The sequence below is a fragment of the Apium graveolens genome, chromosome 5 (assembly GCF_009905375.1).
Source record: "Apium graveolens cultivar Ventura chromosome 5, ASM990537v1, whole genome shotgun sequence".
NCBI lineage: Eukaryota > Viridiplantae > Streptophyta > Magnoliopsida > Apiales > Apiaceae > Apium > Apium graveolens.
In genome coordinates, this window is record NC_133651.1 from 173,763,054 (window position 1) to 173,907,232 (window position 144,179).

Genomic DNA, 144,179 nt, shown 5'->3' on the forward strand with positions numbered 1-144,179 from the left:
ATCACTGGAAGGTAAAGATGCATCTTCATATGCTTTCTCAAGATGAGGCCTATGTGGACTGCATAGAAAGAGGCCCTCATGTTCCAATGAGAGCTGCAACAGGAAACGAGCCATCTGTTCCAAAGCCAAGGCATGAATGGTCTAATTTTGACATTGAACAAGTCAGGAAAGATAAAAAGGCCATGAACATTCTGTTCAATGGTGTTGATGCAGACATGTTTGATAACATCATCAACTGCAAAACTGCCAAGGAAGTTTGGGACACAATACAGATAATTTGTGATGGCACTGAGCAAGTTAGAGAAAATAAAATGCAGCTCCTAATTCAGCAATATGAGCATTTTCACAATAAAGAAAGTGAGTCACTCACTGACATTTTTAGTAGATTCCAAAAACTACTAAATGCTCTTAAGTTGCATGGAAGAGTCTATCAGACTAAAGACTCCAATCTGAAATTTCTCAGATCTCTTCCAAAGGAATGGAAACCAATGACAGTCTCATTGAGAAACTCACAAGATTATAAGGAGTTTACTTTGGAGAGACTGTATGGCATTCTGAAGACCTATGAGCTTGAGATAGAGCAGGATGAAAGAATGGAGAGAGGAAAGAAGAAAGGAGGATCCATTGCACTAGTTGCTGATCTGGAAAAGGAGAAGGAAGTGAAAATGGAAGCTGTAGAATCAACTTCAAAGGTCTGTGAGAATAAGGGTAAGGGGCTAGCTGCAAAAAGTGAAGAATCATTGAGCCAAGATGACATGGAAGACATTGATGAGCACCTAGCATTTCTTTCAAGGAGATTTGCCAAGCTCAAGTTCAAAAAGAACTTTGGAGCAGCCAAGCCAAATAAAAACATGGTGGATAAGTCAAAATTCAAATGTTTCAAATGTGGCTTGGCAGGGCATTTTGCAAATGAGTGTAGAAAGTCAGATTTCAGTAAGAAAAGGTTTGAGTCTGTGGATTATAAGCAAAAATACGTTGATCTACTCAAATAAAAGGAAAGGGCTTTTATTACACAAGAGAATGACTGGACAGCAGATGGTTTGGATGAAGATGAAGATGTCAGCTAGGTCAATCTAGCCCTAATGGCCAAGTCTGATGAAACAGAGACAAGTTCCTCAAGAAATCAGGTAATCACTACAAACCTTGCACATTTATCTAAAGCTGAGTGTAATGATGCCATAAATGACATGTCTACAGAATTGTATCATTTGCGTGTTACACTTAAGTCTCTCACTAAAGAAAATGCTAAAATCAAAGAAAATAACTTGTTTTTAAGTGAGAGGAATAATGTGCTTGAGTCTCATTTTGTTGAGTTTGAGAAACTAAAAATTGAGTGTAAGATTGCCAAGGAGGAATTAACTGAGTCCTTGAAAAAGGAAGAAATTTTGAAGAAGCAGCTCGAGCGTGAACAAGAGGTGATTAAAGCATGGAAAACATCCAAGGATGTTCATGCTCAAATCACCAAAGTTCAAGGAATTTAGTCTTTTTGTGATGAAGCCTGGAAGAAGAATAAAGAGAAACTATAACCTATTTTGGTAGATGGGTTGTTGACAGATGTAAACTCGACGGATGATGAGGACTATCCGTCGGATAACAAAAAGTGTTATCCGTCGAATGATGAAAATCCTCATCCGTCGGCTATAAGCAAACCCATTAGCAAAGCCAAATTAATCAAGCTAAATGAAAAGTATGGGTCTGTTTCCGAGAACTTTGTTTCAGGAGAGTCAAGTCAAGCTAAGAAAGGGAAAAAGGCTAATGTTGGTCACATGACTGTCAAACAGTTAAGTGACAGACTTGAGAAAATAAAGGTAAAAATAGAGACTAAAAAGAAAAACAATAGGAATGGTAAAGTATGGATTAACGAACACAATAACTACACACCTGATAAATATGCTCCTAGAAAAATCTGTGTCAAGTGTGGTAGTGTAAATCATTTGTCTGTTAGTTGCAAATCTTCCATGCCTACTCCCATGTATGTTCAGCCTCAATTTCCTAACATGAATGCCATGCCTCCCATGCCTGTTAATGTTATGCCTACACAGAATATGAATGCACAGTTTGCTAATATGCCATTTGCACCTAATCCATATTATGCTGCATACAGTATGCCTCAAATGTCATTTAGCATGCCTTACTGTAATAAAATGTTTACATCAAGCATGCCATTTCCTGTTAGCCATAACATGCATAATAATTCTGTTGCATTTAGTGGTTTCAAAGGTACAACCCAATTGACTAAGGAAGAATATGAAATTCCTAAGTCAAATGAGATAAAACCTAAGAAACAGAAGAAGAAAGCTAACAAGGCAGGACCCAAGGAAACTTGGGTACCAAAATCAACTTGATTTGATTTTGATGTGTGCAGGGAAACAGAAAGAATCTTTGGTACTTGGATAGTGGCTGTTCAAGACACATGACTGGTGATTCTACCCTGCTCACAGAGTTTAAGGAGAGAGTTGGCCCAAGTATTACTTTTGGAGATGACAGCAAGGGTTATACTGTGGGATATGGCTTGATTTCAAAGGATAATGTCTTCATTGAAGAGGTTGCCTTAGTGGATGGTCTCAAACATAATCTGTTGAGTATTAGCCAGATTTGTGATAAAGGCAACTCAGTAACCTTCAATAAAGAAGCCTGTGTTATGACTAATAATCAAAACAACAAAGTGGTTCTCACTGGTGTGAGAAGAGGAAATGTGTACCTAGCTGACTTCAAGTCAACTAAAGCAGAATCTGTAACTTGTCTTCTCAGTAAAGCAAGTCAAGATGAAAGTTGGCTATGGCACAAGAAGCTATCCCATTTAAACTTCAAGACCATGAACGAGTTGGTAAAGAAAGAACTAGTAAGAGGTATTCCTCCAGTGGAGTTTACAAAGGATGGACTGTGTGATGCCTGCCAAAAAGGGAAGCAGATCAAAGCATCATTCAGGAAGAAACTTAATTCAGCAATTGAAGAGCCTCTGTAACTGCTTCACATGGATCTGTTTGGACCAGTCAATGTATTGTCAATTTCAAAGAAAAGATTTTGCCTAGTAATTATAGATGATTTTTCAAAGTTCTCTTGGACATATTTCCTAAAGTCTAAAGATGAGGCTAGTGAAATCATCATCAATCACATAAGGCAAGTTACCAATCATCCTGATTTCAAAGTTAGAAGAATCAGGAGTGATAATGGAACTGAGTTCAAGAACTATATCATGAGAGCATTTTGTGAGGAAAATGGAATCTTATATGAGTTCTCAGCATCAAGGACTCCACAACAGAATGGAGTAGTGGAAAGGAAGAACAGATCACTTATTGAAGCTGCAAGGACAATGCTTGAAGAATCAAAATTACCAACATATTTCTGGGCTAAAGATGTAAACACTGCATGCTACACTCAGAAAATCTCTCTGATTAATCAAGCAAGATGCATGACTCCTTATCAATTGTGCAAGAACAAGAAGCCAACTCTAAACTTTCTTCATGTCTTTGGCTGTAAATGCTATATTCTGAGAAATCAAACAGATCAAAATGGGAAGTTTGATGCTAAAGCAGATGAAGGAATTTTTGTTGGATATGCTGTTGGTAAAGCATATTGAGTCTACAATCTAAGAACCAACATTGTTGTGGAATCTATACATGTTGTGTTTGATGATAAAAAGATTGAAGGACTGAAAGATGGAGATTACCATGAGAGCCTCAAATTCAACAATGTTGAGATGGTCAGTGATGAAAGTGATGATGAGAGTGATCAAGAAACAGCGTCTAAGGATAATGCAAACAAATCTACCACCAATGAAGCACAAAACTCAACATCCGTCGAGATGCATAATGCTTCATCCGTCGGAAGGCAATCTGTGTTATCCGTCGGAAGACAACCTGCCTCATCCGTCGGTACTCAAAATTCACCATCCGTCGGGTTATCTAAAGGAGCAGGAAGTCAAGGTAGATCACCCATAGAAAGTACCCCTTTCTCAAATCAAAGATCGTCAAACTCAGGGGGAGTTTCTAGCAATTAAAACTCAATCACACATCAAGACAACATTGAGGTCTCTTCATCTAGAGCTAATCTACCTCAACCAAGGAAATGGATAAAAGATCACCCCTTTGAACTGATTATTGGTGATGTTTCTTCTAGAGTTCAAACCAGGAGAGCAACTCAAGAAGAATGTCTATACAACAGCTTTCTGTCAAAGGAAGAACCAAAGAAGGTTAGAGAAGCCTTGTTAGATCCTGATTGTATTTTAGCTATGCAAGAAGAGCTAAACCAATTTGAAAGGAATAAAGTATGGAAGCTGGTACCCAAGCCTAAAGGAAAGAATCCAATAGACACCAAATGGGTATTCAGAAACAAGATGGATGAAAATGGCATAGTAGTAAGGAACAAAGCCAGATTGGTTGCTAAAGGCTATTGCCAGTAAGAAGGAATAGATTTTGATGAAACATTTACTCCTGTTGCAAGACTTGAAGCCATCAGAATCTTCTTAGCCTCTGCAGCCCATGCCAATTTCAAGGTCTATCAAATGGATGTCAAAAGTGCCTTTCTGAATGGAGATTTGGAGGAAGAAGTGTATGTTAGTCAACCTCCTGGCTTTGAAGATCCAAATTTTCCAGAGTATGTCTATTATCTACTGAAAGCACTTTATGGACTGAAGCAAGCACCTAGAGCCTGGTATGACACTTTATCAAAGTTCCTTTTGGAAAATCACTTCACAAAAGGTACTATAGATAAAACTTTATTTTTCAGAAATGTCAATGGCTCTAGCATACTTGTTCAAATTTATGTAGATGATATTATTTTTGGCTCTATAGATGAGAAACTTTGTAAAAAGTTTGCCAAACGATGCAAAGTAAGTATGAAATGAGTATGATGGGAGAACTAACTTACTTTCTTGGTTTACAAGTTAAGCAAGTTAGTGATGGAATATTCATTAGTCAAACTAAATATATTTTTGATCTTTTAAAGAAGTTTGATCTAATGGATTGCACATCTGCAAAAACTCCCATGGCCACTGCAACTAAGCTTGAATTAAACACTACTGAAAAGTCTATGGATATTTCAAGCTATAGAGGCATGGTTGGCTCACTTCTGTACTTAACAGCTAGTAGGCCAGATATAATGTTTGCTACATGCTTATGTGCTAGATTTCAGGCTGATCCTAGAGAATCTCACTTGATAGCTATTAAGAGAATTTTCAAATATCTCAAGGGAACACCAAAACTTGGCATTTGGTATCCTGGAGATTCTGGTTTTGATCTAACTGGTTATTTAGATGCAGACTATGCAGGTTGCAGAATTGACAGAAAGAGCACAACAGGAACTTGTCAATTTCTAGGAAACAAGCTTGTGTCCTGGTTCAGTAAAAAGCAAAATTCAGTTTCTACTTCTACAGCTGAAGCTGAATATATTGCTGCTGGCAGTTGCTGTGCACATATTTTATGGATGAAAAATCAATTGCTAGACTATGGTTTGCAAGTTGAGAGGATTTCTATTTTCTGTGATAAGACAAGTGCAATTGCCATCACTGAAAATCCAGTGCAACATTCAAGGACAAAGCACATAGACATCAAGTACCATTTCATACGGGAACATGTAATGAATGGTACTGTAGAGTTACATTTTGTTCCAAGTGAGAAGCAACTTGCAGATATCTTTACCAAGCCACTGGATGAATCCACCTTTTCAAGGTTGGTAAGTGAGTTAGGTATGCTTAATTACTCTTGAATTTATCTGAGTTATTTCGCAAGTTGAAATGTAGTCAGAAATTTAGTTGATTTTTAGTCATGGATGAAATTTTGGCTAAGTCAAAATTTGCATCTCGACGGATGACCATTATCCATCGAGTTGAGTCATCCGTCGATATACTATTTGCAAATAAAAATCAATTACTTTTCTGGAATCTTTTAAAACTCGACGGATAACAGTTTATCCTCATCCGTCGAATTGTCTAAATCTTAACCGTTAATTCCCTGAACATTATCCATCGAGTAACTTACAATTTGTAAGCATTACATGACGGATAATGGGTGGAATTTTTACAGTGTATTTTTAAAACGACTATTTTAGGCAATTTCTATTGGGTTATTTACTTTTCTTTATTATTTTCATTCTAATTACTTTCTTTTATCATTCTCAAATTCAACTGCTTTTATTTCATTCTCTGTCAAGCAAATATTCTCCTTCTCTTCAAGCTTTCATTCTCTAAAAATGGCACCTGTAGTAAAGATTATGTCTCAGACTGGGTTCATTTATGAGAAGAACAACTTCATTGCTTTGGTCAATAAGGGTATTCAGCAATCAGAAGACTATCACAAGATGATGGACTTCGTGAAGAACTGCAAGTTAAGTTATGCCATGCTTGAATCACCCACAATTTTCTGTGAAGTTGTTGAAGAGATGTGGACCACTGCAATCTACAACTCTACTGACAAAACCATCACTCTAACTATCAAAGGTAATGAGTTCTGTATCAATAGTGATGTGATAAAAGCATGTTTCAAAATTCCTGATGATAATGTAACTTCACCACACAATGACACTGATATTATCAATATGCTTAATTCCATGAATTATGCATTTCCTACTACTAAGCTAAGTGATATTAGAAGATTAGGTCTTAGGAAGGAATGGAGTTTCATGTGTGATGTTGTGACTAAAGTTTTCTCTGGAAAAATCAGTAATTTTGATTCTGTGAACATTTCCATGCTTAACATGCTATACATGCTAGTTACAAATAAATTTTACAATTTCAGTGACCTTGTCTTGTATGAGTTAGGTTTTAAACTAGGTGAGTTAGCCAAAAGGGGAAAGAATGTATATTATGCTAGATTTTTCATGATATTGGCTAACCATCTTTGTCAAGAGATTGTACTTGAAAACCCAAACAACAAATTAGCTTGTTGGGTTCAAGAGAGAAGAATCATTACAGATTTGAACAGAGCCAACCATCATAGGGATGTGCCAATGTTCTACTTTCCTGTAATGCAGACACCTCAGGTAAGTGAGGTAAGTTCATCCATACCCTCAACTATTCCAATATCCTCAATTTCTTTGAGTTCAGGAGTAGCTATGACAAATGTGACAATGACCAAACGGTTGCCTACCAAAGCTGCCAAAACAATTGTAATTTCTAAATCCAAGTCAAAGAAAACCCCCTCTCGTATCTCTCAAAAGGTACCAGTTGAAAAATCCACCAAAGCCAAAGAAGGGAGTGTGAAGGAGGGTCAGTTAGGTGAGGGAAGGGGTGAACATCAAAGAAACCCCAAGGATAAGGTTGGAGAGTTGAGTGAATCCCAGCCTAGTCACACTGCAGTTTCCCAACAAACTGCAGTGCTTAAAAAGGACAAAAGCTCACTTCTAGCTACATCCTCCCAAGAGGATGTGGCTATTGAACAAAGCTCTCAGCCAAGAGCACAGGCCAAAAGGGTTAGGAACACAAGCTCACCCCAAACTTATACAAGAAAGAAGAAATCCAAAACCACTGGGGATGCACAGGGCACACACATAGTGCAAACTGGTGCTAAAGATACAGTCCCTGCACTTTCTCAAATTCAGTTTGATGTGGCTCCAATAAATGTGGAGTCACAGCCAAAATCTCTTATAATAGAAGCCTCTGAAACACCATACTCACCAACAAACTCTCTGGAAGTGGATATGATAAACACTTCAGTTCCTGATTCCCCTTCTTTAACTCTGTTGGGGAAGCCAAAATCTAGTGCAAGTGAGCATCATCTTTTAGATGACTTGTTGGCTCACTTGCCAATTCTTTCAGATACTATTGTGACATCTGTGCCTCAAATAACTTCAATCAACACAGAGTCAACAATAGTTTCTCTTCCCACCTCATTCATTTCTACTCTCTCGATGGATATTGCTCATCCGCCGAGTAGTGATTGTATCCCGATGGATAAGCTTAACAACAGTTATCCGTCAGATAGCTTTACCACTCACCCGATGGATATCACTTATCCGTCGAGTGTCTCTGCACAACTTCAAACTTCAATTATTTCTAGTGCAGAAGATTTAGTGGTAATACAGTCACTCTTAGGACTGAGAGAGGAGAGTGCATTGAGTGAGAGGTTGGGTTGCTCCCAGGCAAAAGGAGAGGAAAAGAGTGAATCTCAGCAATCCATTTATTCAGGATTGGAAAAAGTGAGTGAGAGGAGTCCCACCTTAGTAGGTGAAGGTGAGGGTGTGAGGGTGGGGAGCCAGGGTGAGACCCTGATGCAATAAAAGAGAGATTATGAGAGAAAGCAGGTACAGGAGAAATAAGGGTGGATCCAGCCATTGCTAGTGAGTCAATGATTGTGGATGATGCTGAAAAGGAAAGACAATTTCAGCAACATTACAAAGCTGAAATTGATAACATTTTCTTGGATGCTGACACTTTTACTCATCCTGTGTCAGCCTATCAATTGTTGGCTGCTCAGGGCAATGTGGAGGCAGAACAGACTTTGAATTTAGTACACACCTCAGAATCTCTTCAAAGAGATAAAGCTGCTGTCAATAGGATGCATTCTCAAGCTGGTGAGCCATCTGAAGAATTTGGAGTAAATTCTAATGATGATGACTCTGATTCTTTGGATGGAAGCATGAACTTAGGGGGAGATGAAGGCCCAAGTTCTGTTTCAAATTTACCTGGATGGGCATGGACAAAGGAATCTACACCAGGACAATTTGGTGTATCTTTGGTCAAGCAAGTGATGGCTATTCAAAAGGCCCTTCAGGAAACTTCAGATGCTGGTACCAAGGCCATTCTTCAAGCTCACCTAGACTCTCTACATCTCATGAAGATCCAGTACTTAAGACATAATCTGAGTGTGGATGAACTGAAAAGAGATATAGCTGACTTGAAAACTTATAATTCTGAGAAGCTGGATTCAGTAATGCCTTATGGTACCATGCAAGATCTATTACTGAGACTGAGGAGAGAATCAAATTCTGAAAAGAAGCTAGCCAAGCTGGAAGACAGAGTTCAAGTTATTGAGAATTCAGTGGCTATCCTTCTTCAAAATCAACAGACTCAGACAAATCTTCTCATGCAACTGGCTAAAGCACAAGGCCTAACTCCTCAACTTGATGATAACAAAAAGGGGGAGAGAGAATCAAGTAAGGGGGAGAAAGGACCAACTGAGGGGGAGAAACTTCAAGTACAAATCAACAAAGTAATTCTACCTTCAATTACTGTCTCCAAGCCAACAGTTGCAGATGGTATAGATCTAATTAAAGCAGCAGCAGCAAATTTGAAAGTTGCTGAAAAAGGAAAGTTGAGTTTGATCAACTGGAATAAGATTGATGAGGAGATACAGAAAAAGTTTGAACTAATCAAGGAGCCAGTTAAGTCAGCCATCCATCACTCTCATGTCAAACCAATCAGTGTGAATGAGATGAGCATGAACTATCTGGAAAAAGGACAATCTTCCTGCATCAAGTCTACAAAGGCTGAAACAATTCTTAAACCAAGGGCAAACTATCCAAAATCATCTTGGAAGAACCCCATGGATACTGTGTATGAGACACCCAAGCCTGATGAAAAGAAGCTTATGTCAAGATCTATTGTCTTCTATAAAAATCCAGCTGATTCAGCTTTAAAAAGGAGAATTGCTAAGATATTCAGAAATGGAAAGGAAATTTGTGTGGTAGCTGGACATCCACAATTTGCTCAAGCAAAGAAATAAGAAAAAGACAGATTAAAGCAGGAAAAGAGGCAAGCTGCTCTAGATGCAAAGAAGTCTAAACAAAAGAAAGAACAGATTGCTATCTTGGCCAAGCTACAGGCTGTAAATTCTTCTCCACAAATTCCCTCTAAACCATCTGAAGCTGCTAAATCAAAGAAGAAAATTGAAGAACAGAAGAAATCCCCAAGGAAGAAAGAATTGGCTAGAAGAACAAAAAGGAAACTGGATGTTGTTGACAAGGAATTGGAAGATCAATTTCCTAAGGAATCCACACCAGCTACAACTCAAGCATCAAAGCCCTCTGTGGTATTTGAAGACATAAGGGTGGTGGATCCCTACAGGAACATACATGGTGAACCTATTGTGCCAAAGGATGAGCCAATAGAGTGGGATAACATACCAATTCCTGACTTCAACTTACGAATCCTTAGCAAGCCAAAAAGGACAAAGTCAAGGGCAGTCAAGAAAGTGAAGCTATCACCTCTCAAATCCAAGTTAGTAGTTAAAGCTCAACCCAAGGTCAACAGGGGAGACTACTTGTACTTGTGTGACATCAAAAAATTTTCAGATCTAAATCTTTATCTGGATGAACTGGATGAAGTAAGGGCAATTGATGCATACAGAAACCTACCTGAAAGGTTGGTGTTCAAGTACAAAGGAGGAAGGGAGATTCAGTGGCCACTTCACAGGATTCTTCAAGAAAGCCAAGCTGTGCTGATTAAAGTCTATTCATCCTTCAAGAAAAACTTTGGGTTCAATGTAACTGCAAGAAGACTAGTATTGAAGAAGATTGAAGAGCTGAGGAGTGTTAGAGCTAAAGATGCACTCCCAAAGACACTAATCATCCCATATACAGGGAGAAGAGTGCATCTAAGGCCCTACTGGCTGATGGAATTCATGGATGATAAGGGTGTGAGAAGATTCTTCAGATTAGAAGACCAACAGAGTATCTTTAGCAATGAGACTCTCTTGGAAATGCAAGAAAAGCTAGATCTCTCAGAATCTGATAAACTGGAATTCCACAGGCAGCTCCAGAATCAAATTGAGGAAAATAACAGAATGCTTGGAAGAAGATCCAGACTTTCAAGGAACTAGAAAAATCTGCTCAGGCTAGAGGAGCATCTTGAATTGACTGTGAGCCAAACCTTGTACATTTTGTTTAATTGAAGCACTTTCAGTTTATCTACTTATCTTTAAAGATGTATGTTCAGGATGTTTTGTTATCATCAAGTATCTCTTAATTTATGGCTACAATTCCAGTAGACATAAATTGGGGGAGATTGTTGTGCATATGTTGTGTACTTGATGATTTCATAAACAAAACATCTAAGTAGATTTTACTTAGTGAAATTATGTAGCACTCGACGGATAAGAATTATAGTCCCGACGGATAACTCGTTATAGTCCCGACGGATGATTAACTTATTATCCATCGAGTGAGTAGCTTATGTAATAATAAGTTTGTAGCACAGTTATGTATGCACCTTTGTATAGAATCTGTAGTAGCATATAAGTCATGTTGACTTTAACTAGATATGCAGAATAGGTTGATTAATTGTACATAAATGATGTCTTGTAATTCTGCATAAGTGAAATAGAGTCAAGTGCCAAAATAGCTACCGACGGATGATTAACAAAGCCATCGATGGATGATCAAATGACTATCAACGGATGTTTAATATAGCAGTCGATGGATGATCAATTAAACCATCAACGGATGTTCTGAAAGTCGACGGATGATCATATGAAGAATTCAAACAACAGTTGAACAGTGAAAGCTGACACAAAGCCGTCGAGATGTATACAAACACACTATGGAAGCCCATTAACTGGGTAATAGAGGACGAAAAGCAGCAAAGCTTAAGACTGATAGTTTTTATATTTGTTCAGTCTTTTTGACTTTGTACTCTTGGTATTATATAAACCAAGAGAGTAGCAAATAGAAAAATAACTGAGATAGCTGAGAAATACAAAAACTGAGAAATCTTTGTAAGCAGAATCATTAGCATTTCCTGTATTCTCAGTAGTTCAATTTGTAAGCAGCTGTGAGCATTCCTGCACACAGAGTCCTCTCGATATATTATATATATCTCTGGTAGAATTGTTTAAATCCACCAGAAAGTTTTTAAAGACTCTTGTATTTAATTACTTATATTTTGATTATATTAAGTTTCTATTCCGCATTGTTCTAATCAAAACATTATATCTATATTCGAGTTGAACATTTTTATTTTGAGAAAAAGGTTCAAGAATTCCATTCAACCCCCCTTCTGTAATTCTTGCTATATTGTTAAGGGACTAACAGTTGTGCGCACATCTTTTCTGTCTATTCTATGACTTGTTCTATACTATCAGTTTAAAACCCATCTTATGAAATAATAGCACATGTGATGGATTCGAAAACTATAACATATTGTGAGTACACGAGGTAGTAAGAAGAGTGCGAAGAAACCTAGAGAGAAGAATTGTGTGTTCCGGAGAATAGCTGCTACCAGGTTATATGGAGCTATTAGTAAGTGTGCCACCCATGATTATCTTGTGAAGTGAGCTAGATGGATTTTAAGGGAAATTGAGAAGGTTGGATATCGAGAGTCTTCTTGGAATTGATGATGATGTTATGATCAATCATGATACATATAGTAGTAATGTGATGCGATATTAGTTGGCCTTATTTTATAAAATAGATTTAATGATTACTTGATAGACTTGTTATACCTAGTACTCGTAAGAGATAATGATGGGAGCGTTACTGGTATCAAAGACTAGAAGTGAAGTTACGAATAAAATAATACGCAACGGTAATTGGAATTTTTGTCGACCAGTGAAGGTAAAATGGACCCAATAAGGGGTAGAAGATATATGGAAATAAATGGGCTCTTATCTAATTTTTTTCCTGTTTGGATTCCTTCGGATAGTTGAGAAGGACGATAACCAACTCATATAGTAATGATGACCAGGTGTATGATTTTCAAAATTTTAAACCAGTTTTCAAAAGAGATTTTCTTAACAGAATTGTTTTCTAAAAATCTTTTGAACAAAACAAGTTTTAAAAAGATGGTTGTCCAATTACTACTTGAGTTGCTCGATTGGTATAAGATTTGGATTATTCAGAAGAATACTTATTCTAGAAGTTAGTATGGTTCATTTGGAAGGCCAAGTGGACCCGCTATTACGGAGAAGATTTGTTGTTCCTAACAGAAGAGTGCAAATTTTGTTTGATAAATTTAACGACAGAACCAATGTACGGAGAAACTGTTCATCTAATTTCGGAGACGATTAGAGATCAAAGAATACGTCGATTCACAAGAAGCTGAGTATGAGCAAAGAAGATCGAGAAAATCTCCAGACTTTTCTAAAGGAAAAAATGTTATTAGCAAAGGAGTTGATATGCTGAACGATCAGCAGCATAAGCGAAATTTGAAGTTATGATTGTAAATCTCGTTAGACTGCAAATAGAGTCGAATTATAAATATGAAAACGCTAAAGATACAAGACCCAGTACAGGGGAATTTATTCTAATGATCGATTAAGAAGGCATGTCAGAGAACTTCTAAAGTTAATATATGACTTAGATTGGAATATATTGATCGAATCAACATTGAAGCTGTAAATAGATGAAATTTGGATGGCGACCACTGTTATCCTCCTTTTCTATAATACCATTCGTTCTTATGAATCTTGAATAAAGTATGAACCTCGTTCATAATCAGCTCTCTAAGGTGATAAGAAAATTGTTGTATTCCTTTCAAAATCATTTTTCCCTCAAGTCTTATCTTCTGATTGAGACAAACAGTGTTATGGTGTGACGTTTTGTCGAAATGACAAAGAGTCTGGTGGGACGCCACCTAATCATATGTTGTATGCCATATAATATGAAAGACTGGCCATCTTGATTACAAATATGGTTGTCTCACTCATATCCAAATCATCATTCATTCTTTCCTCTTCAAATATGATTTGTTGATTCATGGATCTTTCCGATTGTTTCCTTGTACTGTTATTCCTTGCAAAAAGTTTCCAATCAGAATCATATACACAAATTCCTTCTTGTGTAAGATCTATTCTTTGAATATCTTAAAAGGAAATGAAATGAACCCATATAGCAGATGGAGTTACCTAACAGGTATGGACAATTGCAAGCCGATGAATGGTGGACATTTACGTGTAGAAAAGAATCATTATGCCGATAACGGGATTGTGGCGAGGACATTTGATCAAAGGTGGAAATATGTACACATGATACGTTGCAAGTATGAGATTTTGGCATGAACTGGAGCAAAGCAGACCTTATGAGGTAAATTAACTAGAGGAATGAGCAAGTGAAGCTGCGTATATCGGATAAGGCAAATGAGTGATTGGACAGTAGATGCGGATGAAGAAATTCTTAATAATACCCAGATACTCGATTAATACATTATGAAGATGAAGCATACCTCAATCAGGTAGGAGATATTTGTCATGAAAATTCAAGATCGAAGGAATGCTAGATACGAATAGACTATGAGTGTGTTCATTAAAGGATGGTTGGGCTTTCCCACTCAAGTAAGTGAGGTATGGTAAAATTAATGCTTATAATTGGGTCAGCAATGAAGGTTCAGTATGGAAAGACATAAGGGGAGATGAAGGTATGGTGATTTGACTATGGCAATTTTTAAGATGTGATTAAATTCTTTCACAAGATTATACGAGTGTTGGTTAAGACCACGTGTTGGTTATCAGAAGTTGAATAAGTTGATTAATGAGAATAAGTGTATGTTTTCAAGGATGGATAAATTGTTAATTAGAGAGCTTGAATTGAAACATGAACTAGAAGAATTTTAGAATAATTTGTAATTTTAGTCAACAGTGATATTCTGTTATAATCAGAAAATATGAGAAAAAGGTATGGTACAATAAGAATTGTTCGCTATAATCTTAAGTTGAACTAGAAACATGGGTTGTACTTATTAATATTACATGAGGCGGTGAAATGGTGAATTTAGAAAGTGGCAGTGGATTGGTATATGTGAGGATTGATTGTTGGTTGTTTGATTGATTGTTGGTGTCAGCTTGAGTCCGACTGGTAATCAATAATATAAAGGAGATGCTGCCCAAATTTTCAGAAAATACCCTACTTCTAAAGATAGAAAGTATACTTCCGTGTGTTATTGATATTCATGTTGATACTCCAAACAATTGTGATCTCGGTATTTGAAAGAGATTGTTACGGTCAATTCGACTATATATAATTGGTCTTTGATTTCATTTAGCTAGTCATCATTTGGTGCAATTGATCAATTAAGTGAGTTAAGTGGTTAATTTTTTTCAAATTGATGGTCAGTTAGATGGAAATCGATTCAAATTCGATTAAGTTAAATTTTGATGTGACTTTCAAATCCGAAATCAAAGCAATGAGAAATTTGGAGGAAGTAAGGACACAAGTAAAATTCAGGAATTGCTGCAAGTATGTGAGGCTTTACTTGGATGAATATGCCCTTTATAATGGACAAGAGAAATAAAAAGTTAGTTGTATGGACAAGTAAGGAGAACGTTTTAAGAACTAAAGATTTAAAATAGAGCAAAGAGAAAAAAGAGAGGAAAGGAAAAAGGTAGGTGAAATAAAGAGGAGATTAGTACCTACAACAATATGGATTTTATTAGTTAATCAAAGAGATTTTATCATCTGCAACGAAATTTTATTAAAGGATGTCTTGTTTCTAAATTGTTTTGATAATCATACAATAAATGATTTACCAAGTATTTCTGTTTTGGATAAAATGTGAAATATAGTTTTAATTCAGTTTCTGATTGATATCGATACTTAGGTTGTTGTTAGATATCAAAAGTGGTATTAATATAGATGATTGATGTTTACATCAGAATGGGATGTTGTGAGCATCAAAGTTCGTATTGATATCTAATTTGATATGACATCAAAATGAGTATTAATGTCAAGAGTTCAGTTTCGAATAAGCTATGAGAATGAAGAACGAAAATAGGAAAGAAAGTAGAATCAAATGGATGATAAAGAAACTTTATAAGATGCCAGGATATAGGTAAGATATGGGTATTATGTGGGATAGGAGTAAAGTGAAGAGTTTAAAGAAAATTTGTAAATTGAGATATGAAATGCATCTCAGAAGCACGAATAAGTACCGAGGAATTAAAGAAAATATCTAGTGACTAGACATGAAGAGAAAATGGGAGAAACATGTAAGTAAATGTTATACCTACCCAAGAATTAGGACGGAGCATCAAAAGCAAGATGGATTATTATAACCGTTGACTTTCAAAAAATAAAGATAGATATATTTCGCCAAGAGATGTCGTAGTGAAATCACCTGAAAACCAAGGGTGAGGAAAGTGTAAATTAAATTATTATTGATAGGTTATTCAAACCTAATCATTCTCGTTTATTAATAAACAGTTTGTCCCATAAGTGGGTTAGTTGCTGCTTGAAGAAATGGTGGTACGTCATCAAATCCAGAAACTAATTATAGATGATCAATATTTTGTGATTTGAGATTTGACAGGAGTATTCAGAATACGATGAATTATGTCGAACGAGAATAGTATATACCACTCCTAGATGAATGGGCATTAAATAAAACATAACTAAAAGATATGAAACTGGCTACGATAACTCAAGGGATTCAAGCTACTCCGAGAATATAATACGAGACATAGATGTCAAAGAAGATGTTCTGATGGTATGGCACAAAGAAAGAATAAACGTTACATGTGACTAGACATTAAGGAAAGCATTGCGGTTAGTTTCGTATGAGAACTTCATAGAACCAAAATAAATGATAAGATGGGTTAAAATATGCTGGTAATGCCTCCAGGCTAGTGTATTCTCTTCAAAGTAATAAGAGACTTTCGCTCAGCAAATATACTCGACTGTGATTCAAAGAAATTAAGATATGGTGATAAGTTTGTGTGGAAATCATATCCAATCAAGATTTTCTCGTTAATTCTTAATCCTGATATAATTTCGAGAACATCAGAAATCGAATACGCCATGGTCTCAGTATATCATTCGCAGATGGACAGGAAGATTAAGAGAACGATTAAAGAGCCTCGAATGCGATTGGAAGCGATTACAACTAGGTTAATTGAACAGAGAAACATGTGGGAATGAGGTTCAATTACCAGTAACTTTTGGAAACGTTCATGAGCACGAATTGCTAGAACTAGAAGAAAAAAAAATTACGCGTTATGCTGGTCCTTTCTGAAGCAGTAAAATAGGCAAGATAAGTGTAAGTGAGTTGGCTTCATCGCCACACGTATAGCTGGTTCATAAGATGTTTATATGTGTATATTCAGGAAAAGCAATTAAGCTCCAATATATATAAAATGGAGACTTTAATTGAGTTATACGAGCAACTAATAGAATTTGATGTTAGCAAGAGACTGTTAAGTAATGAGTGATACTGCAAGTAAAAGTTTATGAAAAGTTGTAAGGTTGAGGAATCAACCTGAGGAAATGAAAGTGAGATACTTGAACGTATCATTATCTGATCCTTAGTATGATTCTGAGGATATAATCCTTTTAAGGGGGGAAGGATGTAATATCCGGGATACCGCGTGTAATTATTTTTACAATAAATGATTTTTATGTGATTGTTTTGTGATTTTTGGTGAATTATTTGACGATTGGTGTTGTTATGTGGATGTTGATATGTGGTAAAATATAAGTATGTTAATTTTATTATGTCCAGAATAAAATACAGATAATTAAGGTATTTTTCTGGTAATTTTTGGAGTATTATTTGATTTTATATTAATTTATGAATTTATGAATTATTTTCTGAATAATTATAAAATTATTTTATAAAGTCGGGAATCATCCAACCTCAACCATTTTTACAACCCGAAACTTTTCCGAAAACTCCTTCCTAACCTAATCTAGTAATTCCGGACATTTTCCATGTTTTGACTTTTTCAATCCGGATTACGGTTTGACCCGTGCGCGGCCCGGCGCAAGATTTTTGATACGATAATCATCTCGGTGAATCAAAAAACCCGTATTCTCGAAATACGGGATATTATTACGTTATTTTCATATAAAGTGTTTTGTAAGAAGCCCGTTTTGGATAATTATCCAATACGGGTATCAAATCGGATCGTTTTTGCAGTTATTTAGTGGCTAAGTGACTAATTTATCGATCCAAAATGATCCAACACGAACCAATATTCTATAAATATATATAGCCCTTTTATTATTTCATTTTATTCATATAATCATAATCGATCAGTAAAAATAGAGAATTTACAAAGAAAAACCCTAAAAACGTTGCGTTCTTGAGAATCAAACGCACGAACGAGGGCGTTATCGAACTCCGATTCGGGCGTGCCATATATCAAATCGAAGCTCTCAAAAAGTACTTTCATAATCAATCATCCGTTTTTATGCAGGAATTAAGTTATTTTTCTTATTTATTTGTTTTAATTCGAATTAATTCAAGATTAAATTATGAAAATTTGTTCTTGATGTTGTTGATATGATTTGATGATTCCATCATGTAGATAATATTTTTCTGGTCAATTTGGTATATTATATGTCAAAAATAGAGTTCAATAACATATAGAAATTGATGTTTAATTCTGGAAAATCAAAATTAGGGTTCTTGGTATGAATATTCTTAATCGAAATTTAGGGTTTTTTGATTCAATGGTTATTGATTTAAATTGATTACACCATTAAATAGATTTTGTGATAAACAATCGAATGCTGCAAGTGGATTGAACGGAGGATAAATATTCGAGCTCGCCGGAAAAATTAGTTCTGGCGGCGGTCGTTTCTTTGAAGCGACGATTTGGCCGTTTGGCTGGGTTGTTGACAGAAATAAGAATGATATCATGTTCCTGGGATCAAGTAGTTCGTTATCTATTAATCTAGTGGATTTCTGGGTTGATTTTAGGCCCGCCGGAAAAGTTCCATGGCGGCGGCCATGGAGTTCCGGCCGGCGAAGGAGGAAGACGACGGGAGGAGGGGGTGGTAAATTACCACTTGACCCCTGTGTTTGTGTTGAATTTTTAGATTAGTCCCTGTAATTCTAAATTTTTACAAAACTCATATTTCTGTTTTGTTATTTTCAAAAACGGTATTTCCCTTTTATAATTATTTCCAAAAATTGATTTTAATTATTTTAAAAATTCCAAAATTCATTATTTATTTTCTGAAAATTATTTTTAAATTCAAAAATAAATCTCAATTATCTAATTTATTAATTTTAGTTAATAATTAATTATTTAATTAGTCAATTAATCTAAATATTAATTGATTAATTAATTTAATTAGTTATTAATTAATTTTAATTGATTTAATAATTAGATTTAATTATTTAAAATTGATTTAAAAATCCCGAAAAATAGTTTTGAGCTTTAAAATATTATTTCAAATTATTTTCAATACTAGATAATTATTATAAAGTTATTTTAAAGTCAGATTCGGGTGTTCGAACCCTATTATTTAATTATAAATTGATTCAGAGTCCCCTTTTAATTCCGAAAAATGTTCAAAAATTCGTATTAAATACCTGGAAGGTCATTTTAATCCCGAATCTTCTTTGAAAAATTATTTTGATCGAATACCTTACGTGTTATGTGCTACATGCTAACTGATTGATGCGTTATATGCCTATGTGGTTATGGTTTGACTGTTTTAATCATAACTTTTAATCTGTAAATCGGATTTGGGTGAAACGAAGGGTAGATAAAAGCCTTTGACGTCTATGTGACGATTATAATAATATGAGTATAAATAATTGATAGATACTTGTGATGTCTAGCAGAGTCAGTAAGGCATAGAAAAGGAAAATAGTGATCTATAAATAGAATCGAAGCGTAGAAAGAGAAGGCAAGTGATTGATAAATAGAAGCAAGGCATAGAAAGAGAAGGAAAGTGGTTGATGAGTAAAACTATTAGATGAGTACAAGTAAAGTGGAAATCATCGGTGATAAGGCAAGTACTTCTCAACCTTCTTCAAGTTATATTGCAAATATTTTTGAACTGTTTCATAATATATCGCTATTATTCAAAATAACTCATGTTTTATATTGCAAGCGCTTTAAACTATTTAACCTTGAACCCTGATTCTTATTGATCTTGAGCCATAAGCCTTATTCTTCATAAACCCTTGATTGTTGAATTCCCAGATACGAGCCAGACACATACGATACTACTCCACAAATATATATCTACTACATACTGATTTCTGATATTGAATTGTTTGACATACCAACCCTTATTCCTTATTTAACAGAAGACCAATCCTTGGAACCCTTGAACCCTTGGTCTTCTACTTTCTGATTCTTTCCTTGATTGAAAGCCAATCTTTCTGAATTCTTTGTTATACCTTCATGGTATTGTGAATCACCCTATGTTTCAAGATAAATGTTGTTTATGATTCAGCTTACTGGTTTACATTGGTTATCATTTTGAATTGTTTTAGAATTAGATGGTTTAATAAATATGGACCAGATTCGTGGTTGGACCAGATTCGTGGTCTGACCAGATTCATGGTCGGACCAGATTCGTGGTCATAGTAGGCCAATGCGTGCCATGGATTCAGTATATAGAACAAAGCTGGGAGTCTTGCCCGGGGTTAGTGCGTTACTGATCAGCAGCCTAACCTTGGTTTTTAAAATAAAAAAAATGAATATCCAATTCTAATCATTGCTTATTCAGAAACTTAATTCTTCTGAATTATTTTAATTGGTTATTGCTTAACATCAGTTATTGTTATTATGACTTTCTGAGCTAGTTAGCTCACTCTTGCAAACCTTTTTATGTTTTCAACAGTTGAAAAAGAAATTGTTGGTAACGAGGATTCCCAGTTCAGTATGCGAGCTAGGATTCCAGGTTAAGACGAATCGAGCTAGCAGGAGCTTTATATTATAAATGAGTTGTGTAAGATCATGAGAATGATATCATTACTAATTATAAGTTGAACTAGTTAGGTTTTGGTACGATGTAATAAAAGATAAGGTTGTGGCTTGTTTTCATACTTGAACCTGTTACGATCCATGGTTGCGAAAAAATGGTCAATGCATATAATAATTTATATACAGGTTTATATATTATGTGTGTTATGAGCCCCAAACTTTTGACCCGTGTTTGGTGGGTGTTACAGCTGGACATGAACACTATTGTCTTCTGGATGGCTATTTAGGTTATAATCAGATTTGTATCGCTCTAGAAGATCAAGAAAAGACTACCTTCACTTGTCCATTTGGTACTTTTGCCTTTAGAAGAGTTTCTTTTGGTTTGTCTGGTGCACCTGCCATATTTCAGAGACGCATAATGGCCATCTTCTCTGACATGATTGGTCAGAATGTGGAGGTATTTATGGACGATTTCTCTATGTTCGGTGATTTTTTTGATGAGTGCTTGCAAAATCTTGGTGCCATTCTTAAAAGGTGTATTGAGACCAATTTGGTTCTCAACTGGGAGAAATGTCACTTTATGGTGCAATAGGGCATCATTCTTGGGCACAAGGTCTCTAGTAAATATCTTGAGGTGGATAAATCCAAGGTGGGGGTCATTGAAAACCTTCCTCCACCAATTTCTGTTAAGGAAGTCCGCGGCTTTCTTGGCCGTGCGGGTTTCTATCGGCGTTTTATCAAGGACTTCTCTAAATTATCTAAACCCTTGTGCAATCTTTTAAAGAAGGATCTCCCTTTCAAGTTTGATGATGAGTGTCTAGCTGCTTTTGAGATCTTAAAGAAGAGTTTAATCACGGTACCTGTCATAACTGCACGGGATTGGAATGAACCTTTTGAAATGATGTGCGATGCAAGTGACTATGCAGTTGGAGCAGTTTTTGGGCAGAGGAAGAACAATATTTTTCATGTGGTCTACTATGCTAGTAAGACCCTTATTGGTGATTAACTGAACTATACTACTAATGAGAAAGCATTTTAGGCTATTGTCTACGGTTTTGAGAAGTTTCCATCTTATTTGGTTGGGATGAAGGTGACAGTTTTCACTGATCACGTTGCGATTCGCTATCTTGTCTTGAAGAGGGACTCTAAGCCTAGACTGATTCGATGGGTTCTTTTACTTCAGGAATTTGAGTTAGAGATCAAGGACAGGAAAGGTACTGAGAATCAAGTCGCTGATCATCTCTCTCGTTTAGAAGATCCAAATGCAACTTCATAAGATAAGACACTGATTAATGAGTCTTTTCCTGATGAGCAGCTGTTTGGGGTGCAAGAGGAAAAAATGTGGTTCGCGGACATTATGAACTACCTTGTGAGCAATATTATGCCTCTAGACTTGTCTTCTTCTCAAAGGAAGAAGTTTCTTCATGAGGTGAAGTGGTACATGTAGGATGAGTCATTTTTTTAGGCAAGGAGCTGACCAAATCATAAGGAGATGTATTCCGTAGAGAGATGGATGATAACTTGTGAGACTTTCATTCGACTGTTTATGGAGTCCATTATGGTGGAGAGAAGACAGCAGCTCGTATCCTTCAAGCGGGATTTTTCTGGCCTATATTATTTAAGGATGCACATCGGTTTGTTTTGAAGTGTGATCGCTGCCAGCGTGTGGGTAATATGTCCAAGAGGGATGTGATGCCTCTTAATGTGCTTCTCGCGGTTGAGTTCTTCGATGTTTGGGGAATTGAATTCATGGGGCCATTTGTCTCATCTTGTAATAATCAATATATCTTGTTGTTTGTTGATTATGTCTCGAAATGGGTTGAACTCAAGGCTTTTCTGATAAATGATGCAAATGTAGTGCTTAATTTTCTTCACAAGCAGATATTCACAAGATTTGGTACTCCAAGAGTCATAATCAGTGATGAGGGATCGCATTTCTACAATCACAAGTTCACTTCTATGATGTAGCAATATAAGGTGAATCATCGCATTGTTACAGCCTACCATCCTCAGACTAATGGGAAAGCTGAGGTTTCCAACAGAGAGATCAAGCATTTTCTAGATAAAGTTGTATGTCCATCAAGGAAGGATTGGTCTTTGAAGCTGTTTGGGCTTATCGATCAGCGTACAAGACTCTGCTCGGCATATCACCGTTTCAGTTGGTTTATCGTAAGGGATGTCATTTATCGGTGGAGCTCGAGCATAAAGCATATTAGGCTTTGAAGAAGTTGAACCTTGATACGGATACCGCTGGTAAGAAAAGGATGCTTCAATTGAATGAACTCGATGAGTTTCGACTTCAAGCGTATAAGAATAATAAAATGTATAAGAAGAAAGTCAAGAGGTGGCACAATAGTGGTCTAGTGCTCAAATCATTTGTGCCGAGGAAACAAGTTCTTTTTTTCAACTCTCGTCTCCGTTTTTTTCCTGGAAAATTGAAGTCGAGGTGGTCAAGGCCTATTGTTATCAAAACCGTGTTTCCACATGGAGCGGTGGAGATTTTTGAGAATGATCCAGGCTAAGCGTTTAAGGTGAATGGACAACGTTTGAACCATTACTATGGAGATACGGAAATCCGTGAGGTGGTTAGTGCCGTTTTATTGACAACTTGATCTCGGGGATTCTACATCAAGCTAACGACGTAAACCAAGTGCTTCTTGGGAGGCAACCCAAGTTTGTTGTATAATAGTAGATAAAGGAAGAAGAAAAGAAGAAGAAAACTCCAGAAAAATTAGAAAAGAAAAAAATGTCAGTGCTAACTATAGTTGTACGGCGCGCCTGCGGTGAGAAGCGGGGCGACTGTGCTGTTTTTCCAGTAGCACGGTGCACCCACGCTGGTATGCGGGATAGCCGCGCTGGAATTCCAGGAGCACGGCGTGCCCGCGCTGCCAGGCAGGGCGGCCGCGCTGGCTCCCTGGACGTGAAAAAAATTAAAAAAATGGAAAATCAAACACAAATCAAATCCCAACCGAATTTTCCTTTCTCACCTTCCATATTTTCCTCTCCAAATCAGTTTTACTCACCCCATTATTCCCACAATCAATTCCCACTTTCTTTCCATAACTAATTCTTAATTCCCTATATTTACATACACTTATACACAATCTTCTCCATCACTTCTCAATTCTCAAACACACAAATCTCTCTTATACACTTATCTTTTCTCTCTTATTCGAATTTAATGGCACCCAAGAGACAATGAACCCAAGTTAGCAGCAGCACCATTGATTATTCGAGTGTAGGCGGTGTGAGGCCAAGGTTTTTTACTCCGGAGGCTGAAGCGGAGTATACGAGGTTGCTGTCGAAGCGGATAGCCAAGGAGAGAGGATTTTTTCCATCGACGAGGGATGGTAAGTTGCTTGAGATGATTCTGGAGATGGGTTGGGTCTCTTTTTGTGAGACACCAGTTGTTGTGCCCATGAGTGTGGTTCGCGAGTTTTACGCGAATGCGAAGGTAGATAAAAATGGTTTTAATGTGGTTAGGGGGTTGATGGTGGATTAAAATGTTGATGCTATTCAGAGGGTGATCAACCAGCCCGAGAGAAGGCCAGAGCATGAGGATTGGAATGCTAAGACAGGGGGATGATTTTAACTTGAATTTGATTGTTGCTACATTATTGACAGTTCTACACTTTTGAGCATGCAGGAGTGGTATAGTAGGAAGCCTGATCCGAAGTGGCTTGGTTACTCATATGATCACTTGTCGGGTGGACGGCCAGCGCCTCAGGAATATGCTGGGGGGATGACCCAGGCGAGCAGATCCGCATGGAGAGCTCAGTTGGGTGAGGTCGGTCCTTCACAGTCGCAGCAACAGCAGGATGTTGAGGATAGTGCTGGTTTGGGTTAAGCGCAGTATAGGCGCTTGATGAGGAGGATGAATGCGATGCATGAAATCCGTAGTAGGTTTGCACATGATCTCATCCAGGTGGTGGGGACTACATTCAGAGCCACATAAGTTGATATCCAGTGGCTAGTTTTTGGTGAGGACTCTATGTACCCACCTCCGAACACTCCTGGCACTCCACCAGTTGAGGGTGATGATCCTGGTTCCGAGTAGGTATGCCTAATTCCTTACTATTACCTTCACTGAGGATAGTGAATATTTTAAGTTTGGGGTGGTAGTTAAGGAATATATTTTATGTGTGAGTCTCATATAGTTTGCATATTCATGATAGTTTGGTTCATATAGTTGCATATTTCATGTTATGTAGTTTTTTTTTATTTTATTTTGTATATTAGTATATTGCATATAGTTTCATGCATTTGCATTATCACATGATCCCTTAAGTTTACTTTTCCGATTGATTTGTAATATTGATGCAAGTGTAGTAATGTCGTATATAGTGATGTTAAGTCCTATCGAGTTGATTTGCATGCTAGAAACAATAAAAATTTCACTAAGTCTTATAGGTTCCTTGAGTGCTAGATCATGATCATGTCTTATTTGTTTGACGAGGTTCAATCGCTTGTTTATATTTAGAATTTAGGATATTCTCTTAATGACAATATAACATGGATATTTAAAAATTAGAGAAAAAATTTGGTTTTCATTGCTAGTGTGGCTAGGTGTCAAATGGCTAGTAGCCGGCTCATTTTTATATGAGTAGTCTAGGGTTGAACAAGATGGAGCGAAACACACTCGTTCAGAAATTAAAAAAAGAGAAAAAAAAGAAAAAAAAATAGAAAAAATATATGTGTTGATGCATAATTGATCACGAGTGGGCTCTTTAATACTCGAGTTATTAAGTTCTTAGGGGACTTTGTGCCTAGTGACCTAAGGCTTTTATAGTATGGGATCCACTAACCTAACGCTCACTACATGGGTATTATTGCATAAGTCTTTTATGGACCTCACTCATTGCATGATCAAATAAGCATATTTGTGTTGTTATGTGTCTTGAATAAAAGCATGAATCCATGTAATAACTCCGATATAAGAATTGAAGTGTTGTCAGTCATTTTGAGTTTAGCTTTTATTCTATTTATAACCTTATGATTGCCTTGATGAGTAGTGAGTCATGATTATTGATCTAGTTGCGATAGTATATCTTTTAAACATCTGCACACACGCACGTTTCTGTCTTGTAAGGTGATTTGTGGGATTTGATTGATCTTTGAGTGAATAACTGCATTTGTTGAGATGTTGCTCATTGGATGGTTTAGTTAATCTAAGGGGATCATTGCATTCATGTAGTTGCATTCATGTATTTTTATTTCTTGTTCTTTGAGTCTGTTTATGCTTGAGGACAAGCATCGGTTCAAGTTTAGGGGTGTGTTAAGTGACATTTATGTCCACTTAGAATGCTCTATAAAGGCTTGAATTGGTGTTTTGTACTCAAGTTGTTTGTGTTTTGATATATTTTTGTAGTATTTTTCATTTTAGGCTTAAATAAGGGATCGAGGAGATTTAGCATTGCTTTGGTGCTAAATTGGTGTTAAGAAGGTGTCCTTGAAGTTTGCTCATGGAATGCCATCAAGAACCAGCAAATAAAAGGAAGCAAATCAGTTTTTCCAGAATGTCAGTGCGCCCGCACTGTGATAGTGCGCGCCCGCGCCAGAGAAGCAGAAGGTCAGCGCACCCGCGCTGATAAAGCGCGCGCCCGTGCCGGGTTAAAGCTGAGAATCATGTTTCAAGTACAAGAGTGATTTTATGGACTTCTCTTCTGGTTGGGCTGCTATATAAATAAAACTTAAAGACATTTTTCATAACGAAGCTCACGGAGAAGACATCATGTGACGGCCTCAACCCCGGGGTCAGGAGTTGACGTCACTAAACACCATTACCAAAAATATAAACAACAGAATTATTATTAGAATATACTAACTTGACCCCAAACCAAGATCCGATCCAGGTTCAAGTATAATTCAGGTTCTCATTATTACAAACTCTTTATTCACTATCTAAGACACACTACTTTATTCAGCAACTCTTCAGACCTCATGATCTGATACAAACTACCTCAGAGGAGCCAGGTCCAGTAGGGGCGGGAACACAGGTCGGTCTGACTGATCTTCTAGGCATCTGCGAAATGTACATAACAGTTTGCAAGGGTGAGCATAATCGCTCAGCAGTACCAAATATGAATAACAGATTAAGACAGTAATGTAACAATAATGAGAATAGAGCTGTAATCATGAAATCAACATTTCATAATGATAATCAAAGTAACTGGATATCACTAATTAGCATGCTTTGTGAAAACAACATTATAGTGTGCTGCGTAATACCAGAGTCCAATTTTAGCATGCTAATCATTTTATAAAACCGATGTATCAATCAATCATGCTTTCATATAATTCACAAATCCCAATCAGATATATAGCGGATATGTGAGGACAGCTGATCAGGCTATCAACACCAGACGGCTCTAACTACCATCCCATTTACCCGTTCCGGAACTCAGAGACTAGCTAGGTCTCTGACCTGCTGGACTAATCGGTTTTATAATGCGCACAACCGAATTAGCCTTTTACGCCACCTCAATAGGCCTACTCTGGCCCCAATGTATCCCATATCTGACCGTTTTATCTAGTTTTCAAAACACTTGTACCTATCTCCTTTCAAAACCATTTATTTAACCAGCACACATATAAAAATCCAGTTCGCAAATCATTTCATTCGAGATAGGTACCTTTCGAAGTTACTTTTCCCCAAAACAATTCAAAACAGTGATTTATAACTACAGGGGATACGTAACTTAAAACGTTTATGTTCCATTACAAGAATAAAACATTTAGCTATTCATATACACTGAACCATAAAAGAATGGTCAGGGGTACTTGCCTTGCAACGCTTTACAAACCCTAATAGCTTTCACACTGACTTTGATCCTGGAACAACTCGACTGGGATCTACAATTACAGAATACCCTAATTAGTTATACCGACATGCTTGATATCCTCAAATCCTAATAACCCAAATCCGACAACCCGACTCGAATTATTATTATACACATAAACATGTAATCACATCTCTCGAGCATAAATAGGGATAACACGTAACACATAATTATGTACGATTATAAACATATTTTTAGAAATTTTGGCAGCAACTTCTTTATTTATAAGACTACCCGTCGATTATAATCGACGTCAACAATTCTCAACAATTCACAACATTATTTCGTACAACCCAAAACCAATAAAAATTTTACTATTTAAATCCAAACATATTTTACATATTTATTTTATTTTATTTATTTATAGAATTTAGGACTCAGAACATCGTCATCACCGTCCACCGTTGACTCATCGAAGTTCATCGTCAACGGCGGCATAATTTATTAGCGCCCGATATAATACGGGTTCCCAAATAAATCATACCGATTATTTGAAAATCAATTCCAACACGAATAATTAATATCACGAATATTAATCAATAATTCCGTGCAATAATGGAATTTAAAAAAAATTAAAATCTGCAATAAACCAACCCAACAGAACATAAACAGCGCACCAAAATCCAAACCACAAGCCCAACAGTTAACATAACTGTAAGGCCCAACACAAAACCAAGGCCCGAATGAACAAGCCCAGCAAAATAACCCATTTGAACAAACCACAAAAACGAACAGGAACCCAGCCGCACACACGCGCAGCGCGTGCAGCAGCACCAACACACAACTGCACCACTACACAGGTAACACACGCGCCACCGCGCCACACACACACACACACACCGGGCACACACGTATATATATATTTATACCAACTGTATAAATCAAAGCCAAGCCAACCGGAAAACAGGGGCGTCTCACCGGAGGAATCTCCGGAAAAACAAAGAAACGAAGAGAAGGAAGTCACACAGAGAAGAGAGATTTCGAGGAGAGAGATGAGAGATTAACTCGACTGCAAGAGAGAAGAACATGGCTCGTTTTCGGAAATAACAGAGAAGGAAAAGAAAATGAGGCGTGGACACGTATCTGTTAATTGGATACGTGTCAATTTCTTTTTATAAGATTTTGACACGTATCCCAGATATACCCGGGAACTGCAATTTTGTCCCGAAACTGAATTTAACGAAATAAGTTGCGATTAAAACAACCTCCGAAAAATTAAAAAAACAGCGCTAAAATATTATAAATATCCCGAAATAAATAAAAATATAAATTTCAAAATTTTTAAACAATTTTTAAGGTACGCTTTATACCCGCTTTTTAACCAATAACAAAACAACGCGCGGGTAAAACGATTTTCGAAAATTTCCAAAATAATTTTAAAATTCTCAAAATAATACGAACTTAATAAATTATAAGTTTCATAATTTTTAAAGATTCCCATAATTAAATATGGATTTTAGCATTTAACACACTCAGAAAATCATTTAAAAATGAATAATTAACGAAATATTGATTTCTCAATTTTATAAAGTCCTAAAAATAATTATTGAAATTATAAAATTTGAAAAACAATTTTAAAGACAACCCAAATATTTATGGAATTAAAATTACCATAAAATCACTTTTGTAAGCGAAATAAAATCATATAACTCGCCAATAAACCACATAATTCCAATTCCACATATTACCAAATCATAAATAATTAAATAACAATCAGTAACTGCTGCCAAAATCGATACACATCTTTTATTTATTTACTTAAACTTTTATTACACTTCCAAATATTAAAAATAAAATAAAAATACACGAGTCGTTATATTTCTTCCCTCTTAAAAAGATTATGTCCCCAGAATCTAATTTAACTAAACAAATGAGGATATTTATCAAGCATGTCTGACTCCAATTCCCAAGTAGACTCTTCTACTCGAGGATTTCTCCATAAAACTTTTACTATAGGAATCGATTTATTCCTAAGGACTCGTTCTTTACGGTCTAAAATTTGGACCGGTTGTTCCACATAAGACAAATCTGGTTGAAGCTCAATCGGTTCGTATTCTATGACTTGTTTCGAATTAGGGACATAGGGCTTCAACATAGACACGTGGAACACATTACGAATGCGCCGCTGCCACGGCGGGGGTAACGCTATCTCATAAGCAAACTTTCCTACTTTCTTCAAAACCTCAAAGGGTCCTATGAACCTAGGGCTAAGTTTACCCTTCTGACCAAATCGTACTAACCCTTTCCAAGGCGATATTTTTAGTAACACCAAAGCTCCTATCTCAAAGTCCATGTCTTTTCTATGCAAATCTGCGTATTTTCTTTGTCTATCTTAAGCTGCTTCCAATCTTTTCCGAATCAACACTATGGCATCTCTAGTTTGCTGAACCAACTCAGGGCCTAACACTTTCTTTTCTCCTACCTCATCCTAGTACAATGGTGATCTACACTTTCGTCCATACAAAGCTTCATAAGGTGGCATCCCTATACTGGCATGGTAGCTGTTATTATACGAGAACTCAATCAAAGGTAGATGCTCATCCCAATTACCCTTAAAATCTAGAACACAGACTCTCAACATATCCTCTATGGTCTGAATCGTCCTATCACTTTGGCCATCCGTCTGAGGATGATAGGCGGTGCTCATATTCAATTTCATTCCTAGGCACTCTTGGAATTTAGTCCAAAACCTAGAATTAAATCTAGGGTCTCGATTCGACACTATAGAAACAGGAACTCCATGTTTGGTAACTATCTCATCCAAGTATAACTTCACTAGCCTTTCCAACGGATACCTCTCATTAATTGGAAGAAAATGCGCCAACTTAGTCAATCTATCAATGATTACCCAAATAGCATCATGATTCGCTCTCGTTTTTTGTAATCCCACTACAAAATCCATAGCAATGTCTTCCCATTTCCATTGGGGAATCTTCAAAGGTTGTAACAATCCACTCGGTCGTTGATGCTCTGCTTTCATCGTCTGACACACGTGACATTTACTTACCCAATTGGAAATATCTTTCTTCATTCCTGGCCACCAAAAATTTCTCTTCAAATCCTGATACATCTTGGTACTACCAGGGTGGATAGAAAACCTAGAGTTATGTGCTTCCTGCAATACCTCGTTCTTCAATTCTGTTACATCAGGAATCCAAACTCTGGACGAAAACCTATACAAACCTTGACTATCTTTTTGAGTACACAACTCTTCTCCTGTCAAAGTATCCAACTCTTGATCCATAACTCCTTCCTGACATCTTCTAATCTTTTCCATCAAGGCCGACTGGAAAGTAATTTCGTATAGTTGCTCTTGACTTCCGTTAGATCTTCGAACTTCAATTTCCATTCTTTCTAAGTCTCGTGCCAACTCTTTCGCAATCTTAATCATATTCAGCCTTTCCTTTCTACTTAAGGCATCAGCCACTACATTGGCTTTACCTGGGTGATAATTAATTGAACAATCATAGTCCTTAATCAACTCCTACCACCTTCTCTGTCTCATGTTCAGATCTTTCTGCGTGAATATGTACTTCAGGCTTTTATGATCGGTGTAAATATCACATTTCTCTCCATACAAATAGTGACGCCATAACTTTAAAGCAAATAGTATAGCCGCCAATTCAAGGTCATGAACTGGATATTTTTGTTCGTGAGGCTTTAGTTGTCTGGAGGCATACACAATCACTTTGTCATGATGCATTAACACACATCCCAATCCTTTCAAGGAAGCATCACTATAAATTACAAAATTTCCCGTCTCATCTGGAAATGCTAACACTGGAGCCGTCACTAGTCTTTGTTTTAACTCCTAGAAACTCTCTTCACACTTTTCCGTCCAAACGAACTTCTCATTCTTCCTGGTCAACTTGGTTAGTGGGGATGCAATCTTCGAGAAATCTTTCATAAACCTTCGATAATATCCTGCTAATCCAAGAAAACTTCTTATTTCTGTTGGTGTCTTCGGTTGCTCCCATTTTGATACGGCTTCAATCTTTACCGAGTCTACTTTGATACCTTCTTTACTTATTACGTGACCAAGGAACTGTACTTCCGTCAGCCAAAACTCACACTTAGAAAACTTAGCATATAATTGCTTTTCTCTTAACTTTTGAAGGGCAATCTGCAGATGCACCGCGTGATCTTCTGGATTCTTCGAGTATATGAGGATGTCATCAATAAATACAATAATAAACTTATCCAGATACTCCTTGTATACCCTATTCATCAAATCCATGAAAGCCGCTGGCGCATTCGTCAATCCAAAAGACATTACTAGAAACTCGTAATGGCCATACCTTGTTCGAAATGCAGTCTTGGGGATATCCTCGGGCTTTATCTTCAATTGGTGGTAGCCAGATCTTAAATCAATCTTTGAGAAGTAACATGCGCCTTTAAGTTGATCAAACAAATCGTCGATTCGTGGCAATGGATACTCATTCTTTATTGTCAACTTGTTCAACTCTCTATAATCAATGCACAATCTCATGCTTCCATCCTTTTTCTTCACAAATAACACTGGAGCACCCCACGGGGAAACACTGGGTCAAATAACTCCTTTATCCAATAATTCCTGAAGTTTCTTAGCCAATTCTTTCATTTCCATCGGGGCCATTCTATATGGAGCCTTAGAAACTGGTTCAGCTCCATGTACCAAATCAATGGAAAACTCTATCTCACGATCAGGTGGCAATCCTGGTAATTCTTCTGGAAAAATGTCAGGGAATTCTCTTACTATAGGGATTTTATCCAAAATAGGGGTCTCTTTCTTCGTATCCACAACTGAGCCAAGTACGCTTCACATCCTTGTCTCAACAATCTTCTTGCTTGCATCACTGAGAGGATCTTTCTATCTTATCTCTGCCCTTGATAACTGATCCTTCTATTATCTGAGGTGTACATAACAACTCTCTTTTTATTACAATCAATATTTTCCCTATATCGAGACAACCAATCCATACCTAAAATAACATCAAAGTCTCCCAACTCGAAGGGTATTAAGTCAACAGGGAACATATACCCCAAAATCTCTAGGGAACAACTAGGACAAAATTGTTTTACAAGTACTTTGTCTTTATTAGCCACTTCTATAGTTAAGGGTTCATCTAAGTCTTCTAGCATCATTTGCATTTTATTCACACAATTCACAGATATAAAAGATTTGGACGCTCCTGAATCAAACAAAACGTTAACAGGTACGGAATTAAGAATAAGCGTACCTGCCACCACATCAGAGTCATGAACTGGAGACTTCTGGGTCATCTTAAAAGTCCTAGCTCTCGCAGTACTGGTTGCTGGTCCTTGGGACACACTCTTTCCAACATTACCTTGAGTCACTGACTTGCAATTCCTAGCTATGTGTCCCACTTTGCCGCAACTAAAACAAGTAACTCCTTGAATCTCAGACTTACACTCCATGGAATAGTGACCTTTCTGTCCACACTTAAAATAATTAACATTTTCTCGGCACTGTCCACTGTGCTTTTTCCCACACGTCTTACAATCAACTACTGGCTTACTCATCTTCGTCGGGGCAGAGTTAACTGATGTTGTACCGGGCTTAACTTGGGGAAAGTTCTGCCCTTTAAACTTTTTATTCTTATTCTTGCCAAACCAATGCTGGAACTTTCAACTTGCTATTCCTGATTCTGACTTTGCAGGTCCACTTTCAAATTTCCTTTTCTTTTCACCCTGCTCCTTTGCAGCTAACTTCTGATCACTCTCTATCACCAGGGCAGCCTGAACTACCGAAGTATATGTCTTGAGTTGTAAGGCTACAACTCCACTTCTTATTTCTGGCTTCAACCCTTGTTGAAACCGCTTCGCTCGTTGGGCTTCTGAACTCACATATTCCGGTGCTATACGGCCAACTCCACAAACTTCGCTTCATATTCCGTAACACTTCTATTTCCTTGTTTCAATTCCAAAAATTCCATCTCCATTTGACTTTGGAGACAGGCTGGAAAGTATTTTTCCAAAAACAATTCTGTGAATCTGGCACAGGGAACTGGACCTTCTCCTTCTAGGGCTCGCGTAGATTCCCACCAATAATTCGAATCATTCCTCAGAAAATAACTAGCATAATCAGTCTTTAAATCCTCACTCACCTTAGTGATCACAAACGCCTTTTCCATATCCTTTAACCATATCCTGGCAGCAACAGGATCTACCTCTCCTTTAAACTCTGGGGGCTTCACTGCTTGAAAAGACTTAAAACTAACACCTTGATTTGCCCCTCTCATCTCATGCTGCTGTTGGATTTGTAGTTGCTGCTATTGGATTTGCTGTTGTTGTTGCTGTATGAGCTGCTGTTGCTGTTGTTGTTGCTGTTGCAATTATTGCTGCTGTTGCTGGAATTATTGTTGTTGTTGGGCCAGCTGTACAGTCTGCTGATGCAGCAAGTTCATCAAATCACTCATGGAAGGATCCCCTGCAGATCCGTTATTGGGCTGAGAATTTTTCTTTGGTGGCATCTCCTGAAACATGATAGTCATATATAAGAAAATGGATTGCTCCAGCAGTTTATATGTATGTATCAGGAGAGCGTTGCCACTAAGACAATATTCTCATCCCCCATTATAATTGGATCCGTCCTGAGTGAATGATTATAATCTAAAAATGCCAGCAACAGAAACAACAATAATAATAACAACAATAATAGCAACGCACAATATATAAAAACTGAACAATAATATAAAGCAGCTGAACTACAGTAACCAACAGAACCCAACTAGTACAACTGAAAATCCAAATACAAAGAAGCATCCGAATACACACCAAAATTGGCTGTCATAACAGCCTCGCCTACTACAAACTATCACAACATAATGTACATATACAAAGTAAACAACTACAAAACTCCTATAAGTCAACTCTGAGCTCTGCATCCCCCTACTGCAGCTCTATCTAGTCTCTACCACTGCTACCAATGGAACCTAGCTCAAACACTAGCCAGATCACTAGGTCCTGATACTGCACCGCTCTGAACTCTGAGCTAATGAAACGGTCAACAGATCTAGCCCTCTCTACAGCCATCTGGGTCAATGCTCTCACACGGGCTAGCACCTCAGGGGAAGGGGCAGAAATACCCTGAAATGGTGCAATAGGTACCTGGTCCAACTGGGCAGCAAACTCTGGACTCTGATCTCTGATAAAGGAAGTATTCACCGCCCTATGCACATGATAAGGGATCGGTGAAGAAATACCACTAGGGGCCACAGGAGGTGCCGGAGGTCTCATCATGGAAGAACTGGGACCGTAGCCGGGAAGGAAATCCCTGACAGCAGACACAGACCTACGTACCTAACGGGGACGAGGACCAGATCCAGGGATGTCTCGATGCATAAAAGAAGGGACTGGTGGAGGAGGCATAGGGGTCTCCTCGACAACAACATCAAGGGGTTTCTCCGAATCTGAGCTATCCGAATCAGAAACCCGAAATGGAGAACTCGAAATCGCAATAAGCCACTGCCAACATAATAAATATACAGGAAAGACACAACCAGGTCAAGGCAATTCTATCAAAACATTTAATAGATGCCAGAGTAATGCCGTCGGAACCCTCGACTGACTCTAAAGGTTTGCTCCTCTATATGAGTTGCTGACTCACACTTAAAGACTCACGTTATCACCTACTTGACACAATCCCTAACCTGAATCAGGGACTTGAACCTGTAGCTCTGATACCTACTGTGACGGCCTCAACCCCGGGGTCAGGAGTTGACGTCACTAAACACCATTACCAAAAATATAAACAACAGAATTATTATTAGAATATACTAACTTGACCCCAAACTAAGATCCGATCCAGGTTCAAGTATAATTCAGGTTCTCATTATTACAAACTCTTTATTCACTATCTAAGACACACTACTTTATTCAGCAACTCCTCAGACCTCATGGTCTGATACAAACTACCTCAGAGGAGCCAGGTCCAGTAGGGGCGGGAACACGGGTCGGTCTGACTGATCTTCTAGGCATCTGCGAAATGTACATAACAGTTTGCAAGGGTGAGCATAATCGCTCAGCAGTACCAAATATGAATAACAGATTAAAACAGTAATGTAACAATAATGGGAACAGAGCTGTAATCATGATATCAACATTTCATAATGATAATCGAAGTAACTGGATATCACTAATTAGCATGCTTTATGAAAACAACATTATAGTGTGCTGCGTAATACCAGAGTCCAATTTTAGCATGCTAATCATTTTATAAAACCGTTGTATCAATCAATCATGCTTTCATATAATTCACAAATCCCAATCAGATACATAGCGGATATGTGAAGACAACTGATCAAGCTATCAACACCAGACGGCTCTAACTGCCATCCCATTTACCTGTTCCAGATTTCAGGCACTAGCTAGGTCTCTGACCTGCTGGACTAATCGGTTTTATAATGCGTGCAACCGAATTAGCCTCTTACGCCACCTCAATAGGCCTACTCTGGCCCCAATGTATCCCATATCTGACTGTGTTATCCAGTTTTCAAAACACTTGTACCTATCTCCTTTCAAAACCATTTATTTAACCTGCACAGATTTAAAAATCCAGTTCGCAAATCATTTCATTCGAGATAGGTACCTTTCGAAGTTACTTTTCCCCAAAACAATTCGAAAATAGTGATTTATAATTACAGGGGATACGTAACTTAAAATGTTTATGTTCCATTACAAGAATACAACATTTAGCTATTCATATACACTAAACCATAAAAGAATGGTCAGGGGTACTTGCCTTGCAACGCTTTACAAACCCTTATAGCTTTCACGCTGACTTTGATCCTGGAACAACTCGACTGGGATCTACAATTACAGAATACCCTAATTAGTTATACTGACATGCTTGATATCCTCAAATCCTAATAACCCAAATCCGACAACACGACTCGTATTATTATTATACACATAAACATGTAATCACATCTCTCGAGCATAAATAGGGATAACACGTAACACATAATTATGTACAATTATAAATATATTTTTAGAAAATTTTGGCAGCAACTTCTTTATTTATAAGACTACCCGTCGATTATAATCGACGTCAACAATTCTCAACAATTCACAACATTATTCCATACAACCCAAAACCAATAAAAATTTTACTATTTAAATCCAAACATATTTTACATAATTTTTTTATTTTATTTATTTATAGAATTTAGGACTCAGAACATCGTCATCACCGTCCACCGTTGACTCACCGAAGTTCATCGTCAACGGCGGCACAATTTATTGGCGCCCGATATAATACGGGTTCCCAAATAAATCATACCGATTATTTGAAAATCATTTCCAACACGAATAATTAATATCACGAATATTAATCAATAATTCCCTGCAATAATGGAATTTAAACAAAATTAAAATCTGCAATAAACCAACCCAATAGAACATAAACAGCCCACCAAAATCCAAACCACAAGCCTAACAGTTAACATAACTGTAAGGCCCAACACAAAACCAAGGCCCGAATGAACAAGCCCAGCAAAATAACCCAACTGAACAAACCACAAAAATGAACAGGAACCCAGTCGCACATACGCGCAGCGCGTGCAGCAGCACCAACACACAACTGCACCACTGCATAGGTAACACACGCGCCACACACACCCACACACACACATACACACAGGGCACACACGTATATATATATATATATGTGTATACCAACTGTATAAATCAAAGCCAAGCCAACCGGAAAACAGGGGCGGCTCACCGGAGGAATCACCGGAAAAACAAAGAAACGAAGAGAAGGAAGTCACACAGAGAAGAGAGATTTCGAGGAGAGAGATTAACTCGACTGCAAGAGAGAAGAACAGGGCTCGTTTTCGGAAATAACAGAGAAGGAAAAGAAAATGAGGCGTGGACACGTATCTGTTAATTGGATACGTGTCAATTTCTTTTTATAATATTTTGACACGTATCCCAGATATACCCGGGAACTGCAATTTTGTCCCGAAACTGAATTTAACGAAATAAGTTGCGATTAAAACAACCTCCAAAAAATTACGAAAACAGTGCTAAAATATTATAAATATCCTGAAATAAATTAAAATATAAATTTCGAAATTTTTAAACAATTTTTAAGGTACGCTTTATACCCTCTTTTTAACCAATAACGAAACAACGCGCGGGTAAAACGATTTTCGAAAATTTCCAAAATAATTTTAAAATTCTCAAAATAATACGAACTTAATAAATTATAAGTTTCATAATTTTTAAAGATTCCCAAAATTAAATATGGATTTTAGCATTTAACACACTCAGAAAATCATTTAAAAATGAATAATTAACGAAATATTGATTTCTCAATTTTATAAAGTCCTAAAAATAATTATTGAAATTATAAAATTAGAAAAGCAATTTTAAAGACCACCCAAATATTTATGGAATTAAAATTACCATAAAATCACTTTTGCAAGCGAAATAAAATCATATAACTCGCCAATAAACCACATAATTCCAATTCCACATATTAACAAATCATAAATAATTAAATAACAATCAGTAACTGCTGCCAAAATCAATACACATCTTTTATTTATTTACTTAAACTTTTATTACACTTCCAAATATTAGAAATAAAATAAAAATACACGAGTCGTTATACATCAAGAAGACCTAGGAGCACAAATACAACCAAGGCGAAGGGGATCTAGTTTATTCTTGTGATTTTTTGTTTAAAGTTGTAATCTTGGATGCTTGTTTTCTTGTTTTGTTGAACCTATACTCTTTCTTAACGTACTTTGATTAATTATTCAGTTTTATAAAGACTTAGTTTATTATACCATGCTTTCATCGGAACCCATAGTGATGATGAGTTCGGTTATGAGATAATCGTTATCGTGGGGTTCTAGTGGATTTACTATGGATTTCAATAGTTAAGAAGTTTTGATACCTTAGTGTGTGGTGATTGTATGATATCCTAGTTTGGTTGTGCTTATGAGCGTCGCGAACTTATAAGATAGTGTGTTAATCTCTATTGAAGCGAAAGTGAATATAGGGGTTTAGAACTTGCCATGCTAGCATAAGTTCATGTATTTAATATGCATGATTCATAGGTAATTTTAACCATCTTACTTGCCCTATCTAATCACGATAGATAACTTGATCATTAAACCGTTATGTTGTCAAATTCTATAGACACATAGGGTCTCAACATAATTGGTGTCTATTCTGCTTCTATCTCTTTTGTGGATGTCTGGTAGTAGGGTATTCGTACAACGAAAGTTGGCACTTACTAGTTTCGTGTTGTCTTATTAGTGTCATCACCATTGCATGCTAAGGATAAGAATAAAAAGACTATTGAATGAAGTAGTAATGAAGTTAGAATCCCATGTTGTGTTATATAAGTAAATCAACCTTTTAATCTCTTAGTTAATTGCATGTTAGTTAATAATCTTAGTTATAAACAATCTCCACTTGTTATCATCTTAGCATTGAATAATAACCATACCATCGTTGCATAAGTACATTAATTGAAATTAACCTAAACCAGTCTATGTGGGAACGAACTATAATTAATTCTATATTACTTGCGAACGCGTATACTTGCGTGAATATTAGCACGTGTTTTCGTCCTAACAGGAGGCTACCTTTCCTAACACAACAATGCTAGATAACGACAGACAGCTTAGGAAAAACTCTGATCTAGCCAGCAAAGTGGACTTCTTAGACACTAGGCTCAAGACCTTGGAAACATCTATTACTCAAATTAACCTCCATCAAGCTCAACAAACTCTGCTACTTTAGAAACTGGTGACTACACAAACCTCAACCTCCACTCAACTTGATGCTAACAAATAGGGGGAGAAAGACTGTATTATTCCAGTTAGCCCGGGGGAGTCAACAAGTGAGGGGAAGAAAGTGCTCAACATGCAAGTTAGCAAGGTGATTGTTCCAGCAATTGCTTTCACTAAGCCACCAGCCTTTGACAGTATTGATCTGATCAAGATAGCAACAACTAAGTTAGAGTCAAATGATAAATTGAAAAAGCTTGATGTAGTAGCAGTTGAGTTAGAGCTAAATAAAAAATGGAAGAAGCTTGATGAAAACATCAAAAAGAAGTTTGGTCCAATTTGGAAGCAAGATAAGGTCTTTTCTCACTTCTCTCAATTGAGACAAATTTCAGCAGATGAAATGAGCTTAGAGAACATGGAAAGAGGTCAACCCTCCTCAATCAAATCTCCAAAGGCCAGTATGATTTTTAAACCCAAGAAAAATTATCCGAAAAATTCAGACAAAAATCCATTGGACTTATCCTATGAAACCCCTAAGCCAGATGAAAAGAAGCTGCTTGGAAGGTCTATTGCTTTATCCAAAGATCCCAGAGACATAGTGTCAAAGAACAGAATTGCTAAGATCTACAGGAATGGTAAATTATTATGTGTATTGGCAGGACATCCACAGTTTTCAGAGGCTAAGAAAGAAGAAAAGATGAGGCTTAAACAATAACAAAAGTAAGCTGCTTTAGAAGCCAAGAACCTAGCCAAAAAGCCTGCAACCACAGAAGTTGCATTGCCTTCTATGACAACTGAGAATCTGATTGAAGAAAAGCAAGAAAAACTAAAGCAAACTAAGAGGAAATTTAGGTACAAGCTACTAGCCAAGAGGAAGCTGGATTTCAATGATAATAAGGAAGAATACATGCATTCCCAATCCACAACTTGAAGTCTACCAGCCATACCTACATTGGAGGAGGCCGGATTCAAGGTTGATCCTAACATAACTTTCCATGGTGAACCTATAATTCCTAAGAATGAACCCATAGATTGGGACAACCTGCCTCTTCCTGATCTAAACATTTCAATCTTATCCAAGCTAAAGAAGACAAAGAAAAGAGCAGTCAAGATGGTCAAGCCTGTCAAACTTCAATCTAAGTCAGTGGCCAAACCCAAACCTATTGTCAACAAGGGAGATCAACTCTTCATCTATGACATTAAATAATTCTCAGACATAAATCTTTATCTGGAAGAAATAGATGAAGTTAGAGCTTTCAATGCTAACAGACATCTTCCAGAAAGATTAGTCTTTAGGTACAAGGATGGAAGAGAGATGACATGGCCCCTTCACAGGATTCTCAATGAAGGTTATTCTACTTTGGTAACTATCTTCTCCTTAATCAAGAAAAACTTTGGATTCAACATAGTTGCCAAGAAAATGGTACTAAATTAGATTGAGGAGATAAGAAATATCTGGAGAGGACCAAATGCACTCCCAAGGATATTGACAATTCCTTTTACTGGAGATAGGGTGTATCTGATCCCTTACTGGATAATGGAGTTCAAAGATGAAAAATGCATCAGAAGATTCTTCAGATTGGAAGATCAACTCAAGATTTCAAGCAATAAAACTCTCATGAAGATGCGAGAAAAGCTGGATCAGACAAATGAAGATGAATCTCAATTCTACAGGAAACTCCAGAATTAAATTGAGGAAAATAATATGAAGCTGGGAAAGAAGTCAAGACAATCAAGGAAGTAATGAAACCTTGCTCAGTCTAGAAGAGCACCTTGAAAATGATCTGTGAGATACTCTAAAAATCTTCCTCTGTAAGAATTTTCAATAAGTTACAGCACTTGTAAATTTTATCTACTTTATTTCATTCTCTATTCATAGAGTGTTTTGTTATTATCAAGTTTCTCTTAATTTATGGCTACAATTCCAGTAGACATAAATTAGGGGGAGATTGTTAGGAATATGTTGTGTATTTGATAATAACTTGAACAAAACACTTAGTAGATTTTATTTAAGTGATTTTGTAGCTTTCAACGGATGATCAATTCAACATCCGTTGAAAGAGTAGCTTATGTAATAATAAGTTTAGTCGCACATTCCTGCATATTGTAATTCTTTAGTGAACTATATGTTACAGAATGATTAAGTCATGTTGACTACTAGATTTATATGCAAGATAGGTTGGTTAATTGTAAATATTAGATGCCTTGTAATCTTATATAAATGAAATAGAGTTAACTGCCAAAAAGACAGTCTCAACGGATGATTCATATAGTCTCAATGGATGATCAACCAAATTTTCAATAGATGATCAACCACAACTTCAACGGATGTTCAAATTCAAAAGAGTAGTTGATAGTGACTTGACAGTCACATGCATTGATTGTATGCAAATGGAATGTGGAAGCCTATTTGCAGGATTTAGAGAACAAATAAACATTTCCATTTCAATGCTAAACTGAAGATATTCAAAGATTCTGGATAGAGAAATGAAGGAGCATAAAATTAGATTAAAAACATTTTGTCTTATTAGTTTTTCTTTTTATCATGTAACTTGGTGAGATATATAAACCAAGTGTAGCAAGTAGAACCTTAAGAAATCTATCGAAGTTAGAAAGGAAAAACCAGAGAAATAGATTAGGCAAAATTTGTAAAAAATTTCTCTATTCTTGTAGTTCAGCTTGTAAGCAGCTGTGTACAATATTGTAACACAGAGTTCTCTATTTAATATATATCTCTGGTGGAAAAGTTCAATCCCCCGGAAAGTTTTTAAATACTTGTATTTGATTACTTTGTGTTTTGATTTCTATACTACTTTCATTCCGCACTATTGCTAAATCAAACACATTTATATATTTATAGCAGAACCGTTCTTAAAATTAAAAAGAAGCCAGAATTACATTCAACCCCCCCCCTTCTGTAATTCTTGTTTAGATAGTTTGGGAATAACACTTCCATTAAGAAAGCTATCTTGATAGCCATTTGCTAAATCTAATAATCGAGATGAGCTGCTATAGATAAAAGAATACGAATTGACTTAAGCATGACCACTGGCGAAAAGGTTTCCTCATAATCAATACCTTCTTTCTGAGTATACCTTTCACAACAAGTCTTGCTTTCTAGGCTTTCACCCTTTTATATGATCCCCTCTTTTTCTTGTAGATCCACTTACATCCAATAGGTTTTATACCTTTGGGTGGTTCCACGAGCTCCCAGACCTGATTAGAATACATCGATTCCATCTCGGATTCCATTGCCTTTTTCCAAATATCTGCATCTTTGTCTTCCAATGCATCTTCGTATATCTGGTGATCATCATCATGTTCATCAGAGACCAAATCCGAAGACTCTCCCAAAAATATGAATCTATCAGGCTGTCTAACGACCTTTCCACTACGACGAGGCACTGATGCAGTATTAGTGACAGGTTGTGCATTTTGTTGCGGCTGTTCTACCTGTACTATAGATTTCTGGGTATTATCTTTCCCTCTCACTAGTTCCTCTAAAACAATACTACTCATGGGTTTGTGATTCATTATATAGTCTTGCTCCAAGAATCTAGCATTGGTGCTAACAATGACATCCCGATTTTTTGGACTATAAAATAAATAACCTTTCATTCCCATGGGGTAGCCTACAAATAGCCTTACTTCTATACGTGATTCTAATTGAGTTACGTTCTTGTTCAACACATGTACTGGACAACCCCATATCCGAATGTGTCTTAGACTCGGTTTGTCCCCGGTCCACAATTCTAAGGGGGTTTTAGGAACTGATTTAGAAGGTACTAGGTTCAGAAGATAAGCTTCTATTTCTAAGGCATGTCCCCAAAACGATTTGGGTAAATATGAATAACTCATCATCGATATAACGCTCTCTAAAAGAGTCTGGTTCCTTCTCTCTGCTACACCGTTCTGCTGGGGTGTGCCTGGTGTAGTTAATTGGGATTTTATCCCATTCTCTGACAAATATTCCCTAAATTGGCCAAGCAAGTATTCACCACCATGATCTGATCATAGTGACTTGATACTTTTATTAAGTCGCTTCTTCATTTTAGCTTTGTACTCTTTGAACTTCTCAAAGCACTCAGACTTACGGCGCAATAAATAAACGTACCCATATCTAGAATAATCGTCAATGAATGTGACGAAATACTCATAACCACCTCTTTCTTGGATAATCATGGGTCCACATAAATCAGTGTGAACCAAATTTAACACTTCTTTGGTTCTATTCCCCTTTGCCTTGAAATGCCTATTAGTCATTTTACCTTCCAAGCAGGATTCACAAACTGGAAATGGCTACACTTCCAATAAGCTTAAAGGCCCGTCTGCTACCGGTCTTTGAATCCTCCTCAAGTTAATATGACATAATCTCAAGTGCCAAAGATATGTTTGGTTCAAACTAGAAGGTTCCTTCCTTAAGTAGAAGACGTATTGTTCAATTCCCTATATTATACACTACCACATAAATGGTCTTCATCAACATCAAAAAAAATGTTAAAAATGCTGAAAAATGTAGATATAGGGTGCAAGGCAACACTTTAGTCAATTTTGTGGGTGTTGGAAATTTGCACGTGGCCTTTGATGTTATGCCAACACATTTTAGAAAGCAATGCCAACATCCATATTATGTTTCTTTAGGGTCCTATGGCAACATATTTTACTCAATAGAAACACCAACACTGGTGTTGGTTTTAACTCTATGGAAACACCCTCTAGTCAATAGTAACACAATATTGATGTTGACTTAATTGTTATTGCAACATCTATCTCCATCTATAGCAACACAACTCGATTAACATTTCTTATTTTGTCAACACCTCATCATGTTATAGCAACACCAATTGAATTATTATTTCCAACACTTTATAAGACAAAGGCAACATTTTTCGTGGTATTTTTTGAATAGCTTGTTACTTAAAAAGACCTCTTAGTTTTAATCAATTTCATCCAAAGAAATCAAAATAATATACAAACCAATTCCAACTAAGATATGCAATGTCAAATTTATAATGTGAATATAAACTTTAAACTCATACTTAAGTAAACTTTAATGTCATACAATTCCAACCATTTCGACCTAAAAGCTTATGATACAAGATAAGATTACATGTTTTGGTCAAAATCAGAAGCTCATTTTCTATGACTTTCGGCTCATATGAAATTGCATCAGAAGAATTTATCCTGACTTAAAGTTTAGGATATGCATCCACAAAGCTCTCATGATTTGGTGTTGTTTTAACTATTGTGTTTTCTGTAGGAAGACCGTGATCCTATTGAGGAGTCATGATATCAGAAGGATCTTGCTCATTGACTAATTTCGAACCGTCCATTGCTAATTCATGTAATTCAGGTTCCACCTTTACACTAGTATTTTTGCTTTCCGAGGCTAGTACTGGGTTAGGGAAAGATTCCAGAAGAGAACTTTCTTTAACAGTTCCCGCATTCTCCATCAAACAGAAGGCTTACTGCTGAAAGTAATGTCAAGAAACTCAAGAATTATCGACTGTGTAACCTATATGAAGTTATTCTAAAACTTATGAAATATTTGGAACTCCATCATTGGAATTACATGGCCTTGTACTGGACGTGGTACAGCTAAGACATGTGTGAGGCTGCTCATATCTATATATATCTTTGTAATTATTTTTTTCAAAACTAAATTGAAATATGCAAAAAGAAAAGATCAGGATTTAAAAGATTTTAGAGATTTGCAAAGAAAAGATACTTCATATTCAGAGATCACAAAATCTTGTGTGCTAATTCACGTTGAACAGGTAGAGGGAGAGAGACAAACAAACACACACACGCCCCCTACACAGAGAGAGTATAAGAGACCAAAACCATTGCAAGCAAACAATTAAGGTTCAACTTCTGTATGATGCTGTATATGCAAGATATATTTACCAAATCATACCTTCAAAACCCGATCACATCCACCATTCCTAACACTCCAGTATTGAATCTCATCAAGTCTATCACAAGAGCATATGAGATCTCCATTGTTTGGATGGAAATCAAGCGACGTCACAGGGGTAGAGTTCCTAAAAAATATTTGTAGTGAATAATTTGGCTACATTTTTTAGTTAGACTTCATTTATCTTCTAGTAAAATAGAAACATTAATTTAAAAAGTTAAAAGATTAAATGAAATTCAAATACATACGTATTTGCCATCAGGAAAGCAACGCCAGAAGAAATCAGGATGAGGATGGACGACTGCATCCTTTATTGAATCAGTAAGGACTCCAGTTATCAGTACAGTGAATAGAAAGCATGCTCAATCAGAATTTGCTAGCAGATCAGGATATAGTCACCTCTAAACTGACTATTTGTTTTTTTATAATAGCAAGTATAATAATGCATATTTGTAGTTTCGATGGAAGATTAATGATTTGACCTTCAAATTATCCACAAGTGATATACTACATTTACTCACCTAGATGACTCTACAACACGATCGACAATGTAAATAAAAGGTGACATGCCTGGCTAACATATTGTATTAACAAGAATAAATAAATGTGAATTTACTATTTCTTATGTCATTTCAGCCAGAAATCTAATTTACAGCCATGGGTGTAACAAGAATTTGTTATCTTGTAATGTAGATTCATGTTGATTCAAAAAGACTTATTTAGAATTTGCAGCACGTACATCCAAAGCTCTAAGGCTATGTTTCAGACAGGAAAGCACATTTAATCTTGAAGTTTATTACATGCTCCGAGTCTTAACAGAGGTTGTATGAATACCAGACTCGTTTTGTAATCACACTAATTCTCTCTAGGTAGCCATCCCACCTTCTGAAACATGGTACTCAGCTAAGAAATACATTATTTAACTAAAATGATAATGTTAACATAACAAAAAAAAGCGAGAACAATTACTTTGAAAATGGATTCAAACAAGCATCGAAAAAAGGAACAAACAAAAAGGAAGCACACAAACCTCAAGATTTGCTCAAGGGTAAGTCTCCCTCCATTTTTCTGCATCTCCGTAAGAACCGAACCACTACATTTATCCATCAAAATATTTAAACACCCCTCACTCTTAATCAATCCATGAAAAGAACAAACAATCTATTAGGTTCTGAGTTGAGATTTGAGAGTAATTACCAAAAATACTTTAGAATCAATAAAAAAAAATTGAATACATAAAGAACAAGGGAAAAGAGGACTATACAATGTCGGGATGCTCGTGACGATCTCGCTTGTACATAAAAAGCGAAGGCCATTTCAAGACCCTCCATTTCTTCTGCACACCCATTCTTCCCATACGCCATAATCATCGTATTCCAAGACCCTCCATTTCTCTGCGACATTTCATCAAATAGTTCACGTGCATCACTCAAACACCCACATTTACCATAACATTCAATAGCCCTATTGATCAAAAAAGCAGGAGGGGTTGTTGCAAATGTAGTAAGATGTAATTCTACTTTGCGAGCATCAATAACGGACATGTTAGAAGTGCATAAAGAGATGAGAGGCTCATAGAGATTGAAAGAGAATGGGGAAGGAGATGAGAAGAGAGATGAAACGGCTTTTGAGAGAACGCTTGAGGCTAAGATGGAGTAGATTTTAGCATCATTAGGACTATTCATTACTAATTTTATTAATGCCTAAATGATACACCCATCTGAAATACTCAAACTGACTGCCTGCTTCACTCTCCGGTGAACCTTTTTTCGGTAACGGCGATGTCATCCTCACTGTTGTTCAGATCTTCTTCTGTATGAGTGTATGTGTGTATAGTTGCAGATAAGGGCAGAAAGAGACTATCATCATTGAGGGATCCGCGAGGGTCAAAGAGATGGAGAGATGGAGCGTTTTTTGTTTTTTTGTTTTTATAATTGTTTTTATATTTTATTTGTTTTGTGTTGTAATTGACAGATTGAACTGAGCGGGCTTTTTAGTTTTTCATTACCGGGCTTTTTTTCCCCTAGGAGCGGGCTTTTTGCTCCTCTTTTTTTAATACTTTTTCATGTATTTAAGGCTACACTCATATAGGTATTGGCATAGTTGTACTAGGGCAACATGCATTGCAACATTTTAAATTAATGTTGTTATACATCCTCTTATTCGAATTTTTGTCACATAAGGCAACATTTTTTGTGCCAACATTGTTTTTTGATGTTTTTAAAGACCATTTGTGTGATAGTGATAGTTGCAGTACAGGTTGACTATGATTAATTTTATACAAATTGTCTTACAATGTACCAGAACATATAATTTGTTTATTCATCATAATAGAAACATTATAATCCAAACAAACATTATAACCATTCATAGCAAGCTTAGAAACCAAAATTAGATTCCTTCTAAAAGAAGGTACATAAAGACAATTGTTCAAAACCAAAATCCTATTAGAACCAATGGATAAATGAATAACTCCTACTGCTACTTTCGTAGCATCTCCCATGAACTCGTATATCTCACCATCTCTAAGCATTCTGGATAGATGGAATCCCTGCATAGAATTACAAACATGATCAGTGGCTCCTGTATCTACACACCAAGTGCTCGAAGATATTGCCGCTATTTATATTTCTGTAATTAGAGAAAGAAACATACCAGTATCGTTTGTCTTCCTAGGAAGAGGACAATCCCGTTTCCAGTGACCTGCTTGCTTACACCTGAAGCACTTTCCCTTAGGCTTTTTCACACCACCTTGAAGTCTCACTGACTTCACAGTTTTCTGTGTCTGAGCCTTTTTCTTCTTCTTCATACCTTTTGGCTTAGAGGAAGAACCTTTCTCAGCCACATTCACTTGAACACTTTGCCGAAATAATCCTTCAGCTGCCTAAAGTTCTGTCAGGAGTTCTGCAAGACTATACAACCTCTTGTTCATGTTACAATTCAAGCAAAACTACTTAAAACTCTTGGACAAGCGCATAAGGATAATGTCAATCTGGGTTTCCCCATCAAGTTCATCACCGAGGATCTCTATCTCCTTCAGATGTGACATCATCTTGAGAACATGATCCCTTATAGGCCTTCCTTCATCCATCTGAGTGTTCATTAAAGCCTTCATGGCTACTGGCCTAGTAGCTCTATTCTGATCTCCAAAAAGTTCCTTGAGATTAAAGAGCATATCCGCAGCAGTGGCCATAGACTGATGCTGATGCTGTAAAATACCCGACATTGTTGCCAGGATGTAATATCACGACATCTCATCAGCCTTAATCCACCGTTTGTAATACTCTTTCTCATCTTCAGGAGCATCAGCAGCAGGCTGATCTAGCTTGGGTTCATAAGTGCAAAATTTATACTCCTCAGCAGTCAACACAATGTCCTAATTTCGTTTCCATTCAATATAGTTAGGTCCGGTAAGTTTGTTATCCTTAAGTATGGTGAACAGTGGATTAAAGCCCATTGAATCCTAAGAATCATGCATAAAACATCACATAACATATAAAGGGTGCATTAAATATCAAGACCTATTGGTTCCTCTAACAATTATTAAAATTAATGCACTAACATTTAAACACCATAAGTTTTTGGTACGCCGCGATATGTGACATGTATACCACCTAAATTTGTTTAAATGTTACTTTGTTCCTATTACTAAACAATACACCACATTGGGGTGGTCTATATTATTTTTCATAGCTAAGTGTATACCATCATCAAATCGTAAATTAAACATAATTATACCAGATGCCATCAAATGATATCTTATAATTATCCGAAATCAATGAAACTTGGTATGCCACGATGGGTGACATGTATACCTTCCAATATTCGTTATTAATTTAAGAAGTTTGTTCTAGCAATTTCTTTAACATACTAGACACCATAAATTATATGCCATGATGGGTGACGTATATATAAATTATATTTTTCTTTATGTTAAATTATATACAGACAATAATGGAGACCATGGGATTTAATTTCATATTAATTACCTCTCCCACTTAGTATTTACTTTGAGGATTTTAATCTAGATGCATCGTCCTATGTCTTTTCTTCGAATTCCACATAAACCATGTCAACAACAAAGAACACATAACATAGTAGCATACTCTCATGATTAAAGCATTAATAAATACATTCCTATGTCCATGTCATTCTAGCATGCTAAGGGTTAGTATCACATGGCATAATAATACAGAAAAGAAACACATAGTAGCAATAATCAAGATCAGCAGAAATTATATAAAACATAATAAAGCACATTCACTATTATGGCCTCATAGAAGCTGATCAACGCATGTCTTGATCATCAACTATAACGACTCGTATATTTTTATATTATTTAATAGTACAATTATTGAATAATTAATTAAATAAAATATATGTATTGGTTTTGAGAGTTGTTTGTTAGTTTATTTAATTATGTATGATTTATTGGTGTATAGTGTTGAATTATGTAATTAATTATTGAGTTGTATTGTTTTGTTTCGCTTTTAAAAGTGATTTTATTACAGTTTTATTTTCATAAATATTTGGATTGTCTCTAAAATTATTTTTATGATTTTATAAAATTGAGAAATCAATATTTCATTAACTATTTATCCTTAAATAATTTTCAGATTGTATGTATTTGTAAAATCTATATTTAATTCCAGAATTCTTCAAAAAATATGAAACTCGTATTTTATGAAGTTTATAATATTCTGAGAATTTTAAAATTATTTTGGATATTTTTGGGATTAATTTCACCCGCGCGTTGATTCGTTTAATTGTTAAAAGCGGCTATAAATTGCATTTCTCGAACTCTCTCTGCTCTCTTTCTCGATCATCTCGCTCTCTCAATCTCAGTCTCTTCCTCTATCTCTTCTTTTCCTATTTTTCTCTCTTCGTTCCCTGCTTCTCCGCCATTCGTTCACCGCCGTTGCTCTTAATTTCTGGTGAGTCGCCGCTTGTTATTCCTGCTTGGCTGGTTCTTGTTCTTGCTGATATATATATATATATACATGTTTATATATATATATATTTGTGTGTGTGTGCTTGTGAATTGTGTGTGTGTGTGTTTTGCGCGCGGTGGGGCGTGTATGATGGTTGTGCTGTGTTGTGCGGCTGTGTTCATGGTTTGGGCTTGGTTCTGTTGGGCTATTTGTCGTTGGGCCTTGCAGTTTGGGTCCTTGTAATTTGGGCCTCTATTGTTGGGCCGAGTGTGTGCAATTTGTTGGTTGCTATACTCCTGATTAAATTTCTTTTTATGCAGGATTATTTGATTAAGTATCGGTGATATTAATAATATTCGTGTGGGAATTTCATTTAATCGGTGGAATTTTCGTGTTGGAACTCGAATAATCGGGTGCCCCGAAAATTTCGCCCCCGTCCGCGATGAATTTTTACGAGTGGACGGTGGAGAGTGATGAATTGATTCTGAGTCCTAAATTTATAATATAAATAAAAATTTTCGTATAATTAGTTTCGTAAATAAATAATTATGGAATTGTGGAATTTGTGTTGTGGCTCAAACTGTGATTGTTTGTTGTTGACGTCGATTGTGATCGACGGGTAAGCGTATAAACAGAAAAGTTGCTGTCAAAATTTTTCTAAAAAATTATTTGAAAAATCTGAGAAACGTACTATTTAATACAAAACGTTTTACCCCTATTTGAATACGGATTATGTGATTACGTGTATAATTGTTATACGAGTCGGGTTATCGAATTGGGTTATTTAGGATCGAGGATATCAAGCATGTCAATATAACTAATTAGGGTATTCTGTTATTATAGATCCCGGTCGAGTTTCGCAAGGAGTAAAGTCAACGTGAAGGCTACCTTGGGTTTTGTAAAGCGTTGGAAGGCAAGTACCCTGACCATTCTTTTATGGTTCAGTACTTATGAATAGACTGTTGTTTTAATTTCATAAAGGAATAGAAACCTTTTAAGTTACGTATCCCCCGTAGTTATAAACAACCATTTTCAAACCTGTTTTGGGGAAAAATAACTTCGAAAGGTACCTATCTCGATTAAAAGTGATTTGTGAACCAGTTTTACGTGTGTAGTTAAAATGAATGGTTTTGGAAATGAGATAGGTACAAGTATTTTGAAAACTGGATAAAACGATCAGATATGGGATACCGAGGGGCCATAGTGGCCTAGTGAGGTTGTGTAACAGGCTAATTCGGTTGTGCGTATTTCATAACCGATTAGTCCAGCAGGTCAGAGACCTAGCTAGTCTCTGAGTTCCGGAACAGGTGTATGGGATGGCAGTTGGAGCCGCCTGGTGTTGATAGCCTGATCAGCTATCTTCACACATCCGTTACGTATCTGATTTGGCTTTGTGATTCCCGTGAGGGAACAAGTGATTAATGATGTTAATTAATAAATGTGAATAGCATGCTAAAATTGGACTGTGGTACTTACACAACACACAACTATGTTTGTTTTGTTAAAAGCATGCTAGTCGGTGATGTCCAGTTTCTTTATTTACTGTTGATGAAATGATTTAGAGATTTTGGATTTGATGTTGATTTATAATTCTGTTTCTATAACGGTTTACTTTACCGTTTTATCTTGATATTCATATATTGCACCACTGAGCAATTATGCTCACCCTTGCAACATGTTATATATATATATATCATAGATGCCTAGAAGACCAGCCATACCTTGGTAGAACCGTGTCTCAGCCCCTTTAGGACCTGGCTCCTCAGAGGTAGTTAGTATCAGACCATGTGTGGTCTGATGAATTACCGAATAAGTTAGTGTGTCAGACTTTTTGAATAAATGGTTTGTAATAATGTATAGCTTGAATCATACTTGAACCTAGATCGGATCTTGGTTTGGGGTTGTGTTAATATAAAAATAATATTATAGTTTACATTTCTGTTTGTTGTGTTTAATGACGTCAACTCTTGACCCCAGGGTTGAGGCCGTCACAGTTGGTATCAGAGCTACAGGTTCAAGTCCATGATTCAGGTTAGGGATTAAGTCAAAAAGGTATAGAAACTGTGTCCTAAGGAGTGAGTCAACAACTCATATAGATGAGCAAACCTTAGAGTCAGTCGAGGGTACCGATGATGTAACCCTGACATCTATTGATGTTTGATAGAACTGCCTTGAATTGGTTGTCTCTTTCCTATATATATTTCATGTTCGCAGTGGCCTATAGTGATCTCTAGTTCTCCATCCCGGGAGAACCGATCAGACTCAGACAGTTTAGCTTCGTAGAGGACCATAGATGTTGTAGCCGAGGAGACTCCTTTGGCTCCCCCACCTTTCCATTTGTATCAAGGGATATTCCTTGACCTAGTGCCCGTCCCCGTTGGGTACGGAGGTCAGTATCTGCTGTTAGGGACTTTCCACTAGGTTGTGGTCCCAGTTCTTGTTCCTTGAGACCTCCGGTTCCTCCATCTACACCCACAGGTGCTTCTTGTAATATCCCATATTTTCAAATATTATTATTATAATTATTTGGAACTATTTACGTGATTTTATGTGAATTTTTGTGAATTATATGATAAGTGGAATTGATGTTTGGGTGTTATATGTGATATTCCTTGAGTGTTCTAATTTTTATATGACCAGAATAAAATATAGATAAATGTGATATTTTTTTGGTAATTTTTGGACTGTTATTTGATTTTATAATAATTTATGTATTTATTAATTATTTTCTGAGTAATTACAAAACTATTTTATAAAGCCGGGAATCTTCCAACTTCAACCGTTTTTACGTTTTTACAACCCGAAACTCTTCCGAAAACTCCTTCCTAACCTAATCTGGTAATTCCGGACATTTTTCATGTTTTGACTTTTTCGATCCGGATTACGGTTTGACCCGTGCGCGGCCCGGCGCAAGATTTTCGATACGATAGTTATTTTAATAAATCAATAAAACCCATATTCTCGAGAGACAGGATATTTTTACATTATTTTCGTATATGGTGTTTTATGAAAAGCCCGGTTTTGATGATTATCCAATTCTGGTATTAAAGTGTATCGTTTTATAGTTACTTAGCGGTTAAGTAACCTATTTTCAGATCCGATATGATCCAATGGGATACTGGTTATGTATTTTAGAATGTATTTATATGAATCGATCCATAATTTGGATGTGTGTTTATTAGCATCTTTATCGAAGTATTCGTTTTATCTCGGTTATGTGCATCTGAATGTATTTTATACGTGTTCGGGGTTTTCTGTTAAATTAAGTATCATTTTTGTTTCTCGAAAATAAACAGACCGGGACCCCACCAGGACGTCAAACCCCACAAAATCTATGTTTTTATTTTTATAAAATTATACGTATTTCAAATACCTAGCATTTCTGCACTTTCGAATTATTCGTAATTTTTGGGGAATTTTGATACGAATTTTATATTTTTCTGTTTTTAAGATTATTACCCGTAATTATAATTTTGGGGCTTAATTATTTTAATTATGGGATAAAAACACCCTTATTTGATTTTTGGGGTGTCTATTTTTGTAACAATATAAATAGCTGCAGAATATATTTATTATATTTTTTTAAAAAAAAATTCAGAGAATCAATATTCAAGAATATAGTTTTGGGGGTGAAAATTTCTGCAGAAACTTTGATCGATGATTTTGAACGATTTAGGGAACCAAATCATGTGTTCTAGTAATCAAAACGATCCTCTTGAAGAGACCTTTCTGTTGATATCAACATCACAAATCGAGATGTGGATCTCTCGAGTTGATCGGGATAAGACATTGGATAAAGAATGAGATTGAATGATATAGGATGTCTTGCTTCTAGCAATCGCAGGAGCAGCATATCAGTAAAGTGTTGAAAAGAAGGACGGTGACGTTTTGAGACAGAATGTCAGATTAGATGTGTCATTGCGAGTGTGACTAACTGCTAAAAACCCAAAGGCAAGTATCCCTATCATCACTAATTGTTCAAGTGATATTTATCTTGAATCCTATTATGAAAGTATTGCTTTTCTTATTCTCAGTTCAAAATAGATAAATGTTTTACATATCGCTGAATAAAATAATTCTGTTTATACAAATACTCATCTGCTATTATGTTCAGAATAGTCAAGTGATTTTACTTATCCAATTATCGGATTTATAAATGTTTTGGATTTTGAGAAAAGTGATTTGGTTGCGAATATTCCTACCCAAGAATTGGGGGAAATAAAATGATTTCAGGTGTCGATTATTATGACCCCATTTCAATAAAAGGGTTTAAGATTGGATCATAATTGCGTAAGTGACCGGGACGGACGGTCCAGCGGAGGGCTAAATTAAGTGCCATATGGAATATTATGACACCATTTTTGCCACAGGCAGGTATATTGCCTTTTGTTTGAATACTCGTGTTTTTGGGGTCACATTTCTATGAATCATGACCTTGTGCTATCACACAGGCTGATCAGCATGTGATAGTACGTCTGTCGGAGGATGATCCCAGTCTAAATTATCATATCATTTTTGATATTTATAGAATAAATGATTTATCAACTGTTTCTGTTTTGGAATAATGGTAAAATGCAGTTTTGATTCAGATTCTGATTTATGTTGTTGTTGTTAAATATCAAAGGTGGTATTAGTATAGATGATTGATGTTGACTTCAGTATGGAATGTTGTGAGCATCAATGTTGTGACCCACAGTCGATATGAGACTATTAGGGTTCCCATACTGAGACCTTCTGAGTATTCCATATGGAAAGTAAAGATGGTTATGTTTCCAGAAGCTACAGATCCAGAATACCTTTATAGGATTAATGAAAGACCATATAAGCCTACCAAGCTCTCTATTCAAGTTGCTGATCAACCAGCAAAGTCCATACCAAAGGAGAAAGATGATTACACAGCTGAAGACATCTCATCTATTGCCAAGGATGCAAGGGTAAGGCATTTGATGCATAGTGCCATTGATAATGTCATGTCAAACAGGGTAATTAATTGCAAGACTGCAAAGGAGATATGGGATGCTTTGGAGATAAGATGCCAGGGAACTAATGGAATTAAAAAGAACAGGAGGACTATACTCACTCAAGAGTATGAGCACGTTGACTCAAAAGTTGATGAGTCATTAACTGAATTATATGACAGGTTTATCAAACTCTTGAATGATCTGTCACTGGTGGACAAGGAATATGATCTTGAAGATTCAAATCTAAAATTCCTTTTAGCTCTTCCTGAAAATTGGGATTTGAAGTCTACTACCATAAGAGACAACTATGACCTTACTGAAACTACTCTTGATGAAATTTATGGTTTGCTCAAGACTTATGAACTTGAGATGGATCAAAGGAGCAAGAGGCATGGAAGAAAGTCAAGGACAGTTGCTCTTAAAGCTGAGGAGGAATCTCCTAAAGTGGTTGCCTCAAAGAGGGACAAAGGAAAGGTTCTCATTATAAAGTCTGATTCAGAGTCATCATATTCTGATGATGATGATTCAGAAAATGAAAGTTTATCTGAAATGGATGCTGATGCAGAGATGATACAACTGTGTGCTCTTATGGTGAAGGGTATCACAAAGATAGCCTACAGGAAATTCAGAAAGGGCAAGAAGTTTACCAGGAAAGGTGGAAGTTCTGATAAGAAAGGGTTCTGTAAGTCTGAAGGCAAAGGAGGAAAGTCTGACAGAGGAGACAACTCAAATGTCAAATGCTACAATTATGGTGAAAGAGGCCACATATCTCTTGACTGCAATAAAAGAAAAAGTGACAAAGGCAAGGCACTTGTTACAAAGAAGAAAAGCTGGACAGACACTTCAGATTCTGAACATGAGGTGTGTTAGGTCACACTTTCACTGTAGAGGGGGTGAATACAGTGTTTATTACAATCAAATCAAACTTCAAGAACTTATGTAACAGAAAACAAACTTTATTTAATCAATAAACTCTGTTACAATCTGGAACTGTTATCTCTCAGTGATGAACAAAATATCACGAGAGCTGCTAGAGTTACAAAGAATAATAACTTCGATAATCGTAACACTTATAGTGTAAACCCTATGTCTGTGTTTATATACTACACAGTTACAAGATAATCGCTAATTGATATGGAATATAATTCTGCTTCCTAAAATATATCAATCAGATATCTTCTATTCCAAGTATTCCATTCTTCACGGAATTCCTTCTTCATGCATATCTCTTCTTATGTTTATCTTGATCTTCTTAACTTTAATCAGCTACTGTCCTTATCTGATCGTCCTTCAGCACTTAAGTTCTGATATCTATCTCCTGATAACATAAGTACTGATATCCCTTAAGTTCTGACTTCCAGTATAAGTACTGATCAGTTAAGTACTGATTTGTTCTGTTCAAATAAGATCTGAAATCTAAACATAAAACATATTAGCCATGACATTATCAAATATATCTAACAATCTCCCCCAACTTGTAAATTAACAAAATATACAAGTTTAACAGATATTTGATGATGTCAAAAACATTAAGTACAAATGCATGAGAAATAGACAAGATAACTACAACTTACAGTCCTTACAGTTTTTACCAATTCAACTTCTGATAACAACTTCAATCTGTATAAATATCAGAATTTAAGCAGTTGTAGATCTTCGACTTGGCTTCATCATTTTCTGATCTCTCTGATGTCAGGAGTTGTTCTGAGATAATTCTTCAACAAACATTTCTAAGCATATCTGAGTTCATCAATCATTCTCCGTTTGACATCTTTAAGCTCTGCAGTATCTTCACCAGTTTGAAATATTGCAGCTCTGAGATCATTAATCTTTGCTTTTCTCAACTCCCGATCTAGTCTTATGACATAAGCTTTGTTAGACTCTAGATTGAATTCAAGCCCCTTAATACCAAGATATGTTCTGATCTGTGCAGTATTAGGCTTCATATCAACAATATCACCATTGTGATCTCTGTACTTTGGAACATATCTGCTGTCAGACTTAACAGAATAAAGTCTTTTTTGTCTCTGAATCTGTTCTTTTAAGTAGTTTGCAGCAGTCTCTGTTATTCTGTTATCCACTTGAAGTAAGAAAAGTACATGCTCCAATTCTTCAAAATACTTCAAAGGAATAGCATTTTGTCTTATATGATAAACCCTACCATCTGTCATGAAATACAACATAATGTATTCTTTCAAGTAGGTATGGTAAACCATCTGTACAGATTCTAGTTGATTCAATCTCTCAGGAGTTGCTCCAATACCTGGTTCACTCAAGGAAGTTGGATCATCGGTAGTGTTGTGTACTCTTCTTTCATCAGCACTTCCCAATCCAGTTTTATCTCTAGCTTCCTTTCCAGTAACTACTCTTGCTTCAAAACCACTTGAAGTAGTCTTCAAAGATTGAGTCTGTTTTGCTTTAGTGAATCCTGGTAGGAGTGTTTTAGATTTATTTTCTGATATCAAGTTAACTTGAGCACTGTCAGAGGTTACTTGCTTCTTTTGAATATCAGAACTTACAATTTCTTGACTCTGAACAACTTGAGCCATGTCAGAGGTTGTTTTAAGAACTTTTCTTGAAGTCAGAGCAAGATTATCTTTTCCATCAGTAATTTCTTCTTCCTCAGGAGGTACATAAGGCTTGATAGGTTCACCAACCTTTTCTTTACCCTTGGATCTTGGATCTATCTGTGGTTGTGATCTAGCCAAAGTTTCTTCAGTATGTATCCTTTCTTTGATCACAATGCCTTTAGGTTTTGGAAGTAACTTTTTACCAGAAGCTTCAGATTTATATGTGACTTTCTCTGATTTAAGTCTGAATTCTTCTTCCTTTAAACTTTCCAAGTCCATCCCTGGATTTTCTTGAAGAAATAACTGTCTTGACATTTCCTCATCAAGATCTAGAAGTTCATCAGAACTTATCCTTTTACCAGCAGCAGAACTTATTCTTTTCCCAATATCAGAACTTGTTCTGTGACTAGCTTGTCTTGATGTAAACCTTCTACCTTGACTATGACCGCTACCCATTCCAGAGTTTCCTTGGTCATCTTTTCCATCATCCTTTCCTTGCAGTGTCTTGTTGGTTTTGCATTTGGACTTAATTACCTTCTCCCCCTTTTTGGCATCAGCAGGTAATAAAAGAGAGATAAGTAGTTCCACTGAGGTCTGGATTTCAGTAAGTTGCGATTGCTGAGAAGCTTGATTTGTCAGAATTTGATCAATCTGAGCTTGTTGCTTCTCTTGAGTTTTCTCAATATAAGCAACCCTGTCAATGGTAGGTTGGAAGAACTTTTTCTTATCAAGTTTCCAAACTTGTTCCTGTTTAATAAAGTTCTCCTGAATCTTGTGTAGCTCTGCATGAGTGTTGGAATGAAGACCTTGTAGATGTTTAGTACTCAATGCAGTGACTCTAAGCTGGATTTTAAAATCATCAGAATATAACATTTCATCATCTTTAGTCAAGTGCTCAGCAAGATGTAAAGCATTTGGAACACATGAAACTGAGTTCCATTCCTTAGTCCACTCCTGACCTGCAGGAGTTTCACTCCAAGGCACTGGTGCATCCCTGATAACAAACTCCTTTAGCAGTTCAGACTTAGGAAGAGTCAGTGGAGGAGTATGTCCTGAAGGACCTGCTGCATCAGCATCTACAGTTGTAGCAGCTTCACCAGTATCTCCAACATTTGCAGCATCAGAACTTAAAGAATCAGTATCTTCTGATAAGACAACTGTGTGAGTAGCAATGGAGGCTTCAACATCCTCTAATTGCTGATCTGATAATAAGTTCTGATCAACAGCCATATCCTGATGCTCACCTAAAATCTGATCATCAGCATCTTGATGCAGAGAAGGTGTTCGTGATAACTCAGGAGTTTGAACAGCATCAGTAACAGGTGTTGTGGAAGGATTATATGCTGTTGGAGCTTCTAAGAAAAGTATTTCAGGCACAACCAAGTTCTGAATATCAATTTCAGCACTTGTGCCTGGATCAACAAGAGACATAGAAGGTGAATTAGCCTTGTCAGATACAGGTTCCTGAGATGGAGTTGATGGAGAAGAAGTGACTGGAGCAAATTCCTTGTCTTGTGAGATCAGAGATTCCTGATCCCCTTCCTTAGCTGCTTCCTCCTCATCATCTGAAACTGGCCTCTGTGCCCTCTGTTTCTTGTACTTCCTTGTTGATTTGGATTCCTTGGGGGTTTCAGGAACCGTCATACGTCTAAGCCTCTTGAGAAGCCTAGAACCCCCAATTGCAGAATCCTTCTGAGAAGTTGCCTTCTCAGCTTCATCTACCACAGGTTCTGAAGAGGGAATCTGATCCTCAGAATCTGATTCATCTCTCAAAGTAATCCTCCTCTTCTTCTGAGATGTTTGAGGAACAGTCTTTGTTCTCTTTGGCTTAAAGGATGTAGGCTTCACAGTAGGTGCTGAAGAAGAAGGTTGAGCAGTCTGTGAAGTGGAGAGATAGGATTTGAGATAAGTTCTGAGGGTAGGTTGAGTAGAATGAGAAGTAGGGACTGAGGTTGATGGATTTTGGTTATGGTGAGTTGGTTGAACATTTGAGTAAACAGATTTGTAAGTAGCAGGAGTAGCATTTACCAGAATCTGTTTCACAGACTGAGGAATCTGTAATTGTCTCACCATTGATTTCTTTGTGTCAGCATTTATCAGGTCGTTAAAGTACCTTTTTGCAACCTTCAAAGGTGGGGTTTGAGTGCTGACTAACTGGGGTTCAGCAGTACAATACGTATAAATAAGTTGACAGAATCTAGCAAAATAAACAACATCTCGATCCTCTGTTTACCACCATCATCATAAACTCCAGTCCTCCAGAACCGCAGAACTTGTTGACTTGAAAATAATTCAGGCTGAGTTAAGGCGTACCCAACCTCACTATGTGCAAGAAGATCTTGCACAAAATGTAATTCAGATGGAGCTTCAGCATGATCGAGAATTGCAGCATAGTTGTTTGGAACAAACTTTGCTCCATCAATGATTAAATCCTTTGGTGCCATGTGAAAAAATATTGATATTCAAGTATGCCTGTTAGGTGTTTGAGATAATGTCTGTATGAAAAACCAACGTGAGAAAGAATGAGAAAGAGAGTAAAAGTAAGAAGAGAGATAAAGTATAAAGAAAGTAAAAGATTAAAGAAATCTTCTCTCTGTTGTTCTTATACTCTAAAAAAAATGTTACCGTTGGACACCTGTCAGACATGCAGTAATAACGGATAGTTACTGGGCTCGAGAAAACAGGAATGATTACTTACCCAGTTGCCTTGTTTCAAGGAAAAACCATTTCAGTTATCAAGAGACACAGGTTTAATTCAAAATTGAAACCGTTAGCACTGATTGAATTGTTTTTCACTGCAACATTAATATTCTGAAAATGAATCATGTTAAAAATGACCGAGATAATTTCGATGAATAAGTGCTGATAAAGAATCAGAACTTAAAAAAAACAAAATTTAAAAGGTCATCAGAATATCAAGCAGGATTTAACAACACAAGATAAAATAACTCAGAGACAAAATCTTGAAGTAAAAACAGTTTTCATTAATATATCAAGTCAATACATATATGAAATAGAGATTACATCAATACAAGATTTGCCCTAAGCTTCTAATCCTAACGTCAACAGCTTTAGTCCTAGCTAAGAAGCCTGACGAAGCTGAGGATGAAGAAGAACAGGAAGAAGACGAGATTAAGTCATCTTCCTCTTCCTATCTTCGACAAACAAGATGGCGAGTCGTATGATTCGCTCTTGCTGACGGATAGCTTCTCGCCTTTCCTCCTCTAGGCGCTCCAGATGGTGATGGTAATCCATCTCGAAGAATAGAAGGTGAGCCAGCACCTCCTGTGGGACAGAGTCCCAGATCTCCTCAGGAATGGCTGTTATATGCCACTCCTGCTGCCACTCGGCACAACTGAGCTCCATTGTGAAGGTTTGTGTGTTCAAAAACATGTTGTATCGAACCATTGTGTTTTTAACAGAAGAAGGAGGATAAGTGTGTGTGATGGAAAGACTGATGTGAAGTGGTTGTTTATATAGGCAAGAGAATGCCAAGAGACGCAAAGATATTTAATGCTGACAGGTAGAATTAATTCTACCTCGTCTCCCTAGACTTTGAAAAAGAATAACAGTCATTGGAAAAGGAATGTGCACATGTAACAAGAGTGAACTGTTCAAGGACGAGTGCCATTATGTTTTAACCATAGACTATTAATCTTCCACTTCAACATTTCGAAATTAATCTGAGACTGTTACCTAATTTTACTCACAGATAAGTCAAGTAAAGGGTTAGACTGAAAAATCAGAACTTAGACCTATACCAGAACTTAACAGTCATCAGAACATAATGTCTTAACTCGAACAAGGAATATCTATCTTAGTAAATACTCATCCAAGTTCTTAGTTATGAACGTCAGAACTTAATCATCAGAACGTGTAACTAGAACTTGTCCTCAGAATTTGTGCAAAAGTGACACAATGACTGTTTATCTAAAATAACATAGACCACCACAGAAATTTCATCATTCATATGGAGTGAGGTGTGTGTGCATTAAGCTAAATAACAGACAAAGAGTAAAGTCTGATCTACTTCAGTACATCTTAGAAATAAGTCATAATTAAAATTTTGCTAAAGAGCTGTCATTATCCTGAAACCTACTGATAAATGAGTTCATGCATGAGTCCACCTCAACTGTTTTTGTGCTAATTTTATGCATCTTTTGAAATTCTATTTTACAGAGGCTTCTCAGTGTAAGTGAGTCACGACTGCTTATCAGAATTTATGCTATTATCAGAGTATTTCTCCAGTAATCATAGAGTGTGAAAAGTCACCAAGAAAAAATATTTTGCTTTTCTAATGCATATTTACTTAATACCAGCAATGCACTTGGGTCGTCCCATTCACATTTTTACTCTAGATCTCAAAGGAGTACCTGATATTATTCTTTGATTCTTTTTCTTTTTCTTTTAATAAGTGAGGTTTATCAGCACTTAGTACATTCAACAGTTTTACTAGAATCAGAACTTAAACAGATGAGTAGCATTATTCTAATTTGGGACTTAGTAGTAAGATGAATAAAGTAAACTAAACTAAGCTCAAGTATCAGAATTTGCTTGTGTCATAAGATTTCCACAGAAATAATTACTTCTTTCATGGGATCATTTGTTTATTGAAGACTAGTAGGTCAGTATCTAGCACAATTATCCTCATAGGGTTGAATAGTTACTGAAACAGACATATCACTTATCAAAGTTTAGAAACATATATCTGACAACAGTCAGTACTTAAAGACATTTATCAATTAATGCACAGAATATACAAAGAGATTAATTCTGTAAATACTGATCATAAAGTCTGATAACATAGAACAAGTTTAAGCAGATTTAGAGAAAGAACCTGAAATCATTCCAAGTTCATTTACCAATTTTGAAAAGGTAGCTTCACACAGTGGTTTTGTGAAGATATCTGCTACTTGTTGATCTGTGGGAACAAAATGCAATTCCACTGTACCTTCATCTACATGTTCCCTGATGAAATGGTACCTGATGCTGATGTGCTTTGTCATAGAGTGTTGAACTGGATTACCTGTCATAGCAATAGCACTTTGATTATCACAGTAAATAGGGATTTTGAAATATGTTAACCCATAATCCAGTAACTGATTCTTCATCCAAAGAATCTGTGCACAGCAGCTTCCTGCAGCAATATACTCTGCTTCTGCAGTTGATGTGGAAATTGACTTTTGTTTCTTGCTATACCAAGAAACCAACCTGCCTCCAAGAAATTGGCAGCTACCACTTGTGCTTTTCCTGTCTATTTTGCAACCTGCAAAATCTGCATCTGAGTAACCTATTAATTTAAAATCTGATTCTCTTGGATACCATAATCCTAGATCAACTGTTCCTTTAAGATACTTAAAGATTCTTTTTACAGCTGTTAAGTGAGGTTCTCTTGGATCTGCTTGAAATCTTGCACAAAGACAGGTAGCAAACATGATATCTGGTCTACTAGCAGTTAGATAGAGAAGTGAGCCAATCATACCTCTGTAATAAGTAATATCTACTGAATTACCAGTATCCTTATCCAGTTTTATTGCAGTGGCCATGGGAGTGGATGCACTTGAACAGTCTTGCATTCCAAATTTCTTCAGCAAGTTTCTGGTGTACTTAGATTGACAAATAAAAGTTCCTTCTTCACTCTGCTTGACTTGAAGGCCCAGAAAATAACTAAGTTCTCCCATCATACTCATCTGATATCTTGACTGCATTAGTTTGGCAAACTTTTTGCAAAGTTTGTCATTTGGAGACCCAAAAATAATATCATCAACATAAATCTGGATCAAAAGTAAGTCCTTGCCATGGTTGAGATAGAACAGTGTTTTGTCAATAATTCCTCTGTTGAATCCACTTTCCAGAAGAAACTGAGCTAAAGTCTCATACCATGCTCTAGGAGCTTGCTTAAGTTCATAAAGTGCTTTATCAAGCCTGTAGACATAATCTGGATGTTTGGAATCTACAAAGCCTGGAGGTTGTTCAACATATACTTCCTCTTCCAATTCTCCATTGAGAAAAGCACTTTTCACATCCATTTGAAAGACAGTAAACTTTTTGTGAGCAGCATAAGCCATGAATATCCTTATGGCTTCTAACCTAGCAACTGGAGCAAATGTTTCATCATAGTCAATTCCCTCCTGTTGAGAATATCCTTTTGCAACCAGCCTTGCTTTGTTCCTTACAATTATGCCATCACTGTCAGTTTTGTTTCTGAATACCCACTTTGTACCAACAACCGATCTATTCTTGGGTCTTGGCACTAAGGTCCAGACTTTGTTTCTTTCAAATTCATTCAACTCTTCCTGCATTGCTTGCACCCAATCAGCATCTTGAAGAGCTTCTTCCACTTTCTTTGGCTCAGACTGAGAGAGAAAAGAATTGTAAAGACATTCATTCGAAGTACCTGTTCTAGTTCTGACACCTGCCTCAGGATTTCCAATTATTAAATCAGGTGTATGTGATTTTGTCCACTTCCTTGCAGATGGAAGATTTTCTCTAGAACTGGATGCTCCCCCATGATTCATGCTGTCTTCGGTTTCATTTTCTGATGCTCCCCCTGAAACTATGCTCTCTGAGTTGGATCCTTCAGTATTTAGATTTTCAGTACTGTCAGTACTTGGCTTATCAGAACTTGACGAATCTGAATTTGAAGAGCCAGATGTATGTTCTGATGCTTCTTGAAATGTGATAATATCTTGAGTATGCTCCCCCTGCATTGGTGCATCTTCCTTTGACGTAGTCACCACAGTTTCAATAACATCAGAGTTTAATCCATCAGAATTTACAGTATCAGGACTTAGACTGTCAGGACTTGAGGTATCAGAATATGAATCTTCATTTTCAAATCTCAGCTGATCATGATCAATGCAATCTTCAAGTCCAGTGATCTTCTTGTCATCAAAAGAGACATTGATAGATTCCATGACCACTTTTGTTCTCAAATTATAGACTCTGAAGGCTTTTGTAGAAAGTGGATATCCCACAAAGATTCCCTCATCAGCTTTTAGATCAAACTTGGATAGCTGTTCAGGATGAGTCTTGAGAACAAAACACTTACATCCAAATACATGAAAGTATTTGAGATTTGGCTTCTTGTTCTTCACCATCTCATATGGTGTTTTTCCATGCTTGTTAATGAGTGTTGCATTTTGAGTAAAACAAGCAGTCTGCACAGCTTCAGCCCAGAAATAGGTTGGAAGCTTTGCTTCTTCAAGCATTGTTCGTGCAGCTTCAATTAGAGTTCTATTCTTCCTTTCAACAACTCCATTTTGCTGTGGAGTTCCAGGAGCAGAAAATTCCTGCTTTATTCCATGATTTTTGCAGAACTCTTCCATTATCAAATTCTTGAATTCAGTGCCATTATCACTCCTCAAAATTTTCACAGAATCTTTGATCAATTTATCCAGATGTTTGACATGATCAATCAGGATAGATGCAGTTTCACTTTTTGTGTGCAAGAAATACACCCATGTGTATCTGGTGAACTCATCTACTATGACCAACGCATATTTCTTCTTTGCAATAGACATGACATTCACTGGACCAAATAGATCAACATGAAGCAGATAATAAGGCTCAAGAATTGATGATTCAGTCTTGCTCTTGAACGAAGATTTTCTTTGTTTAGCCTTCTGACATGAGTCACAAAGACCATCAGGAACAAACACTGATTTTGGCAGTCCTCTCACAAGATCTTTCTTGATCAGTTCATTTATCTTGTTGAAGTTTAAATGAGAGAGTTTCTTGTGCCAATTCCAGCTTTCTTCAGTTGAGGCTCTACTCACTAAACAGATTGCAGAACCATCAGAACTTGTTGAAAGCTTAGCTTCATAAATGTTACCACGCCTGAATCCCTTCAGAACAATTTTTCCTTTAGATTTACTAACTATTTCACAATGTTCTGCAAAGAAATCAACATGATAACCTCTGTCACAGATTTGACTTATACTCAGTAAGTTGTGTTTAAGTCCTGAGACCAGAGCTACATCTTTAATGATGACATTCCCAAGATTGATATTGCCATATCCCAAAGTTTTTCCAATGTTGCCATCTCCATAAGAAACACTTGGGCCAGCTTTCTCCACAAAGTCTGATAGCAGGGCCTTATTTCCAGTCATATGTCCTGAACATCCACTGTCCAGAACTAAAATATTTTTCCTGTTGCCCTGCAATCAAAAAGACCACTAATTATTAGTTTTAAGGACCCAGACTTGCTTGGATCCTTTGGCCTTTTTAGGTTTGTTAACATTTGCAGCGGATTTAGCATCAGATTTTATGTTAACAGTTTTCTTATCAGAACTTATACTACCAGACTTTGAATCAGAACTTACACTAGAAGGAACAACAGAAACTTTCTTTAAAGAAGGTTTTATTTGATAATAATCATAGTACAAACTATGATATTCCTTACAAGTATAAATGGAATGCCATAAACTACCACAATGAAAACAAGGATTTTGTGGTTTGTATCTAACAGACTGACTCTTAACTCCTGACTTTGTAGATAAGGAGTTAATATTCTTATTCTTCCTGCAAAAAGAAGCCAGATGGTTAGAACTTCCACAGTTATGACATGCTTTCCTAGGAACATCAGGAACAGATTTATAGTTATTGCTTTTATTCACACCTTCCTTTCCATTCCTATTTTTCCTAGGTGATTTTACCTTGTTTGCATTCTTAACATCTTTCAGCTTATGCTTAAGCTGCTTCTTTGTCATTAAGCCTATGTTAACTTCAGCTGTCTTTTCCTGTTTTAGTTTGTCAGAAGCTAATTCCTTTTTAACTTCTGATTTCTCATTTTCAGATTTTTGAATTACAAACTTAACAGGTTTTAACTTCGGCTTTTGCTTATCAACAGGCTTAATTTCTACAGTTCCTTTTTCATTTTTATTTTCTCCATAGCCTAAGCCCTCTTTCCAGTTTCCACTGCTTAGCAAATTTTGAGTTGTTTTGCCAGAGTTAGTCCAAGTTCTTATAATCTCTCTCTCCTTTTCTAACTCAGTTTTTAGAGATTCATTCATTTTTAGCACTTCATCCCTAACATAAAAAGCATCATCTCTATCCTGCTGAGTTTGATGGAACATGACTAACTCTTTTTCTAAGAAATCATTTCTTTTCCTAAAAGCAAGATTTTCAGAAGTTAATCTTTCACATGTTAAAGTTTGATCTCTATAACTAACAAACATGGTTTTAAGATATCTTCTCAACTCATTAATATCATCAGTATGAAAAGCATAAGTAGTCTGAGGTCCCTTTGTTTCAGCAGCTTCAAAACTGCTCTCAGAACTTGATTTATCAGCATTTGCCATCAATGCATAGTTCTCCTCACTTTCAGAGTCTGAGGTGTCTGTCCAGCTTTTCTGCTTTGTGACAAGAGCTTTGCCTTTGTCACTCTTGGTCTTCTTGCAATCAGGAGATATGTGGCCTTTCTCACCACAATTATAACATTTAACATTAGCATAATCTCCTCTGTCAGACTTTCCTACTCTTCCTTCAGATCTTCTGAAATTCTTCTTATCAGAACTTATGCCTTTTCTGGAAAACTTCTTTCCCTTCCTGAACTTCCTGTATGCAATCTTTGTGATTCCTTTCACCATAAGAGCACACAGCTTTATCATCTCCTCATCAGCATTAGTTTCAGGCAAGCTTTCAGAATCTGAGTCATCATCACTCTCAGAACTTGATGACTCAGTATCAGACTTTATGATAAGAGCTTTACCCTTGTCTTTCTTTGAGGAAGGTGGTTTGGGGGATTCCTCTTCAGCCTTGAGAGCAACTGTCCTTGACTTTCCTCCTTTCCTCTTGCTTCTTTGTTCCATCTCAAGTTCATGAGTCTTGAGCATTCCATAGATTTCATCAAGAGTGGTTTCATCAAGATTGTAGTTGTCTCTTATTGTTGTTGCCTTCAAATCCCAACATTCAGGAAGAGCTAACAGGAATTTAAGGTTTGTATCTTCAAGATCATACTCCTTATTTACTAATGACAAGTCATTCAAGAGTTTGACAAATCTATCATATACATCAGTCAATGACTCATTAGTCCTAGAGTCAAAGTGTTCATACTCTTGAGTGAGTATTGTCTTCCTGTTCTTCTTAACTGTTTCAGTTCCTTGACACCTTGTCTCCAGTGCATCCCATATCTCCTTAGCAGTCTTGCAGTTGATTACCCTGTTTGACATTACATTATCAATGGCACTATGCAATAAGTGTCGTACCTTGGCATCCTTAGCAATAGATGCTATATCTTCAGCAGTGTAATCACTCTTTTCCTTTGGTACGGTCATTGCTGCTTCACCTGCAACTACAACAGCGAGCTTGGTAGGTTTGTGAGGGCCTTCCTTGATTCTATCAAGGTATTCTGGATCTGTTGCTTCCAGAAACATGGTCATTCTTACCTTCCATATGGGATATTCAGATGGTCTCAATATGGGAACTCTGATAGTCTCATATCGACTCTGAGTTGATGTCTTTGATGATTCCTCAGTTTTGGTAGGCTTAGTTGGAGTTTCTGTGTCAGACATGATTGTTTTTGGATCTTTAACTGTATGTGTGTTAACAGAAGGCTCTGATACCACTTGTTAGGTCACACTTTCACTGTAGAGGGGGTGAATACAGTGTTTATTACAATCAAATCAAACTTCAAGAACTTATGTAACAGAAAACAAACTTTATTTAATCAATAAACTCTGTTACAATCTGGAACTGTTATCTCTCAGTGATGAACAAAATATCACGAGAGCTGCTAGAGTTACAAAGAATAATAACTTCGATAATCGTAACACTTATAGTGTAAACCCTATGTCTGTGTTTATATACTACACAGTTACAAGATAATCGCTAATTGATATGGAATATAATTCTGCTTCCTAAAATATATCAATCAGATATCTTCTATTCCAAGTATTCCATTCTTCACGGAATTCCTTCTTCATGCATATCTCTTCTTATGTTTATCTTGATCTTCTTAACTTTAATCAGCTACTGTCCTTATCTGATCGTCCTTCAGCACTTAAGTTCTGATATCTATCTCCTGATAACATAAGTACTGATATCCCTTAAGTTCTGACTTCCAGTATAAGTACTGATCAGTTAAGTACTGATTTGTTCTGTTCAAATAAGATCTGAAATCTAAACATAAAACATATTATCCATGACATTATAAAATATATCTAACAAGGTGAAATATGTCTTGATGGCAAATGCTGATAGCAGTCCTAAAACTGCTGAATTAAAGGTACCTCAAATAACTTATGCTTTTCATACTGATGATATTACTGAGTTGAGATTATATCTTAAAACCGTGTTCATTAGTTATAGAGATCAAACTTTAACATGTGAGAGATTAACATCTGAAAATCTTGCTTTTAAAAATAGGAATGACTATTTAGAAAAGGAGTTAGTTTTTCTTCATCAAACTAAGAAAGAAAGAGATGATGATTTGTATGTTAGAGATGAAGTGTTAAAATTGAATGAATCTCTAAACGCTGACTTAGAAAAGGAAAGAGAGATTATCAGAACTTGGACTAACTCAGGCAGAACAACTCAGGATATATTAAGTAGTGGAAACTGGAAATAGGGCTTAGGTTATGGAGATGATAAAAGTGAGAAAGGAACTGTGAAAATTGAGTCAACTGTTGTTAAATAGAATGCTAAGCCAAAGGTAAATCATGTTAAGTTTGTAGCAAAAACTGTAAAGTCTGATTCTGAAAGGATGAAAGAATCTAGAACAAAAGTCAAAGAAAAGTCAACTTCTGACAATAAAACAGGATAAACCAGCTGAAGTAAACATAGGCTTAATGACAAAGAAGTAGCTTAAGCATAAGCTGAAAGAGATTAGAAATGTGAACAAGGTAAAGGAAGCTAGGAAAAATAGAAATGGAAAGTAAGGTATGAATAAAAGCAATAATTACATGCCTGTTCTTAATGCTCCTAAAAAGAAATGTTATAACTGTGGAAACCCTAACCATCTTGTTTTTTTTTTGCAGGAAAAATAAAGATATAAACTCTTTATCTCCTAAATCAGGAGTTAAGAATCAGTCTGTTAGGTTTAAGCCATAAAATCTTTGTTTTCATTGTGGTAGTTTATGGCATTCCATTTATACTTGTAAGGAATATCATAGTTTTTACTATGATTACTATCAAATAAAACCTTCTTTGAAGAAAATTAGTATTATTCCTTCTAGTGTAAAGTCTGATGCAAAGTCTGATATAAAGTCTGATAAACAGCATGTTAGCATAAACTGTGAAATTAAATCCGCTGCAAATGCTAACAAACTTAAAAAGGCCAAAGGATCCAAGCAAGTCTGGGTCCTTAAAACTAACCAATAGTGGTCTTTGTGATTGTAGGGCAACAGGAAAAATATCCTAGTTCCGGATAGTGGATGTTCAGGACATATGACTGGAAATAAAGCCCTGCTATAAGACTTTGTGGAGAAAGCTAGCCCAGGAGTTTCTTATGGAGATGGCAACATGGGAAAAACTCTGGGATATGACAATATCAATCTTGGAAATGTCATCATTGAATCAGTAGCTCTTGTCTCAGGACTTAAACATAATGTGCTAAGTGTGAGTCAAATCTGTGACAAAGGTATCATGTGGATTTCTTTGAAGAATACTGTGAAGTTGTAAGAAATTCTACAGGCAAAGTGGTTCTGAAAGGTTACAGGAATGGTAACATTTATGAAGCCAGACTTTCAACAAGTTCTGATGGTTCTGCAATCTGTCTTTTGAGTAGAGCATCAATTGAAAAAAGCTAGAATTGGCACAAAAGACTCTCTCATTTAAATTTTAACAACATAAATGAGCTAGTAAAGAAAGATCTTGTGAAAGGATTGCCAAAATCAGTATTTTCTCCTGATGGCCTTTGTGATTCATGTCAAAAGGCAAAAATAAAGAAAATCTTCTTTCAAGAGCAAAACTGAATCTTCAATTCTTGAGCCTTATCACCTACTGCATGTTGATCTATTTGGTCCAGTCAATGTCATGTCTATTGCAAAGAAGAAATATGCTATGGTTATAGTGGATGAGTTGACAAGATACACTTGGGTGTATTTCTTGCACAAGAAGAATGAGACTGCATCTACTCCAACTGATCATGTCAAACAGCTGGATAAATTGGTCAAAAATTCTGTCAAAATTATAAGAAGTGATAATGGCACTGATTTCAAGAATTCAATAATGGAAGAGTTCTGTAAAGAGCATGGAATTAAGCAGAAATTTTCTGTACCTGGAACTCCACAGCAAAATGCAGTTATAGAAAGAAAGAACATGACTTTCATTGAAGCTGCACAAACTATACTTGATGAAGCAAAGCTACCAACCTACTTTTGGGTTGAAGCTGTGCAGACTGCTTGTTTTACACAGAATGCTACACTCATAAACAAGCATGGAAAAATACCATATGAGATGGTGAAGAAAAAGAAGCCAAATCTGAAATACTTTCATATATTTGGTTACAAGTGTTTTGTTCTTAAGACTCACCCTGAACAGCTGTCAAAATTTGATTTAAAAGCTGATGAAGGAATTTTTATTGGATATCCACTTTCCACAAAAGCCTTTAGAGTCTATAATTTAAGAACAAGGGCTGTCATGGAATCTATCAATGTATCTTTTGATGATAAGAAGATTACTGGACTTGAAGATTTCAATGATCATGATCAGCGGAGATTTGAAAATGAAGATTTAAATTCTGATTCTGTAAATTCTGATGACTTAAATCCTAATCCTGTAAGTTCTGACGGGTTAAGTTCTGATGTTATTGAAACTGTGGTAACTACTCCAAGGGAAAATGCACCTGTCCAGGGGTAGCAAGCTGAAGATCCTACCACAACTCAAGACTCTCATGAAGAATCAGAACCTGTCACTGGCTCTTCAAGTTCTGATTCATCAAGTTCTGATGAGACAAATTCTGATAATTCTGGAAACTCTGATTCTTCAAATCCTGAAGGATCCAACTCAAATTCTGAAGTCTTAGAGAGCATAACTATATGGGGAGCATCAAAAAATGCTGATGGAGACAACATGGATCATGGGGGAGGATCCAGTTCTAGAAATCAACTTCCATCTGCAAGAAAGTGGACCAAATCACATACACCTGACTTAATAATTGAAGATCCTGAAGAAGGTGTCAGAATTAGAACAACAATATCAAATGAATGTCTTTCTCATTCTTTTCTATCTCAGACTGAACCAATGAAAGTGGAAGAAGCTCTTCAAGATGCTGATTGGGTGTAAGCAATGTAGGAAGAGTTAAATGAATTTTAAAGAAATAAAGTTTGGACCCTAGTGCCAAGACCAAAGAACAGATCAATTGTTGGCACAAAATGGGTGTTCAGAAACAAAATTGACAGTGATGGCATAATTACAAGAAACAAAGCAAGGCTGGTTGCTAAAGCCTACTTTCAAATGGATGTGAAAAGTGCTTCTCTCAACGGAGAATTGGAAGAAGAGGTATATGTTGAACAACCTCCAGGCTTTGTAGATTCAAAATTTTCAAATCATGTCTAAAGGCTTGACAAAGCACTTTATGGCCTGAAGCAAGCTCCAAGAGCATGGTATGAGACTTTAGCTCAATTCCTTTTGGAAAGTGGATTTCAAAGAGGTAAAATTGATAAAACATAGTTTTATCTCAACCATGGAAAGGTTTGCAAAGCTAATGCAGTCAAGATATCAAATGAGTATGATGGGAGAACTTAGTTATTTTATGGGACTTCAAGTCAAGCAGAATGTAGAAGGTACTTTCATAAATCAATCCAAGTACACCAGAAATTTACTCAAGAAATTTAGAATACAAGACAGTTCAACTGCATCCACTCCCATGGCCACTGTAACCAAGTTAGATAAAGATACTGGTTCATCAGTAGATATTACTAACCACAGAGGTAAGATTGGCTCTTTACTCTATTTAACTGCAAGTAGACCTGATATCATGTATGCTACCTGTCTTTGTGCAAGATTTCAGGCTGATCCAAGAGAACCTCATCTAATAGCTGTGAAAAGAATTTTTAAGTACCTCAAGGGTACAGCTGATCTAGGATTGTGGTATCCTAGAGAATCAAATTTTAAGCTAATAGGTTACTCAGATGCATATTTTGCAAGATGCAAAATAGACAGGAAAAGAGCTAGTGGAAGCTGCCAATTTCTTGGAGGCAGATTGGTTTCTTGGTTTAGAAAGAAACAGAAATCAATTTTCACATCAACTGCAGAAGAAGAATATATTGCTGCAGGAAGCTGTTGTGCACAGATTCTTTGGATGAAGAATCAGTTACTGGACTATGGGTTAGAATTTTCTAAAATACCTATTTACTGTGATAATCAAAGTGCAATTGCTATGACAGGTAATCCAGTTCAACACTCAATGACAAAGCACATCAGCATTAGGTACCATTTCATAAGGGAACCTGTGATGGAAGGTACAGTGGAATTGCATTTTGTTCCAACAGATCAACAACTAGCAGATATCTTCACAAAACCACTATGTGAAGCTACTTTTACAAGAATGGTAAATGAACTTGGAATGGTTTCAGGTTCTTTCTCTAAATCTGCTTAGTTTTTATTCTCATGCATCAGACTTTATGATCAGTATTTACATATTGTCTTATATTCATGTAATCTGTGCTTAAATTGTAATACATTAAATACTGATTATAATCTGATGTGGATCTATATACTCTGATAGTGTTTTGAATGATTTGTGACTATTCAATCCAATGAGGATAAATGTGTTAGATGCTGACATAGTAGTCTTTAACATACTAGAAATCCCATGTTTGAATTAGTTGTTTATGTGGAAATTCATTAACACAAGCAAATTCTGATGTTGAGCTTAGTCAAATTTACTTTGTGTATCTTATCACTAAGTCACAAACTAGATTTTTGCTTCTTATCTATGAAATTTTGATGTCAGTAAATCTTAAGGATGAACCACATGCTTGATAAGCCTCACTTATCTAAAGAAAATAATAGAAAATTGAAGTCAGGTACTCCTTTGAGATCTAGAGTAAATATGTGGAAGGGAAGACCCAAGTGTATTGCTGGTATTAAGTAATATGCATTAAAAAAGCAAATAAATTTTTCTTGGTGACTTTTCACATTCTTTGATTATTGGAGAAATAGTCTGATAATAGCATAAATTCTGATAGCAGTTGTGACTCACTTACACTGAGAAGTCACTGTAAAAAGGAATTTCAGAATATGCATAGAATGTGCACAAACAACTGAGGTGGATTCTTGCATAAATTTATTCTAAAGTAGACTTCATTATTAGTGACAGATTTTAAGCACTTTTCTTAGTTATGCCTTATTTCTAAGATGTTCTGAAGTTTATCAGACTTTAATCTTTATCTGATATTTTGCTAATGCACACACTATCACTCCATATGAATGATGAAAATTACTGTGGTGATTAAGTTGTTTTAGAAAAACAGTTAAGTGTCATATGCATAAATTCTGAGGACAAGTTCTGATGGAAGTTCTGATGCTTAAACTCTGAAGAAACAAGTCAGTATTTGTATGAAGAATCACAGAAACAAACATTCACTTTTTGAGTACAGAAGCCATGTTCTGATGACCATTAAAATCTGATAATAGTCAAGTTCTGATATTAAATCCTGATGAAAACTCTGATGCTTACGTGGCATTATTTATTTACTTGACTTATTTGTGGTAAATACTGTAACGGTCATATTTTATCAGAATATAATTAGGTGAGATAAAAACAATCATAATCATTTGGTTAGTGGGAAGCGTGTTTTCCTTGAAACATTACATGTGCACATTTATTACTGCTTGAAACTAATGATATGATGCCAGGTGTCTAAAGTATGTTCTGCTTCAATCATAAAGGTTGTCAAAAAGAGAGTATATATATGGGAGTTAAAAGATTTTATAATCTTTTACCTACTTTTCTTTTTCTAATTTCTCTTATTCTCTCTCTCACTAATATTCTCTGAAGCTATTTTCTTACAGGCCTTTTATCAAACACCTTGTGTACACTCTATTTTCTCACTTATTTTTCACAGAAATGGCACCCAAAGACATCATTTTCAGTGGAGCTAAGTTTGTTCCTAACAACTACTTGGCTATACTGAGCAAGGATGAAGCCCCTATCCACTCGCGAATGGGGAGCTTATATCTTTTCCGAATACTGCTTGAACTACCATCATTCAGGGTATAATTAGTTTTAAAAGTTCATCATATATCGATGAAGTTACAAGGTAAGACTTGTATATAACTCATTTTCATAAATACTCCTGAGGGTTTTTATCCGCTCAAGGAAACTTAAATCTTTGATCATTAACAAAATATGTAGTTACGACATACTTTAATTGATGGAAACATCATTTTGAAAACTCGAACCTACCAACACTCAACAGTCGCCCAGCCGTAGCCTTTCTATCGAAGTGCTCTGGGTAGTGTTGCAGAAATATCCAAACTGGATGATGAACTCATTACGGGAGTTTGCCATGTCAGGAAGACCATTTACGATGATCAGTTGCCGTAGTACAACCCTATAATTTTCTACATGTAGAGGAGAAAAGTGGGATTTACTTGTCGACTGAATGCCGACTCCTAAGGAATGGACCGTCTTAGTGGCACTTCCGTGCCATTTGGGCCAATAAATAAGGCTGGGCCAGCGCCACTCGACCACTTACGCCACTCCTAGTTCAGATGAAATCCATGACTCTGAAACGTAAAGCTCGTTCCCCATTTCCCCAAGTAGAAACTTATTGATACGGCTCCAATTAGAAGCCGTATCTAGTTGGAAAGGAAAACTCACCGATATTTCCCAGGCAATGCATGTTAATGGATTAAACTCATTCCAAGAATTTTACTTCCCGAGTGTTGGGTAAGTAATCAAAAACTCTTTTATCAAAACAACAACCTTGTTGCGAATATAAAAATAGATCATGGAGCCGGATCCCTCAGATTTTTAAGTGAGTATTTAAATCCCCTTCGAAAGGAAGATCTTAAATTTGAAAACAAATTTTGGGATCCGCTCTAAATTTCAAAAATAGTTTTGATAAAATTTGAAAATAATCTCTGGAAATATTTAAAGTAAGAATGATTTGATTATATCAATCATTTCCCGAATATTCGGCGAATAGAAAGAGTATTCCTTAAGAAAATAAAGAATATTATTTAATAAAATAAGCGGAGTCATAAGTCCTCGAATGAATATTCAGACTAATATTCATTAAATAAAATAAGCGGAGTCATAAGTCCTCGAATGAATATTCAGACTAATATTCATTAAATAAAATAAGTGGAGTCATAAGTCCTCAAATGAATTTTCAGACTAATATTCATTTATTAATAGAAATAAAATAAGTTTCATAAGAGAAAACTCTATTCAAAAGATAAAATAGTCTTTGATTGTAATAAGAATCTTAAATGAATATTCATAAAATAATATTTATTATAATTTAAAAATACCGAATAAACCTTATTAGATTAATAGTTTAAAAACTATATATATATAATATACTCGGGAACATCGTCTCCCGGTTTAGAAAAATGTGCAACTTTGGGTCCCCTGTACTAAGGGTAAACGCAAGTACTGCTTATCTCTAACATATGAATTATGCAGTTGATATACAATTGAATCAACAATGAGATATCAAGATTATGAAATAGGCATACGTATATATATATATATATATCATATCAAAATGCTCCAATATATCACAAGATTTGCTAATAATAATCATGCACTTATCTCAAGATAATGCATATATATAACATCACAACAACAATTATACGGGTAGAAAACTTTCATGGGTGACCGGGGGTGGTAATAGGTCTTAGGCGAGTCCGGGAACCTATAAACAACATATAAGCCATAATTAAACCACGGTCGCTTAGAAACTACACTTTATCCACTTAGACTCTAACGTTCGCTTCTACGCTTAATGATTTACATTAGTCGCTTGAGTACCCTCGGCTCCACCATTTTTATAAAATTAACCGTTAAATGTTTTAAGGTGACTCTTTTGCGAGTAGTCTACCAACTGACTAATCAACCTTACATAATTGTTTTGTAATCCAATTAGTCTCTTAAGGGCCTTAAACAAGGTTTCAAAGTTATGTGAGGGGTAAGGGTTTGTTCGCGAAATGCCGTTACTTAAAATGATCGTTTCTCCTAAACCGTAAATTAGATCTAAGCGAACCACATACCAAAATGAAGCTTATAATATGATCTATCTAAACATGGCAAAGTTACAGTTTGGTCATTGAGATTTATGCTCCGAATACTAAGCACAACAGTCTATATGCAAACGGGCGTTACGACAGTGACACCCTCCAAACCCGGGTCAGAAGTTTGGGGTCCACACACATACTGTTAGATATATTTTATAATGTCATGTCTAATATGATTTATGTTTAGTTTTCAGATCTTACTTAAACAGGACAAATCAGTACTTAACTGAAATCAACACTTATACTGAAGACAAAACTTAAGTTATCAGTACTTAAGGTTCAGGAGATATTTATCAGGAGATAATATCAGGATTTAAAAGAAACTTTCAGATAAGGAAGGCGGCTGATTGAAAGGAAAGAAGATCGAGACAAACATAAGAAGAGATATGCATGAAGAAGGAATTCTATGAAGAATGTAATACTTGGAAGAAAAGATAACTGATTGATATATTTTAAGAAGCAGAATTATATTCCATATCAATTAGCGATTATCTTATAACTGTGTGATATATAAACACAGACATAGGGTTTACACTATAAGTGTTATTATTATCGAGAATATTATTTATTGTAACCCTAGAAGCTCTCGTGATATTTGTTCATCATTGAGAGAGGACACTTCCATATTGTAACAGAGTTTATTGCATTGAATAAAGTCTGTTTTCTGTTACTTGTGTTATTTGAATTCGATTTGATTGGGCTATACACTGTATTCAACCCCCTTCAACAGTATGTGTGACCTAACAAGTGGTATCAGAGCCTATCTGTTAACACACAAACAGTTTAAGATCCAAAACAATCATGTCTCAAGCAGAAACTCCAACCAAGCCCACCAAAACTGAAGAACCACCAAAGACTCAAATCCATAGTCGATATGAGGCTATTAGAGTTCCCATACTGAAGCCATCTGAATATCCTATATGAAAGGTGAAGATGACTATGTTTCTGGAAGCTACTGATCCAGAATATCTTGACAGAATCCATGAAGGACCTCACAAGCCAACAAAACTTGTTGTTGTAGTTGTAGGTGAAGCAGCAAAGTCTGTACCAAAGGAGAAGAGTGATTACATTGCTGAAGATTTTGCTTCAATTACTAAGGATGCTAAGGTACGATACTTGCTGCATAGTGCCATTGATAATGTAATGTCAAACAGGGTAATTAACTGCAAGACTGCAAAGGAGATATGGGATGCCTTGGAGACAAGGTGCCAGGGAACTGATTCGATTAAGAAGAACAGGAAGACAATACTCACTCAAGAGTATGAACACTTTGACTCAAAGCCTAATGAGTCATTGACTGATTTATATGACAGATTTGTCAAACTCTTGAATGATTTGTCACTAGTTGATAAGGAGTATGATATTGAAGATTCAAACCTTAAATTCCTATTAGCTCTTCCTGAAAGTTGGGATTTGAAGGCAACAATTATAAGAGACAACTATAATCTTGAAGAAACAACTCTTGATGAAATTTATGGGATGCTCAAGTCTCATAAACTTGAGATGGAACAAATAAGCAAGAGGAAAGGAGGAAAGTCAAGGACAGTTGCTTTTAAGGCTGAAGAAGAATACCCTAAGGAAGCTACCTCAAGGAAAGGCAAGGGAAAAGCGCTCATCACAAAGTCTGATACTGAGTCATCAAGTTCTGATAGTGATGATGACTCAGAAACTGAAAGCTTGCCTGAGATGGATGCTGATAAAGAGATGATGAAGCCGTGTGCTCTTATGGTGAAAGGAATCACAAGGATTGCATACAGGAAGTTCAGGAAGGGAAAGAGGTTTTCCAGGAAAGGTGCAAGTTCTGATAAGAAGAATTTCAGAAAATCTGAAGGCAAATGAGGGAAGTATGACAGAGGAGATTACATAAATGTCAAATGCTACAACTGTGGTGAGAAAGGCCATATATCTCCTGATTGCAAGAAAGTGAAGAGTGACAAAGGCAAGGCTCTTGTCACAAAGAAGAAAAGCTGGACAGACACATCAGATTCTGAAAGTGAGGAGAACTATGCCTTGATGGCAAATGCTGATATGGAAAATGCTTATAGCAGTCCTGAAGCTGCTGAGTTAAAGGTACCTCAAACTACTTATGCCTTTCATACTGATAATATTAATGAGTTGAGAAGATATCTTAAAACCATTTTCATTAGCTATAGAGATCAAACTTTAACATGTGAAAGATTAACTTCTGAAAATCTTGCTTGTAAAAAGAGGAATGATTATATAGAAAAAGAGTTAGTCATGTTCCATCAAACTCAAAAAGATAGAGATGATGCTTTCTATGTTAGGGATGAAGTACTTAAAATGAATGAATCTCTAAAAACTGAGTTAGAAAAGGAAAGAGAGATTATCAGGACTTGGACTAAATCTGGCAGAACAACTCAGAATTTGTTAAGTAGTGGAAACTGGAAAGAGGGCTTAGGTTATGGAGATGATAAGAATGAAAAAGGAACTGTAGATATTAAGCCTATAGTTATTAAACAAAAGCCAAAGCTAAACCCTGTTAAGTTTGTAGCAGTAATGTCTAAAACTGAGAAATCAGAAGTTAAAGAGGAATTAACTTCTGACAAATTAAAACAGGAAAAGACAACTGATGTAAACGTAGGCTTAATGACAAAGAAGCAGCTTAAGCATAAGCTGAAAGATGTAAAGAATATAAACAAGGTAAAGTCTCCTAGGAAAAATAGGAATGGAAAGGAAGGTATAAATAAAAGCAGTGATTATAAGCCTGTTCCTAATGCTCCTAAAAAACATGTCATAACTGTGGAAGTTATAACCATCTGGCTTCTTTTTGCAGGAAGAATAAGAACATAAACTCCTTACCTTCAAAGAAAGGAGTTAAGAGTCAGTCTTTTAGATATAGGCCACAAAATCCTTGTTTTCATTGTGGTAGTTTATGGCATTATATTTATACTTGTAAGGAATATCATAGTTTGTACTATGATTATTATCAAATAAAACCTTTTTTAAAGAAAGTTAACATTGTTCCTTCTAGTGTAAGTTCTGATACAAAGTCTGATAGTATAAATACTGATAAGAAAAATGTTAACATAAACTCTGATGCAAAATCCGCTGCAAAGGTTAACAAACTTAATAAGGCCACATGATCCAAGCAAGTCTGGGTCCTTAAAACTAATCATTAGTGGTCTTTGTGATTGCAGGGCAACAGGAAAAACATCCTAGTTCTGGACGGTGGATGTTCAGGACATATGACTGGAAATAAAGCAGTGCTATCAGACTTTGTGGAGAAGGCTGGCCCAAGTGTTTCTTATGGAGATGGTAAAATTGGAAAAATATTGGGATATGGCAATATCAATCTTGGGAATGTCATCATTAAAGAAGTAGCTCTGGTCTCAGGACTTAAATAAATATGCTAAGTGTTAGTCAAATCTGTGACAGAGGTTATTATGTGGATTTTTTTAAAGAACACTGTGAAATTGTAAGCAAATCTACAGGCAAAGTTGTTCTAAAAGGATACTGGCATGGTAACATTTATGAAGCCAAGCTTTCAACAAGTACTGATGGTTCTGAAATCTGTCTGATGAGTAGAACATCAATTGAAGAGAGCTGGAATTGGCACAAGAAACTCTCTTATTTAAATTTCAACAATTAAATGAACTGGTCAAGAAAGATCTTGTGAGAGAACTGCTAAAATCAATATTTGCTCCTGATGGCCTTTGTGATTCATGTCAGAAGGCTAAACAAAGAAAATCTTCATTCAAGAGCAAGACTGAATCATCAATTCTTGAGCCTTATCACCTACTTCATGTAGATCTATTTGGTTCAGTGAATGTCATGTCTATTGCAAAGAAGAAATATGCTTTGGTCATAGTGGATGAGTTCACCAGATACACATGGGTGTATTTCTTGTACACAAAAAGTGAAACTGCATCTATCTTTATTGAACATGTCAAGCAACTGGATAAATTGGTCAAAGATTCTGTGAAGATCATAAGAAGTGATAATGGCACTGAGTTCAAGAATTTGACAATGGAAGAGTTCTGCAAACACCATGGAATCAAGCAGGAATTTTCTGCTCCTGGAACTCCACAGCAAAATGGAGTTGTTGAAAGAAAGAATAGAACTCTTATTGAAGCTGCATGAACAATGCTTGATGAAGCAAAGCTACCAACCTATTTTTGGGCTGAAGCTGTGCAGACTGCTTGTTTTACTCAGAATGTAACACTCATGAACAAGCATGCAAAGATACCATATGAGATGGTGAAGAAAAAGAAGCCAAATCTGAAGTATTTTCATGTATTTAAATGCAAGTGTTTTATTCTTAAGACTCACCCTGAACAGCTATCTAAATTTGATCTAAAAGCTGATGAAGGAATTTTTGTTGGATATCCACTTTCCACAAAAGCCTTCAGAGTCTATAATTTAAGAACAAGGGTTGTCATGGAATCTATCAATGTCTCCTTTGATGATTAGAAGATTACTGGACTTGAAGATTTCAATGATCATGATCAACTGTGATTCGAAAATGAAGACTTAAATTCTGATACTGTAAACCCTGACAGTCTAAATCCTGTACTGCAAACTCTGATGGATTAAACTCTGATGTTATTGAAACTGTGGTGACTACGCCAAAGGAAGATGCACCTGTGCAGGGGGAGCATAATGAAGATACAACCACATCTCAAGAAGCATCAGAACATACAACTGGCTCTTCAAGTTCTGATTCATCAAGTTCTGATAAGCCAAGTTCTGATAGTTATGAAAACTTAAATTCTGAAGGATCCAACTCAGAGAGCATAGTTTCAGGGGGAGCTTCAGAAAATATTAATGAGGATGGCATGGATCATGGGGGAGCATCCAGTTCTAGAGAAAACCTCCCATCTGCAAAGAAGTGGACTAAATCACATACACCTGACTTAATTATTGGATATCCTGATGCAGGTGTCAGAACTAGAACAACTACTTCAAGTGAATGTCTCTATAATTCTTTTCTTTCTCATACTGAACCAAAGAAAGTGGAAGAAGCTCTTCAAGATGCTGATTGGGTGCAAACAATGTCACACCCCCAACTTAACAAACAAAATAAATATAACTATTACAATATTTAAAAGAAAGTAAACATAACCAAATCCAAGATCTTACAGTTTAGGGTTTGGAACAGCCCAACACTACCATCTATTAAAACTGATTTTAATATCGAGTCCTCATACAAAACTATCTCTTATTCTACCTGAGCTCGGACATACGCATCGGCGTCATAGGTCTTACGTGTTGTCTGCTTGAATCTAACCATAGCTGCTAGCTATAATATCAGGGTAAAGCAAGGAATGAGCCAAATGCTCAACAAGTGCTAAACAATACGGTACAAATCATAAATCGAGATATATATAAAAGAATGACAATGTGAAGACATAACCAATACTAACAAGAGATAAAACTTTGGGTGATAGCATCATTTGCTTGAATCAAAACATTTTCAAAATCATAACTTAAACAAAATCATTTTATGACGCTACTGATTATAGTCGGTGATCAGCCGCGAAGTAATCCCGAACCTCGCTAGGTTCTAAAACATTAATGGGATCCCTAGGAAACTTTTAAGCCTACAATATAAGTGTGGAAAGGACTCGTGTCTCAGTCCAGATCCACTATTCAAAGAAAACATTTATCCCCCTTTGGGACTGAAAATCCACATTTTAATCATTTCAAAAACGGATGCCGATTGATAATAAAATCTCTTAAACAGTAAACATTTTTATCAAGGGATTATAGATCAAATTTGAACACTGGAAATATGTCACAAAATGTCAGGGCCATGATCCACTAGACTTTACTTTATTAGGGTAATTGAAAAGTTTCCATATACAAGAACTTTGACAAGGTGTTCTAACAAGGATATTGGATAGTATGAAAGAGTAATGCCGAACTAGGCTTAAATCAAGGATTGTAGACAAGGTAAATGTATTATAACATCAAGAAGATAAGCATCAGGGGTTACAAGCATACTAGAGGTGTTAAGGTATAAAGAAAGTGATCATTAGCTTAAGGGATATCGGGATGTCAAACTTTAGGTAAGGATAAGGTTATCAAACGATCATGAACAACTCCAAAGAATATCTGGTTTTTAAGTATCAAGGAAAGGTTTCTATTGGGGTTCAAGCATTAGGGTGAGATGTCAAGATTCTAGGAATCAATAGTATGTTAATCAAGAGGATCAAACAAGTATTATAACAAATCTTTATTTTTATCATGGCATTCCAATTACTTTGATGTACTAGCATGATACGACCTTCGATCTACTTGCAATATGTAATTGAGGGTTCATGGCATTTCTATATAATACGAAGATAGATTTAAGAATCACTTGGTTCTAGTATATCAAGATTACTCAGGATACTCGCATCAATATATGAACTAATTAACATATATTTACAGTGTAAACGAAAAACAGTTGAATCACTTGCCTTGAGAAAGGCTGGTCTGGTCTGGCTGGTAGGAGCAACTGGAAGCTTTACTCGACCTTTATGGCAAGTTTACCCTCATCTCGAGATCCTACATAAATAATAATATCCTCATTATAATATATTCTCACCAACTAATTACTATTTACGACACAAAGGGCACTTAGGCCTATATGCACGCAATTTATATTCACCTTATAAATATAATAGTACACATAGCCACATATACTCACATATCATATTTTAATATCAAACAATATCACATATACCATAATGCACACTTGGCTTGGATGATCTCGACCCACAACTTAAGTCACTTGATCGCTAAACTAGACAAAGTCTCCAAATTTTGTCCTCCTAACTCGATGTGCTTTTCCTAAACTATCCAAAACCTATTGACCCTCACTTAGGCCTTCTACTCTAATGGGTTTATAGTATCTTGCAACCATAATGGTCAACCTAGGTCTCAGTCATAAGTGCTCTAAAACTATGTGTTAAGTGAAAGTGCTCACTGGAGTAAATTTCAGAATGACATTTATGGTTACTTGAGTGCATTAGACACTCTTAAACTACAAGTTTACCTCCAAAACTTCTACACTAGACTCCTCTGACCATAAGGAATCTCCCAAACTTGATGTGGCTCAAGGGCCTAGCTTGGGCCTCCTTGGGCTAAGCTAAAAGTCCATGGTTCCCCTATTTTTCTAGGCAGAAAATGCCCTGACTTGAATTAACTTGTGACACATAGTTCTAACTCAAATCCTATGAAATATGGTTGGAAAAACTCCTATGACACTCCCTGTAACTAAGGCCCAACAGGGCCTAAGGAGGGCCTACCCATGACATGGTCACAACTTCCTATTTCTAAGTTGCAACAAAACTGTCCCCTGCTGGACAGATTTTGTGATTCCACTTGTGCACCTAACCAAACGACTTATAAACCTCCAAAAAACACCTAAAACCTTTTATATAATCCTAATTCTAGCTTCTGGTGGTTTGGGCTTCAAAGTGCACAACAATGACATGGTCAAAACTCAGTCTAAACCTCAGGGTACCAAACTGATTTTCTGCAGAAACTAAGACTCTCCTTTCTCCAAGGTTCTCACTCAACAACCCAACCACCAACAACCAAAATACCCAAACCATAACTTGACTATGGTGATCTAATGAACTAACTCCCTTACACTCAAAATTGACTTAGTGGAGATCATCCTTACCTAAAGTGCAACATAGCAAAACAAAGGAAATCACATTACACAAATTACAAGTCATCAAGTTTTCAAGGACAACAACTTTAACCTTCATGATAAATATAAACGAAATAACATCACATTTTAAGAAGTACAATTCTTAATTAATTTCTTAACTTAACTACAATTAAGGTTTACTAAAAAATATCAATCCAAATGATCACGAACTTCCAAAATTTTGAAGAGTAATCAACATGCATGCATGACTTCGAGTCTTACAAACCAAAACAACATGCTTTCCAAATAAATTTTCATTTTAATTCAATATGGAAGCCTATCATGGATTATATCTAAATGACCACCTAGCATGCAAAGGTTTTTACCAAGATTTCACTAAGATTTTTATGTTATCATCACAAAAACACACAAAATGAAACAAGGCAACCAAAACACCATCCATTCGGCTCCTATCAAGTCATGGCCGAATGGATTAGGGTGAAAAAAACATTTGCATGAGTGTATCATACTCATGTCTAGCCATTCTCAACCCTTTGATACTATAACTCATAGTGAAAGCCTTGAATTCACAAGAATCAAGGATATTCACTTGGAGTTTAACAAAAACACCACCATGCAAGGTCAACACATAAGTTTTCTACTCTAAACTCTTAAGATATACAAGAACAACATGTAGGGAGTAAGATTACTTGATTATAAGATGATTGTTTGAGTGAAGAAATGAAGAAAGAAGGGGATGGGGCTCGGTTTTTGGAATTGCCGAGAGGGGAGGGGGAGAAAGCCGAGAGGGAGGGGAGGAAGAAGAGGAGAGTGAAGTGGTGGGGTGAAGTGAAGTGGTGATCACTTCCTTGATTTGTTTTTATGTCTTGATTTGACTATAATGTGAGTGGGTTTGAGAAATGACAAGGGTATCCTTCTAGCTAGAGTTAGGCTATCTTGCATGCAAGGTCAAGGAGGTAATTTGGCTAATAATTCATGAGTTAATGGGTTTGGAAATGTCCTCTTTATCCTTAAAAAGAATGGAAGGGTGGTTTGTATGCAAGGGCTTCCTTGTAATTTGCTAATTATCACAACTAAAATTTATAAAGATTTATTTTTATAAAATAAAATACAAGTTCAAAATTATAAAATTTATACCATAAAATAACTTGAATTTTTAGAAATTATATAAAACCACTTTTGAAATTTGTGAACCAAATAACTTTTAAAAAGAAATTTATTCAAGGTTTAGAATATTCCTTATAAATCAAAAATAAAAGAAATAAATAAACTTTTGCTTTGAAAATTCATATACCACATAAAGCAAATTTAGGACACAGAAATTTTCATTCACACAAGCATACAATAATTGAATATATTGGTATTCGGCTTTAAAATTGCACCAAATTCACAAATAATATTACACGAAAATGCCGGTTGTAACATCATCTTCCCCTTAAGGGATTCTGTCCCCAGAATCTAAGAGAACAGATGAGGATACCGGGAATGCATATCAGACTCTAACTCCCAAGTTGATTCTTCGACTTTGGGGTTCCTCCAAAGTACTTTCACTAACTTTACCGACTTATTCCTAAGACTCTTTACTTGCCAGTCGAGTATTTTGACAGGTTGCTCCATAAATGACAGGTCTGCCTGAATTTCTACAGGTTCATATTCTATCACATGGCTGGCGTCAGGATTGTACTTTTTAAGCAACGACACATGGAACACATTATGCACATGCTAATATTGAGGTGGTAAGGCTAACTCGTAGGCCACCTTCCCCACTTGACTCAAAATTTCAAAAGGACCTATATATCTAGGTGCTAACTTCCCTTTCTTACCAAATCTAGACAACCCTTTTCTTGGTGACACGTTCAACAAAACGGCTTCGCCTGCTTGGAATCGAACATCCTTACGCGTTGGATCTGTATACTTCCTCTGTCTATCTTGAGCAGCAAGCAACCTTCTCTGAATTAACTTGACTGTCTCATGCAGCCGTTGTACCAATTCCGAGCCTAGAATCCTTCCTTCTCCTACTTTATCCCAACTTGTCGGTGATCTACATTTTCGTCCGTACAAAGCTTCGTATGGTGGCATGCCAATACTGGAGGATAGTTGTTGTTGTAAGAGAATTCTATCAATGGCAAGTGATCGTCCCAACTTCCTGCAAAATCGATTGCACAAATGCGCAACATGTCTTCGATTATTTGAATTGTCCTTTCACTCTGACCATCAGTCTGCGGGTGGTACGCCGTACTCATGTTCAACTTTGTGCCAAGACTTTCTTGAAATTGCTTCCAGAATCTCGAGTTAAATCAGGGATCTCTGTCTGAAACTATCGATACGGGTACTCTATGTCTTAGTACGATTTCACGCACATACAGATGAACCAATTTGTCCAATGACGACTTCTCATTAATTGAAAGGAAATGCGCCGACTTCGTAAGGCGATCAACTATAACCCATATAGCGTCATGTCCAGATTTCATTCACGGTAGTCCCACTATAAAGTCCATAGCAATATTTTCCCATTTCCATTCTGGAATCTTCAGGGGCTGAATTAATCCGCTTGGTCGTTGATGTTCTGCCTTCACTTTCTGACAAGTATAACACTTTGCAACCCATTCTGCCACGTCTCGTTTCATATTTGGCCACAAAAAGTTCTGCTTTAAATCCCGATACATCTTGGTGCTTCCCGGGTGGATTGAAAATCTTGAATTGTGGGCTTCTTGTAGGATCTCATTCTTCAATTCAGGTACATGAGGAATCCAAATTCTTGAGTAAAACCTTAGTACACCTTGCTTATCCTTTTGAGTGCCAATCTCTTCTCCAGTTAGCTGATTCTTCTCTTTCTCCATTACTTCTTCCTGACATTTCCTTATCCTTTCCACTAGGGTTGGCTGAAAAGTCATTGGATGACAAACGTCTTCAACTCTTCCACAATCACAAAGTTCTAATCCAAATTTCTTAATCTCTTCAGACAATTCCTTTGGTGTTGCCATCATATTCAATCTCTCCTTCCTACTTAAAGCATCGGCTACAACATTCGCCTTTCCAGGATGATAATTTATCGAGCAATCGTAGTCCTTGATCAATTACAACCATCTCCTTTGCCTCATATTGATCTCCTTCTGAGTGAAAATGTACTTTAAACTCTTGTGATCTGTGTAGATTTCACACTTTTCTACGTAGAGGTAATGTCTCCAAATCTTAAGTGCGAACACTATGGCGGCTAGTTCCAAATCATGTGTCGGGTACTTCAACTCATGTGGTTTTAACTGTCTTGACGCATACGCGATCAACTAACTGTGTTGTATTAGCACACAGCCCAATCCCTTATGTGAAGCGTCGCTGAATATCACAAAGTTTCCTTGGTCATCTGGTAGTACTAACACCAGAGCCGTTACCAATCTCTGTTTCAACTCTTGAAAGTTATCCTCATATTCTACACTCCATTCGAACTTCTGATTCTTCCTGGTTAACTTAGTCAATGGCGTGGGGATTTTTGAAAAATCCTTGACAAACCTTCTATAGTACCCTGCCAATCCTAGAAAACTTCGCACTTCTGTAGGTGTCTTTGGCCTCTCCCAACTCATAACCGCCTCAATCTTTGTCGGATCTACTTTAACTCCTTCATTTCCAATGATATGCCCCAAAAACTGAACTTCCTTTAACCAAAACTCACATTTAGAAAACTTGGCATACAACTTCTCTTGCTGAAGTATCTCCAATGCTATCCATAGGTGCTGCTTATGTTCTTCTTCCGACTTAGAATAAATAAGGATGTCATCAATGAATACTACTACGAACTTGTCCAAATACTTTTTAAATACCCGATTCATCAGATCCATAAATGCGGCCGGGGCATTAGTCAATCCAAACGGCATTACTAAGAATTCATAATATCCGTATCTGGTCCTGAATGCTGTCTTGGGAATATCTTCTTCCTTGATCTTTAATTGATGGTATCCTGATCTCAAGTCAATCTTTGAAAAGCACTTTGCTCCCTTCAGTTGATCAAATAGGTCATCTATTCTTGGTAGCAGGTAGCGGTTCTTGATCGTTACCTTGTTCAACTCCTGATAATCTATGCATAGCCGCATACTTCCATCTTTCTTCTTTACAAACAGAACAGGTGCTCCCCATGGCGACGTACTTGGCCGAATCACTCCTTTATACAACAATTCTTTGTAGCTGGCTCACCAACTCTTTCTATTCTGCTGGTGCCATCCTATACGGGGCCTTTGATACTGGTTATGTGCCCGGAGGAAGGTTGATCTCAAACTCGATTTGTCGATCTGGTGGTAAGCCTGGTAGTTCGTCTGGAAACACATTTGGAAACTCGTTAACTACGGGGATATCTTCTATGCTGGGACTGCCTTTTTCTGAATCCACTACATAAGCTAGGAACGACTCACGACCTTTTCTAAGTAGCTTCTTAGCCTGATCGATTATGAGAAACAATTGCTCTTGCCTTTGTCCCTTAAATACTACCTTCTCTCCACTGTTTGTCTTTAAATACACTTTCTTGGTCTTACAATTAATCTGGGCATTATTCTTCCCTAACCAATCCATACCTAAAATTATATCGAACTCTCCCAACTTGAAGAGTATCAAGTCGGCTGAAAACTTATGCCCCGAAATATCAATCTCACACTTCGGACAGAATTGATTCACAGGAATCTTCTCTTGGTTCGCAATTACCACATTTACTACCTCGCTCATAATCATTTTATCACATTGAAGTTTATCAACAAAAGTTTCTGATATGAAAGATCTTGTTGCTCCCGAATCAATCAATACTTTAGCTTTGACATTATTGAGTAAAAGTGTACCTGCTATCACCTCAGAGTTCTGAACAGCGTCCTTCATTTTCAGATCGAATGTCCTTGATGTTGCTTGCAGAGTTGTTCTAGGTGGTGGAGGTAATGCCAATACCTCGGCTGGCACGCTTGCACTGGTACTTGCCATATTTATTAGAGCTTTGACTGGTCCGGTTGTCTTGCACTCCCTAGCTATGTGTCCAGTCTTCCCACACTTGTAACATATAACTCCTGGCTTCGGCATCTTACACTCGTTTTCCAAATGTCCCTTCTGGTTGCACCTATAACATGTCATGCTCAGCTTATTACACACTCCGGGGTGCCTTCTTCCACAGTGCTTGCATTCCGGTCTCTGGAACCTATTTTCTCCAACTTGTCCTTGGCTTGCCTGGTTGTTCCCCTTCGATTCTTGTCTTTTGCCCAAATTTCCCTTCTTTTGAAAATTTTCGCCCTTATGGAAACCAATCCTCTTTACATTTCGATCCTGTGAATTTTCGGCTTCAGACTTCTCTCCATAAAATGGAACCTTTCTCTTCTTGTTATCCCTTTCCTTCCTTGACTGCATCCCATTATTCTCAATCAGAGCAGCTTTCTGTACTACTCCCGCATAAGTATCAAGCTCAAACATAGCCACTCTATCTCTGATCCAAGGCTCCAATCCTTGTTGAAATCTCTTCGCTTTTTCCTCCTCAGTGCTGGTATACTTTGTCACAAACCTTGACAACTCAGTGAACTTCTTCTCATACTCCATTACAGACATATTCCCTTGCTTCAACTCAAGAAATTTAAGCTCCATCTGATTCTGCATGTACTTAGGGTAGTACTTTTCCAGAAATAACTTCTTAAATCTTTCCCAAGAAAATTGCTGAGTTGCTTCCATAGCTTTTACTGATTCCCACCAATAGATGACTTCACCCTTCAAGAAGTAAGTAGCATATGGCGTCTTCTGATCGTCTCCTAACTGTACCAACTCAAAAGCCCTTTCAATTTCCTTAATCCATGTGTTAGCTATTATTGGATCAGTGGTATCATGAAATGCAGGTGGATTCACATTCTGAAAAGCCTTGAAAGTGACAACTTGTCGAGGTGGTACTGGTGGTTCGGGTGGTTGGTGTGGTTCACGGTTATCTTGGTTTTCAATTCATTGTTGAAGAGTTAGTTGTTGTTGAGCTATAGCGTTGGTTTGCTGTTGCAAGGTTTCCAGTAATCGAAGAATATTTGGGTCTGTGATGGATGTGGTTGTTGGGTTCTTCTTTTTGGGTGGCATGATCCTGAAATAAGAGTTATGTCAAAACAGGTATGAATGATGAAATAATTTGAGGGTATCGCATGGCATTCTTAGTCAAGTTTCAAATTAAACAGATATGGTGATGCATATAAAGGCGTAAAATAATAGTTGAGAGCAAATGGAACGATAGTGCATAATATTGGAAATCTAAAGGTCACAATACATCAAGATTAGGACAAAGTCTGATTCTTGGAATAACATGCTTATTTAAAGAAAACAACTGGGGATTCTACGAAGTTTGATAATACAATAACATGGAAGGTAGATAATGGAAAGAACTAAGGCTCCACTCCATCGGAACGGGGCTTGGTAGTCTTCTCCTCTCGAAGCGTCTTCACAATGCTCTGGAGCTCATCCGCCACCATCTGGATGATATATTGGCTGGTGCGGTCTCGGTGTGATGGCATCTCCTCAAGCTTAGTGTTGACGTACTGAACCAAGGTCTCAAGTCTCGCAGTCATCTGCTCCTTAGGCTTCCCTTCATAGTTTCGGCTGTCCGGGTACACGTTCTTCAGTCGGCCTATCAGTCGGTCGTACTTGCCCTGAAGCATGTCAAACTCGCGCCTCAACTCAGCATACACGGAGAAAGCAATAGTGTCATCCGACCCAGAGGGTGACGAGGAATGCGCCCTTTGCTGACAACCCAAGAAGAGGAGTATTAATAATAAATTTACTTAACCTACTCTCTCGCATATTATCTATAACCTATACATATATCCTATAACCTATTTGGGTTGTTCAGGGACTCTAAACCGTAGCTCTGATACCAAAACCTGTCACACCCCCAACTTAATTAACAAAATAAATATAACTATTATAATATTTAAAAGAAAGTAAACATAACCAAATCCGAGATCTTACAGTTTAGGGTTTGGAACAGCCCAACACTACCATCTATTACAACTGATTTTAATATCGAGTCCTCACACAAAACTATCTCTTATTCTACCTGAGCTCGGACATACACATCGGCGTCACAGGTCTTATGTGCTGTCTGCTTGAATCTAACCATAGCTGCTAGCTGTAATGTCAGGGTAAAGCAAGGAGTGAGCCAAATGCCTAACAAGTGCTAAACAATATGGTACAAAGCATAAATCGAGATATATATAAAAGAATGACAATGTGAAGACATAACCAATACTAACAAGAGATAAAACTTTGGGTGATGGCATCATTTGCCTGAATCAAAATATTTTCAAAATCATAACTTAAACAAAATCATTTTATGACGCTACGGATTACAGCCGGTGATCAGCCGCGAAGTAATCCCGAACCTCGCTTGGTTCTAAAACATTAATGGGATCCCTAGGCAACTTTTAAGCCTACAATATAAGTGTGGAAAGGACTCGCATCTCAGTCCAGATCCACTATTCAAAGAAAATATTTATCCCCCTTTGGGACTGAAAATCCACATTTTAATTATTTCAAAAGCTGATGCCGATTGATAATAAAATCTCTTAAACAGTAAACATTTTTATCAAGGGATTATAGATCAAATTTGAACACTGGAAATATGTCACAAAATGTCAGGGCCATGATCCACTAGACTTTACTTTATTAGGGTAATTAAAAAGTTTCCATATACAAGAACTTTGACAAGGTGTTCTAGCAAGGATATTAGATAATATGAAAGAGTAATGCCAAACTAGGCTTAAAGCAAGGATTGTAGACAAGGTATAGGTATTATAACATCAAGAAGATAAGCATCAGGGGTTACAAGCATACTAGAGGTGTTAAGGTATAAAGAAAGTGATCTTTAGCTTAAGGTATATCAGGGTGTCAAACTTTAGGGTAAGGACAGGGTTATCAATCGATCATGAACAACTCCAAAGAATATCTGGTTTTTAAGTATCAAGGTAAGGTTTCTATTGGGGTTCAAGCATTAGGGTGAGATGTCAAGATTCTAGGAATCAATAGTATGTTGATCAAGAGGATCAAACAAGTATTATAACAAATCTTTAATTTTATCATGGCATTCCAATTACTTTGATGTACTAGCATGATACGAGTTTCGATCTACTTGCAATATGTAATTGAGGGTTCATGGCATTTCTATATAATACGAAGATAGATTTAAGAATCACTTAGTTCTAGTATATCAATATTACTCAGGATACTCGCATCAATATATGAACTAATTAACACACATTTGCAGTGTAAACGAAAAACTGGTTGAATCACTTGTCTTGAGAAAGGCTGGTCTGGTCTGGCTGGTAGGAGCAACTGGAAGCTTTACTCGACCTTTATGGCAATTTTACCCTCGTCTCGAGATCCTACATAAATAATAATATCCTCATTATAATATATTCTCACCAACTCATTACTATTTACAACACAAATGGCACTTAGGCCTATATGCACGCAATTTATATTCACCTTATAAATATAATAGTACACATAGCCACATATACTCACATATCATATTTTAATATCAAATAATATCACACATACCATAATGCACACTTGGCTTGGATGATCTCGACCCACAACTTAAGTCACTTGATCGCTAAACTAGACAAAGTCTCCAAATTTTGGCCTCCTAACTCGATGTGCCTTTACTAAACTATCCAAAACCTATTAACCCTCACTTGGGCCTTCTACTCTAATGTCTTTATACTATCTTGCAACCATAATGGTCAACCTAGGTCTCACTCATAAGTGCTCTAAAACTATGTGTTAAGTGAAAGTGCTCACTGGAGTAAATTTCAGAATGACATCTATGGTTTCTTGAGTGCATTAGACACTCTAAAACTACAATTTTACCTCCAAAACTTCTACACTAGACTCCTCTAACCATAAGGAATCTCCCAAACTTGATGTGGCTCAAGGGCCTAGCTTGGGCCTCCTTGGGCCTAAGCTCAAAGTCCATGGTTCCCCTGTTTTTCTAAGCAGAAAACGCCATGACTTGAATTAACTTGTGACACATAGTTCTAACTAAAATCCTATGAAATATGGTTGGAAAAACTCCTCTGACACTCCCTCTAACTAAGGCCCAACAGTACCTAAGGAGGGCCTACCCATGACATGGTCAAAACCTCCTATTTCTCAGTTGCAACAAAACTGTCCCCTGCTGGACAGATTTTGTGATTCCACTCGTGCACCTAACCAAACGACTTATAAACCTCCAAAAAACACCTAAAACCTTTTATATACTCCTAATTCTAGCTTCTGGTGTCTTGGGCCTCAAAGTGCACAACAATGACATGGTCAAAACTCACTCTAAATCTCAGGGTACAAAACTGATTTTCTGCAGAAACTAAGACTCTCCTTTCTCCAAGGTTCTCACTCAACAACCCAACCACCAACAACCAAAATACCCAAAGCATAACTTGACTATGGTGATCTACTGAACTAACTCCCTTACATTCAAAATTGACTTAGTGGAGATCATCCTTACCTAAATTACATTACACAAATTACAAGTCATCAAGTTTTCAAGTCATCAAGTTTTCAAGGACAACAACTTTAACCTTCATGATATATATAAATGAAATAACATCACATTTTAAGAAGTACAATTCTTAATTAATTTCTTAACTTAACTACAATTAAGGTTTACTAACAAAATATCAATCCGAATGATCAAGAACTTCCAAAATTTTCAAGAGTAATCTACATGCATGCATGACTTCGAGTCTTACAAACCAAAACAACATGCTTTCCAAATAAATTTTCATTTTAATTCAACATGCAAGCCTATCATGGATTATATCTAAATGACCACCTATCATGCAAAGGTTTTTACTAAGATTTCACTAAGATTTTCATGTTATCATCACAAAAACACACAAAATGAAACAAGGCAACCAGAACACCATCCATTCGGCTCCTATCAAGTCATGGTCGAATGGATTAGGGTGAAAAAAACATTTCCATGAGTGTAGCATACTCATGTCTAGCCATTCTCAACCTTTTGATACTATAACTCATGGTGAAAGCCTTGAATTCACAAGAATCAAGGATATTCACTTGGAGTTTAACAAAAACACCACCATGCAAGGTCAACACATAAGTTTTCTACTCTAAACTCTTAAGATATACAAGAACAACATGTAGGGAGTAAGATTACTTGATTATAGGATGATTGTTTGAGTGAAGAAATGAAGAAAGAAGGGGATGGGGATCGGTTTTTGGAATTGCCGAGAGGGGAGGGGGAGAAAGCCGAGAGGGAGGGGGAGGAAGAAGAGGAGAGTGAAGTGGTGGGGTGAAGTGAAGTGGTGATCACTTCCTTGATTTGTTTTTATGTCTTGATTTGACTATAATGTGAGTGGGTTTGAGAAATGACAAGGGTATCCTTCTAGCTAGAGTTAGGCTATCTTGCATGCAAGGTCAAGGAGGTAATTTGGCTAATAATTCATGAGTTAGTGGGTTTGGAAATGTCCTCTTTGTCCTTGAAAAGAATGGAAGGGTGGTTTCCATGGAAGGGCTTCCTTGTAATTTTCTAATTATCACAACTAAAATTTATAAAGATTTATTTTTATAAAATAAAATACAAGTTCAAAAATTATAAAATTTTACCATAAAATACCTTGGATTTTTAGAAATTTTATAAAACCACTTTTGAAATTTGTGAACAAAATAACTTTTAAAAAGAAATTTATTCAAGGTTTAGAATATTATTTATAAATCAAAAATAAAAGAAATAAATAAACTTTTGCTTTGAAAAATCATATACCATATAAAGCAAATTTAGGATGCAGAAATTTTCATTCACACAAGCATACAATAATTGAATATATTGGCATTGGGCTTTAAAATTGCACCAAATTCACAAATAATATTACACAAAAATGCCGGTTGTAACAAGCAATGCAAGAAGAGTTAAATGAATTTGAAAGAAACAAAGTCTGGACCCTAGTGCCAAGACCAAAGAACAGATCTGTTGTTGGTACAAAGTGGGTGTTCAGAAACAAAACTGATAGTGATGGCATAATTACAAGGAATAAAGCAAGATTTGTTGCAAAAGGATATTCCCAACGGGAGGGAATTGATTATGATGAAACATTTGCACCAGTTACTAGATTGGAAGCCATAAGGATATTTTTGGCTTATGCTGCTCACAAAAAAGTTTTCTGTCTTTCAAATGGATGTGAAAAGTGCTTTTCTCAATAGAGAATTGGAGGAGGAAGTATATGATGAACAACATCCAGGCTTTGTAGATCCCAAATATCCAAATCATGTCTACAGGCTTGATAAAGCACTTTATGGCCTTAAGTAAGCTCCAAGAGCATGGTATGAGACTTTAGCTCAGTTTCTTCTGGAAAGTGGATTTAACAAAGGAACTATTGACAAAACATTGTTCTACCTCAACCATGGAAAGGACTTACTTTTGGTTCAGATATATGTTGATGATATCATCTTTGGTTCCACAAATGAAAGACTTTACAAGAAGTTTGCCATACTGATGCAGTCAAGATATCAAATGAGTATGATGGGGGAACTTAGCTATTTTCTGGGCCATCAAGTCAAGCAGAATGAAGAAGGCACTTTCATTTGTCAAACCAAGTACACCAGAAATTTCCTGAAGAAATTTGGAATGCAAGATTGTTCAAGTGCATCCACTCTCATGGCCACTGCAACAAAATTGGATAAGGATACTGGTAAATCAGTAGATATTACTGATTACAGAGGTATGATTGGATCTCTACTCTATCTAACTGCTAGTAGACCTGATATCATGTATGCTACCTGTGTTAGTGCAAGATTTCAAGCAGATCTAAGAGAACCTCACTTAACAGCTGTGAAAAGAATTTTCAAGTATCTTAATGGAACAGCTGATCTGGGATTATGGTATCCCAGAGAATCAGACTTTAAACTAATAGGTTACTCAGATGCAGATTTTGTAGGTTACGAAATTGACAGGAAAAGCACAAGTGGAAGCTGCCAATTTCTTGGAGGCAGATTGGTTTCTTGGTTTAGCAAGAAACAAAAATCAATTTCCACATCAACTGCAGAAGCAGAGTACATTGCTGCAGGAAGTTGTTGTGCACAGATTCTTTGGATGAAGAATCAGTTACTGGATTATGCGTTAACATATTTTAAAATCCCTTTTTACTGTGATAATCAAAGTGCTATTTCTATGACAGGTAATCCAGTTCAACACTCAATGACAAAACACATCACCATTAGGTACCACTTTATAAGGGAACATGTGGATGAAGGTACAGTGGAATTGCACTTTGTTCCAACAGATCAACAACTAGCAGATATCTTCATCAAATCACTGTGTGAAGCTACTTTTACAAGATTGGTAAATGAACTTGGAATGGTTTCAGGTTCTTTCTCTAAATCTGCTTAGCTTTTGTTCTGATGCATCAGACTTTATGATCAGTATTTACTGATATTACTATCTTTGTGTATTCTGTGCCTAATTGAACATTGTTTAAGTACTGATTATTGTCTGATGTGAATTTCTAAACTCTGATAGTGATATGAATGTTTCTGTGATTATTCAATCCAATGAGGATAAATATGCTAGATACTGACCTAGTAGTCTTAAATATACTAATAAATCCCATGTTAGAATTAATTATTTATGTGGAAATCTATTGACACAAGCAAATTCTGATATTGAACTTAGTTAAGTTTACTTTGTCTATCTTATTACTAAGTCAAAAACTAGAATAATGCTTCTCATCTGTTAAATTCTGATGTTAGTAAATCTGGTGAATGTACTAAGTGATGATAAGCCTCACTTATCAAAAGAAAAGCAAAAGAAAAAGAGATAAAAGTCAGGTACTCCTTTGAGATCTAGAGTAAAAATTGTTGAAGAGACGACCCAAGTGCATTTCTGGTATTAAGTAATATGCATCAGAAAAGCAAAATAAATATTTTTCTTGGTGACTTTTTACACTCTATGATTACTGGAGAAATACTTTGATAATAGCATAAATTATGATAAGCAGTCGTGACTCACTTACACTGAGAAGCCACTGTAAAATGGAATTTGAAAATGCATAAAATGAGCTCAAAACAGTTGAGTTGGACTCATGCATGAACTCATTCTCAACTAAACTTCAGAATTATGACAGATTTTGAGCAAATTCCTTAGTTATGCCTTATTTCTAAGATGTACTGAAGTGAATCAGACTTTAATCTTTATCTGATAATTCGCTTACTGCACACACTTACACTCCATATGAATGATGAAAATTTATGTGGTGATAAATGATGTTTTAGATGAACAGCTTATGTGTCAGATTGCATAAATTCTGAGGACAAGTTATGATGGAAGTTCTGATGATTAAGTTCTGAAGAAATGAAATCAGAATTTATGTGAAGAATTGCAGAAATAGGCATTCATTTTTTCGGGTTAAGAAATCATGTTCTGATGACTGTTAAGTTCTGATATAAGTCTAAGTTCTGATATTACACTCTGATTCTTTACTTGACTTATTTGTGGTTAAAATCTGAAACAGTCTTATTTAAAATCAGAATATGTTTGGGTGAGATATTAACAGTCAATACAATTAGGGTTGGTGGTATACGTCCATGCACAGTAATTTTTACTTGTTTCATGTGCCCTTTAAATCCTGTTTTACACTTCTGATGGTTGTTTTTATTCTCATCAGTCCAGGGAGACGAGGTGGAATTATTTCTACCTATAATCATTAAATTTTCCTTGCATCTCCTGACATTCCATTGGCTATATAAAACAACACTTCATTCCAGCCAGCACATATCTCATTTTCTCACAAACCCACTCTCGTCTTATTCTTATCACCACAAATGGTTGCATTTGGCTAGTTTTACAATTATGGCACTGAGACTGTATATGTTTTTCTAAATGGAATTCCAACTCCATACCATATCAACAATATTCCTCATAATCTCTGGATTCAATTTCCAGAGATCATTAAACGTGATTTGTTGACAGTCCGAAGAGATCTACATCTCCGTCATCTCTAACAGCAGGAGCGAATCATTCGTCTCACTGTTCTTTTTGTTGAGAGTAGGAAGAAGAAATAATTTCTGCTCCCTGTTTCTCTTCACCGTCAGCTTTGTCAGGCTTCTTAGCTTAGGACAAAAGCTGTTGATGTTAGGATTTGTAGATTAGGACAATCTTGTAATTTTGCGATGTAATTTAAATTTCATGAAATGTATTTGCTCAATATATTAATGAAATTTTATATTTATGCAAGATTTTGTCTCTGAGTCGTTTAATATTCTGATGCATTTTTAAATCCTGATTTACCGATATTATGATGACCGTTTTAGCTCTGATACAAATCAAGTTCTGATTTTGACATGGCAATATTTGTTTACTTGGTTTCCTTCTGGTCATTCTCTCATTGGTCGTATTTTTCCAGAATATTGGTCTCACAGTAAAAATACTTTATTAAGTGGGAACAGTTTTAAATTTGAAAATAAAACTGAACTACCTTGATTAATGGGATTACTTGGTAAGTGGAACGGTTTTTCCTTGAAAAACTGCATGTGATAAGTAATGATATTACTGTTTTTCCGTGCCCATTAATTATACTTTACTGCTGCATGTCTGATAGGTGTCCAACGGTTACTTTTTCTATCGTGTATAAGTAAAAGAGAGAAAAGATTGTACAATCTTTTATTTACTTTAATATTTCATATCTCTCCTTTTTACTTTTATCTCTTATATCTACTGACATTTTTCAAACAGTCATTTTATCAAACACCTTACAGGCACCCTAATTTCTCAATTTTTCTCATGGCACCTAAGGATTTGATTATCGATGGAGCTAAGTTTGTACCCAACAACTATGCTGCAATCTTGAATAATATTGAAGCTCCATCTAATTTGCACTTTGTGCAAGATCTTCTAGCACACAGTGAGATTGGGTATGCGTTAACCCAACCTCCAGTCATTTCAAGCCAACAAGTTCTGATGTTCTGGAGGACTAGGCATTTTGATAATGGTGGTGCTACTGGTACTCCAAGCATTATTTTTGAAGTGAATGATGTTGAGCATGTGGTAACTCCTGGAGCAGTTCGTAAAGCTCTCCACTTACCAGAAGGCTGTACTTTTTCAACAGCGGAGGAACCTGTTCTACAGTAGCTCATGGCCAATTTGGGGTATGAGAAGAGTTTGGCAAAGCTTGGACAGTTGAAACGGGCACATATCAGAAAGGAATGGAGCTTTTTCTTCGACTGCATCACCAAGGCATTCTCCAATAAGTGTTCCAACTTTGATGCCATTCCAATTATGAGTCAACACATCGGGTATGCTATTATTCACCAAACTCATTTTGATTTTGAAAGAGCTGTGCTAGGATTTATAGGGGATAGGATGACAGAAGATAGGAATGTAGTGTACTTTGCTAGATTCTATCAGCTTATATATAACTTATGTTATGCTGATGAACCCCAACTTACCACTAACTTAATTCCACCATTTAAGCTTGCAAAACGGGCTTTTAATGACTTGGTAAATGCTGACCTTAAGAAAAAGGTGGTTAGACCCTTACAGATACATCAGTCTGTAAAACAGATCCTGGTAAATGCTGATCCTCAAACCTATAGATCTGTTTACCCTGATGTTCAACCCACCAACACATCTCAGACACCACAACAACCATCAGAATATACCATATATACACCTCAACCTACTCAACCCTCTATCAGAACATATCTCAAACCTTCATAGACATCTCAACCTTCATCATCAGCACATACTGTGAGGCCTTCATCTTCAAAGCCCAAGAGGACAAAGACTGTACCTCAGACACAACAGAAGAGAAGGAGGATTGTTTTGAGAGATGAGTCAGACAGTGAGGAACAGGTTCCTGCATCAGAATCTGTTGTTAAAGAAGCTGAGAAGGTCTCTTCTTAGAATGATATTGGAATTGGGGGGTTCTAAGCTTCTCAAAAGGCTTAGAAAGATGTATTCTAATGAAACTCCCAAGGAATCTCCACCTTCAAAGAGATACAAGAAACAGAGAGCACAAAGGTACAGGGCTGAGTCAGTTTTAGAGGATGAGGAAGCAGCAGCTAAGGAAGGAGATCAGGAATCTCTGATCTCAAAAGAGCCAGAATTTGCTGAAGCTACTGCATCTACACCTCCATTGTCACCAACTCGGGAAACTGCTCAAGATACAGTATCTACACCACCTGTGACTCCTGTAAATGAATCAGTATCTACTGCAGACCCAGGCACAAGTGCTGAGATTGATATTCACAACCTAATTATGCCTGAGGTTCTCTACTTAGAAGCTCCACCATCTCAAATCAATCCATCAACAACACCAATTCCTAATGCTAATGAAAATCCAGAATTGTCTACAACACCTTCTCTGCATCTAGACATTGAAGATCAGACTATAGGTGAGCATCGGAATATGGCTGTTGATCAGAACTTGGAAACAGATCAGCACTTAGAGGATGATGTTGAAGCCTCCATAGCCTCTCATACTGTTCTTTTATCAGAGGATGTTAACTCTGTAAGTTCTGATGATGCAAATGCTGATGATACTGGTGATGCTGCTACAAATACAGATGCTGGTGAAGCTGGTCCTTCCGGCCATTCACCTCTACAAGCTCCTTCAAAAGCTGAACTAGTTAAAAAGTTTGTTAGAGGAGATGCACCAGTACCTCGGAGTGAAACTCCTAGAGGACAGGAGTGGACTAAGGAATGGAACTCAGTCAGTTTTATTCCCTCAGAAAAGATTCTTGCTGATCACTTGGCAAAAGCTGATGAGATGTTAGTTAATGATGATTTCAAAACACAGCTGAGAGTTACTACATTGAGTACTAGACACCTTCAAGGTCAACACTCAACAACTCATGCCGAGGTGCATAAAATTCAAGAAGCTTTACTCAAGCAAGAAACAACAATGAAACTTGAAAAGAAAAGCTTTTTCAAACCTACCTTTGACAGAGTTGCCTACATTTAGAAAACCCAAGAGAAGCAATGTAACACCCCCAAATCCGGGATCGGGGATCCGGGTTGTCACGAGTTCCATTTCCCTTAATAACACTCAATCTTTATAAACAACCAACTACTGCGTACCGTGACCCCACAATATACACACACACCACAAGTTATAGTCTCAGAGATGAATACCAAAAATAACACAAGTCATTTTATTCCACCATTATAAACTATTACACCTTAAAAGGGTTTCTGAATAAATTTACATATTCTTTGCCATTATTACAATTTATAATATACATAAGTATGGTACATCAACAGTTGAAAACCTAGCCTATTGGTAGTTCCCACCTCAGCTACAGTGGCATCAACGCCTACAAGAAACTGCGAAACGTTTCCTATCCGCTCACGAATTGGGAGCTTAGTCATGTTCATCTTGTCTATCTGTTGTTGTGTGATGAAAGAAGAAGTAAGAGTGAGAAACAAGCCCACTGAAATAATATGTATAATAATTTACAATATATGAGCATTCTCATAGTACTCATGAAAGTCTTGGTCAAGAATAATTGAACCAAGTTTGATATCTTAATGCGACCAAGTCGCAAAATATTCAGTATATATATACCTATATACTTTTCACAATCCTTGAAATCCTCTGACATGTATAATATACACAGAGTTCCAGTTTATAATTGTATAAAAATATCGTGGCAAGGTGATCTCATATATCTAACCTTATCTCAACGTCTTTCTGAAAACCTTTGTTATTCATAAGATAATCATTAACTAGATATATGTTGAAAAGATGAAGTTACAAGATACTCCAACATACTTATATCTTTTCCGAATACTGCTTGAACTACCACCGTTCAAGTTATAATTAGTTTCAAAAGTTCATCACACTGATGAGACTACAAGATATGACTTGAATAGATTCAATCTTTGAAATATCATTTGAAAGAAATGAAGTTACGAGATACTTCATTAAGTCCCGATATATATACATACACCTATATATATATACATTTCATACACTCCTTGAAAACCTCTGTTATGAAAATTATAAACAGAGTTGCAATATCCAATGAATTTGGAAAGGAGAAAACCTTGGCATAAACCTGATATCTTGCTGATCAGGCAAAGATACCAATAAGTAACCTTTTCTACTAGTAGATGAACGAATTCCTCACTGGTCATCACCCTGGCCACATTAGGACCTATGCTGGACTGCCACTCAGCCACTTACTCATTGATGGACTTCCACTGAGCCACTTACACTTTCATGGATGCCCACTGAGTCCTCGAATGAATATTCAAAATAATATTCATTAAATAAAATAAGGGGAGTCATAAGTCCTCGAATGAATATTCAAAATAATATTCATTAAATAAAATAAGCGGAGTCATAAGTCCTCGAATGAATATTCAAAATAATATTCATTAAGTAAAATAAAGATATCGAATAAACCTTATTCGATTAATAGTTTTGAAAACTATTTATATATATATATAAATAAATATATATATATATATGTATAATATACTCGAGAACATCATCTCCCGGTTTAGAAAATGTTCACCTTTGGGTCCCCTATACCAAGGGTATACGCAACTACTGCTTATCTCTAGCATAGGTATTATGCAACTTATAAGCATTTGAATCAACAATTAGATATCAAGATTACGAAACAGGCATGCATATAAACCATATCAGCATGCTCCAATATATCGCAAGATTTGCTAATAACCATCATGCATCCATCACAAGATAATGCATATACATATATACACCACAACAACAGTATAACGGGTAGAAAACTGGCTTGAGTGCTCCGGGGTAGACTTAAGCTTAGAGTGGGTCCGGTAACCTATGAAAAACAACATAAGCCGGAATTAAACCACGGTCGCTTAAGAAACTAGACTTTAACCAATTGAACGCTAACGTTTGCTTATGGTCATTTCTACGCTTAACAAATCACATAAGTCGTTCGAGTACCCTCGGCTCCACCATTTTTAATAAATTAACCGTTACCAATTTTAAGGCGACGCTTTTGCGAATACCCTACCAACTGCCTATTCCACTTTACATAATTGTCTTATACTCCAATTAGTCATATAAGGCCCTTAACCAAGGTTTCAAAGTAAGGCAAGGGGTAATGGTTCGTTCGCGAAACGCCGTTACTTAAAACGGTCGTTTCTCCTAAACCGTACATCGGATTCAAGCGAACCACATATCAAAATGAAGCTTAAGACATAATATAACTAAACATGGAAAAGTCACAGATTCAATAGTTAGCTCTCTGTCCCGAACACTAATAACAAGCAGTTGTATGAAATTGGGCATTACGACGGCTATGTTTACGCGATTACCCAGTTTTAAACCACTCCAAACAACCACCATTCAACTCACAACCAACAATACAACCAACCCTCATCCAAACCTTACTACATCAGTCCCCAAACCTCAAGATTTTCCAATTTATACAACCCCACATATGAACTACTAGCTATACTTAAGTTTCATTAACTATAAACAAGATTTCAACATCCAAATCACTACAAATTCAATCCAAACTCTAAACACACAAGCATCATGCTTCTCATTTACTATAACCTCCTACAAGCTTGATCTTTCCAAAGAAATCAAGAACATAAAGTTAGGTTTTGAAGTTTCTAAAAGTCATATTGAAAGAACTGTCAAAACGAGGGTCTTACCATGCTTATTTGGACGAGACTTGTGAACAAGAGTTGTAGGCCATCTCAATACCTTTCGAAAGAGCTATAAAACATATTATTTGAGTGAGTATTGAAGGAGATATGGTAGTTTGAAGTTGCCGCTCTGGTTTTGGCTGAGAGCTTCTTGTGGAAAAACAAAGTCAACTTCTCAATTTTTGTGTTATGATTTCTTTTGGCTTGGTTGCTTCTCTTGTTTGCTAATTAAATTTACCATGGTAAAAATTACATGGCTCACTGTTAGTCCCTTAACAATATAGCAAGAATTACAGAAGGGGGATTGAATGGAATTCTTGAACCTTTTTCTCGAAACAAAAATGTTCAACTCGATTATAGATATATTGTTTTGATTAGCACAATGCGGAATGTAAACTTAATTAAATCAAACCATAAGTAATTAAAAACAAGAGTCTTTAAAAACTTTCTGGTGGATTTAAACAATTCCACCAGAGATATATATATAATATATCGAGAGGACTCTGTGTGCAGGAATGCTCACAGCTGCTTACAAATTGAACTACTGAGAATACATGAAATGCTAATAATTCTGCTTACAAAGATTTCTCTGTTTTTGTGTTTATCAGCTATCTCAGTTATTTTTCTATTTACTACACTGTTGGTTTATATAATACCAAGATTACAAAGTCAAAAAGACTGAACAAATATAAAAACTATCAGTCTTAAGCTTTGCTGCTTTTCGTCCTCTATTACCCAGTTAATGGGCTTCCACAGTGTGTTTGTATACATCTCGACGGCTGTGTGTCAGCTTTCACTATTCAACTGTTGTTTGAATTCTTCATATGATCATCCGTCGACTTTCAGAACATCCGTTTATGGTTTAATTGATCATCCGTCGACTGTTATATTAAACATCCGTTGATAGTCATTTGATCATCCGTCGATGGCTTTGTTAATCATCCGTCGGTAGCTATTTTGGCACTTGACTCTATTTCACTTATGCAGAATTACAAGACATCATTTATGTACAATTAATCAACCTATTTTGCATATCTAGTTAAAGTCAACATGACTTATATGCTACTACAGATTCTATACAAAGGTGCATACATAACTGTGCTACAAACTTATTATTACATAAGCTACTCACTCGATGGATAATAAGTTAATCATCCGTCAGGACTATAATGAGTTATCCGTCGGGACTATAATTCTTATCCGTCGAGTGCTACATAATTTCACTAAGTAAAATTTACTTAGATGTTTTGTTTATGAAATCATCAAGTACACAACATATGCACAACAATCTCCCCCAATTTAAGTCTACTGGAATTGTAGCCATAAATTAAGAGATACTTGATGATAACAAAATATCCTGAACATACATCTTTAAAGATAAGTAGATAAACTGAAAGTGCTTCAATTAAACAAAATGTACAAGGTTTGGCTCGCAGTCAATTCAAGATGCTCCTCTAGCCTGAGCAGATTTTTCTAGTTCCTTAAAGGTCTGGATCTTCTTCCAAGCTTTCTGTTATTTTCCTCAATTTGATTCTGGAGCTGCCTGTGGAATTTCAGTTCATCAGATTCTGAGAGATCTAGCTTTTCTTGCATTTCCAAGAGAGTCTCATTGTTAGAGATACTTAGTTGGTCTTCTAATCTGAAGAATCTTCTCACACCCTTGTCATCCATGAATTCCATCAGCCAGTAGGGCCTTAGATGCACTCTTCTCCCTGTATATGGGATGATTAGTGTCTTTAGGAGTGCATCTTTAGCTCTAACACTCCTCAGCTCTTCAATCTTCTTTAATACTAGTTTTCTTGCAGTTACATTGAACCCAAAGTTTTTCTTGAAGGATGAATAGACTTTAATCAGCACAGCTTGGCTTTCTTGAAGAATCCTGTGAAGTGGCCACTGAATCTCCCTTCCTCCTTTGTACTTGAACACCAACCTTTCAGGTAGGTTTCTGTATGCATCAATTGCCCTTACTTCATCCAGTTCATCCAGATAAAGATTTAGATCTGAAAATTCTTTGATGTCACACAAGTACAAGTAGTCTCCCCTGTTGACCTTGGGTTGAGCTTTAACTACTGACTTGCATTTGAGAGGTGACAGCTTCACTTTCTTGACTGCCCTTGACTTTGTCCTTTTTGGCTTGCTAAGGATTGGTAAGCTGAAGTTAGGAATTGGTTCACCATGTATGTTTCTGTAGGGATCCACCACCCTTATGTCTTCAAATACCACAGAGGGATTTGATGTTTGAGTTGTAGCTGGTATGAATTCCTTAGGAAATTGATCTTTTAATTCCTTGTCAACAACATCCAGTTTCCTTTTTGTTCTTCTGGCCAATTCTTTCTTCCTTGGGGATTTCTTCTGTTCTTCAATTTTCTTCTTTGATTCAGCAGCTTCAGATGGTTGAGAGGGAATTTGTTGAGAAGAGTTTACAGCCTGTAGCTTGGCCAAGATAGCAATATGTTCTTTCTTTTGTTTAGACTTCTTTGCATCTAGAGCAGCTTGCCTCTTTTCCTGCTTTAATCTGGCTTTTTCTTCTTTCTTTGCTTGAGCAAATTGTGGATGTCCAGCTACCACACAAATTTCCTTTCCATTTCTGAATATCTTAGAAATTCTCCTTTTTGAAGCTGAATCAGCTGGATCTTTATAGAAGACAATAGATCTTGACAAAAGCTTCTTTTTATCAAGCTTGGGTGTCTCATACACAGTGTCCATAGGGTTCTTCCCAGATGATTTAGGATAATTTGCCCCTGGTTTAAGAATTGTTTCAGCCTTTGGAGACTTTCTCATCCAGGTAGTTCATGCTCATCTCATTCACACTGATTGGCTTGACATGAGAGTGATTGATGGCTGACTTAACTGGCTCCTTGACTAGTTCAAACTTTTTCTATATCTCCTCATCAATCTTATTCCAGTTGATCAAACTCAACTTTCCTTTTTCAGCAACTTTCAAATTTGCTGCTGCTGCTTTAATTAGATCTATACGATCTACAACTGTTGGCTTGGAGACAGTAATTGAAGGTACAATTACTTTGTTGATTTGTACTTGAAGTTTCTCCCCCTCAATTGGTCCTTTCTCTCCCTTACTTGATTCTCTCTCCCCCTTTTTGTTATCATCAAGTTGAGGAGTTAGGCCTTGTGCTTTAGCCAGTTGCATGAGAAGATTTGTCTGAGTCTGTTGATTTTGAAGAAGGATAGCCACTGAATTCTCAATAACTTGAACTCTGTCTTCCAGCTTGGCTAGCTTCTTTTCAGAATCTGATTCTCTCCTCAGACTCAGTAATAGATCTTGCATGGTACCATAAGGCATTACTGAATCCAGCTTCTCAGAATTATAAGTTTTCAAGTCAGCTATATCTCTTTTCAGTTCATCCACACTCAGATTCTGTCTTAAGTGCTAGATCTTCATGAGATGTAGAGAGTCTAGGTGAGCTTTAAGAATGGCCTTGGTACCAGCATCTGAAGTTTCCTGAAGGGCCTTTTGAATAGCCATCACTTGCTTGACCAAAGATACACCAAATTGTCCTGGTGTAGATTCCTTTGTCCATGCCCATCCAGGTAAATTTGAAATAGAACTTGGGCCTTCATCTCCCCCTAAGTTCATGCTTCCATCCAAAGAATCAGAGTCATCAACATTAGAATTTACTCCAAATTCTTCAGATGGCTCACCAGCTTGAGAAGGCATCTTATTGACAACAGCTTTATCTCTTTGAAGAGATTCTGAGGTGTGTACTAAATTCAAAGTCTGTTCTGCCTCCACATTGCCCTAAGCAGCCAACAATTTATAGGCTGACACAGGTTGAGTAAAAGTGTCAGCATTCAAGGAAATGTTATCAATTTCAGCTTTGTAATGTTGCTGAAATTGTCTTTCATTTTCAGCATCATCCACAATCATTGACTCACTAGCAATGGCTGGATCCACCATTATTTCTCCTGTACCTGCCTTTCTCTCATAATCTCTCTTTTGTTGCATCAGGGTCTCACCCTGGCTCCCCACCCTCACACCCTCACCTTCATCTACTAAGATGGGACTCCTCTCACTCACTTTTGCCAATCCTGAATAAATGGATTGCTGAGATTCACTTTTTTCCTCTCCTTTTGCCTGGGAGCAACCCAGCCTCTCACTCAATGCACTCTCCTCTCTCAGTCCTAAGAGTGACTGTATTACCACTAAATCTTCTGCACTAGAAATAATTGAAGTTTGAAGTTGTGCAGAGACACTCGACGGATAAGTGATATCCATCGGGTGAGTGGTAAAGCTATCCGACGGATAACTGCTGTTAAGCTTATCCGTCAGGATACAATCACTACTCGATGGATGAGCAATATCCATCGAGAGAGTAGAAATGAATGAGGTGGGAAGAGAAACTATTGTTGACTCTGTGTTGATTGAAGTTATTTGAGGCACAGATGTCCCAATAGTATCTGAAAGAATTGGCAAGTGAGCCAATAAATCATCTAAAAGATGATGCTTACTTGCACTAGATTTTGGCTTCCCCAACAGAGTTAATGAAGGGGAATCAGGAATTGAAGTGTTTATCATATCCACTTCCAGAGAGTTTGTTGGTGAGTATGGTGTTTTAGAGGCTTCTATTATAAGAGATTGTGACTGTGACTCCACATTTATTGGAGCCACATCAAACTGAATTTGAGAAAGTGCAGGGACTGTGTCTTTAGCACCAGTTTGCACTGTGTGTTTGCCCTGTGCATCCCCAGTGGTTTTGGATTTCTTCTTTCTTGTGTAAGTTTGGGGTGAGCTTGTGTCCCTAACCCTTTTGGCTTGTGCTCTTGGCTGAGAGCTTTGTTCAATAGCCACATCCTTTTGGGAGGATGCAGCTAGAAGTGAGCTTTTGTCCTTTTTAAGCACTGCAGTTTGTTGGGAAACTGCAGTGTGGCTAGGCTGGGATTCACTCAACTTTCCAACCTTATCCTTGGGGTTTCTTTGATGTTCACCCCTTCCCTCACCTAACTGACCCTCCTTCACACTCCCCTCTTTGGCTTTGGTGGATTTTTCAACTAGTACCTTTTGAGAGATACCAGAGGGGGTTTTCTTTGACTTGGATTTAGAAATTACAGTTATTTTGGCAGCTTTGGTAGGCAACTGTTTGGTCATTGTCACAGTTGCCATAGCTACTCCTGAACTCAAAGAAATTGGGGAGATTGGAATAGTTGAGGGTATGGATGAACTTACCTCACTTACCTGAGGTGTCTGCATTATAGGAAAGTAGAACATTGGCATATCCCTATGATGGTTGGCTCTGTTCAAATCTACAATGATTCTTCTCTCTTAAACCCAACAAGCTAATTTGTTGTTTGGGTTCTCAAGTATAATCTCTTGACAAAGATGGTTAGCCAATATCATGAAAAATCTAGCATAATATACATTCTTTCCCCTTTTGGCTAACTTACCTAGTTTAAAACCTAACTCATACAAGACAAGGTCACTGAAATTGTAAAATTAATCTGTAACTAGCATGTATAGCATGTTAAGCATGTAAATGTTCACAGAGTCAAAATTACTGATTTTTCCAGAGAAAACTTTAGTCACAACATCACACATGAAACTCCATTCCTTCCTAAGACCTAATCTTCTAATATCACTTAGCTTAGTAGTAGGAAGTGCATAATGCATGGAATTAAGCATATTGATAATATCAGTGTCATTGTGTGGTGAAGTTACATTATCATCAGGAATTTTGAAACATGCTTTTATCACATCACTATTGATACAGAACTCATTACCTTTGATAGTTAATAAACTATAAAAATTCCACCCATTATCCGTCGTGTAATGCTTACACACTGTAAGTATACTCGATGGATAATGTTCAAGAAATTAACGGTTATGATTTAGACAATTCGACGGATGAGGATAAACTGTTATCCGTCGAGTTTTAAAAGATTCCAGAAAAGTAATTGATTTTTATTTGCAAATAGTATATCGACGGATGACTCAACTCGATGGATAATGGTCATCCGTCAAGATGCAAATTTTGACTTAGCCAAAATTTCATCCATGACCAAAAATCAGTTAAATTTCTGGATACATTTCAACTTGCAAAATAACTCAGATAAATTCAAGAGTAATTAAGCATACCTAACTCACTTACCAACCTTAAAAAGGTGGATTCATCCAGTGGCTTGGTAAAGATATCTACATGTTGCTTCTCACTTGGAACAAAATGTAACTCTACAGTACCATTCATTACATGTTCCCTTATGAAATGGTACTTGATATCTATGTGCTTTGTCCTTGAATGTTGCACTGGATTTTCAGTGATGGCAATTGCACTTGTGTTATCATAGAAAATAGGAATCCTCTCAACTTGCAAACCATAGTCTAGCAATTGATTTTTCATCCATAAAATATGTGCACAGCAACTTCCAGCAGCAATATATTCAGCTTCAGCTGTAGAAGTAGAAACTGAATTTTGCTTTTTATTGAACCAGGACACAAGCTCATTTCCTAGAAATTGACAAGTTCCTGTTGTTCTCTTTCTGTCAATTCTGCACCCTGCATAGTCTGCATCTGAATAACCAGTTAGATCAAAACCAGAATCTCTAGGATACCAAATGCCATGTTTTGGTGTTCCCTTGAGATATCAGAAAATTCTTTTAATAGCTATCAAGTGAGATTCTCTAGGATTAACCTGAAATCTAGCACATAAACATGTAGCAAATATTATATCTGGCCTACTAGCTGTTAAGTACAGAAGTGAGCCAACCAGGCCTCTATAGCTTGAAATATCCACAGACTTTTCAGTAGTGTTTAATTCAAGCTTAGTTGCAGCGGCCATGGGAGTTTTTGTAGATGTGCAATCCATTAGATCAAACTTCTTTAAAAGATCAAAAATATATTTAGTTTGACTAATGAATATTCCATCACTAACTTGCTTAACTTGTAAACCAAGAAAGTAAGTTAGTTCTCCCATCATACTCATTTCGTACTTACTTTGTATCAGTTTGGCAAACTTTTTACAAAGTTTCTCATCTGTATAGCCAAAAATAATATCATCTACATAAATTTGAACAAGTATGCTAGAGCCATTAACATTTGTGAAAAAAAAAGTTTTATCTACAGTACCTCTTGTGAAGTGATTTTTCAAAAGGAACTTTGATAAAGTGTCATACCAGGCTCTAGGTGCTTGCTTCAGTCCATAAAGTGCTTTCAGTAGATAATAGACATACTCTGGAAAATTTGGATCTTCAAAGCCAGGAGGTTGACTAACATACACTTCTTCCTCCAAATCTCCATTCAGAAAGGCACTTTTGACATCCATTTGATAGACCTTGAAATTGGCATGGGCTGCATAGGCTAAGAAGATTCTAATGGCTTCAAGTCTTGTAACAGGAGAAAATGTTTCATCAAAATCTATTCCTTCTTGCTGGCAATAGCCTTTAGCAACCAATCTGGCTTTGTTCCTTACTACTATGCCATTTTCATCCATCTTGTTTCTGAATACCCATTTGGTGTCTATTGGATTCTTTCCTTTAGGCTTGGGTACCAGCATCCATACTTTATTCCTTTCAAATTGGTTTAGCTCCTCCTGCATAGCTAAAATCCAATCAGGATCTAACAAGGTTTCTTCTACCTTCTTTGGTTCTTCCTTTGACAGAAAGCTGCTGTATAGACATTCTTCTTGAGTTGCTCTCCTGGTTTGAACTCTAGAAGAAACATCACCAATAATCAGTTCAAAGGGGTGATCTTTTGTCCATTTCCTTGGTTGAGGTAGATTAGCTCTAGATGAAGAGACCTCAATGTTGTCTTGATGTGTGATTGAGTTTTGATTGCTAGAAACTCCCCCTGAGTTTGAGAATCTTTGATTTGAGAAAGGGGTACTTTCTATGGGTGATCTACCTTGACTTCCTGCTCCTTTAGATAACCCGACGGATGGTGAATTTTGAGTACCGATGGATGAGGCAGGTTGTCTTCCGACGGATAACACAGATTGCCTTCCGACGGATGAAGCATTATGTAACTCGACGGATGTTGAGTTTTGTGCTTCATTGGTAGTAGATTTGTCTGTATTATCCTTAGACACTATTTCTTGATCACTCTCATCATCACTTTCATCACTGACCATCTCAACATTGTCGAATTTGAGGCTCTCATGGTAATCTCCATCTTTCAGTCCTTCAATCTTTTTATCATCAAACACAACATGTATAGATTCCACAACAATGTTGGTTCTTAGATTGTAGACTCTATATGCTTTACCGACAGGCATATCCAACAAAAATTTCTTCATCTGCTTTAGCATCAAACTTCCCATTTTGATCAGTTTGATTTCTCAGAATATAGCATTTACAGCCAAAGACATGAAGAAAGTTTAGAGTTGGCTTCTTGTTCTTGAACAATTGATAAGGAGTCATGCATCTTGCTTGATTAATCAGAGAGATGTTCTGAGTGTAGCATGCAGTGTTTACAGCTTCAGCCCAGAAATATGTTGGTAATTTTGATTCTTCAAGCATTGTCCTTGCAATTTCAATAAGTGATATGTTATTCCTTTCCACTACTCCATTCTGTTGTGGAGTCCTTGCTGCTGAAAACTCATGTAAGATTCCATTTTCCTCACAAAATGCTCTCATGACATAGTTCTTGAACTCAGTTCCGTTATCACTCCTGATTCTTCTAACTTTGAAATCAGGATGATTGGTAACTTGCCTTATGTGATTGATGATGATTTCACTAGCCTCATCTTTAGACTTTAGGAAATATGTCCAAGAGAACTTTGAAAAATCATCTACAATTACTAGGTAAAATCTTTTCTTTGAAATTGACAATACATTGACTGGTCCAAACAGATCCATGTGAAGCAGTTGTAGAGGCTCTTCAATTGCTGAATCAAGTTTCTTCCTGAATGATGCTTTGATCTGCTTCCCTTTTTGGTAGGAATCACACAGTCCATCCTTTGTAAACTCCACTAGAGGAATGCCTCTTACTAGTTCTTTCTTTACCAGCTCATTCATGGTCTTGAAGTTTAAATGGGATAGCTTCTTGTGCCATAGCCAACTCTCATCTTGACTTGCTTTACTGAGAAGACAAGTTACAGATTCTGCTTTAGTTGAGTTAAAGTCAGCTAGGTACACATTTCCTCTTCTCACACCAGTGAGAACCACTTTGTTGTTTTGATTATTAGTCACAACACAGGCTTCTTTATTGAAGGTTACTGAGTTGCCTTTATCACAAAGCTGGCTGATACTCAACAGATTGTGTTTGAGACCATCCACTAAGGCAACCTCTTCAATGATGACATTATCCTTTGAAATCAAGCCATATCCCACACTATAACCCTTGATGTCATCTCCAAAAGTAATACTTGGGCCATCTCTCTCCTTAAACTCTATGAGCAGGGTAGAATCACCAGTCATGTGTCTTGAACAGCCACTATCCAAGTACCAAAGATTCTTTCTATTTCCCTGCAGACATCAAAATCAAATCAAGTTGATTTTGGTACCCAAGTTTCCTTGGGTCCTGCCTTGTTAGCTTTCTTCTTCTGTTTCTTAGGTTTTATCTCATTTGACTTAGGAATTTCAGATTCTTCCCTAGTCAATTGAGTTGTACCTTTGAAACCACTAAATACAACATAATTATCATGCATGTTATGGCTAACAGGAAATGGCATGCTTGGTGCAAACATGTTATTCCAGTGAGGCATGCTAAATGGCATTTGAGGCATATTGTATGCAGCATAATATGGATTAGGTGCAAATGGCATATTAGCAAACTGTGCATTCATATTCTGTGTAGGCATATCATTAATAGGCATGGGAGGCATGGCATTCATGTTAGGAAATTGAGGCTGAACAGACATGGGAGTAGGCATGGCAGATTTGCAATTAACAGACAAATGATTTACACTACCACACTTGACACAGATTTTTCTAGGAGCATATTTATCAGGTGTGTAGTTATTGTGTTTGTTAATCCCTACTTTACCATTCCTATTGTTTTTCTTTTTAGTCTCTGTTTTTACCTCTATTTTCTCAAGTCTGTCACTTAACTGTTTGACAGTCATGTGACCAACATTAGCCTTTTTCCCTTTCTTAGCTTGACTTGACTCTCCTAAAACAAAGTTCTTGGAAACAGACCCATACTTATCATTTAGCTTGATTAATTTGGCTTTGCTAATGGGTTTGCTTACAGCCGACGGATGAGGATTTTTATCATTCGACGGATAACACTTTTTGTTATCCGACGGATAGTCCTCATCATCCGTCGAGTCTACATCTGTCAGCAACCCATCTACCAAAATAGGTTCTAGTTTCTCTTTATTCTTTTTCCAGGCTTCATCACAAAAAGACTCAATTCCTTGAACTTTGGTGATTTGAGCATGAACATCCCTGGATGTTTTCCATGCTTTAATCACCTCTTGTTCACGCTCGAGCTGCTTCTTCAAAATTTCTTCCTTTTTCAAGGACTCAGTTAATTCCTCCTTGGCAATCTTACACTCAATTTTTAGTTTCTCAAACTCAACAAACTGAGACTCAAGCACATTATTCCTCTCACTTAAAAACAAGTTGTTTTCTTTGATTTTAGCATTTTCTTTAGTGAGAGACTTAAGTGTAAGACGCAAATGATACAATTCTGTAGACATGTCATTAATGGCATCATTACACTCAGCTTTAGATAAATGTGCAAAGTTTGTAGTGATTACCTGATTGCTTGAGGAACTTGTCTCTGTTTTATCAGACTTGGCCATTAGGGCTAGATTGACATAGCTGACATCTTCATCTTTATTCAAACCATCTGCTGCCCAGTCATTCTCTTGTGTAATAAAAGTCCTTTCCTTTTGTTTGAGTAGAGCAAAGTATTTTTGCTTATAATCCTCAGACTCAAACCTTTTCTTACTGAAATCTGACTTTCTACACTCATTTGCAAAATGCCCTGCCAAGCCACATTTGAAACATTTGAATTTTGACTTATCCACCATGTTTCTATTTGGCTTGGCTGCTCCAAAGTTCTTTTTGAACTTGAGCTTGGCAAATCTCCTTGAAAGAAATGCTAGGTGCTCATCAATGTCCTCCATGTCATCTTGGCTCAATGATTCTTCACTTTCTGCAGCTAGCCCCTTACCCTTATTCTCACAGACCTTTGAAGTTGATTCTACAGCTTCCATCTTCACTTCCTTCTCCTTTTCCAGATCAGCAACTAGTGCAATGGATCATCCTTTCTTCTTTCCTCTCTCCATTCTTTCATCCTGCTCTATCTCAAGCTCATAGGTCTCCAGAATGCCATACAGTCTCTCCAAAGTAAACTCCTTATAATCTTGTGAGTTTCTCAATGAGACTGTCATTGGTTTCCATTCCTTTGGAAGAGATCTGAGAAATTTCATATTGGAGTCTTTAGTCTGATAGACTCTTTCATGCAACTTAAGAGCATTTAGTAGTTTTTGGAATCTACTAAAAATGTTAGTGAGTGACTCACTTTCTTCATTGTGAAAATGCTCATATTGCTGAATCAGGAGCTGCATTTTATTTTCTCTAACTTGCTCAGTGCCATCACAAATTATCTGTATTGTGTCCCAAACTTCCTTGGCAGTTTTGCAGTTGATGATGTTATCAAACATGTCTGCATCAACACCATTGAACAGAATGTTCATGGCCTTTTTATCTTTCCTGACTTGTTCAATGTCAGGATCAGACCATTCATGCCTTGGCTTTGGAACAGATGGCTCGTTTCCTGTTACAGCTCTCATTGGAACATGAGGGCCTCTTTCTATGCAATCCACATAGGCCTCATCTTGAGAAAGCATATGAAGATGCATCTTTACCTTTCAATGATGGTAATTATCTTTATCAAGAAAAGGAATCTTGACTCCAACATCTTTCTTGTTCATCTTATTGAATTGTTTTGATCTTTAAACTCTTTGTAGATTAAGAGCTTGCTCTGATACCAATTGTTAGTCCCTTAACAATATAGCAAGAATTACAGAAGGGGGGTTGAATGGAATTCTTGAACCTTTTTCTCGAAATAAAAATGTTCAACTCGATTATAGATATATTTATTTTGATTAGCACAATGCGGAATGTAAACTTAATTGAATCAAAACATAAGTAATTAAAACAAGAGTCTTTAAAAACTTTCTGGTGGATTTAAACAATTCCACCAGAGATATATATATAATATATCGAGAGGACTCTGTGCGCAGCAATGCTCACAGCTGCTTACAAATTGAACTACCGAGAATACAGGAAATGCTAATAATTCTGCTTGCAAAGATTTCTCTGTTTTTGTGTTTCTCAGCTATCTCAGTTATTTTTCTATTTGCTACACTCTTGGTTTATATAATACCAAGATTACAAAGTCAAAAAGACTGAACAAATATAAAAACTATCAGTCTTAAGCTTTGCTGCTTTTCGTCCTCTATTACCCAGTTAATGGGCTTCCACAGTGTGTTTGTATACATCTCGACGGCTATGTGTCAGCTTTCACTGTTCAACTGTTGTTTGAATTCTTCATATGATCATCCGTCGACTTTCAGAACATCCATTGATGGTTTAATTGATCATCCGTCGACAACTATATTAAACATCCGTTGATAGTCACTTGATCATCCGTCGATGGCTTTGCTAATCATCCGTCGGTAGCTATTTTGGCACTTGACTCTATTTCACTTATGCAGAATTACAAGACATCATTTATGTATAATTAATCAACCTATTCTGCATATTTAGTTAAAGTCAACATGACTTATATGCTACTACAGATTCTATACAAAGGTGCATACATAACTGTACTACAAACTTATTATTACATAAGCTACTCACTCGATGGATAATAAGTTAATCATTCGTCGGGACTATAATGAGTTATCCGTCGGGACTACAATTCTTATCCGTCGAGTGCTACATAATTTCACTAAGTAAAATCTACTTAGATGTTTTGTTTATGAAATCATCAAGTACACAACATATGCACAACACTCACAATCAACCAACTAACCTTTCTATTTGTCATGCTTATGTCACCATGCCTATGTCATCTTTCTTATGTCATCTTCTTACACTTGTTTTCTTCTTATTGGTATGATGACATCATCACCTACTAACCTCTTTGATTAACCCCTAATTACTTGGCTAATGACCGCTTATCTGTTATACGGTTCGCTTAACTTTCGTTCTCGTTTATCGTTTGAGGGATCATACCCGGGATCTCATTACTTAGGTTCCCTTAAACCTTTCTCAATATTTTATATTCCTTTTATGATCCTCTCTTATAATCCTTGAATTAAATTCCTTTTAATCATGTTACCTTATACTCAATTCGTTCTGTATCTGGTGGGTTTTCGGGGAAAATCAAAGTGTTCAAATTTGGATTATGACGATCTTTACATACACTTATATACCATATAGAGTACTAATAAGATCTCAGAATATCAATAAAAGAACCCCTACATATTGTGGCATGAAAAGTTTTCTTATTCGGCATAATCAGCAAAATCACTATTCATAAGGGTTACAAAAAGTCCAAAATTTTTGGGGTTATTAAAGTCTCCCCTCCTTAAAAGGATTCCGTCCCGGAATCAGATAGAAAATGAATAGGGATACTTTCTTAGCATTGCACTTTCTAACTCTCAAGTCAATTTTCCCACATTGTGGTTCTACCATCAAACTCTGACTAGTTTGATAACCCTTCTCCTAAGCACTCGTTCCTTTTTAATCTATACCCTTCCTGGTTGCTCCATATAGGTTACGTCTGGTTGCATGTCTATGCGCTCATATACCCCTATTTGTCTGGCATCCGAATTACACTTCCTTAACATTGATACGTGGAACATGTTATGAACTTGCTACATGTTCGGGGGTAGGGCTAACTCATATGCTAACTTCTATGGATGAAGTTGGTGAACCTATAAAGGTTTATGTGCCTCCTATGGATGAAGAAATTTATGTTGAAGATGTTGATCTTACTCTGACTTCAAGAAAGATTTATAAGACAACCTCTGACATGGCTCAAGTTATTCAGAGTCAAGATATAGTTAGTTCTGATATAACCATGAAGCAAGCAACCTCTGACATAGCTCAAGTTGACTTTATATCAGAAGATAAGTCAAAGGAAACCTCTGACATTGCTCATGTTAAATCCTCAAAGTTACTCCTACCAGGTTTCACTAAAGCCAAACAGTCTTAACCTTTGAAGACTGCAGCAAGTGGTTTTGAAGCAAGAGTGGTTACTGGAAAGGAAGCAAGAGTTAAATCTGGATTGGGTAGTGTTGATGAAAGAAGAGTGCAGAACACAACCAATGATCCAACTTCCTTAAGTGAACCAGGTGTTGGAGCAACTCCTAAAAGATTGAATCAACTAGAATCTGTACAGATGGTCTATCATACCTTCTTGAAAGAACACATCTTGTTATATTTCATGACAGATGGTAGGGTTTACCATATAAGGGAAAATGCTATACCACTGAAGTATTTTGAAGAACTAGAACATGTTTTATTCTTACTTCAAGTCAATGACAGAATAACAGAAAGTGTTGCAAACTATTTGAAGACTCAAATTCAGAGACATAAAAGGCTTTATTCTGTAAAGTCTGACAATACATACTGTCCAAAGTATAGAGATCACAAGGGTGATATTGTTGATATAAAGCCTAATACTGCACAGATCAGAATATATCTTGGTATTAAGGGACTTGAATTCAATCTAGAGTCTGACAAAGCCTATGTTATAAGACTAGATCAAGAGTTGAGAAAAGCAAAAATTAATGATCTCAGATATGCTATCTTTCAACTGGTGAAGATACTGCAGAACTCAAAGATGCTAAAAGGAGGATGATTGATGAACTCAGATATGCTGAGAGATGTTTGTTAAAGAACTATCTCAGAACAACTCCTGACATCAAAGAGATCAGAAAGTGAAGCCAAGTCAAGATCTACAACTGCTCAAATTCTGATATGTATACAGACTGAAGTTGTTATCAGAAGTTAAAATTGGTAAAGCTTTAAGGACTGTAAGTTGTAGTTATCTAGTCAATTTCTCATGCATTTGTACTTAATGTTTTTGACATCATCAAATATCTGTTAAACTTGTATATTATGCTAATTTACAAGTTGGGGAAGATTGTTAGATATATTTGATAATGTCATGTCTAATATGATTTATGTTTAGTTTTCAGATCTTACTTAAACAGGACAAATCAGTACTTAACTGAAATCAACACTTATACTGAAGACAGAACTTAAGTTATCAGTACTTAAGGTTCAGGAGATATTTATCAGGAGATAATATCATGACTTAGAGGAAACTTTCAGATAAGGAAGGCGGCTGATTGAAAGGAAAGAAGATCGAGACAAATGTAAGAAGAGATATGCACGAAGAAGGAATTCTATGAAGAATGGAATACTTGGAAGAAAAGATAACTGATTGATATATTTTAGGAAGCAGAATTATATTCCATATCAATTAGTGATTATCTTGTAACTGTGTGATATATAAACACAGACATAGGGTTTACACTATAAGTGGTATTATTATCGAGAATATTATTTATTGTAACCCTAGCAGCTCTCGTGATATTTGTTCATCACTGAGAGAGGACAGTTCCAATTCGATTTGATTGTGCTATACACTGTATTCAACCCCCTTCTACAGTGTGTGTGCCCTAACATATACCTTATATATAAACCTTCTTATACCAATAATTAATATAATAATAATATGCAGTGACCCTACTTACTAACATCCACGGATTACAATAGGTTAAATTATGCACACAAGCCACACACACTTATATTAAAACACCCAAATCCCAACTATTCAAACTAACAACTGAATATTAGACATTTTTACAACTTCTCAAACTTAAATTATCACAAAATTCTTCATCAAGCTTATTCCGCTCAACCTGGAATCCTAGCTCGCACACTAGATTGAGGATCCGTGATAGCAACAGGTTCCTTCTTAACTGGAAAAGAACATAAATAGAATCGCACAAATGAGCTAACTAGCTCAGCAAGTCACATTGACAATACTGAGATTAAACAATGATCAAATGAAATGATTTAAGGTATCAAGTTTATGGATAAGCAATGATTTAGAATTGGATATTAAATTTTCATTTTAAAAACCAAAGATTAGGCTGCTGATCAGTCACGCACTAACCCTGAGCAAGGCACACAACTCTGCTGTAATTACCGGATCTAAGGCACATATTGGCCTAACTTGACCACCAATCGGGTCTGACCACGAATCTAGTCCATATTTTATAAAACAATCCAATTCTATAATAATAATAGAATAAAGAATGTAAAGCAATAAACAGAATCATAAACAACTTTGAGTCTCAAGCATAAGATGGTTCGCAATCTTCACAAGGGAACAACATGGCAAATATAGAGATTGCCTATCAGTCGGTATAAGAATTGGATAACAAAAGAATCAAAGCCTAGTGGTTATATGGGCTAGTCTTATAAAGTACCAGGTATAAAGGTTTGAGTGTTACACAATTTCGGTTAGTGATTGGTATTTAGTTTGTATGTATTTGTGGAGTAGTATTGTATATCCGTGGTTCGTATCTTGGTATTCAACAATCAATTGTTCAGAAAGAACAAGGCTTGTGGCTCAAAGATCAATACTGGAATCAAGGTTAAGGGTTCAGTGTCATTCGTAATATATCTTGAGAAGGTTCAGAACACTTGCCTTGTCTTAACTCGCTCACACTTCTCTGGCTTTCAATCACTATTCCTTATTCTTCGACTACTTGCTTCCCTTTCCTACACCTTGCATCTTCTGCTCAGATATTATAAGTATCTATCAATACTTATCTCAACTGATTCTATTCGATATAAGCTTCTATCTACCCTTCGTTTCACCAAATCCGATTTACGGGTTAAAAGTTACGATTAAAACAGTCAAACGATACACGTATACGCATATAACATATCAATAGGTTCATATATAGCACATAACACGTAATAAATTTGATTAAAATACTTTTTCAAAGAGGATTTGATGTTAAAAGGATTTTTCGGATATTTAATACGAATTTTTAAATATTTCGGAATTAAAACGGGCCTTTGAATCATTTTAATACAATAAACAGAGTATTGCCTTTAATAACCCCAAAATTTTGGACTTTTTGTAACCCTTAGGAATAGTGATTTTTCTGATTATGCTGAATAAGAAAACTTTTCATGCCATACTTTGTAGGGGTTCTTTTATTGTTATTCTGAGATCTTATTATTATTCTATATGGTATATAAGTGTATTTAAAGATTGTCGGAATCCAAATTCGAACACTTTGATTTTTCCCGATAATCCACCAGATATCGAAAGAATTGAGTATAAGGTAACAGGATAAAAAAGATTTAAATTCAAGGAGTATAAGAGAGGATCATAAAAGGAATATAATGTATTGAGAAAGTTTAAGGAAATCCAAGTAATAAGATCCCGGGTATGATCCCTCAAACGATAAACGAGAACGAAAGTTAAGCGAACCATATAACAGATCAGCGGTCATTAGCCAAGTAATTAGGAGTTAATCAAAGAGGTTAGTGATGATGATGTCATCACACCAACAAGAAGAGGACAAGTGTGGGAAGATGACATAGGAGGATGACATAAGCATGACCAAAAGGGAAGGAAGTGTTGGTTGATTATAAACCACACAAAATTTACCATGGTAATAATTCAATTAATCACAAAAATCAAAAGCAACCAAAACAAACACATTTTCTTCTTCCCCCATTTTTTTGCCTTGGCTTTTTGAAGAAAAGCAAGGAAGAAAATTCCAAAACCCAAGCTCCACTTAATCATAATTCAAGAGGTTTGTTTCTTTAGCTTCCATAATTCATAACTTAGATGAGCCATAAGTTTAAGCTCAAGATTCCATGTTTAACATAGCTAATCAATTCATCAAAGTTCTTGGTGAATAGTGTTTTCAAGAAACTAACTTTGTGTTTTCTTATGTTTTTTTCAAGATCCAAGCTTAGTAGAGATAGTTAATGGTTATTTAAGGCTTCCTAAGTGATTCTCCACTCTCCAAGGAAAGTATAACTTCTCAAACCCTTAGTCTTAAGTTTTGTTGGTTTAGATTTCATAATGTTTAGATGATGGGTTAGTGTAATGGGCGTGTACTCATGTTTAGAGCTTTGTTTAGTAAGTGTTTTTGTTGATTTTGGAGTTAGGAGTGATACTTGTTGGATTTGATGTTCTTGGTCACATTTTGACTTGGTTTAGATGAATAATTTGAGATCTTGAGTTATAGTTAAATGATCTTGTATTGTGGTTGAATGATGGTGGAATGGTGTTGATTGGTGGTGGTTTGATGTTGAATTGATTTGGTAAAAATTTGGGAATTTCTAAGTTATAGCCCTCGTAATGCCCAATTTTCCTTAAACTGTTTTGTGCTTAACTTTTGCACCCGAACACTCACTGCCATGAACTGACCATTACCATTTTTAGATAGTTCATGTTATGAGCTTCGTTTTGATATGTGGTTCGCTTGAATCCGATTTACGGTTTAGGAGAAATGACCGTTTTAAGTAACGGCGTTTCGCGAACGAACCGTTACCCCTCGCCTTACTTTGAAACCTTGGTTAAGGCCCTTAATTGACTAATTGTAGTATGAAACAATTATGTAAAGTGGATTAGGCAGTTAGTATAGTACTCGTGAAAGAATCGCCTTGAAATTCTTAATGGTTAATTTATTAAAAATGGTGGAGCCGAGGGTACTTGAACGACTTATGTGATTCGTTAAGCGTAAAAGTGACCATAAACGAACATTAAGGTTCAATTGGTTAAAGTCTAGTTTCTTAAGCGACCGGGGTTTAATTCCGACTTATGTTGTTGTTCATAGGTTATCGGACCCACTCTAAGCTTAAGTCTATCCAGGAGCACTCAGGCAAGTTTTCTACTCGTTATACTGTTGTTGTGATGTAAATATATGTATATGCATTATCTTGTGATAAGTGCATGATTATTATTAGCAAATTTTGCGATATATTGGAGCATGCTGATATGGTATATATGCATGCCTATTTGGTAATCTTGATATCTAATTGTTGATTCAAATGCTTATAAGTTGCATAATACCTATGCTAGAGATAAGCAACAGTTGCGTATACCCTTAGTATAGGGGACCCAAAGGTGAACATTTTCTAAACCGGGAGTCGATGTTCCCGAGTATAATATATATATTTATATACATATATATTGAAATAGTTTTCAAAACTATTAATCGAATAAGGTTTATTGGATAACTTTATTTTATTTAATGAATATTATTTTGAATATTCATTCGAGGACTTATGACTCCGCTTACTTTATTTAATGAATATTATTTTGAATATTTATTCGAGGACTTATGACTCCCCTTATTTTATTAAAGAATAATGTTTCGAAAATCAAACTTATTTTTGATTATTCAAATAAAGATCGTGCTTTCGTATAAGTATATCTTTGGTTATTTATTATTCATTTCAAGTATGAGTTGTAAAACTTCTACTTCAATTATTTTTATAAAGATTATTCTTATGGGAATATTATTTAAATAATAATATTCAGATATTCTCCAACATATCGGGACTGATTTATTTTATTAAATCGGCATTACTCCAAACATTCTTAAAAATGTTTTCGAGTCTTCAAAATGATTTTAAAAGTTAGAGCGGATCCCAAAACTCATTTTTATATTTAAGATCTTCCTTTCAAAGGGGATTTAAATACTCGCTCAAAACCTGAGGGATCCGGCTCTGTGGTGTATTTTATATTCGCAACAAGGTTGCTGTTTTGAGAAAACATTTTGATTACTTTCCCAACGTTCGGGAAGTAAGTCCATCTATTTGAGTCGGCATAAGCAATATGGGCTCAGTGGGCATCCATGAATGTGTAAGTGGCTCAGTGGGAGTCCATCAATGCGTAAGTGGCTGAGTGGCAGTCCAACATAGGTCCTAATACGGCCAGGGTGATGACCAGTGGGGAATTCGTCCATCTACTAGTAGAAAAGGTTACTTATTGGTATCTTTGCCTGATCAGCAAGATATCAGGTTTATGCCAAGGTTTTCTCCTTTCCAAATTCATTGGATATTGCAACTCTGTTTATAATTTTCATAACAGAGGTTTTCAAGGAGTGTATGAAATGTATATATATAGGTGTGTGTATATATATATATATATATCAGGACTTAATGAAGTATCTCGTAACTTTATTATTTATAATGATATTTCAAAGATTGAATCTATTCAAGTCTTATCTTGTAGTCTCATCAGTGTGATGGACTTTTGAAACTAATTATAACTTGAACAGTGGTAGTTCAAGTAGTATTCGGAAAAGATATAAGTATATTGGAGTATCTTGTAACTTCATCTTTTAAAGTTATGTCTAGTAAATGATTATCTTATGCATATCAAAGATTTTCAGAAAAACGTTGAAACAAGGTTAGATATATGAGATCACCTTGCAATGATATTTTTATACAGTTATAAACTGGAACTCTGTGTATATTATAAATGTCAGAGGATTTCTAAGATTGTGAAAAGTATATATGTATATATATAATGAATATTTTGCGACTTGTAGCATTAAGATATCAACTTGGTTCATTTCTTCTTGACCAAGACTTTCATGAGTACTATGAGAATGCTCATATATTGTTAATTATTATACATATTATTTCGGTGGGCTTGTTGCTCACCCTTGCTTTCTTCTTTCATCACACAACAACAGATAGAGAAGATGAACAGGATCAAGCTCCCAATTCGCGAGCGGATAGGAAACGTTCTGCAGTTTTCTGTAGGCGTTGAAGCCGCCGTACCTGAGGTAGGAACTACCAATAGGCTAGGTTTTCAACTATTGATGTACCAGACTTATGTATATTATGAATTGTAATAATGGCAAAGAATATTTATTCAGAAACCCTTTTGAGGTGTAATGACTTATAATTGTGGAATAAAATGACTTGTGTTATTTTTGATATTCATCTCTAAGACTATAACTTGTGGTGTGTGTGTATATTGTGGGGTCACAGTACGCAGTAGTTGGTTGACTGTTAAGATTAAGTATTGATAAGGGAAATGGAACTCGTGACAACCCGAATCCCCGACCCCGGATTTGGGGGTGTTACAGAAATGGTATCAGAGCTAAGCGTTATAAACCTTGGAGATGATGTGACGTTAAAATAATAAGTTCACTAAGATAATAAGAACTCTTGCCAAGTTCATAGTCAGACTACCTAACGTAGTACTGACAGTTAAAACCCTTATGGGAACCCTTATAAATATTATGATAGAAGCGTAGTTAGTTATCGTATATGGTAGTGGGACTCCGAACCCTGAAGTTCAAGAGAAATAATATGATGATGTTTTACTGCATATTGGGGATCATTGTGGATCCGATAGAGCGTCCTAACGAGGGACCGGATGATGTTCATATTGAGGATGTAGCGGTTGTGGATGTTGTGCTAGAAGGGATTGTTGCTGAGGAGGATCCCGTGGGGGATCCTGACAAGAATGAATAAAGGACCACTGAGGAATTGATAACCATGGTTAGGGAAACTACTAGAGGTAGGATTGGTCGGTTACTACCGGAAGTTCGTTCAAGTTCGTAAAGATAGTAGCCCCTTTAACGCGGGTTACTCATAAGACTGAGAAGTTCGAATGGACAGAGAAATACGAGAACGACTTTCAAGAACTGAAGCAAAGGTTGGTGACGGCTCCTATGTTGGCGTTGCCGGATGGAAAAGGAGATTTTGTGATTTGTAGTGATGCTTCGCATAAGGAATTAGGGTGCTTCTTATACAGCACAACAAAGTAATCGCGTACGCGTCAGGATAATTAAGGGAATATAAAATTCGATATCCCCACCCACGAGCTTGGGCTCGTGGCAATAGTTTTGCCCTAAAGATTGGAGGCACTACTTGTATGGAGAGAAGTGCGAGATTTACACAAGCCATAAGTGCTCTAGTGCATTTTCACGCGGAAAGAGCTCAACATGCGCCAGAGGAGGTGGTTAGAGCTAATCAAGGATTACGATTATGAGATTCTTTATCATCCAGGGAAAGCCAAAATGGTGGCTAATGCCCTTAGTATAAAGGAGAGACTCAAGATGAAAATTTCTTTGGGAGAGTTGATAAGAGATTTTGAGAAAATGGAAATAGAAGTGAAGGTAACCGGAGCCGGTACCGAAACACTGTTTGAGATTGCAATACAGCCCGAATAATAAAAAAAGATCATATTGTGCCAAGAAAAAAAGTGATGAATGAAGGCAGAGAGTCAATGACTGGAGAAAAGATTAATACCAAGAAAGATGATAAGGGAATAACGAGGTATTCCTACATAATTTGGGTTCCAAACGTTCAAGAGCTTAAGGACTGGATCTTAGATGAAATCCATAGCTCGAGGAATAAGATTTAGGGCAAACCCCGAATGTGATAGTCAGGGAGGTTGCCATTAAGAAAGAAGGAGCCCATAACATAATGAAGTGGAAAACAAGGATTTTAACGTATAAGATAACCCCAAGTATGGGAGAAGGATGAAACATTTCATACTAAGGAAACAGAAAGTCGAGTAAGGAAAGGAGACCTGAGACGGTACTCCTATACGGCAATTCATGGACTTGTCTAAAAAGAACTTAGACTATTATCCGAACCACCACCTTGAGGAAACAATACGGTAGAAAATCCTTTCATGACCTTTAAGTCGCTAAGCTCTCAGAGTTCCAAGGAACAGGTTGACCCAGTCGAGGCAAGAGCCTGGCTAAAGGAAATATAGGAATCATTTGAGATTCTAAATGATTGACGAAGCACAAAAGACTGCTTTTGTCACTTACCCTCCTAAGAGAGGGGCCACCCATTGGTGAAAGGCCAAGAAAGGCACGGAGCCAGAGGTTATAATAAACTGATTAAAGTTCAGACAATTGTTTTCGGGAAAGTACTTCCCAAGGTTATGGAGGTAGTGTAAAAGCTTTAGAGCCAGAGCAAAGGCGGACGAGTATGATGAATTATGAATCTAAGTTGTAAAAGTTGTCAAGATTCGTTCCGAGGACACGAATCCAGAATGACGGGAAGTTTGAAATCAATGCTTATGTTGTGTTGGTTCATGTAATGGTTGTAATAGAACGAAAATAAAAGACTGAAAAGGGCAGGATTATAAAGGGATATAAAGGAAATAAAGTTGAGAAGTGATAAGGGAATTAGGTATGGGAAACCCTAAGAAACCCTTGCAATAAATATAGAGAAGTGTGTCATCATCAGCGCGATGGTGACTGATCATGAGATAAATTCAAGGTTTGAAGGCGTAAGCGATACGTATAGTTAATTCCCTTGAAGTTGACAGTATTCAATAAAAATTTGAGATTGATCGATTGATTAATAAGGAAACACGGATGGATTGAGGAGACAAGAAAGTAAGAAATTAGGAAAATTGGATGAATGAAGTGACTTTCAAGAATGTGAAGTGTAAGTAACGCATGTGAATTGATACCCAAAAAGGGAGACACCAAGTATAGAAGATATCTCAACATTGAGATGACTGTTGAGATAAACAACAAAAGTAAATGAGGATTTAGTAAAAAGAAGTTCACGTTGAACACGACCAATATCTTCCAGAACATCCATGTGATCATTACCAAATCAGGAAAGAAAAGCGGATAACCATTGTTATCTTTTGGAGGCCATATGGATTGACCTCAATTCGAATAAGAATGTTATAGTGAAATTAGGTATAGACTATCGAGGTGGGAATGATAGAATAAGATACCCTTATCAGGGATATATGACTTGATTTACCCATGGAAGAATGCGGGTACCTTTTTAAAGGTGGAATTAAGGATAAAACCTTGATAACTTGAGAGGAACCATAGGGGAATGCATGAAGGTTGAAATTTCACCCTTAATAGGGACAGTATGAGTATAAATTGGAAAGGATTAAGGTAACAACAACCTTTAAAGATCAGTAGAGAAATTTTTCAGAAGTACTTAAACAATGGTTCTAGTATTAGTAAATGGTATCTTGATATGCCCTGTACCTAGGGAATACAGGAGGAACGATTTAAGGATAACCTTAGAGGTTTTATAAGGATAAAGGTAATATTCGAAGTTCTCAAGAATAGAAATTTGATAAAGGAAAAATGGCATAATTATAATAATGCCAGGTGGGCACGTGTTGAACCATAAGAAAGTATAGATCAACCCAATGAGGGTCGAGATTGGTGAAAACAAGAAAGAACCAAGATAAGAGACGTCCTAGGTATGATCGAGAGTCAGCCGTGACAATGTTCACATCTAAAGACTAAGGCAATGACTTATGGAAAAATGGTGATTTTTTTTTATTTTCTCACCAGGACTTAAGAAAAGCATTTTCACATAAGCAGTGATTGAAATGAGGTAGAAAATTTAGTTGGAGGTGGTTAAAATGACATTGATTGTAAGGAAATTTTACTATCAGGAAAGGCCAAAGAGATGGCCGACACTTTAAGGGTAAGAGGACAATTATAGGCGCTCGTGCCAGAGGAATACAGTGATGATGGTTAAAGCTGTGAAGGTTGTATTATGGTTTGGAAGATTGACATTCCTTCTGATGACTATGCAATACCCAACCGTAATAGTAGTTTGGTGAAGGTTTAATTCGTGTAATCGCCATGAGCGGGCTATCTATCATAGAAGGTACTATCTTGAGATAAGCCAGGACCATGTTACGAAATGACTAAATGAACCTTTGAGATGCATGTCTCCCAATAAAGACTTATGGTTAATAATGGTATTAACCTGCTATCGTTGCTTTGATTGAAACTCTTCTGCAATTTTATCTGCTTCATGTCATGAAAGTACGTTAGGATCTGGAGTGTTCTTCATGAATTATGAATGGTGATTATGTTAACTCCTTAGAAGAATTTGATACGACAGGTATGGACTCCGTATTGTTAGCTATTAAGATTCCAAGGAAAACGAATGACGACAGTAGGTCAGTGGTGGACCATAGTAATGCAGCAACGATTCTTTGAATAATGAGCTGATTACAACCGTGAGAGTTGTAGTGTAATGGATGTTGAGATTGGGTACAACTAATCAGGTTGTGGTGATGTATAAGTTATCATTAATAGACTAATTAAGTCGATTATTTACCTATTGAATACTTATTCCTTCTTATCAATAGAGAGTCGTATTACTATACGAGGAAGGTTGCGGTGCAAGCATAGAATTCTAATAACGATGATGTCTAGAATAAAATCCCTTATTCGAGTTTTGATGTCGAGGGAGTTTCAAAGGTGATTGTGTATAAGCTCGAGCAAGAGCATGAGTCCATAGAATGATGGACAGAATATAAAAAATATTTAGGCATGTGAAATACGATGCTATAATACCTGATGTTGATATATATACATATATGTTTTGTTCTCCTATGACAAACCTCTATAGTTCAGAGGTAGATTCCAAGCCAGATATTTTGTGGCAGTATATTTTATATATATACAATTCTCTTCAATTCATTCTTTTCTCTCCCTTTCATTTTGTATAAGCTGAGAAGAACAACCCTTCCAGAAGGGGAGGTATTGCCAAATGACTATCTATTTGTGTGATAGAAGCCTAATAGGATACCACATATTGTTTAATTGCTTGTCAAGTACTAAAGGCCGGCCACCTTCTATACTAACTATGCGATATAACAAGTGTTCATGATCATAGTGATCTCTCAATAAATTCTTTTACTTCTATATGAAGGACCAAGCTTTTGAAGATAGAAGCAGCTAGAAAGGAGTAGTACCAGTGCAGTGGTATTCCGAATCTAACATGTTCGTGATACTAAGGTTGACGTGGTTATTAAAAGGTTATAAAACTCTAGCGAGTAAACGTATATCTAGAATAATATTATGTACGGAAGATAGTAATGACTACGAACAAGAAAAGAAGGAGTATTGAGAAGCAAAAGCTATAGTGCTAGAAGCTATTATGAGAGTCTGTGCAATAGACTTGAAAGAATTTGGAATGATCATTTATCGCGGATTGAGTTTTCTTACGACAATAGATCATATGTCATTATCGAGATGTCGCCTTATGAGATCCTTGAGGGAAGACAATGTCGATCTCCCTTATGGTAGGATGAAGTTGTAGAGCGCAAGATGCTCGTACCAGCAGCGGTCCAAAGAACCCAGGATATAATATATCTAATCAGAGGATGGCTGGTAGTAGCCCAAGATGGACATAAGAAGTATGTTGATTTGACACGAAAGGACAAGCAATAGGAAGTAGGGGACCTAATGCTGTTATAGGTATTCCCTTGGAAAAGATGGATGAGGTTCGGAAAGAAAGGAAAGCTAGGCCCACGAATTATTGGACCCTTGGATATAGTAAGACGTATTGGGAAGTTAGCATATGAGCTAGCCCCACCCCCGAACCTGTAGAAAGTTCATAACATGTTTCACGTATCAAAGTTAAGGAAGTGTAATTCGGATGCCAGACAAATAGGGGAATATGAGCGCATAGACATACAACCAGACGTAACCAATATGCAACCAGGAAGGGTTATAGATTGAAAAGGAACAAGTGCTTAGGAGAAGGGTTATTAAACTAGTCAGAGTTTGATGGTAGAACCACAATGTGGGAAAATTTACTTGAGATTTAGAAAGTGCAATGCTAAGAGAGTATCCCTATTCATTTTCTATTTGATTCTAGGACGGAATCCTTTTAAGGAGGGGAGACTGTAATAACCCCAAAATTTTGGACTTTTTGTAACCCTTATGAATAGTGATTTTGCTGATTATGCTGAATAAGAAAACTTTTCATGCCACACTTTGTAAGGGTTCTTTTATTGTTATTCTGAGATCTTATTAGTACTCTATATGGTATATAAGTGTATGTAAAGATCGTCAGAATCCAAATTCGAACACTTTGATTTTTCCCGAAAATCTACCAGATACCGAAAGAATTGAGTATAAGGTAACAGGATAAAAAGGATTTAAATTCAAGGAGTATAAGAGAGGATCATAAAAGGAATATAATGTATGGAGAAAGGTTAAGGAAACCCAAGTAATAAGATCCCGGGTATGATCCCTCAAACGATAAACGAGAACGAAAGTTAAGCGAACCGTATAACAGATCAGCGGTCATTAGCCAAGTAATTAGGAGTTAATCAAAGAGGTTAGTGATGATGATGTCATCATACCAACAAGAAGAGGACAAGTGTGGGAAGATGACATATGAGGATGACATAAGCATGACCAAAAGGGAAGGAAGTGTTGGTTGATTATAAAGCACACAAAATTTACCATGGTAATAATTCAATTAATCACAAAAATCAAAAGCAACCAAAACAAACACATTTTATTCTTCCCCCATCTTTTTGCCTCGGCTTTTTTGAAGAAAAGCAAGGAAGAAAATTCCAAAACCCAAGCTCCACTTAATCATAATTCAAGAGGTTTGTTTCTTTAGCTCCCATAATTCATAACTTATATGAGCAACAAGTTTAAGCTCAAGATTCCATGTTAAACATAGCTAATCCATTCATCAAAGTTCTTGGTGAATAGTGTTTTCAAGAAACTAACTTTGTGTTTTCTTATGTTTTCTTCAAGATCCAAGCTTAGTAGAGATAGTTAGTGGTTATTTAAGGCTTCCTAAGTGATTCTCCACTCTCCAAGGAAGGTATAACTTCTCAAACCCTTAGTCTTAAGTTTAGTTGGTTTGGATTTCATAATGTTTAGATGATGGGTTAGTGTAATGGGTGTGTACTCATGTTTTGAGCTTTGTTTAGTAAGTGGTTAGTTGATTTTGGAGTTAGGAGTGATACTTGTTGGATTTGATGTTCTTGGTCACATTTTGACTTGGTTTAGATGAATAAGTTGAGATCTTGAGTTATAGTTAAATGATCTTGTATTGTGGTTGAATGATGGTGGAATGGTGTTGATTGGTGGTGGTTTGATGTTGAATTGATTTGGTAAAAATTTGGGAATTTCTAAGTTATAGCCGTCATAATGCCCAATTTTCCTTAAACTGTTTTGTGCTTAACTTTTGCACCCGAACACTCACTTCCATGAACTGACCATTACTATGTTTAGATAGTTCATGTTACGAGCTTCATTTTGATATGTGGTTCGCTTGAATCCGATGTACGGTTTAGGAGAAACAACTGTTTTAAGTAACGGCATTTCGTGAACGAACCATTACCCCTCGCCTTACTTTGAAACCTTGGTTAAGGCCCTTAAATGACTAATTGTAGTATGAAACAATTATGTAAAGTGGATTAGGCAGTTGGTAGGGTACTCGCGAAAGAATCGCCTTGAAATTCTTAATAGTTAATTTATTAAAAATGGTGGAGCCGAGGGTACTCGAACGACTTATGTGATTCATTAAGCGTAGAAGTGACCATAAGCGAACATTAAGGTTCAATTGGTTAAAGTCTAGTTTCTTAAGCGACCGGGGTTTAATTCCGACTTATGTTGTTGTTCATAGGTTATCGGACCCACTCTAAGGTGAAGTCTATCCGGGAGCACTCAGGCAAGTTTTCGACCCGTTATACTGTTGTTGTGATGTAAATATATGTATATGCATTATCTTATGATAAGTGCATGATTGTTATTAGCAAATTTTGCGATATATTGGAGCATGCTGATATTATATATATGCATGTCTGTTTCGTAATCTTGATATCTAATTGTTGATTCAAATGCTTATAATTTGCATAATACCTATGCTAGAGATAAGCAGCAGTTGCGTATACCCTTAGTATAGGGGACCCAAAGGTGAACATTTTCTAAACCGGGAGTCGATGTTCCCGAGTAATATATATATATATATATATATATATACTGATATAGTTTTCAAAACTATTAATCGAATAAGGTTTATTCGATAACTTTATTTTATTTAATGAATATTATTTTGAATATTCATTCGAGGATTTATGACTCCGCTTACTTTATTTAATGAATATTATTTTGAATATTCATTCGAGGACTTATGACTCCACTTATTTTATTAAATAATATTCTTTATTTTATTAAAGAATAATGTTTCGATAATCAAACTTATTTTCGATTATTCAAATAAAGATCGTGCTTTCGTATAAGTATTTTGTAAAACTTCTACTTCAATTATTTTTATATAGATTATTCTTATGGGAATATTATTTAAATAATAATATTCAGATATTCTCCAACATATCGGGACTGATTTATTTTATTAAATCAACATTACTCCAAACATTCTTAAAAATGTTTTCGAGTCTTCAATATGATTTTAAAAGTTAGAGCGGATCCTAAAACTCATTTTTATATTTAAGATCTTCCTTTAAAAGGGGATTTAAATACTCGCTCAAAACCTGAGGGATCCGGCTCTGTGGTGTATTTTATACTCACAACAAGGTTGTTGTTTTGAGAAAACATTTTGATTACTTGCCCAACATTCGGGAAGTAAGTCCATCTATTTGAGTCGGCATAAGCAACATGGGCTCAGTGGGCGTCCATGAAAGTGTAAGTGGCTCAGTGGGAGTCCATCAATGCGTAAGTGGCTGAGTGGCAGTCCAACATAGGTCCTAATGCGGCCAGGGTGATGACCAGTGGGGAATTCGTCCATCTACTAGTATAAAAGGTTACTTATTGGTATCTTTGCCTGATCAGCAAGATATCAGGTTTATGCCAAGGTTTTCTCCTTACCAAATTCATTGGATATTGCAACTCTTTTTATAATTTTCATAACAGAGGTTTTCAAGGAGTGTATGAAATGTATATATATAGGTGTGTATATATATATCAGGACTTAATGAAGTATCTCGTAACTTCATTATTTATAATGATATTTCAAAGATTGAATCTATTCAAGTCTTATCTTGTAGTCTCATCAGTGTGATGAACTTTTGAAACTAATTATAACTTGAGCGGTGGTAGTTCAAGTAGTATTCGGAAAAGATATAAGTATATTGGAGTATCTTGTAACTTCATCTTTTAAACTTATATCTAGTAAATGATTATCTTATGCATATCAGAGATTTTCAGAAAAACGTTGAGACAAGGTTAGATATATGAGATCAACTTGCAACGATATTTTTATACAGTTATAAACTGGAACTCTGTGTATATTATACATGTCAGAGGATTTCTAAGATTGTGAAAACTATATATGTATATATATACTGAATATTTTGCGACTTGTCGCGTTAAGATATCAACTTGGTTCATTTCTTCTTGATCAAGACTTTCATGAGTACTATGAGAATGCTCATATATTGTTAATTATTATACATATTATTTCGGTGGGCTTGTTGCTCACCCTTGCTTTCTTCTTTCATCACAGAACAACAGATAAACAAGATGAACAGGATCAAGCTCTCAATTCGCGAGCGGATAGGAAACGTTCTGCAGTTTCCTGTAGGCGTTGATGCCGCCGTAGCTGAGGTAGGAACTACCAATAGGCTAGGTTTTCAACTATTGATGTACTAGACTTATGTATATTATGAATTGTAATAATGGCAAAGAATATGTAAATTTATTCAGAAACCCTTTTGAGGTGTAATGACTTATAATTGTGGAATAAAATGACTTGTGTTATTTTTGGTATTCATCTCTGAGACTATAACTTGTGGTGTGTGTGTATATTGTGGGGTCACAGTACGTAGTAGTTGGTTGACTGTTAAGATTAAGTATTGATAAGGGAAATGGAACTCGTGACAATCCGAATCCCCAACCCTGGATTTGGGGGTGTTACATTGCCCGAATATGGCTTTAAAATCATTTTATAATAATTATCAAGCCTTGAAAACAATTCAAAATAATATTTTAAAGCTCGAAACTATTTTTTAGAATTTTTTTAAATTAAAATATATAATTAAATCTGATTAAATAATTAATTAATAATTAATTAATAATTAATTAATTAATAATTAATTAATTAATAATTAATTAATAATTAATTAATTAATAATTAATTAATAATTAATTAAATCAATTAATTTTTGGATTACTTGACCAATTAACTAATTAATTATTAACTAAAATCAATTAACTAATTAATTCAGATTTATTTTTGAATTAAAAATAATTTTTGAAATTAAAATAATAATTTTTAGAATTTTTAATAATTAAAATCGAATTTCTGTAATTAAAATAAATAGAAAATTTGATTTTTAAATAATTTTTAAACAGCAATCCTAAATATGCAAATTCTGGAGAGTTCAGGGACATAACTTCATCATTTACAAAACTATAGGTACTAAACTGTAATATATATTATTATATTCATAAACAGGTTTCAATATGGAGTGTGTGTGTTGTGGACCCCAAACTTCTGACCCGGGTTTGGAGGGCGTTCCAGGTTTGGCATCAGAGCTAAGGTTTAAAGTCAATGTCACAAGCCAAGATTGTCGGGAATGGGTAGAGGGTTAAGATTAGTATTAGAAAATAAAGAAATAGAACGTCGAGAGGTTGAGTGTGATTAAATAGTAGGTTTTAGTATGATTCGTGGTGAGATTCGAGATTTTTATCTAGTAGCGTGACTTTCAGATAGTGGCGATGGCAGATTCCTTTATATCGATATCGTCTGATCACTCGGAGCCTTCATTTAGAGCACTGTTAGCTGATCCACACCCTGCTCTTCCACCAGTGTCAGCTATACTACCAGTTGCGATGGTTGCACCAATACAAGCTATTCCACTTCCTGGCGTGAGACCACCTATTCGAGGACCTTTACTTGTTGATTCTGACTCTACCAAACTCTCGGTGGCGGGTGCATCTTTTCAGTTTACTCCACACCCTGTTCCCTACTATAAGTATGAGGCTCCTCTATTAGAGCGAGAGGCCTTGTGGGACCAGATTTAGGAATTACAGAATATCATAAGGACTATAGATGTTGACAGGAAAGTGAAGGAGCTTCGGACTGAGATTCAGGTGACTCGTAAAATACGTGAGGCTACACTTCATAGAGCTACTTGTGAGTATGCAGCCTTAGATGCTCTTATAGGGTGGGCTAGAGAAGCATTTGATGATTTTGAAAGATTTGGTAGACCGTAGTTTCCATAACGCTAAACGACAAGAATGATGTGATAAGTGATATATGTATAATAGTGTATAGTGTGTATTATCAGACTTTTGGTAGGAGTGCGAATAAACTAGACCTGCTGAATAAGGAATAGGCTTGTTGTACCTTTGCCTGTAATAAAATGTTTTGCGCTTGTACCACTAAACTTTGATATATATCAGTACCTTTCCTTTCCAATTGTCATTTACTTTACCATACCTGTTTTATCTTACTGCACCAGTTATGACACTTTTGTGATAACATGTACCCTATTCCCCTTAACTGTTTACATTCTGTAAAGAAGCATGCAATTTACTTAGGTTAACTATTGAAAATGTTTTCAAAAAGAGATATTTCCGTTTTACAATTTTTTTTCAAAAAAAAGGATTTTGTATTAAAGGCTAAATAAATTGTTTGATTCTTTACATAAAATGTCTCCTAGAAGAAATACTTGTTCCACCAACCAGAATGAAGAAATCAACAACAACAATAACAACACCCAAGACAGCAACAACCAGAATGCCAACCCAGGTCCCATAGACCCAACTATAGCCCAGATTCTTCAGATCTTGGCTCAACAAATAGTTCACCTGACTCAACAACACCAGAGGGAGATCAACCCTCAAGTAACTTTTTAAGACCTTTCAGGCGGTGAATCCACCAGAGTTTAAGGGTTTTGTAGATCCCATTGAGGCAAGAGTCTGGTTGACGGAAATTGAGAAGGCGCTTGCCTTAGTCAAAGTGAGAGAAGAGCAGAGGACTGAGTTTGCAAGTTACTACCTGAAGAATGAAGCTACCTACTGGTGGGAAACTGTTAAGATATTGGAAGGTACAGATGATGTTACGTGGGATAGATTCAAGGAGCTGTTTTTAGAGAAGTATTTCCCTCAGTTTGTTTAGGATCAAATGGAGTTAAAGAAACTGGAGCTAAAGCAGGGAAATATGTCAGTGGCAGATTATGAAAGTAAGTTTGAGGAGTTGTCTAGGTTTGTGCCATCAAATGTGGACACTGATAGGAAGAAAGCTAAAAGGTTTCAGTAAGGACTCAAGCCATGGATTCGAGGGAAGGTGGCCATATTTGAGTTGGATACGTGTGCGGGATTTGTGCAAAAGGATATGATTACGGAGACGAAGAGTGAAATGTCCCAGAAGAAGAAGGAAGGTAAGAATAGGGAGTTTGAAGGAAGTGAAGGACAGTCCCAAGCTAGAAATTTTCCAAATTTTAATCAGAGGAAGGGCAAGTTCTAGCCGGAAGAAATTTTAACAAACAGAATGCAGGAAATGGAGGCCAAGGTAAACGCCCAGCCATTGGAAACCAGCCAACCCAGCAGAGGCCAGTTATACTAGACTGTCAAGTTTGTGGAAAGAAACATGGTGGAGTTTGCAACAAGTTGAGTGTGGTCTGCTACAGATGCAACCAGAGGGGGCACAATTCAAGGGAGTATCGTAATCAGCCAGCCAAAGAGCCATTCAACAAGGACCAGCCTACCAAGAATTAGGCAGGCAAGGTTCTAGCAATTGGATTTACTTATTTTAAGTGCGGGAAGCCAGGATATATTGCAAGGAATTGCAAGGCACCAATTCCAGTCAACACATTACGTATCATGGGAGCTACTCCAACAGTGAATGAACCTCCCAGAGCTAGAGTTAATGACATGTCTGTGAAGGATGCTATCGTGGATACTGATGTTATGGCAGGTACACTTATTGTGAACTCCTTATGTGCTAAAGTGCTAGTAGATTCGGGAGCAACTCGATCATTTATTTCTCAAGGTTTTGTTGATAAGTTGAATTGTCCAGTTGAATTGTTAAGTGAGATTATGACGGTAGAATTAGCAAATCAGGAGCGTGTATCTGTTAACCACGTGTGTAAGAGCTGTGAAATACGGATTTCTGGCCATAAGTTTGATGCTGACTTGTTACCATTTAAGCTAGGAGAGTTCGACGTTATTTTAGGAATGGATTGGCTATCTAAGCACGATGCTCAGATAGACTGTCGTAATAAGAAAGTAATATTGAAGACACTAGACAAGAAAGTGGTGACGTTTAGAGGCCAGAGATAAGCGAAGAAGTTCTTGACGATGATTTAAGCTAAGAAATTACTACGACAAGGATACAAGCATTTCATTGCTTATGTGATAGATAGAAGTCAGGAGCCATCAAAACTGAAAGACATTTCAGTGGTAAATAAATTTCCAGATGTATTTCCAAACGAATTACCAGGACTTCCTCCAGATAGAGAAATTGAATTCGCAATCGACTTAGCACCTGGAACAGAACTAGTATCTAAGGCCCCATACAGAATGGCGCTAGTTGAAATGAAGAAATTGGCAAAGCAATTGCCAGAATTGTTGGAGAAAGGAGTGATTAGACACAATGTATCCCCATGGGGTGCACCGGTACTATTTGTTAAGAAGAAAGATGCAAGCATGAGATTATGCATCGACTATCGAGAACTCAATAAGCTTACGATCAAGAACAAATATCCATTACCTCGAATTGACGATTTGTTTGATCAGCTGAAAGGAGCCAAGTACTTCTCGAAGATTGATTTGAGATTCGATTATCACCAATTGAAGATCAAACCTGAAGATATACCGAAGACAGCTTTTAAAACAAGGTACAGCCATTATGAATTCTTAGTAATGTCTTTTGGATTGACAAATGCCCCCACAACATTTATGGACTTGATGAACAAAATTTTCAAGGAATATCTGGACAAGTCTGTCATTGTGTTTATTGATGATATCTTAATTTACTCAAAGTCAACAAAAGACCACGCGGAGCATCTAAGGACAACTTTGGGAATTTTGAGAAAGAAGAAGTTGTATGCAAAGTTTTCAAAGTGTGAGTTTTGGTTGCAAGAAGTTCAATTTTTAGGACATATAGTAAGTAGTGAAGGGATCAAAGTGGACCTAGCGAAGATTGAAGCTGTTATAAATTGGGAAAGGCCAAAAACACCAACAGAGGTGAGAAGTTTCTTAGGACTGGGCAGGATATTATCGACAATTTGTTCAAGATTTCTCGAAGATTGTGACGCCTTTAACGAAGCTTACCAGGAAAAATGAGAAGTTTATATGGAATGAGAAGTGCGAAGAAAGTTTTCAAGAATTGAAAAAGAGGCTAATCACGGCACCTGTTTTGTCACTTCTAGATGATCAAGGGAATTTTGTAATCTATAGTGATGCTTCTCATAAGGGATTAGGTTGTGTTTTGATGCAGCATGATAAAGTCATTGCGTATGCGTCTAGACAACTGAAACCTCATGAGCAGAAGTATCCTACTCATGACTTGGAACTAGCAGTGATAGTATTCGCCTTTAAGATTTGGAGACTCTACTTATATGGAGAAAGATGCAGGATTTATACGGATCATAAGAGTTTGAACTACATATTCACGCAAAAGGAGCTTAACATGAGACGGAGGAGATGGTTGGAGTTGGTCAAGGACTATGTATAATATGACTTTTCAAGTAGAATTGTTAGAGAAGATAAGAAAGTGCCAAGAGGAAATAATGAATCAAGATATCAATCGGTTGGTTGGAGAAGAATTATGTACTCAGAAGGACGATCAGGGTATTCTCAGATTTTCATCCATAATTTGGATACCACCAGTGGCAGAATTGAAGAATGAAATTCTACAAGAAGCTCACAACTCAAGGTATTCCATTCATCCAAGAAGTGCCAAGATGGACAGAGATTTGAAAAAGAATTATTGGTGGCCAGACATGAAGAGAGAAATTGCGGAATGTGTTAACAAATGTTACACATGTCAGAGAGTTAAGGCGGACCACCAGAGACCAAGTGGATTATTACAGCCACTAGAGATTCCAGAATGGAAGTGGGAGCACATTGCTATGGATTTTATAGTTGGCTTACGAAGGACGAAAGCGAACCATGATGCTATTTTGGTTATAGTGGACAGACTGACCAAATCAGCACATTTCTTGCCTATCAATGAAATATTTTTACTAGATAAGTTGGTTCACATATATTTGAAGGAAACAGTAATGCGTCATGGAGTCCCTGTGTCTATGGTATCTGATCGAGATCCACGATTCAATTCAAGATTTTGGAGAAGTTTCCAAGAATGTTTGGGAACTAAGTTAAATATGAGCACGGCCTATCATCCGCAGACGGACGGCCAAAGCGAGAGAACAATCCAAACAATCGAAGATATGTTATGTGTGTGTGCCATTGATTTCAAAGGTAATTGGGATGAGCATTTGACCTTAGTGGAGTTTGCTTACAATAACAGTTATCATGCCTGTAATAACCCCACTTTTTGGAAATTTTTGAAACCCTGATGAATAGTAACTTGTGTTGTCAATGCTGATTAAGAAAAATTATCAGACCATGATATATAGGAGTACTGTTATGGAAATTTCAAGATCGTATTAGTATTCCATAAAGTAAATAAGTGTATGTAAAGATCGTCAGAATCCAAATCCGAACACTTTGATTTTTCCCGAAAATCCACCAGATACCGAAAGAATTGAGTATAAGGTAACATTATTAAAATGATTTAAATTCAAGAATTATAAGAGAGGATCATAAAAGGAATATAAAAGATTGTAAAAGGTTTAGGGGAACCCAAGTAATGAGATCCCGGATATGATCCCTCAAACGGATTACGAGAATGAGAGTTAAGCGAACCGTAAAACAAATAAACGACCAAGGGACAAGCACATACAAGTAGAATGGGAAGGAAGCTTCCAAGAGAAGCTAAAAAATGTGGTTAAAAGAGAATATGACATCATCACACCATGAGGATTGGACAAATGGCAAGATGATGAGGTAGGCAAGATGATGCAAGCAATTTGCAAGTTATTTAACCAATGATTGATATCAACCAAGCATTTTTATGCACAAAGATCAATAAAACAAAGCAAGCTTCTCCCCCCCCCATTTCATCTTCTTCACTTCGAATTTTTCATCAAAATGGTGATTCAAAACACAAGCTATACTCCATGGAAAATTATAAGGTTTGTTTCTTTGGATCCTATATTTCATAACTAAGAAGAGCAAGTAGTTTGAGTGCTTGAATCAAAGGTTTTCTATCTCAAACAAATCATTTTAGTGGAGGGTGAATAGTAACCAAGTTAGTTGTGTTTTGGTTTTCTCAGGTTCCATTGAAGATCCAAGCTTCCTAAGGTCGTATAAGCACCCCATGAAGCTTCTAGGTGAATCCCCACTCTCCAAGGAAGGTATAAAGCCCTTGAACCCTTATAAATCAATGGGTTTAATATGTTTTTAAGAATATTATGATAGTTGTGGGGGTATGCTAAGAATTGGTATGATTAGTGATATGATTTGGATGAGTTTATGCTTGGTCATTGCCATTAGTTAGTCAAGTTTGTGCTTAATGATTAAAGTTATGGATCTTGAATGTTTGACCTAGAAATTGGTGTATTAGGTTATGGTAAAATGTTGTTGGTTGAATGATCTTGTATTGGGGTTGAATGGTGGTGTAATGGTATTGATTTGTGGTGGTTTGGTATTGAATTGATTCGGTAAAATTTGGGAATCGCTAAGTTATAGCCGTCGTAATGCCCAATTTTACTTAGACTATTTTATGCATGACTATTGCACCCGAACACTCACCGCCATCAACTAACCATTACTATGCTTAGATAGTTTATGATTCAAGCTTCTTTTTGATATGTGGTTCTCTTGGTTCTGATGTACGGTTTAGGAGAAATGACCGTTTTAAGTAACGGCGTTTCGCGAACGAACCTTTACCCCTCACTTTACTTTAAGACCTTGTTTAAGGCCCTTAAAAGACTAATTGGATTACGAAACAATTATGTAAGGTGGGTTAGGCAGTTGGTAGAGTATTCGCGAAAAGGTCGCCTTAAAATTCATAACGGTTAATTTATTAAAATTGGAGGAGCCGAGGGTACGCAAGCGATTAACGCAAATCGTTAAGTGTATATGCGACCGTAAGTGACCGTTAGGGTTTGAGTGAGTTTTGACTAGTTTCTTAAGCAACCGTGGTCTAATTCCGGATTATGTTGTTGTTCATAGGTTACCGGACCCACTCTAAGCTTAAGTCTACTCCGGAACGCTCAGGCAAGTTTTCTACCCTTATATTTTTGTTGTGATCTAAATATATTGATGCATTATCTTGAGATAAGTGCGTGACTGTTATTAGCCAATCTTGCGATATATTGGAGGATGTTGATATGGTATATATGCATGCTTGTGTCATAATCTTGATATCTAATTGGTGATTCAAATGCTTATAAACTGCATAATACATATGCTAGAGATAAGCAGTAGTTGCGTATACCCTTAGTATAGGGGACCCGAAGGTGAATATTTTCTAAACCGGGAGGCGATGTTCCCGAGTATATCATATATATATATATATATATATATATTAATAGTTTTCAAAACTATAAATCAAATGATATTTATTCTATAGTTTTATATTATAAATGAATATTATTTTGAATATTCATTCGAGGACTTATGACTCCGCTTATTTTATTTAATGAATATTATTTCGAATATTCATTCGAGGACTTATGACTCCGCTTATTTTATTAAATAATATTCTTTATTTTATTAAAGAATAATGTTTCGATATTTCAAATTTATTTTCGATTATTCAAATAAAGATCGTACTTTCGTATAAGTATATCTTTTGTTATTTATTATTCATTTCAAGTATGAGTTTTAAAACTTCTACTTCAATTATTTTATAGAGATTATCCTTTATGTGAATATTATTTAAATAATAATATTCAGATAATTTCTAATATATCGGGACTGATTTATTTTATTAAATCAGCATTACTACAAACATTCTTAAAAATGTTTTCGAGTCTTCAAAATGATTTTAAAAGTTAGAGTGGATCACAAAACTCGTTTTCAAATTTAAGATCTTCCTTTCGAAGGGGATTTAAATACTCGCTCAAAATTCATTGGATATTAAAACGCTGTTTATAATTTTCATAACAGAGGTTTTCAAAGAGTGTATGAGAGATATATATATATGTGAATATATATATTGGGACTTAATGAAGTATCTCGTAACTTCATTTCTTTCAAATGATATTTCAAAGATTGAATCTATTCAAGTCTTATCTTGTAGTCTCATCTATGTGATGAACTTTTGAAACTGATTATACCTTGAACGGTGGTAGTTCAAGTAGTATTCGGAAAAGATATAAGTATATTGGAGTATCTTGTAACTTCATCTTTTCAACTTATATCTGGTTAATGATTATCTTATGCATGACAAAGATTTTCAGAAAAACGTTGAGACAAGGTTAGTATATGAGATCACCTTGCAATGATATTTTTATACAGTTATGAACTGGAACCCTATGCATATTATGCATGGAAGAGGATTTCCAAGATTTTGAAAAGTATATATACATATATACTGATTATTTTGTGACTTGGTCGCGTTAAGATATCAAACTTCGTTCATTTCTTCTTGACCAAGACTTTCACGAGTACTATGAGAATGCTCATATATTGTAAATTATTATACATATTATTTCAGTGGGCTTGTTGCTCACCCTTGCTTTCTTCTTTCATCACACAACAACAGATAGACAAGATGAACAGGACCAAGCTCCCAATTCGTGAGCGGATAGGAAACGTTCCGTAGTTTCCTGTAGGCATTGATGTCGTTGTGGATGAGGTAGGAACTACCTATAGGCTAGGATTTCAACTTTTGATGTATCAGACTTATGTATATTTATAAATTGTAATAATGACAAAGAATATGTAAATTTATTCAGAATCCCCTTTTGAGGTGTAATGGCTTATAATTGTGGAATAAGATGGCTTGTGTTATTTTTGGTATTCATCTCTAAGACTATAACTTGTGGTGTGTGTGTGTGTGTGTATTGTGGGGTCACAGTACGCAGTAGTTGGTTGATTATTAAGATTAAGTATTATTAATGGAAATGGAACTCGTGACAACCCGGATCCCCGACCCCGGATTTGGGTTTGTTACAGAAATGGTATCAGAGCTAAGCGTTATAAACCTCAGAGATGATGTGACGTTAAAATAATAAGTTCACTAAGATAATAAGAACTCTTGCCAAGTTCATAGTCGGACTACCTAACGTAGTACTGACAATTATAACCCTTATGGGAACCCTTATAAATATCATGATAGAAGCGTAGTTCGTTATCGTATATGGTAGCGGGACTTTGAACCCTGAGGTTGAGGAGCAACAACGCGATGATGTTTTATTACTTATTGGAGATCAGATTGTGGATCCGATGGAGCATCCTAACGCGGGACCTAATGATGTTCATTTT